Source organism: Lygodium microphyllum, chromosome 21 (genome assembly GCF_053477565.2).
Source record: "Lygodium microphyllum isolate KBCC chromosome 21, Lygodium_microphyllum_v1.1.10, whole genome shotgun sequence".
Classification (NCBI taxonomy): Eukaryota; Viridiplantae; Streptophyta; class Polypodiopsida; order Schizaeales; family Lygodiaceae; genus Lygodium; species Lygodium microphyllum.
This window is the reverse complement of record NC_141155.1, coordinates 75,103,435-75,247,613: the sequence shown is the minus strand read 5'-3', so window position 1 is coordinate 75,247,613 and position 144,179 is coordinate 75,103,435. Positions and strand designations below refer to the sequence as shown.

At 40.8% G+C, this 144,179-nt stretch overlaps 1 protein-coding gene across 6 annotated transcripts; it reads left to right on the top strand.

The window, feature by feature from the left end:
• Nucleotides 1-28,095: 28,095 nt before the first annotated feature.
• On the top strand, nt 28,096-134,857 carry EGY2 (ethylene-dependent gravitropism-deficient and yellow-green-like 2). Of its 6 annotated transcripts, none has more exons than XM_087661119.1 (11): nt 28,096-28,285; nt 77,460-77,559; nt 98,003-98,065; nt 98,206-98,310; nt 125,737-125,811; nt 125,892-125,997; nt 126,079-126,172; nt 126,618-126,771; nt 134,020-134,227; nt 134,358-134,518; nt 134,606-134,857. In XM_087661119.1, exons 1-11 carry the CDS (start codon nt 28,203-28,205, stop codon nt 134,828-134,830), a joined length of 1,374 nt encoding a protein of 457 aa, XP_087517245.1. In that variant the 5' UTR covers nt 28,096-28,202; the 3' UTR covers nt 134,831-134,857. The 6 variants fall into 6 exon arrangements, with proteins under 6 accessions (XP_087517245.1, XP_087517246.1, XP_087517247.1 ...); XM_087661120.1 differs by lacking the exon at nt 28,096-28,285 and adding an exon at nt 79,546-79,620; XM_087661121.1 differs by lacking the exon at nt 28,096-28,285 and adding an exon at nt 91,754-91,933 and having other exon boundaries at nt 77,465-77,559.
• The last annotated feature ends 9,322 nt before the right edge of the window (nt 134,858-144,179 follow it).

The window sequence follows — 144,179 nt, the reverse complement described above, 5'->3', positions numbered from 1 at the left end:
GGCGATCAAGAACCCTTGTTTCCATCATCAAACTGCAAGGGACCAGTCTGCAAAGGCGGAGGACCACTTCCATCTCTTCTTCATCAAGTCGTCTTCATACACAGAGATAAGCCTCCATAGCCCAAAAGCTTAAAAGCTTTTATGATTATCAAGTTAGTATTAAAGCTTTATAAGCTTTAAGAAGCTTAAAAGCTTCAAAACGTCAGCGCAAGGTATCTCAATACCTCCAAAATTTGCGCCGTCAGAGGAAAAAACGGTCCCCCCCCCCCATGATTTTTCGTTTTTCTTCAGTAAGCTTAAGCTTACTTACCAAAGCTCCAAGTTACATAAGTCTTACAATTTAGCAAGTACTGCAAGTCTGCAAAGTTCAGATTCAGCAAGTCTATCAAGTTGAAGTTCTGCAAGTTCCATAAAGCAAGCAAGTTCTGCAAGTCTACAAACTCTGCAAGTCACATTAGTCTGGTACTCTGCAAGTCAGACAAGTCAACTGGAGTCAAAACTGACTTCTGTCCAAAACTCATAGAAGGGTTGTTCTTGCGCAGAAACTCCGAATTGCAAAGTTGTTCATTGGAAGGTACTCTACGCATACGCAGGTTTGTTGAAGCATTTTCAGCATACGAAGAAGGATAAAACGCAGATTTTTCAAAGATTGTGAAAGCCACACCCAAAAATACATAAGCCTTGTATTCCCGAACTTGAGCTACGCTCATTCCGCTAACTTGATTTTGAGTGAGAAATGTCTTTTGAGTTTTGCAGGATAACGGAACCACATATGGATGATTTAATGGCTGAAGGCGACCTACCTGAACCTACGATGGAGCAAAAGCTGGACTTAATTATGATGCAATTGGATGAAGAATGACGAGCTAGGCAAGCATTGCAAGTTCAACTGGAAAATTGACAAAACACAGTAATTCCAAGCCAATGGTAACTATGGATCTAAGCAATTCAACTCAAATTTTAGAAGATTTAATCAAGGTCGTTTTACTTCATCATCTTTCTGTAAGAATTGGGCAAAGCCACCTGCTTTACCATCCAATGTCAATCAAAATTCCAACCCTATTCCACAGCCAAATCCCAATATCCCTAGACTTCCCGCCATTGCAAACAATGTAACCAAAGCCAAACCTATAGTATGCTATAAATGCCACCAGCCTGGACATTTAGCAGCAAATTGCCATTCGAAGAAGCCACCTGCTCATATCAACTACCTTGGAGCAATGGAAGATGAAAAACATGAAGATATGCATGATTTCACAGAAGATGAGGACGACATCACTAGTCCTTCGGATACTTTACCAGGTATGCCAACTCCACATTCTTTATTGACTATGAAATGTTTAGTGCATGGAAAGGAAAAGATTATTTTGCATGATGACGGTAGCACTCATGATTTTATTTCAGCAAAGTTAGTAAAAGAATTGAAGTTACAGACTGTACCTATGCATTATCGCATTAAAGCAGCATTCTTAGGCACTAGGTATAATGGTACACAGGAGGTGCATAACTTAGAGATTCAAATTGGTGAATACACTGAAAGAAGAAATTTTCTAGTTGTTCCATTACAGTCAAGTGATATTATTTTAGGTATGCCTTGGCGTCATCAGCATAACCCAGATATAGATTATTCCACGTATTCAATTAATATTCAATTTCAAGGAAAACATCTTACATTGTATGGTATGCATGCATCTAATGCTTTTCCACTGCTTTCGCATACTCAAGCTAAACGTGCATTACGCAAGAGTAGTAAATCTTATCTCATTTGGGTAAATGAAGCAAGTTAAAGAAAATCATATGCACCCTAGGCATAAAGAATTTCTTGCACATTTTAAAGACTGTTTTGCCGAAGATCTACCACCTGGTTTACCTCCTTCCCGTCCAAAAGACCATAAAATAGATTTGATTCCTGGTACACAACCACCTTGCAAAGCACCATATAGGCATAACCAGATAGAGCAAAAAGAAATTCAGAGTCAAGTTGAGGAATTACTAAATAGAGGATTGATTAGACCTAGTAGTTCTCCATTTAGTGCACCTGTTCTGTTAGTCAAGAAAAAGAATAATACCTATCGTATGTGCATTGACTATCGAGCTTTAAATAAGATCACTATAAAGAATAGGTATCCAATTCCTAGAGTTGATGACCTTATGGATAAACTGCAAGGATCTGCTATATTTAGTAAAATAGACCTTAAGTCTGGTTATCATCAGGTGAGACTAGATAAGTCAGACATATTCAAGACTGCATTTAGGACACAGTTTGGTCATTATGAATTTTTAGTGATGCCATTTGGATTGACTAATGCACCTGCTACATTTAGTAGAATGATGAACCGTATATTTCTGAAATATCAGTATTGTGTAATTGTCTTCTTTAATGATATTTTGGTGTTTAGTCAAAATGAGAAAGAACATTATGAGCATTTGTCATTGGTTTTTCAGTTATTAAAAGATAATCAACTGTATGCAAATCCTGAAAAGAGTGAATTTTTTAAAACAGAAATTGAGTATTTAGGTCATATTGTATCAGCTGATGGAATTAAAGTTGATCCTAAGAAAATAGATGCAATATTGAATTGGCCTATACCTAAAAATGTGCATGAGTTACGATCTTTCCTTGGTCTTGCTAGTTTCTATAGGAAGTTTGTGCGCAATTTTTCATTACTTGCTTTACCATTGACTAAACTTCTGAAGAAAGAAATTGTCTATCATTGGTCAGATAATCAACAGAAATCCTTTTTCTTATTGAAACATGCATTAACCCATGCCCCTGTCTTACAGTTGCCTGATTTTAATAGACCATTCTTTTTAGTAGTGACTGATGCTAGTGGATCAGGAATAGGAGCTGTACTTATACAAGACAATCATCCCATAGCCTATTCTAGTTGTAAGTTGAAACCCTCTGAACTGAAATATTCCACATATGACAAAGAACTATTAGCTGTTGTACAAGCATTAAGATAGTGGAAACACTACTTAATGGGTTCAGAATTTATGATTAAGACCGATCAGCAAAGTATTAGACATTTACTTAGCTAACCTCAAATATCTGACTGACATACCAAATGGGCATCCTTTATTCAGAGTTTTCATCCTATCATTCAATATCAACCCGGAAAAGAAAATGTAGTGGCTGATGCATTAAGTAGAAGACCTGCCATTCATAATATTTCTGTTATATCTTTTGATTCTTTGATTGCTATGAAAGATACTTATCATCAGGATATTACTTTTCATGCTGATTGGAATAAATTAGTTCAAAATAACTTGATTCCTATTGATTCACTGTCATATAATGATGGATTTATGTTTTATGAAAAGAGATTGTGTGTTACAGTTCCATTCTGATCTTTTGTTTTGAATGAGATTCATTGTCCTCCATATCAAGGTCATAGAGGTATCATATCTACTTTACGTACATTAACTGAAGTTTTTTATTGGCCGCATATGGACACTGATGTATCTAACTTTGTTTCTGAATGTTTGATTTGTCAAAGAGTTAAGAGACATCGTGGTAAACAGTATGGATTACTTATGCCTTTGTCTATTCCATCTAAACCATGGGAACAAATTTCTATGGATTTTATTACTGGTTTACCTAATACTAAATCTAACCATGATATGATTTGGACAGTAGTAGATAGGTTTAGTAAACAAGCATATTTCATTCCATGTAAGAAAACTTTAACAGCATCACAAGCAGCACAATTGTTTTTGAAAACTGTTTTCACTAACCATGGATTGACAAAAGTTATTATTTCTGATCGTGATTCTAGATTTTGTAACAACTTTTGGATTACTCTGTTTGCTAACCTAGGGACAAAGATTGATTTCTCATCTGCATTTCATTCTGAAACTAATGGACAAACAGAAGCCACTAACAGCACTATTCTAGATCTTTTACGTGCTTATACTATATCTAAACCTCAGACATGGGATACACATTTGCATTTATTACAGTTTGCATATAACAATACACCACACACATCTACTAAGAAAGCACCATTTGAAGTGATTTATGGTTATAGATTATCTACACCTGTTGCATCTTTGTCAAATAGAATTCAGAGTGCTGATGATATTGCTAGTATGCATAATACTATTTTTGATGAGGTTAAAGACATGATTGCCAAAGCCCAGCAGTCATATACCAAACAAGCGAATAAGAAAAGACAAGCAATGAATTTCAAAGTTGATGACTATGTTTGGTTGAGAATAGAAAAACGTAGACTACAAAGTGTAGATAGACATCCAGTTGTCAAATTAGCCCCTAGATTCTATGGACCCATTTAGTTCATCAACAATAGGCTATCAACACGTCTTTAAGAATCCAAATTGCATAGCGTAAGTATGCTTTCTCTCTATTGAGATAGTTCAGCTTTCAAGCAATTGTGCTAGTATTTTTGTTGTACTAGAAGGGTTTTAGCTTAACACCCTACTTTGCATCACTAAACTTCTGACATAACATTAGTGAATAAAAATCATACCATTGTAGACATTATCTTTTTCATTATCATTTTTCAGCCAAGATGTCTAGCAGTGAATAGGCCTAACAGTTTATGACATAACTCAATCAGCTTAATGTTATCATGGACATGTATTACCTTCATTGAACCTTAATACATATATGTATAAATATCACTACTCATACATTTTCCAACCTCTAATCTAGTAAGACTAGTAGTAGTTTGCATCTATCAAATTAGCCTTATAGAAGTCAAGCATAGCAAACAATGCTCTTGAACATGCACAAGACTATCATTGACCATTTAGTGCTATACTAGCATATGTATTCAACACCCTAGACTTCACAAAGGACATTCAATTCTAGAATTGCAGAGTTTCTAGCTTATGTGACTGCACAATTTCCAATACATGCAAGAGCTAGATACTTAGTATCCCTTTAACTAACTATTCACATACATTTAAATTTGTCCCAACATTGCTGAGACTTGCCCACGAGTGCTTTACTCAGTCATCACACTCTCACAAGTATGCCATTAATCATCAACAATGGGCTGCCATTCATCACTGTTAATGCATAATAGAAAATCATGTACATTTTGATTTATATTACGTGAGCTTCAAGCCTGCTTGATGTGTTCACTGTTGCTGCAAAACTGTTGTACAAAGATAAACATGACTTGCTAAATTGTATGCACTATCCACAGACAAAACTGGTGCATTTCTTTCTTATTGTCCATATCAAATACAACTATTGGTATTCTCCAAGGTACTAAGACATGAATATTTAAGATCTTGTCGAGATATCACTCTCATGTATTTAGCTAAAGTTGTGCTCTTTGCTGCCCATGCAATGCTTTGCGATGTCCATGAAATGCAGGTTTTGGATCATGCTATCCATATCTATGCTCCTCTAATAGAATTCTTAGCTCCTTGTTCACCATTAGAGTTATCAAGTTTAATGATCCATGGATCAAAAGCATAATATTAGGACCATGTCTGTTTATGCCCATGTTGACTATGGGAAGTCAACTCTCATCAGACTCCCTGATCGCTACTACTGGAATTATAGCCTAGGAGGTTGATAGTAATGTACGTCTGATAATACAAAGCTGTCGCCATTAAATCAAATGGAATTTCTCTATACTATGAAATTTAAGATGCATCCTTAAAGGACTTCAAGGGAGAAAAGGATGTTAATGGTTATGCTATCAATTTGATTGACTCTCTTGACCATGTTGACTTCTCATTTGAAGCTATAGTTGCTTTGATACCATGTTCAAGTTGAGAGAGAAACAGACATAGGGGAAAAAACTCAAAGAGTATTATACTCTCTTCTTCACTTAATTATTCATCACATTCCCAAAATCAAGGTACAACTAAAACTAGGTCTAAAGTGATCGTGCACACTAAGTAGAGTTAGCTTGTAACCCAACTTATTTATGAAGCACATCACTAGTGACAGCTAAGGACCCAGCTATCATGTTGGGGTTCGAATAAGATACAATAGACTACGCTTGCATAGATATCAACACTAAGGAGTATATTGTAGCTACTAGTTGTCCTGGAGATAACCTTGCAAGCTAGACTCAAGGAAGCTAGTTTAAGTGAACATTCAGAGGCTTAAGATGTTATTCATCTATCCAATGTTTTGTAATTGTACTCAGACCTTGCTACAACCTATTATAGTGGAGTATTTTGATCAAGTTGTGAAGCATAGGCTCATTATGTAGCATTCCTACCCTTTGCAGTAGCTAGAAAGTATGGGGATATTCGACTATCAGCAAATTGAACAAAGTATAGCAAATCAAGGGGCTACAAATGCCATGGTATTCCCAACATCACAACACAATTGGTTAGGCATTGGAATTCGGAAATGTTCCAATAGTTCAACAAAAGTATCTACCAATCCATCCTTATGCAACTCAACCATTGGTATTTCATCTAAGTTTATGTACAAATGTCTTGAGCTATCCCTATATGCCTCCTAGTTTGTCATATGTGCAAAGCCCTTATCAACATAGTTATGCAATGATTGCTAATGCAATGAAATAGTCTATGTCTTAGTGCATATCCAGTAGAGTCCTATTATAGACCTACCTATCAATGGTAAGATCAATACCCCATCATCAAAAGAGAAGGGTGAAACCCCCTACTCAAGACCTAGCTAGCAATGGTAAGATCAATCCTATCTACCCTTCATATGGAGACAAAGGTGGTTCATCATCCAAGTCACATTTTACTCACTACTCTATAGACATACAAAGATTAGCTAGCTACTCGCTATCTTTGGTCTTTCCTTCATTCATGGACTTCATGTTACATTTTCAAATGTACCTAATTATGTCATTCTCCTTATTTCCTATGTAATTTTGATAAGAATATTTACCCTATTGTATTTGAGAGGAAATGAGTCCTATCAAGAAAGAAGAAGGGGAGTTATATAGCTCTCCTCAAGCCTATGCTCCAAACTCCTTTGCATCCACATCAAGTGGTTGCACCACCAAGAGAAGAAGATAGGGAACAAGAAAGAGAAGAAAAGGAAGGAGAAGGGAGTTTTCTCAACCACTCTCTCACACAATCTATCCCTCACACAAGCTCTCTCTCTCTCTCTCTCTCTCTCTCTCTCTCTCTCTCTCTCTCTCTCTCTCTCTCTCTCTCTCTCTCTCTCTCTCTCTCTCTCTCTCTCTCTCTCTCTCTCTCTCTCAATGACTCACAAGAAGTTTCAACCAAAAGGTAGAATAGTGCTCCAAATTTTGCACAATTCTCTATTCAATTTTACACGATTAGCAAAACCTTTTTCCACTAGGATTGTGCTCAATCCTTATCCATTATACATGTAGTTTGGCTTCTATGGACATAATCTTAGGTAAAAATGAGTAGAGGTTTCCCATAATTCTTTCAATAATTTTGAGTCTTTTAATGCGACTATAGGAATATTTATAATTTTCATGAAAGTGATATTGGCTATTACTAAATATTTACAATCATGAGTTAAAAATAAGTAATGATTTGGAAAATTACAATAATAGCTAATGGCCAATTATTGCTTATTAATCTCTATTATATGTGATGGTTATTTGAAAAAAAATTGATTGTGGCATCCTTCCATCTTCTTTAGCCGTCCTTGCTTCCACTCCAATTTGCCTTTAGTTTCCTCCTCTTGTGAGGGTTAACACTTTGAGTTCTCAAGCCGACATTTTCCTTATCAATATGGACTGTGATAAAGCCTATGATAGGGTGAGTTGGTCCTTTATTTTGGCTATTCTTAAGGTTTTAGTCTTTGAAATTGAATTCATAAGGATGGTTGCCTCCCTCTTCACCAATAAAGTAACCTATAAGCATTAATATAATCATTAATTCATTTTTTAAACTAGAGAGGTCAACAAAGCAAAGATACCCACATTCTCTTATCTATTATTAGATTGATAAGAGAATTAAAGATAGTGTCTTTTTGGATGATAATACATTTGTTGCTCAATTTTTGGTAATGGTAACTTTAGTATTATGTTGGAAAAATGAATGTAATGCTTCAATTCTATCATGAAATTGCAAAGCTATTAGCATTATAAGCAAGCCTAAGACCAAAATTATGCTCTTGAGCTTCAAGACACTTGACCAGTAGTTATCATAATATACTTTCAAGATCATTAAGCAATGAGAGGTCTTTGAACACATTGGCTACTTAAAAAGGGTAGCCATGAGGTTGAGATTCCATTGATTTTGTCACAATTTTGGAGAAGGAAAATAGAAAAGGTGTATTAATGTTTCACTTTGGTTTCTTAGTAGGCTACTAATTATCAAAAATATTTTAGTTGCTACTACTATCTATGTTGGCTCAATGTTCCCATTTAGTGAGAGTTGTCAAGATAGCATAATGAAGCTTTTTAGGGACTTTCTTTGCTATAGGATGGTAACTTTCATTGGCACTCAACCTCTTGGGATATGGTGATAGCAAACGAGAAGGATTGTTGTCTTGGCTAGAAAATCTAGCTAATAAGGCTAGGAGCTTGAATTTTAGTCTCCTCAAAGGACATGATCATAACCAACCTTGGGTGATTATTATTCTGTCAACTCACATCTATTGGCTAGGATTGGGATGGGAGGATATACTTTCCAACTTTTAGTTCCATTTGTGTATTCCAAAATCACAAGTGGCCTAGATGCTACTTAATTCATGATGGCTCAGCTCGAAAGAGTTGGACAAAAATACGAAAGGAGACCCTTAACTTATTCAATATGCTTGTTTCTCTCCTTATGCATATGAAAATCCCCTTTTGTACTAGACGAGGATAAAATATCTAGATCAAGACATTACAACGAAATTAGAGTATGGTTTCATATATAGAATCCTTTGCTACGTGCATATTACAATGTAGAGGAGATTGTGGAGGCACCAATAGTAAGTGAAAAGGGGAAAGATTAGCTTATATTAAGCCTAAGTGAGGCTTTTGTCAAGAAGTGAACTGGAGAGAGAGAAAGAGGAGAGAGAAGACTACAAAAGATAGAGAAGTGTAGAAGAGAGAGAAAGAGAGCGACGAGGAGAGAGAAATACATAAAGAAGTAAGAAGCCATTGAAGCCGTAAGCAAGGTAATGAGAAGAGAGACAGTAATGTATTAATGTGTCAAAATATGAGAAAAATTTACATGTCCCTTCTTTTTATACCTATGCTAGTGGAACATGGTATTACTATTATTCTCTTAATAAACAACTATACTTCCCAACTTCTTACAATCCATCTCATCTCGCAGGTTTTTGCCTTAAAAAACAAACTTACAAAGATTGGAAAACAACTTTGTTTTCAACTTTACAATGGGAAAATGAATAAAATATTAAAGACATATGGATTGAAATGAAGGAATGGAAGTAAGTCTCAGCTATATACATGATCAAGAGTGCTTCAAAAGTACTTGAGCCTTAAAGTCTTCATCCTTAGCTTGCTCATCCCAGGCCGCTACAAAGTAAAAAATATGGACGTGTATCTTCGTCCATTAGTCGATGAGCTTAAGATTTTGTGGAAGAAGGGGATCACTGTGCAAGATATGAGTAGGCGCGATGATCGGTGGTCAGCCAATATTCGAGCCATTCTCATGTGGACGATGCATGACTTTCTGGGATTGGAAGAGTGCTCAAGTGAGCAGGCCTCCGTTCTCCCTGGTAATATCTATATTTTATCTCGTTCAATCAAGTATTCACTAGGTCGTGGTATTGGAACAGGTCTGGTTACCTCAGGTTATCATGCATGTCCATTGTGTGGGCCACAATTAGACTCCCAAAGGTCAGAACCATGAAGAAGATGGTATATAAAGGACACGTTGCTTTCTTGCCAGAGGATCATGAACTCAGGAAAGGTTTCCTTGGACGACCTCCAACACATATAAACGCCGCAAGCTGGTACGAGCTGAAAATGGTCCATGCGGAATCACATCCAAATGGAACGCGGCGGTTCTCAGTTTTCTACGAGTTGCCATATTGGACCCACTTACAAGTCAACCACTTGTTGGATCCCATGCATATTTTCAAGAATGTGGGCAGCCTATTATGGGACCACATCACAGGAAAGAGAGACAATATAGGGGCACCAATGGATTTGAAGGAGGTAGGTAAGATGGAGGCGCTTTGGCCGCAGTTGAGTGTTGATGGTCGCGTGCAGCTTCCTCGCACTCCTTGGGTTTTGTCCACTAAAGAAGAGCGCATTATGAAGCAAGTAATCAAGTCTATCCGCACTCCGACAGGTATGATGCGTTCTCTTAGGTCCGCATTTTCTAAAGATGACCAATTATCAGGGCTAAAATCCCATGACTGGCATAAGATATGTTAGGTTTGTACTACGAATGGATTGTAATTAGCGTGGGCATTTTACTATTTAGAATGTAGCCATTATTCATAATGCTTTCTCATTTGTGGCAATTTGTACTACCGATCGCGATTGCAGGATGTCTTACTCCAGAAATACGCGGGGCCATTTACAAGTTGTCGACTTTGGTGCAATGGATCTCACAGAAGGAGATTAAGACGTCCTCTATTGAATCCACGAGGCGGGGAGCAGTGGAGATGGTCTGTCTCTTTGAGAAATACCTGCCCATCAGCATGCTCACGATACAAATCCACCTTCTTGTGCATCTTGTGGATGAAGTGGAGATTGTTGGACCTGTCCATATGTGATGGATGTTCTTCTTGGAGCACTTCATGAAAACCCTAAAAGGCTTTGTGCGACAACGAGTTTGGCCAGAAGGTAGCATGGCCGAACGTTGGTTGGTGTTTGAGGAGCTAGTGCATATTTCACAATGGCTACCAATGGTGGAACCAGACAATGAAATGCTATGGTCGCTGAAGGACGATGATAGACTGACTGGAGATGTGGTGGTTGGAAATGGGGTAGAAAAAAGAATGGATGCCTCAATGGAAGAGAAGGTGAATCGTTTTTGTATGTTGCACCATGCCTCTATGGAGACATGGCTCGCCAAGTACCAGATCGCTAGGCAACATCGAGAGGAAGTGCGAGCTGAATTCTGACGTAGTATACGTCATCAACCGATTTGATATCCTGAAGGCATGGAGGAGATGCCGCGGTTTATGTCAACGCGATGGTTGCATGGAGCTTTGACCGCAGCGTCTCGCGAGGGGACAGAGGTCTCAATGGAGGAGTGGGAATTCTCGAGGGGATGTAGTCCAAAGGTGATGAGGGGTTTAGAATCTGTCATATCTAAATTTTATATGTGACATCTAATTTGAGTGTTTCAATGTACAATACAAAATATATAGTACAGCATGGTCGCATGGACGGCATTTTCGCGTGGAGCGTATTGACAAAATGCGCTCCACAATGGACTGTGGTATCATGACAAGGTTCGACCAAGAGAGCCAATGACGAGCAACGGATCCAAACATGGTTGTGGATGAGATGGAGTATTTTGGAAACTTGCAAAGTATTGTTACGGTGGATTACCGTAGCTTCTCCATGATACTATTCGATGTGCAATGGTTCAAAATGATACTTGGAGGAGCTAGAGCAACAGTTCGACGAGGTCCATCTGGATTTCTCGAAATAGATTTCGAACAAAAATGGACGGATTTGCACGACACCTTTTGTTGCCAGCCCATTGTGAACAGGTACATGGACTCATTTGCTTGCTAATTGTATTACGACATGATTTATGTCACAATGGTTTAAACTCTCTTGTACGTGTTTGTGAACAGGTAATCTTCTATCCAAACCCCCGACAACCTCAATGGTGGTATGTTATACCTTTGACTCCCCAAAGTGCGAGAGTATATGATCAAAGTGATGTTTCGAGCATAGATGAAGATAATATGCAAATAGAGGGGTCAATATTGCAAGGGGTGGAGGCCGTCAAAAGCTTGGAGCCAGTATCAGCTAACAATGATGGAAATACAGGAGTCCAAGAATTCTTTGAGAACGAGGCGGACTCGTTCTTTTGTAGTGACATGTCTATCGGCCTTCCAGTGTATGCGGAGTTATGTCAGGAGATTAACATGGGACCATAGGATACTTCATACTTGGAGCATCCACTTACTCAATTCGTTGACCAATCGCTTATAAGGGTACATAAGATATGCATTTTAAGTGAGATTTTTTTTTTTTAAAAAGTTCACAAAGCACATTGCATTGCAGTGTGTTACAAAAATTGTGGGCCCTTGGCAACTCTAATCTCTCTTCTCTCTTATCCATTAGCTAACTGTATGTTTCTTTGCATGATGGTCACCCACTTGGCATAAATCCCACAGAGATATGCATCTTAAAAAAGGAGATAAGGAATGCTTATGTAGCTTCATGGATATCCTTCCACTGCAATCCCTTGCATGAGAAATTGATATTCGTAAGAGTGAAGGATTTCATTTATTAAGCGTGCAAAGGGTACTTCCTTGATCAGTAGGTCCGTACTCCTTTAGTACTTGTGGATCTCCCTAAGAGCTGCTAGATGATAGTTCTTCCTCTGCTTTACCTTTTTCCCTTGCACTCATATTGCTTGCTATGGTTGCCATCCTTGTGCTTGTTTGGCTTGGGGTTGGGGCTTAGATCTAGGTTTCTTAGCATGGTTCTAGAGTAGGGAGGAGTACTGAAGGAGGAGGAGGAAGTTGTTTGGCTTGCTTTGTTTTTAGATTGGGACATTGCATGGAGCCCTTAGCACCTATTGATACCCCTTGGTAGCATATCCACTTTCCTCCGGCCATTCTATCTTGTCATGGGCCCTATTGATGTTTTCATCAATGTTGCCCTCATCATCATCATTTCCACCTTCCTCATCCATAGAGGTATCACCTTCATTGTTCTCCAGCTTCTTATTGTCAACTTTCATATCCTTTCTTGCTTCTTTCTCTTTGGAAGTATCTTCTTGCTCATGAGCTCTTTTCAAAGTCTCCAAGGCCAATTGAGGAAGGGTTTTTGAGCCTTTGGATGGGTTTGGGGGGGGGGGGGGGGGGGGGGGGGGGGGAGGGGAGAGGAAAAGAACATGGAGACCATGAGGTTGTGATGCTATTGGAGTCATCCTATCATTCAAGATTGGGGATCTCTTTGCCTTGCCATGGTGGAGAAGTGAAAACTTGTCTTTGGCCTTAGTCTTGTAGTGGATGTCATTGCATAGTTTGCATAGTGTGGGCCATGATGTGGATTAGAAGAGAAGACAATAATAGAAGTATAAAATAAGAAGTAAACTAAAAGTTCTCTATTTATATGAAACCTAGTATTAGGATTTAAGGGGGATTTACATGTGGTTTTATGTATGTGTCCATTTTGACCCTTATCTTCATCTTGTTATGCACCATGCTACATATGTATTCATTGTGGATGTGTTTCACAACTTTCTCTTATTATATGCATGGGTTTTTTGTCAAAGATATTTTTTACATCTATAAGACCAATCGAACATTTCTACAATGTATATTTTCTTGAGACGAGTGTGTTATTTGTGCAAGCTTTCAATTTTGTGCTTTTGCAATTGAAACTGATTTTTTGAGCTTTTTGAAACAACATTTGGATTTTTCTATAAATGACATTGGTGTTATTGTTTAGTATATAAAGATATGATAATTCAAATCCTCTGTGGGTTCAGCTTTCTTGGAGAACCAAGCTTGAAAAGTTTATGTTGGAGTGAGGTATCTAAATTATAGTACCCCCCCTTCGGAGATAGATGTACTTCCATACCTATTTGGGTTGCATCAAAGACAAGGATCTTAGGCTGCCCATACACTATTGCATGCATTTTAGTGTTGGGGGGTAAAGGCGCCTCCGCCTAGCCACCCGTGTATTACTACATTGATAGTACCGGCCACTGCACATTGCAGGTGGTGGGCGCCCGTCAGAATCACTTATTCTTTATTCTTTTAGTGACAGTTTGAATAAAGAAAGGCTTGGCCACACATTGTGGTTGTTGGAGTTCCCACGTTTGAGTCTCTCTCTCTCTTGGCTCTTGCTCTCCATCCGCCATAACTCTCACCGCCAAGCTTCTTCCTCCTAGGTTCCACTTCCCTTTCAACTGGTATCAAAGCAAAGGCATTGGAGCTTGCCCGGCATTCTCTTCAACCCAGATTTGAAGAGCTTCAACCAGAGCTCAATGGCAGTCATGGCACCTCCATTTGCAAGTATGTTTTAATCTCCCACCTCCTCCCCGAGATTTCAAACCTTCATTGGCTTCTTCTCAGGCTGTATTGGATCCCCCTCAACATTGCCAAGTGCCCTTGAGGCCTGTTGAAGACCCCCTAGCCCCATGAACAGTCAACGCAAATTTTGGTGCATTTTTAAGGGGCTAGGCTGACCTGCTCCTGGCATTTCCCTACTCTTTCTTGGCTTCCCGGCACTCTTGGCAAGCTTCCCGAGCATTGTTGGACTCCGCGGCATTAGTGCTTGACTCCGGTGATTGATTCGAGTGCTTCCCCTTCAGCCCTTTGCTGTATACACAATCCCAGGACTGTCAAAACAAGGCAGCACTTGACATTTACTGTTAATGCTTCTTAGCATTGCCAGTTTGATGCCTATTTATGCCCGAATGTTGTGGGATGCTATGTCTATGCTTTGGACTGATTTGGAGCAGATTTGAGCACCCCTTGAGCTTCATTTAACAGTAAATTACTTGCTATAATACAATGGGCTGAAGCTCATTTACTTAGTGTATGCATTGGTTCATGGATACGGGGTGCTTATTGGAGGTTTGAATGATCATACCGATGTATTTGGAGGTAGTCAAATGCTTTTTCTTGGTTCTGGAATGCTTTTGAGCTTGGCTTAAGCTCCGACTTGGTCGTTCTTCACTGGCATTTGGCTTTAGTTGGCATGCTTTGAACCGGCCATGCCTATTGTCACTGCTTGACATTTAGGCTTCTTGCATTTATGCTTTGGTCAGATATGGATGCCACTTGGTTTTCCCATGCTTGACAGTTACTTGGAGCTTCGTCTTCAAATGTATTTGAACATTTTGGATCTACTGGGCATTACATTTGGTTGTTAGTTACATGCTCTTTGAATGCTATACGGGTCTAAGATAGCTTGGGATTTATGCTCTGGATGTATATGTATTTGATGTACTAGAGAATTTCTTGCTCTCTTTGCATCTGACTTCACTTCTAGTGGGAGCCTCTTGGTATATTCGGATGTATACAAAATCTTTTTTACACTTGAGCTTGAGCTTGTGGGACAATTACATGCATTTGCTCTCTTGAGAGCTTTATGTCTGCAGTTTGTCTGTAGTGGGTTGATTTGATACATCTATTGGGTCTGGCACCTATCTCTGTCCTAGGTTTTGTCAGTTTTGTATGCATCTTGGATGGTTATGTATTGAGCTTCTTGCTCTATCAATTGTGCTTATGCTTGGTCTCTTCTCTTAGCCCCCGAGACCCATTACATACATGACTTCTAGACCTATGAGATGTCTCTTGCCTGACAGGTGATTGGTTTGGCAATTCTTGGTACCTTCTTGCCCCTGGAAACTCACTGTTGGATGTATCTTGCTACCTAGCAGTTGCAAAGACATATGTATCAGTGATTGCTTCATTTTGGGACAGTTTTACATAATGCTATCATTTATTACAATAAGCTGAAATCTACAGAATTTGAGCACTTTTATGAGGGTAATGCTTACTATTTGATGTTATCTTGGTCATATTTGGTGGACAAGTGCTTCTCTTGGTGAAATCCACTCTTTCAGCCAGTTTTAGTAGTGGTTTTAGTGCATTTTCTGCTAATTACAGCAACTTGCAATTTGCCTTTTTGCTTTGATTTGGGACATTATGGTTGGTCATTTGAAAGATACGACTCTCTTTAACATTGCCAAGTTGGATGGTACCAACTATGGGTTTTGGAAGTCCCAAATATGGCAGGTTTTGGTGCAGAAGTTACAGATTAAACCCTTGCATTTCAAGGGTGTTAAACCTGAGGATATGGATGATGATGTTTGGATGGAAGTTGATGAGCTACGCAAGTCTACCATTATTTTGTCACTCTCAGAAGAGGTCCATCATAATGTTGTTGAAGATGAGAATTAGAGTGCATGGGATTTATGGGAGAAGATTTAGGAGCTCTATGCGCAACAGAGTCCTGCGTCACAAATGTATTGGCTGAAGCAATTAATGGACCTTCACATGAAGGAGGGGACCTCCCTTTCATCTCATTTCAGTCAATTTCATGCTATCATGAAGAGTTTGTTGTCACAGGGTATTGAGTTCAAAGACAACTTGCACCCATTTTTTCTGCTTGGCAACTTGCCTGAATCATGGGATGCCTTTTGTATTGCCATATGCATGAACAAGCTTGATGGGCTGAAAATCAAAGATGTTGAGAGTGCTTTATTGACTGAGGAAATCAACATGAGAAATAATGATGCTTCCCGCTCTTCACATGCATTGACCGTTAGAAGTGGCAGACATGGCAGGCATGATAATGATCATAAGGGCATGGACTTTCAGAAGTCTAGGTCCAAGTCATGTGGTCGTAGTAAGTCCTGTGGATGGAAGTATGATCTTACTTGTCATTATTGTGGGAAAGCAGGACATATTAGGCCGTAGTGCCATGAAATGCACGATGATAAGCACAAGGAAAAGGGAAAAGAAAAAGTGCAAGAAAAGTCTTTTGAGCGCAGTATTGTACCTACAAAGTCTAGTGTGAAGATAGAAGAGGTTAATGTCATGCAGGCCACTGATTCAGATGATGATTATATCCTTGCAGCTTCTTCATACGATGCCTTACAAACTTCTGAGATACATTCTATGTATGCGCAGTGCTGGCTCTTGGATTCGGGTGCGTCCTTTCATGTGACACCCTGTAGAGATTGGTTTCATACCTATCGTACCATGTCTAGTTCTGTGCGTCTTGGTGATGACAAGTCTCTTGACATTGTGCGAATTGCAGATGTTAGGCCATAGTTTCCTTCAGGCAGTTCTTTTGTTTTTCATGATATATGCCATGTACATGCGTTGACTCACAGCCTTATGTCAGCTAGACAACTTGATGATGTAGGGTATTTTGTGTCTTTTGGAGACTCTGCATGGAAGATTACTCGTGGGGCAGGCTTGTGCTTGCAAGAGGTGCCAAGTCTGGGAGCCTCTATCCCTTACTTGTATCTGGAGCTACATTGGATCATGTTTTGTCTGTGGGTTCTATTCCCCATGTATCCCTTTAGCATGCTCGTTTGGGGTATATGTCTCTTAAAGGAACGAAAATGCTCTGTGCTTTGTAATATCTTCTGCCTTTTGACTCTTCACATTTTGATTCTTTGTGATCATTGTTTGTATGGAAGGTAGACTAGGAATATGCATAAAAAGTCTGGTAAGAAACGCATGGGTGAGCCCTTGGCTCTTGTGCACTCAGATGTATGTGGGCCTATGCCCTGTCAGTCACTTGGTGGGGCCAAGTACATTGTTACTTTCATAGATGATTACTCACGTAATGTTTGGGCTTATCCCATAAAGAGAAAATCCAATGCCTTAGACACATTTCAGTGTTGGCTTCCATTGGCAGAGAACCAGTCTGGGAAAAGGCTCAAATGCCTAAGGTCAGATAATGGGGGTGAGTATGTACCACGTGCTTTTGAGTAGTTTTGTGATGAGCAAGGTATTAAGCGTCAGTTGACCGCCCCTTACATCCCACCCCAGAATGATATGGCTGAACGCATGAATAGGACCATTCAGGAAAGGGCCCGTAGCATGCTTAGCCAGGCTGGCTTATTGCAGCACTTTTGGGCTGAGGCAGTTACTACTACAATGCATCTCATTAACAGGTCGCCTAGCAGTGACATTGACTTTTAGGTTGCAAAGGAGGTATGGGCAGGCAAGCCCCCCTCATATGATCATTTGCGTGTCTTTGGATGTGAGGCATTCTGCCATGTGCCCAAGGACAAATGCAATAAGCTAGATCCTAAAAGTGTCAAATGCATTTTCATTGGCTATGGAGATGCAGGAGAGATACCATCTATGGGATCCGCAGGCACGAAAAGTGATCCACAGCCATGATGTCATCTTTCATGAGGACAAAATGTATGTATATGCAACCTGAGAAAGTGGTTGAGGTACGCAGTTATCTTTCAGGAGGAGCCACCTGCTCCCGTTCAGCCCACGCTCCACGACCAGCTAGACAGCGTGTGGCATCACTTGATGCTCATGGCCTAGATTCTAAACATGCTGATGTGAGGCAGTAGAGCCTAGGTTGAGGCGTTTTACTAGAGATAGACAACCTCTTGACCATTTTGCGCCCTCCATGGATTATGTACTAGTTACAGATGCAGGAGAGCCTCTACTTATGATGAGGCTATGCGCAGGGACGATTGTCACTCTTGGGAGAGGACTATGCAGTCTTAACTTGACTCATTGCATAAGAATCAAACTTGGGATTTGGTTTCCTTGCCTCAAGGTAAGAAGGCTTTGCCATGCAAGTGGGTGTACAAGCTGAAAAGTACCTCTGGATACCCCAAGTCAACATACAAGGCTTGATTGGTTGCTAAGGGTTTTAAGAAAAAGCATGGTATTGACTTTGATGAAGTATTTTCTCCTGTGGTCAAGATGACCACCCTACACACTGTCTTGGCCTTGGTTGCACAGCTTAAACCGGACTTGTACCAGATGTATGTCAAGACAACTTTTCTATATGGGGACTTGCATGATGAGATTTACATGGAGCAACCTAAGGGCTTTGCAGACCCTGGCAGGGAACACCTACTATGCAAGCTAAAGAAGAGTCTATATGGCTTGAAGTAAGCACCTAGGGAATGGTACCATAAGTTTGATGCATTCATGCAATCACAGGGCTACAGCCGCAGTGCTATGGATCTGTGCTTATACACAAAGAAAGCCCATAACGGTTCTTTACTGATTTTGGTACTCTATGTGCATGACATGCTTTTAGCAGGGACAACTCATGAGGAGCTAGATGCTCTTAAGGCTTAGCTCAAGAAGAGCTTTGAGATGAAAGATCTAGGACATGCCTCTCATATACTTGGTATGTGCATTACGTGCAATAGATCTCATGGACTACTCTATCTATCAAAGAGGGAGTACATTCATAAAGTCCTTGAGCACTTCCGCATACAGGATGTTAAGCCTATTGGTTGTCCATTACCTTCTCATGTGAAGGTTTCACAGGCCGATTGTCTGCAGACAGATGAGCAGAGGTCCGAGATGGCCAAGATTCCCTATGCATCAGTCGTGGGGCAGTCTTATGTATGCCATGATAGACACCCGTCCAGATATTGCTTTTGCAGTTGGGGTTGTGGCACATTATATGGCTACACCTGGCAAGAAACATTGGGATGACGTGAAGGGTATCGTGAGGTACCTGAAGGGCACATCAGATATGTGTCTTTGTTATGGCAGCCAGGATACAAGAGTCGTGGGGTACACTGACTCTGATTATGCAGGAAGTCCACTTCTGGCTGTGTGTCACTTATGCTAGAGGGGCTATCTCTTGGATGTCCATGGCGCAGAAGTGTACGGCCCTTTCTACTACAAAGGCCGAATATATTGCAACCCTAGAGGCTTACAAAGAGGCTATCTGGTTAGGCCATTTGATTGATGACCTTGGTATGACAGATGTTATGCCTACACTGCATTCGGATTCTATGAGTGCCATTCAATTGGCCAAGAATCTGGTCTTCCATGCGAAGATGAAACATATTGAGGTAAGGTATCACTTTATTCGCGAGGTCGTTGAGGACAGGTCTGTTGACCTTGTCAAGATTCCGACTGAGCAGAATCCTCCAAACTTGCTCACAAAGAGCCTCATTACCGAGCGCTTTGCCTTCCTTAGGAGATTGATGGGCATTGGATGACATGACGTCTTTTTCCTCATCTTGTTGTACATGTGTACATATTGTACTGTCTTTTCTTTTTTCTCTCTCACTGGGGCAGATTAGCCTTTAAGTGGGAGGTTGTTGGGGGTAAAGGTGCCTCCACCTAACCGCCCGTGTATTACTACACTGACAGTACCCGCCACTGCACATTGCAGGTGGCGGGCCCCCGTCACAGTCACTTATTCTTTATTCCTTTAGTGACAGTTTGAATAAAGGAAGGCTCGACCACACATTATGGTTGTTGGAGTTCCCACTTTTGAGTCTCTCTCTCTCTTGGCTCTTGCTCTCCATCTGCCATAGCTCTCACCACCAAGCTTCTTCCTCCTAGGTTCCACTTCCCTTTCATTTAGATCTCTGACAGAGAAAGGACATGCTAATGGCTTCAATGATTCCAAGGAAGGTGAATTGTTGACTAATTGTGCAATCCCAAAGCTCATGCTGTAACAGTTTCTGAGTTAGATCTTTGATTGCTAAAGACTGATCTTGGTACTTGACAGAGATGAACTAGCTGCTACTAGAGGCATCAATTCTAATCTTAGCAGTTGACATAGCTTTTTGACGCAATTCACCTTGTGGAAGACAATAATAGAAATAGAGAAGTTATGCAGCTTTGCTGATGCTCATCAAACAAGAAGATTCTAAAAGCAACTTGATTACAATGGCAACTGAGATCAATAGCTCCAGCTTTAGTAAAGAAGGTTGGCTTCAAACACAAGCTAATATTGACAAACTTGGAGCTTTAATTGATCGATATATTGCTCTTATGAAGGCAGACAAAGACAATAGAGCAAGACTTGAATCAAGTATGGATTCTCATCACCCTGAGTATTATCAAACATGATGAGTATTATGGTCATGATGAGTATTCTCATGGGCATTATGCACTAGATGCTTATGCTTATAGCCAACATGAATATACTGATGGTACACACTATGATCTGCATGCATCTTATGAATATGGCCAACAACAACATGCAAATGAACATGAGCAGTAATGCAAGTACATCTGGGCAGCATGTTAATGCTTATAGATATGATGTACCATGTCATAATGCAGAGTATCATTCCATTGAACCTTGGTAGCAGAATGGCTTTTATGGGCAACATGCTTATGCTTATGAGCATCCACCTTTTCAGCAACATAGTCATGATTATACATGTGAAGCTTCCTTAATTCAACAGCCCAATTCTTATGGACGTGGCAATAATGGTCATGCTTATAAGTACTCTTCTAGCTTTGATGAGCAACAAGTTCATAACTACCATGGTATCCTATATCCTAATTAGTTCATACCTCATGATCACCCAAATGTAATGATGAGTTCTTTTCAAGGTGCTGATGAAGAAGAAGAGAGCAATGAGCAAGATGATGAGTACTCTTCTAGCTTTGATGAGCAACAAATTCATAACTACCATGGTATCCTATATCCTAATTAGTTCATACCTCATGATCACCCAAATGTAATGATGAGTTCTTTTCAAGGTGCTGATGAAGAAGAAGAGAGCAATGAGCAAGATGAACAGCAAGAAGGGGATAATGAGCAACATGATCAACAAGAAGATGCACACATTACAAAAAATCATGTTGAGATGATGAAGGAAATGTGTCAAATGAGAGCCACCATAGACACACTTAATGCCAATATCTCTAAGTGGTTGGAGATTCAACTGAAGGGAAAAGAGCAAGAAGACCAAGATGTACAAGAAGGGAACAGAACAGTGAAGAGCAAGATGTACAAGCTCATGACATATCAGCTGAAGAATCACATGAGGCACTCATAGATGTAGATGGTTATGCTGAAGGTTTTAAACTCTTGGAGAAACCTCATGATGACCTTATTGAGCATCGGTTTACACTTAATCAAAATTTACAATAGCCATTGAACGCATTTGATAATGAGTACCTTGATCATGGTTATGATGACTAGTATATGTTTGATGATGATGTAATACATGATTTGGGCATACATGAAGATGAAGATGGCATTATGTTTCCCTATGATCCGAGAGATTATGGATGTGATTATGAGGATACTTCCTTGTATCCATTTGATCCGGGTGGACTGGAATATGTGGTGAATGGGCATTCTCTTATCTTGGAAGAAAATTTCTACAAAAAAATAAAACTCCTAAGGTCTTTATCCATGTCTTTTATTGCACAATCACCTTATGAAAAGGTTTCACATCAAGTCTCTACTAAATGAGTTCTTCTACTCCCAAAATATATATATTGCCTAGTACAATTTGGCTTTCAATTTCCTTTGGATGGTGTTTTCTCCCCTCCTTGAAATCAACATTGTATCAACCAAGAGCATGGTTTATGTAAGCAATAATGAGCAACAATGTTTTTACTACATCAATGACTCCAAATTCTATTTTCAAATTATGGCAAACATGTTGTAACCTATATTTGAATATTATCACTAATTTGAAAGAAAAGCTGCTACTTTAAAAATGCCTTTATCATATCCCCTTTCGAGCATATAATCCCCAACTTGTGGAGCTTTGATTAATTGGCTTTCTTGAGTTATGCAATTCAAAGGAACTCAATTTGATTCCACCATTTAGAGTGTTTATTCACAACAAATTTAATTACATTTCTCATCATGATTTATGTAATCATGAGCAACTTGATTATGCCTTCAATGACTTTACCAATCATTTCTACATTTTTAGCCTAGATGAGGCCCCTAATAACATTGTTTTTGTTTGCCAAAAATGCATTTTGCAAAAAGCCTTTGAAATAATCAATAGACTTGATTTTGAATATGGAAAAATAAATAACAATGATGTGGGGGCCAACTTCCTCCTTACTCTTATCAATAAGATATGGATTATTTTATCTCTCTCCCACCCATCTCTTCACTTCCTTATGCCCTCATAGAAAGGATCAAAAAGATATTTTAGATGGCTAACTAATGCCTCTAAATGTACCTATTTAGAAATAGCTACCCTTCGTGTCTCTTTTCTATACTCTAGCAAAGTAAACCATACAAGACAAATGTGGGAACTTCAATAAACATGTACTACATACTTCAAGATTAGAAGTCCAAAACTTTGGGATAATTTGAATCCTTGATGGCATTCATTTGCATATATCACAGACTATCTTTGGTGCTTGTTGTGTCAATTATGGAGGTTCAAGTCTTAAAAATATTCTAGCCAAGATCATAAAATGGTCCTTTAAACATAGAAAACAAAACCATATATTTTTTAATGAGTTCTTTGCCTATTATTGTAAAGGACTTGGTCAAAAGAAAAAATATTTCTTTCTATGATCTTGGCAGAAACTCTCATGAACAACCATTGGCTAATAAACTATACATGAATCCAATATGGGCAAAAAGTATTTAGGTAAGTATGTCATATACCCATGGGTTTCTCATGCTCTCCATTATGGTGCAATCTCTCTTTGTTCTACCTTGAGTTTTCATTTTGTCAAAAGCTTGTTAGAAACCAAAGATGGGACCCCTAGAGATGATTTTTCCATTGTTACACATATTATGATGGTATTTTGTTTCTACATGTTCCAACTTTCACTATCATCCCTTAACACACATCACCCTAATAATGAATCTTACTTCTAGATCTAGCTTAAAAAAATTTATTCAACTTGACTTCATAGAAAACCAATTCCCTATGCTGCGACTAAGATACTCTATTTCCACATGTACAATGTTTCTCAATATGGGAATAATTATAGGAGAATAAGACCATCTCATAAAAACCTTTGGTAAAGGAGATAATTTTTCATTCCCTTGTATAAAATCCAATCATTATAATAGCAATAGATCTTCTTGTTGGTCTCACAAGATCATCATATCCCAAGCACATGGATATATTCATAAAAGCAATTCAAACGTGGAAGCAAAAATAGTTGGCATACATATGGACGCTAGTAATCTCATACCTAGTAAATGATTTCTTGGGATTCTCTTTGACATTAGAAAGCTTCATAGGTTGTTTCAAGAGGGTGTGCATACAAGGAACTTCATATTCTATAGGCAGGGTCCCTCTAAGTGACACCTACCCATGCATACCCCTTGTCATGTTGATAAAGGTGGGTAAATTCCATACACCTCTATCTCCTATTTTATAATCATGAGTGTGGAGCAACAAATATTCTAATAATTCTTTTTGAAATGTGACTATGAGTCAACTAAGAAAGATAGTTGTTGTGAGATAGTAAGCTCAACATATGTGGACATTGATGTAGATCACAAAGTTAGATGGGTTTGCATGTCTACACTCATCACATCGGTGGTCATTATGATCCTCACATGGACATTGACTTATCATTTATTATATTTGGTTTATTGCACCTACCTATAACCGGCATAGTTATAGCACTAGTTGATTCGTATAGTCAGTTATGCACTATTTGACTTAGTAAGTCACTTTCCTTTTTGTTGTATCATATCTATACTTTATGTAAATTGTATTATGTGATAAAAAAAGAAGAATAAACCAACAAGAAAATATTTTGACCTTCATCTCTCTTATTGTGTTCTTGAGTGTATGATGTGTGTTTTTGGTACAATAGCTCAAGCAATTTCCCCTACCATGCAAGTTGTGACATGGTATCAGAGTGACACCACTAAGAGAGGATGGTTTTGAATATTGAAGTGAAGGAGAAGAAGCAAAGATTCAAGCAAGCAAGCAACAAGTAAGAAGCTCTCCCACTCTTCCACTCTTTCTCGTGGATAGTGCTATGGAGGCACTGGAGGTAGAGCAAAGCACAAATCTCAAATTGTTGCGAGATTTCATGTGCGAGTAGAGCACTATATATTCTACACAAAAGCCTTTTGAAACTTGTACATTACTTTTTTGGCCATCTGAGGTTGTCTTAGGCCCATTTTAGACCTGCAAGGTTGCAAACAGTAGTTTCAGAGGGTACACTATGATTTCAATTGTGTTGATCGAAAGTGGATACACAAGCTACAGATTTTGAATTTGTAAGTTCCGAGGCATTTTCCCGAAAGCAAACACAAGTTTTATCTACTAAGAGATTGTAGATTACATGTATTGTTTATAAGCAATGAGTGAAAAAGGATGCTTGGGGTGTTGCAGTGTGCTTCTTATGAAAGGTTGTAGAAGACTTACTTGCTATTTTTTATCAATTTTATGATAATGGTAGAGAACAGTGGAAACCCCATCATGGAGAAATTCAACCATAATGACTACCCATCATGAAAGTTTCGTGTGATAAACTTCATTATTAGAAAAGGCCTCTATGAGTTTGTTTCATGTGAAGAAAAGGAGCCACAGCTAAGTAATCCTATGAATGCAAAAGAATTAAAGGCATGGAATGAATGGGATATAAAAGATAAAAGGGTTCTAGAATATGTTTTCAATAAACACAAATGCATGGAAGATTCAACTCAAGCAAGAGTTGAATACCTTGAAAAAAGGAAAGATGTCTATAAATGAGTATGTTTTTAAGATGAGAAGCATCATAGATGCCTTAATAACTATTGAGGCAATGCTTGATGTGATTTAGTTTCATCTACTTTGGTTGGCCTTAATAATGAGAAGGCTTTAAAAAATTCATTTGTCACTTCTATATATGTATGAAAGCCATTTTCAGTTTTGACGAGTTGGTCTATCTCATGATCATTGAAGCATGCAAGGTGAATCATCTAAAAGAAGTGGTGAAGAGGTTCAAGTATTTTACTCAAGTTTAGGAAGTGAATATGGTAGATCCTCTTCAAGAGTCCATGGTATGGAATATTTTGGTGATAACCAACAAAACATGTTAAATTGATAGTTTGGTGATATGTAAGTTTCAGGAGACCATGGAAACTGTAGAGGCAGGGGGAGCTTTAGAGAAAGAGGTGGATGGCACAATAGAGGTTCTAGTAATTTTGGTATTTTTTAATCATTATTATGGCAAAACATATCATATTGCAACCCAATATTATGCTAAGAAGAATGATATCCACGGTGGTAAATTGTAGCAAGGAAACTATACATCATCTTCATGATAAAATGAAGATAAAAATGAGTATTTGTTTGTGATATAGCATATGATGAATGCTATTACAAGAAAGGGGACATGGTGATGTATGGTATGTTGATTTAGGTGCATTTAGTCATATGACGTGCCATGTTGAATAGTTTGAAGAGATGCAAGATTTACAAAATCCAGGTTATGTATAGACGGGTGATGATTTATGCCATCAAATTTTATACATTAGAAGGGTTCCCTTGTCCTACATGATGATCATACAAAGAATCAGTTAGATGCATTACATGTGCCATCCATCATAAAGAATTTAGTTTCTATTGGTCATGGTAGAGCAAGGGCTATGGATTCGATTTAATGTAAAATGTTGGTTTGTGGAAGACTTTAATGATAAGTGTAAGTTAGTTACAAAAGAAAGTAGAGTTGGTCACATGTTCACTTTAGATGCTAAAATTTTTACTATGAATGCTAACAACAAAGGAGTGGTTGTAGATATTGACATATGGCACAAACATATTGGACATATAAATGTGCAAAGACTGAAATTAATGCAATCCAAAGGGTTGGTTACATGATTACCTACTTTTAGAGTTGTAAAATTTCATAAAGTGTGTGAAGCATATTAATTTGATAAGCAAGTAAGACAACTATTTTCACATGTCATCACAGGTGAGTTCAAAGTTAGTAGAGATGTTAATTTTTATGAGGTGAGCAATTGGTATGCATCTAATAGTGATGTGTTGAATGATATTGATGATTATAATAGTTATGTACAGAAAGAAAAGCAAGAATCATGTAGCCTTAGTGGACCAGAAATATCGTCTAGTACTACACTTATAGTTAGCTAGACTAAGGAGCAGCCTTACATCTTCAAATGCATCTACTAGTGTTGTAGATAAAGACAAAGGAAAAAATAAAGTGTCAAATGGTAATGATGCATTTGCTAGTCGTTTGGGATTTGATAGAGATTCTAGTGGTTCAAAGAGTTTGGATAATGAGCTTTTCTTCAGCCCCAGGACACCAAGTATATAGAGAGACCACATGGTAACGAAAAGGCTTTTGAACCTTACTTGGAGTTGCAGAGATATGGTTGAGCTTGAGGGAGAGTGTTGAGATAGTGAGCTCAACACATGTTGACAAATATGATAGACCACCAGGCTGAATGGGTCCGCATGTCTACACTTAGCACATTAGTGGTCATTATAATTCTCACATGGCCATTGACTTATTGCTTATTATATTTACTTCATTGCGCCTGCCTATAGCTGGCATAGTTATAGCACCAATTGATTAGTATAGTTAATTATGCAATGTTTGACTTAGTAGGCCTTTTTTCTTTATGTTGTGGCTATCAACTCATCCAACAAACAAGCATGCCTTCTTCTTCATATACTTAGGTTGTATGCTAAGTGTGATGTGACAACATAACAACTAGTGTTTACTCTTTGGCACTTGCAATCATAACTCATTATGTACCATGCTCTAGTCATGTATCTCATGTTTTTGTATTCATAGCCCAACTTGTATATACTTTGGTCTGCTCAACATAATGCAATGTCACACTAAAAGCGTGAATCCTTTGTTAACTAGATATATCTTGTGAAATCATGTGTAACTTGCTCTTACTCCATATTACTACTACTTTGTTATAGCACACTTTTTAATGCCCTTTAGTCACTTTTTCGATTACCTTGCAGATAATAAGATCATCTCTTCACCATGTGTTTTATACTTTTGTTCTATAAATATTGACATTCTATTCATTACAAAGTTTTATATAAAATAGTCTCCAATTCAGTGCAAAACTCTTATGCCTACTCCACCAATGGAGGATGGTTCATGCCTACCTATTTGTAGTTCATACCAAATTGTTTGAACTATTCAGAAACACCTTCTAAAACCAAATCTAGAATCACTCGTCCTCCTTTAGTAGTGCTTTTTGGAGCCAATTCATTCATGATTTCCTCACGAGTTTGATAGCCAAACACATGTAGGTAGATATCCAGACATATGTAGATATACACACTCAACCATACCCACGAGTATACAAGAAATATCACAACAAGCACATGCAAATCACACCATTATGTATGCGAAGCATGGCCCCTTTCATGCCTCCTTTGTTTTTGGTTGTTGGAAGACTTTCCTTTTGTACATAGTGGAAATAAACAAGGCACAACGTCGCGAGCTTTGCAAACCTCGAGACCACGCAATGCACATTGCGCAGCTAACGAGCCCTGGGTGAAGGTGTGACTCTTTGAACTAAAGGTTTTTATATGTATGCATAATGCTAACGAGCCGTGGCTGAAGGTGTGACTCTTTGAATTAAAGGTTTTTATATGTATGCATAATGCTACCGGAAATACAACATAGGCCCACCAGGTTACGTTTTAAGCAGGCGTGACAATTATCACCTGCGAACGTGTGGATAGATAGGCCGGGGGCTGAAGATTCGCCAGCAGGTGGCCTCGCCAGCATGATCGTCCTCCCGCCGCCATCGCCATTTCTAGTGGCTGCCAAACACAGGCCTCACCCATACCCTCCCTTCCCTCGTAACAGGTCAGTCTTCTTTTGTCCTCCGTAAGTTTACTCCACAGCATCAGATTGTGTAATAAGAAGACATAAACGGCGGCCCCCTATACATACCTTCCCATGGATGTTCTTATCGTGAAACTCAATGCTTTACTCAGCTAAGCAAGAGAATTCTCAACCCGGCATCATAACAGACGCCATTGCAGCCTGGATGTTTCATTTTGATACTGAAACATCTTACCTAAAAGAAAAACGTTGCAATAATTTTGAGTTATGATGCGAAGGGCCAGCGAATTGAGGCTGGCCTGTCCCTTGAATTGAACGCAACCCTTCATGGATGCACACAGCTGTGTTACCAGCTCGCCCTTCAAGCCATTTGGCTAAACATCATCTTACTTCCCAGAACTAAGGATAGCATCCACCCTTGGGCTATGCCCATTCGTTCAGTCAGCCAGGGTGTGCACATGGTGGCAGTGCAACTAGCTCGCTGACGCAAGTAGGATCTGGTGGTGATGTCTGAAATGTGATAAACTTGGTGAATGTGAGGATTCTCCGAGAGTTGATATTTTGAAACCTATGGATGCCAAAACAACCAAGGGAGATTCTTGCAACTTCGATTACTTTGATTGCCATTTGATTACTACAGGAGAAACATGGCAAGGAATGCATGGTCAGGCATGGCTGTCATTGCACCATATCACAAGGTCCAGAACCAGTTTCTCCCTTATCAGTACATTGGGTCTGCATAGACATCTCTTCCATGGTTGGTGTTCAGGAGTTTCTGATTGAGTATTCCAGCCTTCACTAGCTGAATGTGGGTGCTTCTTGAGCTTTGAGCTTATCTCAAGAGTATCAGTTCAGCAATGGATGCCCTATTTCTCCACTGTTTGTGGGGTTCCTCTTGTTGGCCATTTAATCTAGAGGGAGGTGCGGTTTTCATGCTGCTGTTGTTGACCTAAGTCCCAATGTATGTCCTCAGCCTTCAGCTGCATTGTCATCACCTTCAGCCCATCACTACCAGCCTTCAGCTCGCCATGCCAGCACTGGGGGGAGGTGCTGCTGTACTGCTGCCCCTGGCAACCTGATTGCTGCCCCAGAGTATGTCTTGTTGTTTTGATGCTGTTGCTGCTACCACCGCTACAAACCCAGATTTCCAGCCTATTGATTATTTGCTGCCTGGACCTGCTGCTGCCACGACTAAGAACAGCTTTTTGCTTTCCAGGAGGTTGCCTCACTGCTGCCATCGGGCCGCAGCCTGCCACATCATTAGCTCAGCCTGGCACATTATTCACTCTGCCTGAAACAGCTGCTTTTTGCGGTTCCTACCAGCAATGCAGCTGATTGGCGTCATACCTGGTGATCTCATTGTGGTCTGACATCCAATTGCTGGCTGGTTGTTGAGCCTGAGATCCATGTGAGTATTGTGGTGTCAGCAACTCCTCCTTTAGCATGCCTCAGGCCATACCATTGAATGATAGTGGTTTAGTGGGTTGTTTCTTCTGGGCCTCCATCTGGCTACATTGCAGCTGGCCTTTTTGCACCTTGGGCATGATTTGTACTCTTCACTTTGCTTGTACATCTATGCATTCCACACCTAAGCTACTATAAGCATTAGTGCTTTTAAGAGCATATACTAATAGTTGCTGTCTCAACAATCTTTCCTAAAGCTTTCACCTTCAGAGTCCTCACACTTAATCGAGTTTCCCCATCCTTAGAGGCCCTAAGGAGTATCATCATTTGTCACCTTTAACAACCATGAATCCTCACCATGTCCTTTATTTTGGGACACCACCCATCCTCATTATGATTGATCACCAGCCCAAGGTCCTTAGAAGTTGCACCACGGTTGGTGTTAAGAAATTCTAGTGCACAAAAGAAATGCGGAATGTGTGACAACACGATGATGACATTAAGCTGACCACCATGAACAAATGAAAACACAAGCTATGGGAGTAGAAAACACAATCCACAGCAGTTGTGGAGAGGTGGCAATAACTGATGAAGACGGCTGATGATTGCCAAGGCTGAAATATGTGTCTCATGAGGTCCAGTGAAGAACATGTCATCTACATAAAGAATGAGAATCAAGAGGCTGTCCCCATCTTTGTAGACATAAAGTGTGCTTTCAGTGTGTAAATTATTGAAGCCAAAAGCAATCAAGTATGCATGTATCTTTTCATCCCATGTCCTAGGTGCTTGCTTTAAACCATAGAGGGCCTTATGCAAATAGCAAAGTTTGCTTTTTGACCCTTTGTACAAAGCCAAGAGGTTGAGTGCCATAAACCTCCTCATGAAGATCACCTTTCAGAAAAGTAGTCTTCACATCCAATTGATGCACATGCCAGTCATAATGAGCAGCCAAAGAGATGACACTACGAATGGTGGTCATATGTGAAGTGGGTGCAAACGTCTCGTTATAGTTAATTCCATGCTTTTGGGGATACCCTTTGGCAACAAGACATGCCTTATAGGGATTGATGCTACCATGAGATCTATGTTTTAATTTGTAAACCCACTTTGTATGAAACTAGCCTTCCTTCTCGGAGAGGGTGGTAAAACCTGATCAAGCACTTGATTACAACAATGAACAAAATGAACATAAAGTGAAATGCATACTTTACCATAATATTCTTGGACATTGGATACCTTGTTGGTCCCAAAATTGGCGCCTCTTGTGGTATTTCTTTAATTTGTATTGCTATTGGATGGAGTACAATTGAGATTTCACAATCTCCTCTGCTTATCCAAAGCCCCTTGTTGGCACAACGATCAGCAAGCCATTCGGGCAAATTGCCCCTTGATCTTTATCTAAGACTGTTGCCCCAACTCAAATGGGATGAGTTGGCATTTGAAATCCCTGATAATTCCATGAAATTCAGCTACTAACTTTAGTGCATGATGGCTCTATTTGTTGGTACGGGTCCCAAGTGTTGGATATGACTCACACCTATGCTCACAAAGGAGTGTTGGTGATCTGTGGTAGAACACTGGGGTACATTTTACTCTCCTTATGAGAAGTTTTTTCCCCAATTATATTATCTTTTATTTTATGTTCTTATGTTACATAGTTTGGGCACTTATCGTGTTTTACACCTTTCGGGTGTGAACACACATTAACAATCCTAAGGTTTAAGGATTGTACTTTGTACTTTCATTACACACTTTGGTAATTGCATTGGGAGTTGTGTCTTCACTCTCTTCACTATCAATTGTGTATTCTCAGTTGAGCTTCGATCCTCCACATCTCTTACATTTTGTATCATAGCTTAGATTTAGCTCAACCTCTTACCCTGTCCAGTCCTATACTAGCAGCACCGACACCTTAAAGCTTAGTTAAGCCACCCCCTTGGTATAGGTGCTACACCAACTGCTGGCCGTTTAGATGTGCAACTTCCACCATTAGTGCAGCCATCTGCACTGCTTGCAGGTCCATCCCTAGCCGCCAGCTTGAAAGCCATTTATGGCTCTACTCTTTGTTTACAGGATACATTATATATGCTAGGAATAAAGAAGAATTTGTTGTTCATTTTTTCTTTAGCAAAGTGTGGCATGCAAGTCACATTTGATGATGATAAATGTATGGTCGGGAATAAAGAGTTCTTGACTTTGGTTTTGATTGGCACATTACGTCATGGACTCTATGAGTTAAATATATATTCGATTGATCAGTTAGTCTATTTAGCATCTACTCTTACTCTTGCTATGTTATAGGCAGAGTTATGGCATGCTTGGATGGGGCATGTCAACTATGGGAATTTGATGCTTATATAGCGTACTCAAATGCTAGATGGCTTACATCTCTTGGAGAGACCTCCTGAGTATAGTTGTGAGGGATGCATTTTGGAAAAAATGCATCGATTCTTGTTTCCTTGTGATGTTGCTTTTAAGGCAACCGTGAGATTACAGATTGTGTATTCGGATGTATTTGGACCTATGCAAACAAAGTCATTGGGTGGTTGTTATTATTTCGTCACCTTCATTGATGACTTTACTTGTTTTTATTGGGTCTACTCATTGGTGAAAAAGTCAGAGGTGTATGATGCATTTTTAGCTTTTATTGCACTTGTTGAAAATCAATGTAGCTGTAGGATTAAGACTCTTCATTCGGACTGGGGGGGGAATACATGTCTTCCTTGCTGAATAATTTTATGATCCTTGTATGTTGATCACTTTTCACTCTAGGGGGGTTTGTTGGATATGACTCACGCCTATGCTCATAGAGGAGTGTCGTTGATCTGCGGTAGGACACGGAGGCACTTTTTACTCTCCTTATGAGAGGTTTTTTCCCCCAATTATATTATCTTTTATTTTATGTGCTTATGTTACACAGTTCGGGCACTTATCATGTTTTATACCTTTCGCGTATGAACACACATTAACAACCCCAAGGTTTAAGGATTGTACTTTGTTCTTTCATTACTCTTTGGTAATTGCATTGGGAGTCATGTCTTCACTCTTCGTTGTCAACTGTGTACTCTCAGTTGAGCTTCGATCCTCCATATCTCATATACCAAGGTGGTTGCTAAACCCTAATTTTTGTAGAGATTAGGCTTTACAATAGAGATCTTACTACTGTCCACTAAATCTGACTGAGAACACCTTCAATTGGCTAAGGAAAACTAAGATTTTCAGAGAATAGATTAGAGAAGAGGAGAGATTGTCGAGGAGAGAGAAAATTCAGAGTTTCCTTGTGAAAAATCCTTCAAAACTGCATGCTGCCCTGCCTGATCAGCATTAAATGCTGTCACCTGTAGCCTGGAGCCTCAAACTTGTTATGGCCTACTTATAAGTACTGTTACCTACTGTCCTTGGAGCATTTAATGCTGTCGCATGATTTTTGAGGTCTCTTGGCGTCTGTTGCTTGTAGCCAATGACCTCCCACAGATCTAGAAATTGATTAGTAGCACCCTCTCTCTTTTTTTTTTCTCGTAAAAGGTAATTGTATTAATTACGAAAAAAGTACAAGATTACTTGATTACAAGATACATGACGACAGTCTAAGCCATCATGTGAAGAGGTTCTAAGTACTACAAGTTACAATGTCATGGCAAAGATGCAGCGGAAATTGCCATATGCCAGGGACGTAAGTCCTCCCTCGAGAGCAAATTAGAATGCTGGAGAAGATCCAACTGCCAATACAAGAGGCCCTTACGCCTTGCAATATGCTGCTGAACATTATAGGCGGAGTCAAAAAGAAAAGCATTCCGAATGGTCCAGTTATTGCAACAGCCCCAATATCGAAGAAAGTGGTACATGAGCTTCATATGTGGCTGTGCAGGAGTGGGGTATTTGGGCATGCCGAAAACCCAATCAAAGGGGCGCAGGGTGAAACCAACCACTCCATGCCAAACAGTTGACAAAAATAACCAGACTTTCTTTGCGATGGGGCAAGAAATAAATCGGTGACGGGCGGATTCCACAGCAGTGGTGCAAAAGAAACAGTTGCCATTGGAGATTCGTCGTTTGGAAAGAGCCGAAGCAAGCGGAAGACCACCAATCATCACTCTCCAAAGAGAGACTTTACATTTGAAGGGTGTCTTGTTCAACCAGCCCTCCATCACAGTTGCCCTCCACCATGACCGGGATTTACGTAATCCCCTCTCTCTCTCTCTCTCTCTAGCTGAATGCATTGAATTAGTCTCTATGAGCCCCAAACAGCCTTCTCTCTCTCTCTCTCTCTCTCTCTCTCTCTCTCTCTCTCTCTCTCTAGGTGAATGCATTGAATTAGTCTCTACGAGCCCCAAACAGCCTTTTCTCCCATTGCATGGGCATTGTTGCTAAGTGGCAGTCTTCTAATCCCATTTTCTTGCCATTTTCAGCCAATTCATTAATTTTCAAAATTAATCAATTCTAAAAATTCAATTTAGCCCTTTTGGCCCTACCCAAAATTAAATGTGCCCATTTACAATTTAATTGGTTGGGCCATTTGCAACCCCAAGTGGTCCCCACCCTTAATTAACCCTTGGACATACACAAATTAAATAATTAATGCCTAGTCCCTAGTGTTATCATTGCCACTTATTTGCCAATTAACTCTGCAAATGTGATCCCAAACTGATCACAAGGTGAATGCAAAAACTGATCAGGAATTGAGCTCAAAATTGATAAACAATTGATGCATAATTGATCCAAAAGTGACCATAAATTGATCAGGAATTGAGCTCAAAATTGATAAAAAATTGATCTCAAACTGATGCAAATACTCATCCATAAGTATATTCTTAGAGCCGCGGTAACAACCATACTCATCTATATACATCTCACAGTCACTAGTACAGTGAATAGTGACCTCATGGCAAACATACTGTTAACATAATACCTTGGATAAGATCCACTACTTATGAGAGGTGTCCATACCCGGAGGAGTGGAAGTGCTATCTTTCCTTTGAGCATGAGGCACTGCTTTGAACCCTTGCTCTGCTGAACCTATTTGAGCGAATCGCAAGTTGGCTCTAATTGAAACTTTACCTCTGACCTTTCTTTTGTTATGTGCCAAGAATTACTCGAGTACCAAGATCTCATCTAGCTCCTTAACCTTTGGCTGAATTTCAGCAAATACATCCTCTAGCACATCACCACGAAAAGGCCTCAATAAACTGATATCAAACGCATTGTGTGTTTGCCAATGTGTAGGTAAGTTCAGCCAATATACAACATCATTGATCTTCTCCAATACTTGGAAGGGCGCATGGTATCTCATACTTAACTTCGGATACAACCTCTCTCTTCCTTTCATCTTTTTCAACCTTGCCTTTTAAAAATGTAGCAATACATAATCACTCTTTGCGACATGCAAAGCACATCTATTGTGATTAGCTACCTCCTTTTCTTGTGATCTCTGAAGTGCATATTTTATGTTTGCATAGGTTGCATCTAAGCTTTTGTGAAAAAATGCTCTAAATGCAGAAAACACAAAATCAATCATACTACAAAGCACAAATTGATAAACACAAAACACAGTTAGAGTTAGGGTAAATGAGAGTCAGTGAATACAATGAATAATAAAGTGAATGACTATTGAATATACAATGCTCATGTAGCAAACATACTATGTAGTGAATTCCAAACCTTGAACTCTTGTTTCTTTGGGATCAAGATAGAGGTTATGAGCTGGAGAGTGTGTTGTACTCCGAAACGGATCTCGAAATGCAACAATGCAGCTTTTGTGTGTCGAATACGAGCAAACACAGCCAAAGAGGTTGGATGTGATACAAACTGATAGTGAGGAGAGAGAAAGACGAAAACCGCAGGTACTTGAGGAGAGAGGAAAACTAGGCGACAGGTGGAAATAGTAGACGACTGTGTAAGAAGTGTAGGTGATAGTTGGAGGAGAGAGAAACTCAGCAAACGTTGGATTTTGGATGATGGCGATAGTGTTTGACTGATGGCGATAGCTTCAATTGATGACATCAGTAGCAAATGCAGGGTTTTGATAGTAGGTGATAGCTCCAAGGTATTAGGCGATAGCTCCTAGATGCAGAAGACAGCTCCAAGATGCAGACAAAGGTTGGAATTAGGCGCTAGATGATAGCATATGTCTGTTAGAGATTAGTGATCATAGCCTGCACAGTCGGACCAGCAGCTGCACAGTCGGATTGTGCAGTCGGACTGCCACGTGGCAGTCCGACTGTCTGCAGCCCAGTCGGCTGCATTTAATGCAGCCGACTTATTCCAGGCTGTGCCCTATTTCTGGCGCTCCAGTTCGTGGCAGTTTTCGACTATTTATAGTCGACTTTTCCAGCAGTCTGGCCACTCTACTCTGTCGCAGATTACAGACCGGTGGCACGCAGTTTTCTGTCTCTGTTCACAGATTTCAGACAGCAGACAGTGCAGACTGCAGCAGACTTCGAGGTGGACAGCAGGTCGCATCGTCGAGGTGGAAACACGCAGTCCAGCACACTGCGCCCGTGCATATCTTTGTATTCAGCATTCTATATACAGCAGATCTTCATCGTCCACTGTCTCTTTCTCTCCCTTCTCTCTCTGCGTTCTCTCTCTCTCAGTCCTACGCTTCCACACCGCTGCACTCTGACATGGTATCAGAGCAGTGTTTGAGGGCTGACTGAGCGCAGAATCAACCTGAAGTGGAGTTTCCATCGCGACACAAATTTGCGTTTTTTGCGTTTAAGGGCAGACAGGAGGGCTGCGCCTTGGAACAAGGCTGAAACGAGTGTGGGCGCACAGGAAAGGAGTACAAGTGGTGGATTTGCTGCTGTTTGACACGGAGGAAGTTTGAGTTTTCAACCTAAAAGTGCAGGTTTTGCTTTTTCATTGCCTTCGACGGCGGGTGAAGAAGCTTTGGGACGCGGAAGAGCCTTAGCAGGCTGAGTTTACCCAGTCAGAGGGGGCTGCTTTTGCGTTTGAGAAGGCATTGCAGGTGAAGATGTCTACAGAGATGGATCTGGAGTTCCAGGCGATTATGGACCGGAAGGTGCCTGTCTTAGCGGCTCTTCCTACAGATCAGAAGCTCGACGGCGACAACTACCGCATTTGGCGCGTTATGATGTTGGCCATCCTTGAGTCCTATGATTTGGCGGAGTTGGTACAGGAGGATATTGACCGGCCTTCGGTAAGAGATGAGTCCAAACTCTCTTCCGATGCTCGTGCGGAGTTGGCCAAGGCCCAGTCTCATTGGGACAAACTGAATGCCAGGATTCGATCCTTTCTCTTTCTATCATGCACTACAGCCGTGATCGCTCACATCGAGCACTTACGGTGGCTCGTGAGATATGGCTGGAGCTTGATCAAATGTACAATCGGATGACCCTGATGAAGAGGGTTTCTTTGGAGGTACAGATGCGGACCTTGTCCGTCAATAAGTCTTCTTCGCTAAGGGAACACATTAACAAGCTAAGGCAGCTACAGATGCAGGTTCAAAATGCGGGGAAGCCGATTTCCTCCGAAGACATGGCGATCACACTATTGTCCCAGTTACCGCCACGATTCGGTACATTTTACTCTGCCCTTATTGCTTCGGGGCGAGAGTCTACTCTTCACTGGGAAGAGTTGGTTCCTATGGTCTTGGACCAAGAGGAACAGTTAAAGGGACAGAATGCTTCCAAGACGGAGGCGTTGACAGGTCAAGCCTCTCAGAAGAAGGGGAAGGACCAAAAGAAAAAGAAGGGGGATAACAAGTCCAAGAAGGACAAGGAGAAGGACAAGGACAAAGACTCCACATGTCATATTTGTGGAAAGACTGGCCATTGGAAGAAGGATTGCCCTGACAAAGACACGAAGGACACCAAGAAGAAGGATACCAAGGATTCTGGAGCGGTGGCTGCACCCTCATCAGCTGCATTTCTACATCTAGTTGTCCTTGAGGACGCTTCACCGAATGCTTCTGATGCTGCGATGACGGCTCCCCAAGCTCGAGAGTGGATTGTTGATAGTGGTGCCTCACGGCACATGACTCCTTCATCAGATGGTGTTGCCCAGCTGCGACCTGCGCGTGGGCAGGTTCTCATTGGCGACAGCTCTTCAGTTTCTGTTGCAGGTCGGGTTAAGATGCAGCTTATTCCGGATGGACGAGGTGGCACCCATACCTCAGAGGTTTTGCATGTACCAGGATTAGGGTACCATCTCCTTTCAGTTCATAAGATTTGCTCCCTTGGTCTTTTGGTGGAGTTTGACAGTTCTACTGTGCGAGTCCTTGATCGTGGATCGAGGAAGGTTCTCTCATCCGGATATGAGGAGAATGGCATTTACAAACTGAAGTCTTCCACTGCCCTCTTTACTCTTCTTCTTACCTCACAGTCACAATCTGAGTTATGGCATGCTCGGTTTGGTCACCTGAACTATGACTATCTTCGGAGGGCGTCACGTGGACAGCTTGTTCGAGGGTTGCCGGATATAGTGGTGAGCCAGCAGCCATGTGTCTCCTGCATACGGGGGAAGCAGCATAGAGATGCCATTCTCCACACCGCTTCGCGGCGGTCTACTTCACCGATGGAGCTAGTATCTACGGATCTATGTGGCCCTATGAGGAATGAGTCCCTGCGTGGGAGCTTGTACTTCATGTTGATCGTGGATGACTACAGCAGGATGACATGGGCCTACTTTTTGGCACTAAAGTCAGAAGCTTTCTCGCACTTCAAGGATTGGCTTCTCTTTGAGGAGAACCGATCAGGCCGGAAGTTGAAGACCTTGTGATCCGATAAGGGAGGTGAATTTGTGTCTAATGAATTTGCTCGGTTTTGTGCAGATAGAGGAATTCACCAGGAGTTTGCCAATACCAATACTCCTCAAGAAAATGGTATTCTAGAACGGAAGAACCGCAGTGTGATCGAGATGGCGCGCACCATGATGGAGCACTGACAGACCCCTCAGGTTCTGTGGGCCGAGGCTGTGGCTACTGCAGTCCACATTCTTAATCGATCCCCTACTTCGGCCGTGGAAGGGATGACTCCATTTGAGGCTTATTTTGGGACGAAGCCAGATGTTTCTTACTTTCGAGTCTTTGGGTGTGATGCCTATGTTCACATTCCCAAGGCTTACCGTGATAAATTTGAAGCGGCTTCCCGAAAACAGGTATTTGTTGGCTACAGCTCCTAGTCCCAAGGCTACCGATTGTATGATCCCGTCAAGCGGGATGTGTACACTAGCCGTGATGTGCGGTTTGTGGAGGTTCCAGCTTCTTCAACGGGTGAGGAGCACCCCGTTCTTGGAGATCCAGGGGAGAGTTGGGCTCCTTCTACAGTTCCACTGGAGCCCGTGCCTTTTGATTATGATTCTGTTTCTGACACAGAGTCTACTGTTCCACCGGACACCTCTGAGGAGTTACCACCGGTGGATATTCCAGAGTCTTCTGTTGATGGAGAACGACGAGGGGAGGTTTGGCCTCCTCCTCGCTGGGCCCGTGACACACTCCGTGATTCAGGGATCGAGGGGGTTCCTGAGGAGTGGGGACCGCAGGATGGTCCGCGGCGGTCACGGAGGCACCAGGCGCATTCTTCGGAGCTTGTTTGCTCCAATTATTGTTTGATGTCCCGTGTTATGCAGGATCGAGAGCCCACCTCCGTGAAGGAGGCTTTACAGTCTGCCCCATGGAAGAAAGCTATGGAAGCTGAGTTGGAGGCTATTGAGAGGAATGGCACTTGGTCACTTGTGCCACGCCCCCCGAAGAAGAAGGTGATTGCAGTCAAGTGGGTCTTCAAGACCAAATATCTCAGTGATGGTACTTTGGATAAGCACAAGGCTCGCCTTGTTGCTAAGGGTTTTGCCCAGCGCCCAGGGATTGATTGTCATGACACCTTTGCCCCCACAGCTCGTATGGCAACCATTAGAGCTGTTCTTGCTTTGGCTGGCCATAGGAGATGGCCTGTTTATCAGTTGGATGTGAAGTCGGCCTTCCTGAATGGTGATTTGAAGGAGGAGATCTACGTTGAGCAGCCTCTTGGCTTTGGTTCTTCAGATGGGAAAGTCTACAGGTTGAAGAAGGCCCTGTATGGCCTCAAGCAGGCCCCACGAGCTTGGAACGAGAAGATTGATTCGTTCCTCCAGTCTCAGTTGGGATATCGGCGGTCCAAGGCCGATCCGCAGCTGTATGTTCACACTTTCGCGGATGGTTGTGTGCTGTTTGTCTTATATGTTGATGATTTGATTGTCACAGGTGATGATGCACAGCAGGTCCAGGAGACGAAGTCAGCTTTACATCGGACGTTCGAGATGACGGATTTGGGGCTACTCCATTTCTTTTTAGGCCATGAGATTTATCAGTCTCAGAGGGGGATCTTTCTCTCTCAACAGAGATATGTACAGGAGCTCTTGGTGTCTTTTGAGATGGAAGATTGTCGGGCCCTCTCTACTCCTATGGATCCGAACTGGAAGGCCACTTCCCATTCAGCTTCTCCTTTGGCGGATGCGTCCCGCTATCGACAGTTGATAGGGTCCTTGATTTGGCTTCTCAACACCAGGGTTGATCTATGTTTTGCTGTTGGGCTCTTGGTAGGGTTCATGAGTGAACCTAAGACGGTGCATTGGCAGGCTGCTCAGAGGATACTTTGGTATCTGAGGGGGACGTCTGATTTGGGGATTCATTACCCCGCAGGGACAGATGGGTTAGATCTTGTACTTGCAGGTTGGAGCGACTCGGATTGGGCCGGTGACGTGGACCACAGGCGGTCTACAACAGGTTACTGCTTTACTTTGGGTGCAGGTGTTATTTCATGGAGTAGCAAGAAGCAGCCCACGGTAGCCCTTTCGTCTACTGAGGCGGAGTATCGGGCCGCGTCTTCCACCACATGCGAGGTTGTGTGGCTTCGGAGATTGTTGGAGGAGCTTGGGTGCCCCCAGACTCGTCCTACATTGCTGCGATGTGACAATGAGAGTTGCATTGCCTTGGCGAGGAATCCTGTTTTCCATGCTCGGACGAAGCACATTGAGATTCAGTACCACTTCATCCGAGAAAAGCTTTTGGATGAGACCATCACTGTGGAGTATTGCAAGACGGAGGACAATCTTGCGGATTTGTTTACGAAGGCGCTTCCTTAGGCTCTACTTCGGCAACATTCCAGATCCCTTAGGCTTTTGCCCTGTCCAGGCTTTGAGAGGGGGTGTTAGAGATCAGTGATCATAGCCTGCACAGTCGGACCAGCAGCTGCACAGTCGGATTGTGCAGTCGGACTGCCACGTGGCAGTCCGACTGTCTGCAGCCCAGTCGGCTGCATTTAATGCAGCCGACTTATTCCAGGCTGCGCCCTATTTCTGGCGCTCCAGTTCGTGGCAGTTTTCGACTATTTATAGTCGACTTTTCCAGCAGTCTGGCCACTCTACTCAGTCGCAGATTACAGACCGGTGCCGCGCAGTTTTCTGTCTTTGTTCACAGATTTCAGACAGCAGACAGTGCAGACTGCAGCAGACTTCGAGGTGGACAGCAGGTCGCATCGTCGAGGTGGAGACACGCAGTCCAGCACACTGCGCCCGTGTATATCTTTGTATTCAGCATTCTATATACAGCAGATCTTCATCGTCCACTGTCTCTTTCTCTCCCTTCTCTCTCTGCGTTCTCTCTCTCTCAGTCCTACGCTTCCGCACTGCTGCACTCTGACAACGTCAAGGGGAAGGTTTGATTGCGATATTCTCCGCGAATGGGGTTGGGGAGTAGAGTACGGCTCTTGAAACTTGCAAAAACGAGATTAAGGGAGAGTGGTGGGCTGCATGTCTATTTATAGAATGTTTGGGATACCTAAATTAGGGTTTGGCATGTGGGACTCTAGAATTGTGTTTTAAAAAAAAGGTTTCTTCATTAATTAAGTGTGTGTTGGGGATATTTAAGTTAGGCTAATGCAGTTTTAGCTTAATAGCTTTCCACATAGTGATTAGTCTCAAAGATCTTATCCTTAGTGTGCAAAGTAAGTGGCACCTTCTTGCCACCCTTAAAAACCTCAAATGGAGCTTTGCTAGTGGAACCATGCATTGTATTGTTATATGCAAACTCTACCAATGTCAAATATTAGTCGCACTGTGTCTTATGGTTTGACATAGAGGACCTTAAAAGACCTAACATTGTGGAATTTGCTCTTTGAATGTCGCGTCTTCAATTTCTGGTTGCTGCCCTGCCATTCTCTTACCTCTAGCTGTTGTGTTTGAAACTAATAGCTATCATTCAGATTTTCTCTCTTCTCAAGTATCAACATTTTTAGTCTTTCTCTCTCCTGCACTGCCGCCGTCAGTATAGGATCCAGCCTTCCTTGGTTGCATTTGTTGGTGTTCGACACTCGAAGGATGCCTTTGCTATGATTCGAGATCCGTTCGGAGTAGGATACACTCTATAGCTCATAACCTCTGCCTTGATCCTAGAGATTTGAGAGTTCAAGGTTTACTATTTATTGCATAGCGTGTTTGCTGCATGAGCACTCTATATTCATTATTTATTCACTTTATTATTCATTGTGTTTACTGTCTCTGAGTTTTCCTAACCCTAAACCTAACAATGTTCTGAGTTTATCAGTCTGTGCTTTGTCGTATGATTGGTTTTGTGCTTTTTGCATTTAGAGCATTTCTTCACATGGTATCAGAGCTAGGTACTCTTTGAGAAATCTTGGTCTTTATTCGAAAAGCTCATTCATGAAATCAAGAACAATAGAAGGGTGAGATGACTTCGAACACATTCACAACACTGCTTCTGTCTCCATAGCCAAACATGGACAAAAACAATGAGGAGTGGGCCTCCTAGCTTGCTATTGCTCAATCTGACATGGATAAGGACTACCATGGAGTCTACAGACCATATCAAAGTTTTGCCATTGAGTACGATCTAATTCTTATGCATAGGACTCAGTAGGAGATTGAAGTTAGGCTTGAGTTTTCTCCTATAGATTCAGTGCACAAAACTAATAATTTTGCAGGATCTTCGAAGTCTCCACTATGGATTGGCCATTCATAAGTGGAACTTGGCTTTTGGATTACACGTCACTTTCACAGTTCTTCTTTTCTCCAATGCCAAGTACGAATCCTACTATTTTAGATTTTACGCCAATTGATTCTGTACTTTTTGTTGGATTGGAAGATGCTCATCAAGAAGAGACTCTTCAAAACAAGCTTTGGTTTATGAGTAATGAGGAAGATATATATCTCTTCATAAACACAAAACTATGTAAAAAGCTAAAAGAACTTGTAAGGATTTCTATTCTTCCTTTTCCTTTAAATGATTTTATTTCTCAATATGGAGTAGGTACATCTTCATCTAGTGTATTTAATGGACAAAAGGAACCAACCATGTTTTCCACAATAATATCCATCACAAATCCATTTGGGCTCCTACCCATCCCTGCCTCATCTTCCGCTGTACCTTCCTTTTTGCTTCCATTAAGTGCACCACATTATCCAACACACACCACAACGGGTGGTTTTACATATTTAGGCATAGCCTTTAGGAACTCTACATATCCGTTTTCAGGTGGTGTACTTGTGACGGAGGCTTGACCTCCCAGACACACAACTTTCGGGTTATTCCTCTGGGAGTGCATCCCAAACATACTTGAGTGTGGATCATTTGGTATCACAGTTTGTCTCTATGGCATTACCTAGTAGACGATCCGATCATTATGTTGTGCCCCAACCGATGTTAGGACAAGGCTATTATGTCCCAGTGCCTCCACCTACACCTACGATATCATATGGAGCTATGCCTCTTTTGATGCCCCTGCAGCAATTGGCATACATTGGACATTAACAACATATTTCTATCTATCCATCTTTACTCTCTCCTTGTTCTTATCCACCCCTATCACCACTATCTTATTCTTCATATTATTTCATCTATCGACCTTCCTAGATACCTCATGGTTCTAGCTCCTCATTTGTCAAGCATGCATTTAATGACGACTCGTTTCAACGGGTCAAACTACACCACTTGGTGAAAGTTGATGAAGCATGTTTTAGACTCTTAGAACCTATGGGATTTAGTGCAAGGGTTGGAACCCCAACCTAATTCCACCCTTGTTCCATATGAGGTCGTCCGCTTATGGAAGGCTCGTAACGCCTTGGTATTGTCGAGCTTATGCAAGGCTTGTTGCCTGAGTCTCACTCTCAGCTTTAGTATTTCGACTTTGCATTCGAGTGTTTGGCATACTTTACTGATTGCTATCCGCCTCAGCGAACTACTCAACTCTAGAGGGTTTGTGTGACTAGTCTGCAGAGACCCACATCGTCTCCTTAGAGATATCGAATGCGAGACTTGTTCACATCTGCGAGTTGCCTCCTGATGAGGTGCTTGCAAAGGCCAACTCGTCACAGTCTTGTGGATAGTAGAGCTATCCATCAGACAATTCCTAGAGCGGACATTTTCATTTCTCGAGTCCCTGCAGGGGAGTATTTACGTAGGAAACAACTCCTTGGTTAAGATTTAAGCTCAGGGTCGCATCAGCTTTACCACTAATCTGGGTCTAGATTTCACTTCACTGGATGATGTCTATCATATCCTCTAGCTTAGGGTGAACTGGTTGTCCGTTCAGCAGCTTTGCTAGTTAGGATGAGCAATTTTCTTTATAGTGACCACAGTTGAGGTCCTAGACTTAAATTGGTTTAGCGATTGCTTGTGGCAAGACACAATCTAATGGCCTTCACCACATGATACACTTTCTTATTGAGCTGATGAGTGACGATTTGGAGTTTTATCGCTTCCAGGCTTTGGCCACTACACGGGAGCCTATAGACTCTAAGTGTCTTTGATATTTTTGCTTAGGACATTTGGGTTACGACTCTCTCTATGAGAGGTCACGTCAAGGGATGGTTGAGGGTCTTCCACGCCTAAAACTATCTCGAGAGGAGTGTATAGCATGCTAGCTAGGTAAACAACATCGTGCACTCTTTTCTCAGGAGTCTCTTACGCGTGCTGAGGAACCTCCTTAGGCTCATTCATGAAGACCTTTATGGTCCCATATCCACTGCCGCCTTAAATGGTGCACTGTACTTTTTGATCGTGGATGATTTCTCTAGATACATGTGGATGAACTTCCTTAAGTACAAGCTTGATGCGTTGACTTATTTTAGTGCTTAGGTATTACTAGTTCATAACTAGACTGGTCGTCATGTGGATACTATGAGGAGTGAATTTTGGTGGCAAGTTTACCTTCCACGATTTTTCTGAGTTTCTACAGGAGCAAAGGATTGCATGACAGCTCACCTCTACTAACTTCCTTGCACAAAATGAAGTCGTAGAGCGTAGGAATCGGATTGTCCTAAATATGATATATTTTATGTTGTTCGTAGCAGAGCTCCTTGAGTGCATTTGGGTCAAGGCTGTTAGTATGTTAGTGTACATTTTCAACCGATGTCCGACTATGACAGTCCCTAAAATGACTCCGAACGAGGCATTCTTTGGCTCTTGGCTTGTTATTTTTCACTTCAGAGTTTTCGGTAGTCGTACTTATATGCACACTCTTGATGGCAAGATAGGAAAGCTCACCCTTGAGTTGATCTATTGATTTTGGTAGGCTATTCTTTTGAAGTGAAAGACTATCATTTGTTTGATTCTCGGACGAATAAGGTGATTGTTAGGAGGGGTGTCGTCTCTGATGAGAGGGACGTAGTGCAGTGCTCTGCACTAGACTCTTCGTCCTGACCTTTGCTCACATAATTTAAGATTGTGCCTATTGAGCTGGGTCTACTACCTGCTCATGACCTTCGCTCACATAATTTAAGATTGTGCCTATTGAGCTGGGTCTACTACCTGCTCATGACCTTCTTGCAGTCTCGTTGGTGACAACAAACCATGAGGGATTCGGGGATCCTTCCACTAGATTTTCCTTTGGAGAGTCCTAGAAGGTCTACTTGGCTCGGCCCTCATGCTTTATATGCATTGCTATCTATAGCTGATTACATTGCACATTCTGAGATAGATAGCAGGAGGCTCTTCTGAATCCTTTGTGGCTTGAAGCCATGGAGAAGAAACTGGATAGTATTGATAGCAACGGGACTTGGACATCGGTGGATTGTGCTTGTCACAAGCTGGTTATTGGATCAAAGTGGATTTTTAGGATCAAGCTAAAGGTTGATTTTACTTTAGACAAATATAAGGCTTGCCTTGTAGTGCAAGGTTTTAGGCAAAAGCATGGCATTGACTATGAAAAAACCTCTGCACCTACTGCTTGGTTGACATAATTTCATTTATTGATTGTGCTTGCCGCTCAGCTCAGTTGGCTGATCTATCAGATGGACGTCAAAAGTGCCTTTTTGAACGGTTATTTGGAGGAGAAAGTCTATGTGGAGTAGTCTCTTGGCCTTTCTTTCATTGACCTTGACAAGGTATTTCGCTTGCGAAAAGCTCTTTATGGACTGAAGCAAGTGCCGCGGTCTTGGCACCATAGGGTGAACGAGTTCTTACGGACTCATGAATACCATTTTACCCCCTATGATCCATATCTATACATGTGCACTACTAGTGTGGGGATCAGCTATATCCTCCTGTACGTTGATGATATATTACTTACTGGCTCAGATTTTGTGGCTCTCGTAAAACTTAAGGCACAACTTTGCTCTATATTCGAGATGACAGGTTTATTGTCTTATTTCTTGGGGATGGAGATTGTTCGATCCAAGGGAAGTATCTCTCTGTCATAGTAGAAATACACCCTGCAACTGCCGATGGAAGAGTATTGCACTGATCATACATGGCCAGTGGCCATCCCTCTAGATCCCACTGTCCATCTTCACAAGGATACCTCGAGTTAGCCTTTTGATGCTCATATCTATTGTTCTATTGTAGGAGAATTACTCAGGTTGATTCATACTAGCGAGATCTTGCCTTCTTAGTTAGTTTGTTTAGTCAGTATTTTAATGCACCTAGAACGTCTCATTGGATTGATTGTCTTTGTGTGTTAAGATATTTAAGGTATACCTATAATTATTAACTAACTTATGATCATGGTTTATGCTTATAGGGGTACATTGATTCAGATTGGGCAAGAGATCCTGGCACCTGGTATTCCTATGGAGACTACCTCTATATCTTGGGCACGACATCCATCTCTTGGGTCAGCTGTAAGTAGGAGACGGTGGTGGCTTCAACGGAGGAGGCCAAGTATCAGGCTCTTCTCAATGGTACTAGGAAGGCCATCTATCTAAGGAACTTGCTGGCTGCATTAAAGTTTCCTTGTGAGTCACCTACAGTTGTCTATTGCAACAACTAGAGTGCCATTGCCCTTGCGGATAATCCTATCATCGCTTCTCGGATATAGCACACGGCGGTTCACTATCACTTTACCAGAGAGTAGGTTGAGCAAGGTACCATACACCTAGAGTTTGTGCCATCTAGTGATAACTTTGTAAATATTTTGACCAAGGTGCCGTTTCTATACTATCTTTTATCGCGGATCGGCGTGGGCACTCTCTTCTACTTTTTTCGATTGACTGGGAGAGGGTGTTTCTATCTTATTTCTCCTTCCAATTTGAGAGGAGGCGGTTTTTTTCTATTGATAGTGATTGACGATGTTTACAACTTTTCACTTTCAGACATTTATTTATTATATATTCTTTATTATGGACATTTGTAACTTCATCTGCACTGTCAAGATGACATGATTGTAAAAGGATGCTTGGGGAAGTGAATAATTTTCCTATGTGGATATTGTCCAAGTGGTACAGTTGCATTGCATTGTGTATGAGCATGAAAATTTACATTTGCCTTTGCTTTACCCAATGCATCGGCATTCTATTCATGTAAACATGCATTTGTGCGTATTTATTCATTTTCGGTCACCCTTGGAGTGGTTGAGTGCCGATTCACTCCAGATACACCATGCTCGTGGCATTGTATATGGCAGTCTTCAAAGGCAATCTTTTTCTATACTTACATGCTCGCTTTGCTTGCTTACCGGTCTTGCCTTTTTCTCCATATATTCTCTGTAAAGAGTGGTACACACACACAAAACTTAGGAATCCCTATGCACTTAATCTAGTAGTGTGTGGGATTGTTTTGCTTGTTTAATGAAGGTAGTGGGGCTATCCATTCTTATTTTTCCGTACTTCGGGACATAGTTGTTAGATATGATCAATGCCCCACCCTCATTAGGTGCTACCAATGATCCATGGTGCTCAAAGTTGGAAGGCCCCCATTATGAGGAGAAGCCAAATGTGAGCCCGGACATTGGTTGAGTCCTGACTTGTATATCAGATGAGGTCTATGTGACCGGATGGCAAAAAGGTGACTGTTGTGGGTCTAATCTTTGGGTTAGACGGAGTGGTTAACCTGGTAGCAACTCGAGGCACATTGCATTGAGTTGCGTGGTAAGGGAGTTAAAAGGGGCCCCTATTGTGGAGTCCGGGGGCCCGATGGTAAAGGGAATATTCCCTGGCCCGATGGTAAAGGGAATATTTCCTGGCCGACTAGTGGAGGCTCATATGGTAGGTCGGTCAGCAGGTCGACCTAACGACCTTCGCAGGCTATAAAAGCTAAACCCCTTCGCAGCCATCACTCACTCATCTTTCACCCAGTCAGAGTTGTTGTTCCAACTAGCCTTAAGCTCTTCACCTATCTTCTGTCTAGATCGCCATCTAAGCTTCACACAGTGGAAGCGCACGGGTGGATAGAGCCATCTTTATATCAGTTGTTTGGAGTTAAAGAATTTATTGATTCTCCTCTTATCTGTTGTGTACTCTCTATCTCTTTTTCAGATTCTGTTCGCTGCGCCGTGTATATTTTACAATAGTGACTCAATGGGACGAAAACTAGTTTGGAACTATTACTTAATGCTAACTCTTTTGTTCAAATTACGCCGATAGTGCTCTTAACAAAAAAAAAAAAAAAAAAAAAAGTCAATTGTTGATTCCATATGCCTTTAGAGGTCTTGGTAGACCCTTGAGCAGCTGTACACCCTTGGTTTGATACCTTGGCCTCTCTGGGGTGATGACTTGGGCTCTCTTGGTAAGATAATCATTAGCTCTATAGTCTTTGTAGGTCACTGGGTAGTCGACATGCACTCTTTGCTTGATGCCGTGGCTGCTTTGGAGTGGGATGCCTTGGGACACTAGAAAATAAATATCAAGGGCTTATTTCTCATAGCTCAGTTTTGGGCGTAAGAGGGAGTGTTGAGCTAAAAATGCATGAGCCTGACTTAAACATTTCCAAAACACGCTTAATTAATGAAGAAAATCTCTTATTTTAAATAGAAACGTGATCCTAGAGAGTTATTGTGTTCCACATGCAAAACCCTAATTTAGGTACCCTAAACTTTCTATAAATAGGTATGCAACGTACCACTCTTCCTTAATCTTGTTTTTGTAGATTTCAGGAGCCGTATCTTTGTTGTCCACACCTTGTTCATGGAGGACATCACGGTTAGAGCTTCCCCCAACCATTTGCTACCATCTAGCGTCTGATTCTAGCCTTCGCCTCCTGTTTATAGCTGTTGTTTGGTACCTTGGAGCTATCGCTTGCAGTTTGCTGTTGTGTTTGATGCTGACGTTAGCATTTGGTGCTATCACTTTCAATCTGGAATTGTCGCCCTGATCTTCTCTCTCCTTTGAATGTTGCGTTTTCAGTCTCTGGCTATTGCTTTGATATTCTCTCTTCTTTGAATGTTGCGTTTTCAGTCTTTGGCTATTGCTTTGATCTTCTTTCACCTTTGTTTGCTACGATTGCATCTAACAATTGTCGTTTAGAGTCTCTCTTCTTAGGTACTTGCATTTTTAGTCTCTCTCTCTTCTACACTACCATTTGTATAAGATTCAACTGTTCTTGGCTGCATTTGCTGATGTTTGACACTTAGAGGTTGCTTTTGCTGCGATTTGCGATTCGTTCGGAGTACGATACACTCGACAACTCATAACATCTACCTTGATCCTAGAGATACGAGAGTTTGATGTTTAGCATTCATTGCATAGTGTGTTTGTTGCATGAGCACTGTATATTCATCATTTATTCACTTTATTATTCATTGTGTTCATTGCCTCTGAGTTTCCCTAACCCTAACCCTAAGTGTGTTTTGAGTTTATTAGTCTGCGCTTCGTCGTACGATTGGTTTTGTGCTTTTTGCGTTTAGAGCATTTCTTCACAGGATGTATATGCCAAAATTTAGCGTGAGGTTTAGGAGCTGGATGAGATTTTGATACCTAAGTAGATTGTGGCACATAAGTAAAGAAAGGCCAGAGGTAAAGTTTCTAGGAGATGTTTGGTGAAGTTTGAGAGTTATTTACCAATGGATGGAAGAGGATGACTTGATAGACCATCCTTAGTTGTTGTAGCTTTACCTAGATGTCTTTTAGTTAGAGCCGGCAGGCAATTTCAACCTATATGTCACATCACTAATCTTTTCCAATACCTTGAAAGGCCCATAATATATATTCAACTTTGGATACAAGTGCTCTTTGCCTTTTATCTTTTTTAGCCTAGCCTTTTCAAAACATAGTAATACCCAATCGTCCTGTGCAAACTCTAATGTGCGTCTATGGTGATCAATTGCCCTTTTATGCTTCTCTTGTGATCTTTGAAGTGTTTGTTTGGCTTTTTGATAGGCAACATCCATGCTTTTAACGTACCTATTAAAACCAGTCTTCCTTCTCGGATAGGGTGGTAAATAACTTTATTTAATACTAATTACAACAAGCACAAAATTCACATAAACTGAAAATGCAAATATTACCACTTTAATCTTGGACATTGGACACCTTGTTGGCCCCAAAACTAGCGTCCCTTTCATTATTTCTTTAACTTATATTGCAAATGGATAAAGTAGAAATGAGATCCTCCGACCTCCTCCGCTAATCCAAGTATTTCTTACTGTCAAAACTAACTAGCAAGCCTCCAAACCAATTTGCTTCTTAGTTTGTTAAGGGATTGGCCTTTACCTTGCTCCTTGAAAGATAAATGCAGCCCCAAATCTGATATTGGCTAGTTGGCCTCTTGAATCTCCCCGAAATTCCTCAATTTCAGTTGCTAGAATTCAAGTCCTAGGTCCTCAATTTTGAGTAAGTATCTCGAGGTGGCTGCCAAATCCCTAAATTCTGTTGTAAACTAGGGTTTATAGTAGAGATTGATTGAAATCTCTTTCTGTGATGGCTCAAATTGCTAGAAAATGCTAAGATAACTTGAGAGATGGCTAGGGGATGAGAGAGAATGTTGTAGAGAGAGAAATTTGAGTTTCATTGTGATAAATGCTAAAAAACTATTGTTGCCCTACTCAAACAGCCATGGAATTTGTCATCTATAGCTTAGGAGCATAAAAAAGATTGCTGCCTTTTTCTATATGCTATCATTTGTACCAAAAGGACCTTGGGCTATTGCCCTCTGTCCTAGGAGGGCTCCAAATAGTTGTCATGTGCTGTAGGACTAATCTCTAGTGGCTACAAATCACATCAGTAGCCTCTCCTTGCTCTCTAACAACCTCCTTCTCTCTCACAATGGTTGGAATAGACTCCATTAACCTCGAAAAACGTTTTTTTCACTTGCATGGCCAAGTTTTGCCAAGTGGCAGTTTAATAATCCCATTTTTCAGCATTATTCAGGTTATTAAGTTATTTTTTAAAATATTGATTTAATAATTATTCTAGTGCTAAAAAAATTAATTTCACCAGTCAATAACTAAATTGGCTAGGCCAATTTTTCTTCCAGATATCCATGAGCAATTACTGACCCTTAGATTGCTATTAATTGATTAATTAATGCCTATTCTCTAATGTAACGGGTATCACCCAGTACTTGTCAGACATAACTTATTACAACTTTTGCCTTTGATACCAATTGATATCTTGGGGTCCTAGATTCCACACTAAAATAATTGACTTGCATCTCACATGTGCAAGTCACATTAGCACATTTGATTAATTGTTAATCAAATGCTAAGCAAAGCAATAAAACTTCACGTTCGTGTGACAGACCTTCTTCTTGAATCATTCTCGATTGCACTGCACTGCGGCAAAGGAAAAGCATATTGCACAGGAATTTCGATAAGGCATCACAGTCAACATTGGCCACTGTTGTCCAGCTATGCTAACTTTTGTTAGAAACCCTTTGAATACATCCATAACTCATGTTTCTCAGCTGTTATGGCTTCACAACTATAGTAAAGCATATTCTTAGCACAAACCATGGCTAAAATTGTCAATGGCATTTACTAACATGCTGTTGTCCATGGAACAACTGTAAACCATTGAAAATTGAGCATAAACTAATCATAAATTGCTTACTTGTTGATTTGAGAACTGATCACAAATTGCTTGCAAATATGACCTCAGACTGTTGATCACAAAATGATTGCGGAAACTGATCAGCAACTAATGCAAAATCTGGTGCAAAACTAATCCCAAAGTGACTATAAACGGTTCTCAAACTGATAAAAAATTGAGTTGAAACTGATGAACATTTTTTCTCAAATTGAGGCAAAAACTCATGCCAAATTGATCGTAAAGTGATGCAAAAGTATAGTTTCAGTGCCTGGGTGAAACTCATACTCATTGGCATATATCTCACAGTGACTAGTACACTGAGTAATGACCCCATGGCTGATTTACTATCAGCATAGTACCTTCGATGTATGCTGATCCACTACATACAAGAGCTGTCCACAACTGGAGAAGTGGAAATGCTATCTCCCCCTTGAGCATGAGGTAATACTCTGGATCCGTGCTCTGTTGAACCTAATTGAGCATGCGAACCAAAGGCGGCTCTAATTGAAAGGCATCTAGGTAAAGTTGCAACAATTGAGGATGGTCTATCAAGTCATTCTCTTCCATCCATTTTGCATCTATTGGTGAAACGATACTGAAGCTTTACCAAGAAGCATATGGAAACTTTACCTCTAGCTTTACTTGCCTCAAACCTCCACTAGGTTGTAGGGCGTTCTTCCCCTTAAGCATTGCAATGCTTTTACTTTCACATTGTTGCAATTCCAACTTAACTAATATACAACACTGTATCTAGTTGCCTAGCCCCTCATGTGTACCTGACATGCTAGGAGCATTAGTGCATTAAGAAACATTCTTGTTTACATACTTTGTACCATTGCAATGTGAATGCACATGGGAATTTGCATACTACCAGCCATACCAAAATACATTTTCCCATACATTGCATGTATTACTAGTAGCATTTTTTCTCATGACCAACACTATATGGAGCATTTGCATGACCAACATTAATACCATGAGTCGCTAAACTTACCACTTTCCGAGCATCATGTCAATATTGTTATATATGGGGTTATGCATACTACCAGACATTACCGGATACGCTAGGCCTTGCATATCATGCATTGGTTGTTGGATACCATAAAAAGTTGTGTCATACATCTCCGTATGCAGTTCTTGACCCACCATAGCATGGAAACTAGTACCACCACCAAAGTATCATGGCTGCCCCATTATTGCATGCATGTTCTGTTGTCCAAAAAACATTGGATTGGCACTTCCAAGTTGGCTTTGCATATGCATCAATTGCCCCATTGGCATCAGTTGCTTATGCTCACTGCCCACATTTGGAACATCATGTTGTTACATTGGCTCTTTCTTTGGTACATCTTGTTGTCTTGAACCTCTTGAAGATGAATTCTTCTTCTTGCCTTTACTTCCCTCCTTTAAGGGATTCAAAAAGTGCATGAATTGAGGATAATTTGCCAATTACACAAATATTTTAGTGCTATCATCAGCTAATCTTTAAAACGGTAATCAAATTCCTGTTAATCTTGTTGGTCTCATCAGCTTATGAAGGCCTGGAAGGACCCAGATTTTTGTCTAAACCAATATTATCAGCTTGCTTTTCATGTTGCTGCGCACCTTTTCCAAGATCAAGCATTGCATTTTAATCAACATTGTGTGAATTTTCAGATTGAGAGGTATCATCCCTGCTTGATCCCGTCTCACTATGTGAAGACATTCTTGCTGTAATGCTCAACTGAATACAATTTCAGCACTAGAGCAAAGCTTGTGAATGTCAATTAGGTGCCTTGGCCCACCAATTCGAGGGAATTTATGGTATTCCGGTGATGGAACCTTGGAACTAGCCTTTCTTCTCGGATAGGGTGGTAAACAACCTGATTTAACACTAATTACAGCAAGCATAAAATTCACATAAACTGAAAATGCAAATATTACTACTTTACTCTTGGACATTGGACACCTGTTGGCCCCAAAATTGGCGCTCCCTTTTTGTATTTCTTTAACTTATATTGCAAATAGATGGAGTACAATTGAGATCCTTTGATCTCCTCCGCTAATCCAAGTGCCTCTTGTTGTCAAAATTGACCAGCATGCCTCCAAACCAGTTTGCCCCTTGGTTTGCTTGGGGATTGGCCTTCACCCTGCTCCTCGAAAGACAAATTCAGTCCTAAATTTGATATTGGCTAGTTGGTCTCTTGAATCTTCTTGAAATTTCTCAATTTTAGTTGCTAAAATTTAAGTCATTCCTCAATTCTGAGCACGCATCCCAAGGTGGCTATCAAAACCCTAATTTTTACTGTAAATTAGGATTTACAGTAGCGATTGATTGAAATCTCTTCCTCTGATGGCTCAAACTGTTGGAAGATCCTGAGATAACTTGAGAGATGGTTGGGGAATGAGAGAGAATGCTGTAGAGAGAGGAATTTCAGAGTTTCATTGTGAGAAATGTTGAAAAATTACAGTTGTCCTGCTCAAACAACCATGGAAGCTATCATTTATAGCTTAGGACCACCACAAAGACTATTGCCTTCTCCTGTATGTTGTCATTTATACCAAAAAGACCTTGGCCTACAGTTACTTGCTCTTGGAGGGGTCTAAACTGCTATCACATGCTGTTGGACTAATCTCTAGTGGCTGCAAATCACATCAGCAGCCTCTCCTTGCTCTCTAATAACCTCCTTTTCTCTCACAGTGGTTGGAATAGACTCGAACAGTCCTTAAAAAACGTTTTTCTCACTTGCATTGGCAAGTTTTGCCAAGTGGCAGCCTTCTAATCCTATTTTCCAACATTACCCAACTTATTAAATTAATTTTAAAAATATTAATTTTAAAAATTAATTTAATAATTATTGTAGTAAAAAATTTAATTTCACTAGCCAATAATTAAATTGGCTAGGCCAAATTGTTTTTCAAGTATCCTTAAGCAGTGATTGACCCTTTGTGATATTAATGTGACATTAAAAGTGATATTTAATGTCACATTAAGGTCATAAATATGGAATGTGGCATTAAAAGTGACATTTAATGTCACATTAAGGTAAATCTAGGGGAACATGCACGAGAATGACCGTCCGGGCTCTTGGGCGCCCGAACGGGGTTAAGGGGAGCCTAGAGAGTCCAGGAATAGTAGGACTCCAGGAAGTTGACGGCTGGCAAAGGAATCCGAGTGAGAGGGCCAGCACTGATCTAGGCGTGGTTGGGAGGAGAAGAAGGACTCGTGCTTTACGAATCCATCTAACATTTAAAGATTGTTTAGAAGAAAGCTCAACATGGGAGCGAGTAAGTACTTTAAAGAAAAGGTTTCCCGATTTACAGTTAGACCTTCCAAGTATCGTTTTCGAGGACGAAACCGATTCTTAAGGGGAAGGAAATGTGACATTAATGTGACATTAAAAGTGATATTTAATGTCACATTAAGGTCATAAATATGGAATGTGACATTAAAAGTGACATTTAATGTCACATTAAGGTAAATCTAGGGGAACATGCACGAGAATGACCATCCGGGCTCTTGGGCGCCCGAACGGGGTTAAGGGGAGCCTAGAGAGTCCAGGAATAGTAGGACTCCAGGAAGTTGACGGCTGGCAAAGGAATCCGAGTGAGAGGGCCAGCACGGATCTAGGCGTGGTTGGGAGGAGAAGAAGGACTCGTGCTTAGAAGTTTCATGGTTTTCTCTCGGTCTTTATGAATCCATCTAACATTGCGCCCAAGAGCCCGGACGGTCATTCTCGTGCATGTTCCCCTAGATTTACCTTAATGTGACATTAAATGTCACTTTTAATGTCACATTCCATATTTATGACCTTAATGTGACATTAAATATCACTTTTAATGTCACATTAATGTCACACCCTTAGATTAGTTGTAATTAATTAATTAATGCTTGCCAGTCTCTAATGTTACCACTAACATTAGTGGCCAATAAATTAGTCTAAGCGAAAATTTAACAACAGATGCCACCTAGTACCTATCAGGCATAACTTATTATAATTTTTGCCTTTGGCAACAGCTGATATCTTTGTTGTCTTATGTCCCACACTGTGAAATAATTGACTCACATTTTACATGTATAAGTCACATTAGCACATTTAATTAGCTTTTAATTAAATTCTAAGCAAAGCAATAAAATTTCAGATTCTTATGACACCTATTAGCCTTAAAAAAAAAAAACTTTGTATACAAGATCGGTGGAATTTTCGTTTTACCCTCGATGACCTCAATAGGGCTTTGCCACTATGCATCGTGTTGGTATGTAAACTCAACTAAGGGTAAAAATTGTTCCCACTGCCTTATGGTCTAAAACATAGCATCTTAAAAGATCCAAAATTGTAAAGTGTGTTAGTGGACAATAAAGTAGGTAAGATTTTGGATCTACACGTGGGTTGATTTGTATGCTATTAGCAAAAGGGGTAATTCTGGGTTTGAAGTTGCTGGTCATTTGGGATCAACATGCAAGTGCTCTTAACCCAATTTGTTCCCACATGTGCTTGTCACCTAGGGGCAATTTGGGGCTTGATGTAGCTAGTTGGAGACCTACATGCAAGTGTTGTTGATCCGATTTTTACTTGATTGTGCATTTGAGTGGGGGAAAATTGAACTTGATGGTTGTTGGATACGGAGGTTAGCTTATTATTTTAAATGTTTTTGGAAAATTGGTTGGGTTAATTCTTAGTTGTAAAACAAGTGCTTTGGAATTAATGTGGAAAGAAATACCACAAGGGGCACCAATGATATGGGGTCAATTGGGAGTTTCCTTGTCTTAAATGCGTGGGGTAATCTACCCCGAAGTAGCAAAGTGTTGGATTTTCTATTTGTCATTTATTTCATGACTTTATTGCTTGTTGTAAATTGATATAAATCAATGCCTTTTAGGGTTTCACCACCCTCGTGTAAAAAGAAAGGTTAGTTGTCAAGTTTGGATTAGTTTTGGGTTGCATACAAATGCATCTACAATGCTAGGCTCTTTCTTTTCCCTTTTGGGCTAAAATGAGGGTGGACAATTAAGTGATGCGCTAAGAGAGAGTAGCTAGGCCATTAGAGACAACAAGAGACCTGAACTACAATACTATTTGGGACTTGAATATCAAGGCTGCTGTTATGCGATCATTTCTCTTGACAAAAAAGGTAGATAATTTCTTCTTATTTGCTGCTCATCTCTTCTCCCTCAACAGGTTTGAATTTTCTAAACCATAATTTGCTGGTATAGCATTGCATTTTTGCAAAAATTAGGGTTTTTCAATTGTCTCGAGAAGCATGCCATCAAAATCTCAGCCATGCAACAAGGGCATTTGCTAGAAGTTTGAGAAATCATAGCAAATTTGAGGAGTGCCCATCTATAACCAGGGTGACTTCAATGAATTCTCCACCCTTAGATTTGCCCTATAAACGTGTTAGAATGGAAAATAGAGCCCAACATTGAAGACACACTCGCATGTAGACCAAAATTGACCCAAGCTTGACAATCAATCTTCCTTTTTGTACGTATTGGTGAAATCCTAAATTGCGCTAATTTACAATAATTTACATCAAGTAGTAATTTCATAAAATAAATGACAAATACAAAATCCAATAGTTTACTACTTTGGGCTAGAGTGTCCCATGCAATTGAGACAAAGCTGAGAGAGAGAGTAGCTAAATACTCTTTTGTGAGAAAGCTAGAGAATTTTTCCTTGTTGCTCATCTCTTCTTTCTTAGTAGATGTGAATTTTCTCAACCTTAATTTGCTTGTACAACTTTGCCTTTGTGCAGAAATTAGGGTTTTCTAATTTCTTAGTTGTTTGGAGAAGTGTGCCATCAAATCTTAGCTTGGCAACAAGGGGATTTGCTGGGAATTTGAGAAATTACACAGATTTGAGAAGGATTGCTCATATACAACTAGGGTGTCTCGCATACAAGTATAGAAGATCTAATTTGTACTTGCATGTGCTAAAATCAAGGGGCAAAATGTATTAGCAAAAGGAGCAATTGGAGGACTTGCTGCTATTGATCATTTGGGACTAATATGCAAGTGTTTTTAACCCAATTTGTGACCACATGTTCTTGTAATTTAGGGACAATTTGGGGCTTGATGCGACTGATTATTGGAGACTTGCATGCAAGTATTCTTGACCCAATTTGTGCCCACTATTGCATTTGAAGAAGGAGCAAATTGAAATTGATGGTTGTAGGTTATTGAGGTCAGCTTATTATTCCAAATGTTGTTGGTGAATTGACTCTATCAATTCTTAGTTATAGAATAGGTACTTTGAAATTAATGTGAAAAAAATAGTACAAGGAGTGCCATCATTATGGGGCCAAATAAGAGTTGGCTCGCCTTAATTGCATGGGAGAAATCTAGTCCAAAGTGATAAAGTGTTGGATTTTTTATTTGTGATTTATTTTATGAATTTATTTTTTATTGGAAATTGCCGTGAACTAGTGCATTTGAGGATTCCACTACCCTTCTATAAAAAGGAGATTGGTTTCACTTTAGAAACTTATGTAGGTTGAAAAAATGTGTGATTTGGTTTTACATTTGATTGTCACCATTAAAAATATACAACGAAGTGTCATGACTCATATACATGTTTTGTGAGCGTATATTTGCCTTCTTGGAACATGAAAGTAAAGAATGTACAATATTTTTCATATATAATGTCACGATTGACACCGAAAGATAGTTTGTGGATGATATAATTTGTAATCTTTGCTTTTAGAATTATAACTAATAAATATGTATTCCATAACCTTGCCATCCAATTTTTTGGGATGTTACGTAGGTACAAATTTATAAAACAAGCAACCAAAGGCGCACAAGTGAGCAATGGATATTTTTTTTCCATGCCAAGCCTCATATAGAGTGACAAGTTGCACTGCCTTGGTGGGATATTTGTTTAGTATATAAGTTACACACGTAACATCCTTTACCCAGAAAACTAGTAGCAAAGTTCTACTTTTGATCATATATCATGCTATCTCCATGAGAGATTTGTTCTTTCTCTTAGCTATACCATTTTATTGAGGTATATACAATATTATACATTGTTTTTTTATTCCATGTTTAGTAAGAAATGCTATAAAACCTTTAGATATATATTCCCTTTCTTAATTAAAATAGAGAGTGTCTACTTTAGAGACTTAGTTTTTAAAGGATAGACCCATGCATGCCTATGGTAATTATGAATAAAAGTTATGAAGTATAGGTTATGGGCAAAAGATGGTGTTTGCGTCTGACCACAAACGTTATTGTATATAAGTTGTAGCTTGTGAATAGCTTCCATTGAACCATCTTTTGGAAAGGAAGCACCTATATTTTATCCAATATGCATTTCTTATAAGTATATCTTATAAATGTCTCAAGAGTAGGCAATGAAGGCATCGGGTCAAGTTTTTGCAAGCATAGTAAACTAGCGAATTCATATGATTGAAATGTATATGTCAAAGTTTTGCATGTGAAACAACCCACAAATCCACAATTGCATATGCTATATATTCCACATATTTTCCACAATTGTTTAGCTTGTATTATCCACAACATGGCAACTTTATGCAAGATTTACATCACTATATGAGGGATCATAAACAAAACATCTGTCTTCCACAAATTTGAGGTCCAAGCCAATGTTGAATTGATAAGAAAATTTTAATAATCTCGGCATATACAAAGCATTTAAAGGTGTGAAAGTACTTTAATTAGTAGTAGCCAAGATAACTTTACCAACTCCTTTATCAAGATAACCAGAGTTATTGCGTTTATAGTAGTACTTTCTTTAGAAGCAAACTTAACAAAAGTGAATATATTACGTTGCAAAGTAATGTGACTATCATAGTATTACACATATGAATCCACAATAGACATGCAAGAATTATCTAGTAAAGGGCCATAACTACATTTTTGTTAGAAACCTAAAGGAAAAGCTATCTTTTCTACTAGGAGTATATCACTAAGCATCTTACTTTACAATGCGGTTTGTCCACTTCTCTTGAGTTTGTCCCCAAGGGTAGTATTATTACAAGTGACAACTCCTCTTATCGTATTAAAGGGATTGGTAAAATTATATTGATTGTTGCTAATGATAATACTTTCACACTTTCAGATGCTTTATATGCGCTAGAAACAAACAAGAATTTATTGTTAGTTTTTGCACTTTTTAAGATTGGCTTGATTGTCAAATTTGTGGGTGACAGTATATTGTTACGATCTCTTATATGGTGATATAATGGTTGCGTCTAGTTCGCTATGTTGTGGGTTATATAAGCCCAATTTTAATGGGAAATATGTTAAAGATATGGCATGTATAGTTGTAGATTCGCGGGTTGTTTTAGATGTATCAATATGCATGCTTTCTTTATCTAAATTTTGCTAGTTTGATACTCTTACAAAACATATTTGTTAGCTTTGCATATTGGATAAAATGTAGTTTGCTTCCTTAGTAGAAGATGGTTTAGTGAGAGCTACTTACAAATTATAGCTTGTATATTGCAATGTTTGTGGTGTGATGTAAACACTGTCTTTTGGCAGTCACATATACTTTATGACCTTTATGGACTATCACTTAGGCATGCATGGGTTGTATCCTTTGAAAGTTTCTAAGTGTTCTTTTGCTTTAAACAATTTGTATTTATGGCTGAAACTCTACTAAGATCTAAAATGGACAATTTGTATTTATTTAAGGAAAAAGTATATGTCTAAAGAGTTTAATGTATTTATGATTGAATGTGAGATAAAACATCGATGTATAGTGCTACATATATATATCTTAAAATAATGGTTTAATTGAGAAAAAATATCTCTCTCATGAAGATGGCATGATGTATAATGAAAAGTCAAACTTTACTATATGGTTTTTGTCTTGAGATTGTTATCTGCATAGCTTATGTACTAAATAGTTTTTCCAATAGAGTATTGTAGCGTGCCACTTGATATGAAGCTTGGCATGAGAAAAAGTCATCCGTTGCTTGTGTGTTTTTGATTGCTTGTCATATCTATTATACTTGTAACTATGCAAAAAAGTCAATGGCAAGATTGCGAAATGTATCATTGTTGATTATAGTTTTGAAAGGAGAGATTATAGATTATATTATCAACAAACTAAGTTTGTTTTGGGTAGTTGTAATGTCGTCTTTGTGGAAGATGCTAGGCATCCTTTACTTTCATGTACCAAGGAGACAGAGGCTTGCTCACAAATCATATATAATACTTTATTGACTCTTTTAGTGTTGATGGATAATCAAATGTAGCACCAAATGAGACATTATTTAAGCCTATGTGGGTTTCTAAGGCGTCCACAAATCAACCTATTTTTGATGCTGATGTAGATGATGTACTTTTGATGAGAGAATAGAGATGGAGAAGTTGAGGATTACACCAAAATGGCTCGTACAAATATTACTAATAGTAAATTGAATGTATCTTTGTCTAGTTATACTCGTTTTGGTTCTCATAGTGTGTCTTATACATTGAATTATTATGTAGTGACTATTTCTAGTATGTATAGTGAGAATGAGCTTGTCTCTTTTGAAGAGGCACAAAATTTGAAAAATTAAATGGTTACTTTGCAATCTTAGTATGATGTTGTTATCAAGGATAACACTCGATTCTTTTGTATTTTGTATCATGATAGAAAGAGCATTGGTACTAAGTGGGGCTTATAGTTGAAACGTAAGTGAGATGGTAGTGTTGATTAGTATAAGGATGGACTTATATAAGATGGTTTTACTCAATAGAAGGTCATTGACTTTGATGAGACATTTGCTCCCACTTGCTATATGACGTTAAATTCATAGCATTTATGCATTAGTAACTCATAGTGGGATTGAAATGTTCTTCAATTAGATATTAAGATTGCATTTCTGAATGATGATTTGTATGAGTTCTCTCTTTCCGTACCTTATGAAAACATTCATATTGCAGTGCCTTCACCATTGACACCATGTGGACACTTATAGTCTATTTTTGCCTACTTATCACCTCCTCCTACTTATCCCTCCCTTCTACCCTTATTCTTCTACGACACCTCATGGTTCATCTTTCTCTTGGCCAAGCACGCTTTCTCAGATAAGACCCATTTTAACAATTCTAGTCACACCACTTGGTCAAATCTGATGAGACATATAGTTAACTGTTAGAATTTATGAAACCTTGTGTAGGGATTGAAACTCCACCTTGATTTCCACTTGCTCCATACGAGGTTGTTTGTTCATGGAAGTCTAGGGATACCTTTGCTATAGTCGAGGTGATGCTAGGTCTTCTTCTTGAGTTTCACTCATAGTTACAGCGCTTTGACCTAGCATTTGAGCGATGGGTATACTTAATTGACCGCTATGTGGCTTGGGATAGGACCCATTATATCACACTTCAACATGAACTACAAGATTGCAAAATCACTAACTTGGATGACCTTAAGGTCAAGTTGGCTAAGTATTGATGACTTCTCGCTGAGTTCTCTACCACGGGGGCTCCTAAGTTCTGTGATGACTAGGTCACACTGTCTCTAAATAAGTTGTCGAGGAAATACTTTAGTTTTGCACAGCATGTGATCTCATAGCCTACCATGTCCATCTTTTGTGAATTGGAGTGTCAACTAGCGCGTTATTGTCAATAATTTGATTAGTTTCATAGCCCTTCATCTTTAGAGGGGGCTTTCACTGCCACTTCTTAGAAGGGGTAGGAAGGGAAAGGTAAACAAGACTGAAATCAAAATTCAAATCAAAATGAAAAACAAAATTCAAATCGAAACCAGGCTACTGAGTCATAAGGAATCTCCCAAGTGGAAGAATGTACCTAGAGAGAATAGGTATTGTCAACATTGTCTAAAGGTTGGCCATTTTGACGACAAGAGTTGATCAAAGGCAAGAGACTCATGGCAAAAATCAAGGGCTCAGGTTCCCATCCCTTAGTAGGGCAATCCCTACTAGGGGAGATAGGGTAGTGGCAATCAAAATCAAGGGGAGTGTCATGGTTAGACTCACATTGCTCTCGGTTAGCCATCAAAGTCCACTTTGTTCTCAACGATATGGTCTTCTATACTTGACTTCAAGCCGGTTCCTTTGGATGTTGGGATAAAAGGCCTTTGGGCTTGCCCGTGTACAGTGACCGCCCATATTCTTTATTCATATATATATGAAAGTGCAATAAGGCTGTCATAACATTGTTGACAGCACCTACATTGTGTGTGCTATTCTCTCCCGCGTCTCCTGTATCCATTTCAACTGGTATCAGAGCCACTCCTTCGCGAGCTCTTCCTGGCATCTACACGAGGTATGAGAACTTGCTTCTCACTTAGTTCTCAACCATTCTTTGACATGAACAACAGGGTTTCATAAAGAGGCAGCCATAGCTTCCATCATTGAAGCTTATTCTCTTCATCTCTTGCTTGGACTTGTCTTAGGCTTGTGTAGGCCTATTGTAGGCCTTCATTGGGCTCTTGCTTATCCCCTAATCACCTTGATTTGGCCCTTTAAGTACAGCAGCATGCTCATGTTTTATTTGTGCTTGTTTGCAAAAATGGGTCAAAAATCACTCTTTTTGTCATATCTCGGGCATTCGGAACCCGATTCGTGTGGGAGCTTTTGCATCCGTAGTTGATGCCTTTGTGTTCTCCCCTTTTGGTTTGGATGAGTCCCCTTTACAGTATGCTATGACGGCTTCTAGCTCTTCTAGTCATACAGATAGTCCTCTTGATGAGCCTATTCTCTCTGATGAGAGTTCCCCTGACTCTTTGAGCTCCTTGGATGTATTGGACAGCCCTACTTATGCTATTACAGTGCAGTTGTCATCTTCTACAGGTTTTACAGGTTCTGTTTGCTTTCATTGTGGAAAGGCAGGGCATGTGAAGCGTAAATGCTTCAAGTGGATTAGAGAGCAGGAAAGATTACGCTGCACTAGACATGAGAACAGAGTCAGTGATACAGTAGGTGAGACCACTGTTGATAGTGGTATGGTGCATGTAGTTACCCATGATGATGCAGCTGAGCCTAGACTCCTGGCATTGTGTTACCCTGCAGATTACTTGCTCAATGATACGGCCTATACCTTTGATTGGCTTTTAGACAGTAGCATCTTGTCATGTTACTCCGCATAGAGCTTGGTTCTCTTCTTACAGGGAGGTTGACGGATGTATTTCTTTGGGCCTTGAGCAGGATTGTCATGTTATTGGTACAGGGGATATACACTTGGCTTTGCCAAATGGGTCTTCTCTTATGCTCCGTGATGTCTTGCATATACCTACGCTCAGTAAGAGCCTGATATCTGTTAGTCAGTAGCATGGTGCAAGATATTATGTCTCTCTTGGGAATCTTAATGGAAAATCCATCATGGCTGCTTGGTATTGGCCAGAGGTGCTAGATATGGCAGTGATTATGTAGTGCATGTCTCTCATGTGGAAGATTCTATGGTTGCAGTTATGCAGATACCACATGCATTGTTATAGCATTGTCGCCTAGGCTATGTACGACACACTGAGATGGATGCTTTATGTGATATGGCTTATTGCGTGCTCTTCCCCATGCTACTTGCTCTCATTGTGCTCATGGTCCGTGCAGAGCCTCTTTGGCTTATGGCGATCGTGTGAGGCATGCTCCTCTAGATCTAGTCCATGTTGCAGTATATGGGCCTATGCCTTTCCAGTCACTTGGTGGAGCGTCGTATTTTGTGACCTTCATGGATTATGCTACCCACTGTGTTTGGGCTTACCCTTTGGTACTGATTGAGGATGCTATTACTATGCTTGACAGGTTTATGGATTCTGTTGGTTGCAAGCTTGGATGCTTGTAGATGGATTATGAGAGTCATGCTATCTCTCTCAACTTACGGATTTCTTGTCAGCAATATGGCATTGATTTCTTATGCCCACGGTATTATGGGATTGCTCATGGCATGTTCTTGACTTTACAGGCAAGGGTTGCTTCTATGCTTACCACAACTAAGTTGTCTGATGGCTTTTGGGCTGAGGCCCTTATGACGGCAGTCTACTTGGTTAATCAGACGTTGTGTTTCTCTTTGGATGTTATTACTCCGCATGAGGCATGGAGTGGCATGAGACCCTCCTATGATCACTTGAGGATGTTTGGCTGCCATGCATCTGTCAGTATGCTACATGAGCCTATGTCACGCAGATGCATACTCCTTGGTTATGGAGATGGTGACTTTACGGCTTACAGGTTTTGGGATTTAGATGCCCAGCAGGTTCTACGCAGTCATCATGCTGTCTTTTATAAGACGCAGACACCTCTCAGGCCTCTTGATGTGTGTTTAGTGCGCTTTGTGGCTGATTCTACAGCCGTATGTTAGTCTTCCACTTTGCTAAGGCCGCATACTGTCTTGAGACCCCGTTTGACTTGTGTCCGGGATGCTGGCCCTCTTTCAATGATTGACCTTGGAGAGTGTGTATGCTCTCCGCTGTCTTTTATGTGCTGCGCTGATGCTTTACAGTCGTGCACTTATGAGTTGTGTTGCTTGCTTCATGGGAAGCAGTCATGGATTGCTCTTTTGTCTAGAGCTATGGGATCGCTTATTTCCTGGATGTCATGGACTCAGGGTGCTTGACTCTTCTTGTGAGGAGGTTCCCGCTACTTATTGCACAACTCGCTTTCCGATTGGGCGTTGGGTGAGATGTCATGATTCCTCACCTTGGCTCTTTACTTTTGTTTTGTTTTTTCACTCCCTGGCCCATTGGCCTTTTAGTGGGAGGTTGTTGGGGTAAAAGGCCTTTGGGCCTGCCTGTGTACAGTGACCGCCCATATTCTTTATTCATATATATATGAAAGTGTAATAAGGTTGTCATAACATTGTTGACAACACCTACATTGTGTGTGCTCTTCTCTCCTGTGTCGCCTGCATCCCTTTCATTGGATACACCATCGAAGTATTTCCTTTTGAGTTGGGTCTACTATTTGCTCTTAATCTTTTCATCACAAAATTTTCAGCTTCTAGGGCCTCTCCGTGCGAGACAGGCTATCTCGTTAGTATCTGCAAGCCATGTAAGATTCAGGGATTCTTCCATTGTATTCGACTTTGGAGGGCCTAGAAGATCTACTTGGTTTGCCTCTCAAGCTTCATTTGCATTGTTGTTTATAGCTAATTATATAGTGCATTTCGAGCCGCAAAGTTGACAGGAGGCTCTTTAGTACCCCAATGGTGAGAGGCCATGGAAAAGGAGTTAGAGAGTATTGATTGGAATGAGACTTGGATCTTGTTGCATCATTGAAGTCACAAGAAAGTCATCAGGATCAAGTGGATTTTTAGAATGAAGTTAAAAGATGATATTTGGACAAGTACAAGGCTTGCCTTGTAGTGCAAGGGTCTCGATAGAAGCAAGATATTGACTATGAAGAGACCTTTGCCTCTACTATGTAATTGATATCTTTTTGTCTGTTGGTTGTGCTAGTTGCCCACCATGGTTGTCCAATCTATTAGATGGATGTGAATAATTATCTAGAGAAAGAAGTCTATGTGGAACAGCCACCTAGGTTGTCTTTTGCTGACCTGGAAGATAAGGTCCTTCACTTGTGGAAAGTTGTTTATGGGGGCTGAATCACGCATTGTGGTCTTGGTTCAAGAGAATGGATGAGTTCCTTAGGACTCAGGGAGACCATTTTATCTCTTATAACCCGAACTTATATATTTGTATCACTTCAGATGGGGTCAACGATATCCTCCTGCACATTGACGATTTACTCCTTACTAGCTTAGATTTTGCTACCATAGCGAAAATTAAGGCCCAACTTAGTTCCATATTTGAGATGACCAACCTCGGTCAATTGTCTTACTTTTAAGGATGGGGGTTGCTCATTCCAAGGGTCGTATTTTTGTCTCATAGTAGAAGTATGCTCTTTAGTTGGTGAACAATATTGTACTATATGTGGCCACTACTCTCGATCCTACTGTCTACTCATCTAAGTATACTCTTGGTCAGTTGTTCGATGAGCATACCTATAGGTCTATAGTAAGGAAGCTTCTTTGATTGATTCACACTAGGCCAGATTTAGCATACTCAGTTAGTTTGCTTAGTCAATACTTCACTGTACCTAGGATATCACATTGGACTGCATATTTGTAGGTTTTGAGATATTTTTGGTTTATTTATTCTTATGGCTTGACTTTTGGTCATGGTTTTGCTTGCAAGGCTCTACAGATTCTAACCGGATAGGAGGTTTCGGATGTAAAGAAATACCCTAACGTAGAAACATAAATGAAAGCATATGACAAAGCATAAACCCAACAGAACACAGTTAGGGTTAGGATAACTCAGAGACAATGAACATAGTGAAGATGTGAATGAATGAATAAGTATAATACAATGCTAATGCAGCAAACAAAGCGTGCAAGGAATAAAAATTATACCTCGAATTCTCATGTCTCGAGGATCGTGGCAAAAGTAATGAGTTGGAGAGTGTGTTGTACTGAGGAGCAGGGGTCCGAGTCTTTGCTTTTGGTGCTGTGTCTCTTGCCTTTGATTGACACTTGTCTTCAAAGTGGCCGGTTTTCTGACAATGTTCATAATATTGATTTTTCTTCAGTACATTTTGCCACTCGGGTTTTAGAGTAAGTGGGAGTTTGCTAGGGTCTCACTATCGTGAATTTGATTTTGATTTTGGTTTTATTTTTGATTTTTATTGGAGTTTTGATTTTGTTTACCCTTCACTTGTTGCCTCTTCCGAGAAGAAGCAGGGAGAGCTCCCTTTGTAGAGGTCATACTATGAAATTGATTGAATGACCAAGTGTAACAGAGTAATTGAATCTCAAATTCATAGATGTGGGCATAGTTAATTGTGAGATCAACTACTACACGAAATGGAAGTATTTTCTCAATAGCTTGTTAAGAAACAATGTGACTTGATCGTCTGAGGAATGAGGAGCCCCCATGGTAGAAAACTCGGGGAGAAGGTATCGATATTCAGGCAACTTGACTTTCAAGTCATCCCGGCCATTGATTTTAAAGTTTTGGAGCTCACGATCCAAATTGATGCAATGGGTCCTGTCCCGAGCCGCATAATGATTAGTCAAGTGTGCCCAATGCTTAGATGCTAAGTCAAAGTGTTGAGACTACGAATGGAATTCAAGTAATAAACCCTGCATCAACTCGAGAATCTCGGATGCATTTCTAGCTTTTCGTGAGCGGACAATCTTGTATGGAACAAGGGCAGGATTAGGTTGGGGTTCCAACCCCTGTACAATATCCCATAGGTTTTGTGAGTTAAGGACATGTCTCATCAAGTTTGACTAAGTAGTGAAATTTGACTCGTTAAAACGAGTCTTGTCATTAAAGGCATGTTTGGTTAATGAGGAGGAAGAATCATGAGGTGTCAGCTAAGTGGAATAAAATGGATAAGAAGGAGGTGGTGGAAGGGGATAAGGAGGTGGAGGAGGTGGGTAGGGAGAAATAGACTGGACATATCCAATGGGTACTAAATGATGCGGAGGCATTGGAACATGAATGTTTCCATAAAGTGCTGGTGGAGGTGGAGACAATGGGATATGTTAGCTTTGTCCAACTGTCGGTTGGGGCACAACAAAATGACTAGAAGACCTGAAACTAGTCTTCCTTCTCGGAGAGGGTGGTAAAACCTGATCAAGCACTTAATTATAACAATTAACAAATGAACATAAACTAAAATGCACACTTTACGATAACATTCTTAAACATTGGAGACCTTGTTCACTTCAAAATTGGCGTCCTTGTGGTATTTCTTGAATTTGTATTGCTATTGGATGTAGTATACTGAGATTTCTTGATTGTGAGAATAGGAAGAAATTGAAGCTCAGCTTAGAGTTGAGTCGACAATGTAGAGTGTGAGAGCACGACACCCAATGCAATAATCTAAAGTGTAAGGTGTAAGTACAAAGTATAACTCTTAAACCTTAGGGTGGTAAGAGGGCTCACACTTGAAGTGTGTGAAACACGATAAGTGCCCAAAACTGTGTGACATAGGCACATAAAATAAAGGGAATAAATATGGGGGAAAAAATCTCTCCTATGGAGAGTAAAAAGTGCCCTAATGATCTACTGAAGATCACTAACACTCCTCTGTGAGCGTAGGCATGAATGAAACCCAACAAACCCCCCTGGAGTGAAGAGTGATCAAAATACAAGGGTCATCTACCAAAGGAGATCAAATTTAAAGCATTTCGAAATGCTTCAACTTTGTCACGAGGAAGAGCTTTGGTGAAGATGTCTACCACATTACTGGTGGTAGAACAATAGACAAGGATGATATCTTTGACATGTACCCTCGCTTTGACAAAGTGATAATGGATCTCAATGTGTTTCGTGTGTGCATAAAACACTAGGTTTCGTGCCACCGCAATGACACTCTGACTGTCAATGAGCAAAGGATCATGCTTTGTGACAGATACATCCAGATTAGCTAGCAAGTGTCTAAGCCACATGCATTCAAGTGTGGTAGTGAAAGTTGCCTTGTATTCAGCTTCACATGACGATGTGGCAACAGTGGATTGTTTCTTGCTAAGCCAAGAAATGCAAGATGAGCCAAGAAAGAAACAATTGCCACTAGTGGAGTGATGAGAATCATTATCACTGTAAGCATGTAAATGCAGTGATTCCCCCTTGGCGTAAAGCAATCCAAGAGTCCTAGTACCCTGCAAGTAATGGAAAACATGCTTGACAGCTTGCCAATGTGACATGCGTGGTTGATGCATATATCTGCTTAGGGCTGAAACTGCAAACTATATGTCCAGCCTAGTGTTGCATAGGTAGATAACGCATCCAACTGCTGGAGCATATGTGTGTATATCAAACAAGTCATTGTCATCATGCAATGATAACTTTAGTAGTCGAGGTTCCATTGGTGTACAGATTGGCTTGCAGTTCTGTAAGCCATACCTCTCAAAAAGTTTACCAATGTATCTTGACTGTGATAAACCAATGTCTCTAGTATCATTAACAAACTGAATGCCCAAGTAATAGTGCAAAGGCCCCAAATTTGACATCTCAAAAGTTTGCTGTAAATTTTGTTTGAATGTTGAAATTTGATCAGCACGTGTCCTTGTAAGCAAAATATCATCAACATATAGACAAATGACCAACAAGGATCCCCCCTCTTTACATACGTAAAGGGTAGACTCTGATGAGCTGTTTATGAACCCTTGGTTGAGTAAAAAAGCATCAATCTTTGCATACCAAGATTGATGAGCTTGTTTCAAGCCATATAAAGCCTTTTTCAGCTTATAGACCAAGTGTTCGGATCCCTCAATTGCAAAACCAATGGGCTATTGTACATATATTTCTTCATGAAGTTTCCCATGTAAAAATGCAGTCTTTATATCTAGCTGATGCATAGTCCATCCATAATGGGCAGCCAAAGCAACCATAGACCTAATGGTAGTCATGTGGAGAGGTACGAGCAAATGTCTCCTCATAGTCAATGCATTTCTTTTGTGCATAGTCCTTGGCTACAAGCTTGGCTTTATATTTGTCAATGGATCCATTACATTCCTTTTCAGCCTATAGACCCATTTTGTTCCAATGGCTTTCTTCCCAATAGGCAAAGACACTAAATCCCATGTTTGATTCTTTATGATGGAATCAAACTCAGCTTGCATTGCTGCCATCCAATGCACACTATGTTGTGCATCCTCAAAACATTCAAGCTCCTCATCATCAACTGTATGTGCTGCCATAACAAACTCCATGGTATGTGCACCATCATGCATACGAGCTTGCCTTCTAGTACGACCAGCAATAGGAGCGTCCAAATGACTATCTTTCATAGTCTGTAAATACCATCTAGGCATTTGTCTAGCCTCCTAGCTCTTGCTGAATTTCAGTTTTAGCACTTTGCTGAATATTCAGATCAGCCATGGCCTGATTTTCTGCATTACCCAATGGAGCAGCTAGGTGAACGCTAAGTTCACTGGCTGAAACTCCAGCTGAATCACCAAATGAAATGGGTAGCAGCCCTTCAAATACATCACTGGCAGCTTGATATATGTCAAAACTAGCAAGGCAATTATGTGTGCTTGCCATGTCTTGAATAGATGTCCTACCAAAGCATTAAAGAATATCACACCTTTCAAGGCTTGGAACAGCTGGAAACCTTCTACTAGGCATTTTCGTACTTTTGGGTGTCTTGCATATGCACACATTCCCAAGGTACTCAGAAAGAAGTTGGATAATAAGGCTGTTAAATGCATTTTTGTGGGGTACAACAGTGAGAGCAAAGGATATAGATTATACGATCCTGTCTCTAAAAAGGTATTTGTCACTAGGGATGTGGTTTTCGATGAAAAACTATGTGGCAAGCTCTTTGCTTTCAGCATACATTTGGCCATCTTCATGAGTGACCGATTCTTCCTCTTTGCAATCCCATTCTGCTATGGAGTATAATTATGGTGTATTGATGAACAATGCCCTTCTGCTTCAAAAAGGAATTCAGCATAGAGAACATGTATTCCCTCCCTTGGTCTGAACAGAGAGTTTTCATTTGCAGCTAGATTGGTTTTCAACAAGTGCTAGAAAAGCCAAAAATGCATCATACACTTCTGACTTTTTCACTAAAGAGTAGATCCAATAGAAACCAGTAAAGTCATCAATAAAAGTGACGGAATAGTAACGGCTACCCAATGACTTTGTTTGCACAGGGCCACATACATGTGACTGCACAATCTGTAACTTGACAGTGGCTCTAAAAGCAACATCACATGGAAACAAAAATCGATGCATTTTTCCCAAAATACATCCCTCGCATAAGTGCTCAGGAGGTCTCTCCAAGAGAGATAAACCATCAAGCATCTGGGTACGCTGCAAAAGCATCAAGCTACCATAGTTTACATGTCCCATGCGAGCATGCCATAACTCTGCCTGTAACATAGTAGGCGTAAGAGTAGATGCCAAATAGGCCGACTGATCAATTGAAAGAGCATCTAACTTATATAACCCATAACATAGAGTGCGAGTCAAAACCAAAGTCATGTGTTCCTTATCTCTCACCATGCATCTGTCATCATCAAAGGTGACTTGTAAACCACATTGTGCCAAAGAAGAAATAGATAACAAATTCTTCTTTATACTTGGCATAAACAAGGCATCTTGTAAGTGGAGAATAGAGCTATCAATGGCTGTCACAATCTCCCCAATACCTCTAATAGGGTATGATGCATTGTTGGCGCATTGTACAGACTTGCCAACTGGGCTGCAATAATAGAAGTAAACAAATCTAGTGAGATGTGATGTGCCTAGATGCACCATCGTCAAAAAACCATGTGCCTGCATCCTCAGTAGAGCTAAATGCTCTATAAGCCCAAGAAGAGTCATAACTGCATGTGTAAAAACAATAGTCCCTGTCTGCAACAAAGGACGCTGACTCAGTAGCAATGGAAGATGCATCAGAAACAGACATCCCTGACTACTACTCCTTGGCTATTCACTTTCTACACTCAGTGATGTAGTGGCCTGGCTTCTTGCAGTAGTGGCACTTACCCTTCTTGGCTTGCATGCCCCATTGTTTCTTATTGCCCTATGAAGTGCCTAAAGTCCCAGGGATGTGCGGAGCATTCTTTGTTTGGCTGCCCTTGCCCTTCTGTCATCCACACCAGTGTTCTTTCGTGTTTGCTTCTCCTCTAAGAGCAAACTAACCAGTTGAAGGAAAGTAAGTGGCTGTGGTGCAATCCTCATGGTGAGGTTCAAGGCTGTATGAAAGGCCAAGTACGAGGGTGGCAATGAATTCAAGGTAGTAGATATCATCTGTGCATTTGAGTAATACTCATCAACATTCATAAGTTGCTCACTCTAGTCTTGAATTTTATTTAGGTGATCCTGCATAGAATCACCCTCATCCATCTTCACTGTCTCAAAGCTCTTTCTTCAAGAAAGAGATGCGGGTCTCATTCTTTCCAGCAAACATTTGCTCCAAGGTCAGCCAAGCTTCTCGTGAAGAATCTGCAGACCGAATGTGAGGGATAATAGATTGTTGAACTGCCAATGCAATCAACGACAAAGCCTGTGCATCCCGTGTATCCCATGCCTTTTGTGTTGCTGATCTCTGGGGAAGTGGTTGAGATGGAGGAGGCTGAACAAGCTGAGTTACTTGTTGTCCACGTCCTCCTGGAGGAGTAGCAGGAGCCACAACTCCGGGCCTAACTTCTTCACCGCTGACATAATCCCAAAGATTCTTCGCAATTAGTACATTCTTTATCATGAAGGACTGGAGTGAATAGTTGTTACCATCCAACCTATCCTCCTTGGATATGTAAGTAAATACATCCCCTCCCTGATTTGCCATGACAAACAATGCTAATCAAAGAGCAAAAGAGCAATGTTCCAAGGTGGACCAACTTGGAAATCTCAGAATTTCCAAAAATTACAGTAAGTAATTTACTGTAATTAGTGAATTGAAGCACATTGTCAAAACTATCTGAAATGCACGCAGTCCAAGGTGCAATAAATGCTCAGCAACATTGTAGATGCAAAAGCCCCAAATTTTCTTATACCAAAATGCTCAAAATTAGTCTATTTTAGATTGGAGCTGTACTACATGTACCAATGTCTGCACAATACCCAAAAACCCCAAATTTCCTGACTGACTTGCCAAGAAATCTCTGCAGTAATCATGTCCCAGACACGTATTGAAGTTGATAGTGCTTGCTTGGGCAAAAGCTCCTTCCCCAGAAGTGAATCTAAATTAAAAATTGAAAAAAAAAACGTTTTACCTCCAGTTCTGAGATGTGGATGCGGACCTGGCGGTGTAGGTAGCAGTTGGAGGTCAAGCTAGAGGCGGTGGGTGCAGTTGGTAGTCGAGCTGTAGGTGGGAGGCTGCAGCAGGCAGATAGTGGGCAAGCTAGGCCAGGCCAAGCAATGTAGAACAGGGCCAGAGTGCAGAAGGGAAGCTACAGGCGGGGCAGCAGGCGCATGCAGGTGGCGGTGGCCCACTGAGATTGGCAGTGTGTGGGGTGCAGGTTGCGCTTGTGGCGCAGATGGCGGACTGTGTGGCGCAGGCAGCAGTCGTGTGCTGGTGGCAGGCGACTTTGGAGCAGGCGGGTGCAGGTCACGGGCGGCGCCCAGGTTGCAGGCAGGAAGGGCAGTCGGGCCAGGTGTTGGTCAAGGCGCAGGAACAGGTTGAGGTGCAGGGGCAGGTGGGCACAGGGACCCAATGCAGACAGGGTTGGCTGACTGGGTGGGAGCTGGGCGGCTCCTGCTGAAGGGGTGCTGGCTGACTGAGCGGGAGCTGGGTGGCTCCTGTTGAAGGGGCGCTGGGGGTAGATTTGGTACTGCCTGGCGGAGCAGACTGGCTGGAGACACCTGTTGCCTAAATGCCAATGCCTGTCAAGCAGAGAGAACAGCATCGGCAAGAATCTCTTGCGGTCGCAACAAGGCTCTATAAAAGTTAACAGTCATCCGAATACTGTAGGCAGGATCAGTCACCATATCACCTTTCCCATCCTTTAAGCACACATTGTTTTCCTAGGCATATTTCTGATGCAGACGAGCAAAAAATTGATGAGTTTGACAATTGTTACCATGTAAAGCTTTAGCTCTGGCCAACAGTTTGTATTTTGCATATTCCTCTTCCTGAAGAGATTGGACCTTGCCTTTCAGCCATTCAATGCATGTGAGCAAGTCATCATTTGAATCCCCAGACTGACAGAGAGACAAGGAATGAGCTAATAAGGATTGAGCATGCTGCAATTCAGCTCGAAACAAGGAAGCATGCTGAATACCATATTGTCAAGATAACGTTCGTGCATTATCCCTGAAAACCCCCCATGCTCCCATCCTTGTAGATAGGACCTTGGAGCTAAAAGAGGCTATTAGTTGCTGAAGACCTTCCAAAAACTGATTTTGCTGCAAAAAAGATTGATTAAACCGAAGAGGCAAATGGGCAAGGAGAGCCTTAAATGCCCGAACAGGTCTGTGACTCATTTCCAGGAATCTCCTCTATGATGTCAACGGACTTGGTTCTTTCGGATATTGCTGCTCCTTGGCTGGCGATTGTTCGCTCTACTCCAACTATTCCTTCTGTGTGATCTGTTAGTACTATTCATGTAATAGGTTGTTCTGAGAGCTTGTAGGCCTAATGTAAATATTTGTTACACAGAGAGTGAGAGAGACAAAGTATGCTGACTTGATGGTCTGATGTAATAGAAAGTAAGAGATATAGAGAGAATGTTGACCTAATGGTCTGATGTAAATATTCACTATCTAATTCAATTATCTTCATGAAAAAAAAGAGAAGGTTCATGTACTGGAAATCCCAAAGTTGGCCTCTACATGTTAGACTAAAAGTGGCTCAAAGTATTATGATTACTATGATCTCGTTCTTTTTGCCTTTGCTTCCTTGGACTAAGAAGTCCATTTTGGATTTGGTTCAGCCTATTAGATTTATGCTTTGGAGAAAGAAAGGCAATCATTTGGGGCAGGTATGGATCTCCTGGCAGCATGTGACGACTCTGGAAAGGATGGGGGGTGCAGCTTTGCTGGATGTTAATTTGCATATGGCCGCTTTGAGGCTATCCCTGTTGCAGAGTCTATGTATTCACTGTCATCCTTGGTTAGATATTGCCAAATTCTTCATAGAAAAGACTGGCATCTCTCATGGTAGCACGGTTATTCATGCTTCCTAGTGGCATGCACTTAACTCTACGAGGCCTATAAAGGTCTCCCAGTCTTTTCTCCTTTCTCATTTGATAGCTTCTTGGCAGGAGATGCTTCGTTTTGCAATTTGGCGTCCTTCGGATATTCGTAAGGAGGAAAATGCGATGCAAGGAGAGATACTGGCTTCCCAAGGTTGTTGGATTGGCCACAAAAAGATTTGCAGCGAGACAAGTTTAATCAGATGGCTAGGTTGGGGTTGAAGACAGTCCGTGATGGTATTATTGCTAGGTAGCCGTCTTTATTCTTTTAGGGGTATTCGTTAGTACTTTAGGGTGCCTTGTGGATACAGGGACATTTGGTCACCCATATAGGACAATCTTTAGAGGTTCTCTCCTTTGCCTGCATATCAGCCATTGGATCCTTGGCGTGATTCGATGTTTGTGCTTCCTGATGATTTTGAGAAAAGGTTAGCTAATTAGATATATCATTAGATGGTGAAAGCCAAGAGATGGGTCATGGGGAAAGTGAATAGGTTATGGCATCGTAGGGACAGTAAAAAGAAGTGGCGGGAAAGATTTATCCAGCTTTGGAAGTCTAAGGTCCCATATCAGGGAAAAGTGCTCATGTGGCGGCGGCTCATTGGGGGTCTTCCAACGGGAGAAGTGCTCCGTGCTTGTAAGATCTCTGTTGGGCGCGGTGTTTTCTGCACTACGTTTGATGAGACATTGCTTTACCTCTTTGTCTCTTGCTCTCTCTCTCTCTCTCTCTCTCTCTCTCTCGTTCACTTTTCGCTGTGAGTGTGTGCATGTATAGCTAAGCTCCTACCTAACAGTTGCAAAGTTTTGGTCTTGAGGACTAGCACTTCCCTATACATGAGTGTCAGCTGTTGTTTACAACATCACTCCAAGGGGGATTTGTTACCATATTTTGGTAGTGATGTGTGTGAACACACTTAGGATTGTTTGTGCGTTTTTACCCTCACTACAAGTTTCCCCCGGCTTTGAATATATGCCCATTCATTGTATGGCAAACATATTTTTGTAAATCCTCTACATTGATACTTCTAACAACATTTTGTGTCTTGTGCTCTTAGGCTACTTCTTCTCCAAGTTGTGTGTGTGCATTTGCAATCTTAAATCCAATAGGGTCTACATGTGTGGATCTAGTATCTTGCATATCTTTTTCCTTATCCTTATACTTCTCAACTAATTCGACCAATGGGGTCACATGAATTCGTAGCGTCCATCCTTTGCACGAAAACATACAATTGCATTTCTATGTTATCCACCTGACACATTAAATTTCATGTTGTTCGCTAGTAGCAAAATAGTCTTCCCAATTTTCTTTAAATGCCGTAGCCCCATCAATTTTTGGTTCTAGATCCTTTGCACTCGTGTTGGTTCACTCCTAACCTTCATGATCGTGCAATTGTATTTTCTTTTCTTTTCTTTTCCTTTTGATTGAAATAATGACATTGGAATTGAAAAAGAAAGAAAACTTGAATTCATGAGCTAAACAACACACTTCCCTTTAATTTTTTGATAGCTTTGTGAAAATTCAGCATGCTCTCATCCAGTACATGTGCCAAATCTGACTTGAAATAGATCCAAAAAGTCTAAATCCGCATTGCTCCTTTGCAAAACCGATTTGAATAGCAATATTAGTGAGTTTTGCATTCTCTGCTGGAGTTTGGGGAGGACATTCAGAGCTTTGGTTTTTATAGGTGGAGGTGGTTGCTATTCCAATTCATGGGAGGGAAATATATCAAGAAGCTTTGACCGTGCTTATATTTATTGATGCTGCTTAAAATATTTCCTCTTCCTTCCCACTTTTTGTCTCTTCTCTTGCGCATGTGCACGTCTAGCCATGTACCTTCTAGGAGTTCTTTGTTTGATTGTCGCCCTTGTGATGTAATAGTGGGTTACATAGATTTTGGTGCGGATCTAAGGTTCATATTCAAAATTGGGCTACAAAATGAGGTGCACACAAAGTGGATTCTTGTACGATTCATTTTTTGGGTAAAAAAGTAAAACTACAAAGTGTAGTTAACTAAGAAGGTTTTTACATGCGCTGTTTGGTTTTAGGTTCACAAGGCTACAACTTCCAAGGAATAAAGCATGTGTGGTGAGGGCCTCATCAGAAGATGCAAATGATACAACTGAGGAGAATGGTTTAAAGAGAGAGGTGACCTTCAATGTCATTATGCTTTTTTAATATGATGACAATTTTTCATTTGCTCATTTATGGCAATAATACTGGATTGGTCCTTTTCTATAAGTGACACACCATGTAAAGAGCTATTAAGTGACAAAACTCTGACCTAGGTGTTTTAAACTGTTATGTGCATTTGCACTTTACTATGTGCTGTTTACATTTTGGTGTGAAAGCATTTGGTGAGTGGTGAGCATCGTGTGGCCTTCAATATGAGTGTTAGTAATTTGAGACCTTGTTATCCTGAAATGCATAAACATTATGTATTATCTTAGCCAACCTATGTTTTAGGTTCTCTATTAGAAAAATACTGTCACATGATGGAATATTTGTTAAAGTCGGTGCCACTCACTAATTCTGAACTACATAGTTCCACTTTTTTTAACTTTGTTACTTGTGACTTTAGCAAAGCACCCTACTTTATTGGACATCATAGTAGGATGTGATACCAGGAAAATTACAAATTTTTTTAAGGCTTTCCCACTTCTCTATACTAGTAGTGGAAATCATAGTAGCACATGAGCCTTGGCAAGTTATAGATTTGTTAAAGATGTTCCTACTTCTCTACATTACACAATTTTCACTGATGCGATCTTTTTGGCTTTAAAAACATGTCATTTACATTTCATATACATGTACTCACATGTGCACGCAACACACATGCAAAGGGGGCACCAATCTCCGACATTGTGAAGAAACAACAACAACCATTCCCACCAAAACAACCCAGAACCCTTTGTCGATGGTAGCACAGGCAAGTCAGTAGCTGTGATGGGTGTCCAGAGCCCTCTTGTGTGCTCAAAATTCTGTAAAGTGTAGGGAAAATACTTGAGAAGCCCTAATCTTCATCTGATGTGCCTAACATGGACACTGCTGTCACACACAAAGGATAGAGAGAGTGCCAAAGTTCCCATTGTCCTTGCTAGACTTCGGTGGAAGCTCACAACCAGGAGATGGACATAGAGAAATACAGAATATGACATGTCTGTTAGCAGAAAAGTGCTCCAAATCTCCAATTATGCTTCTGAATTTGTCGTCATTTTTTCAGCCACGACTGGGGCAATCGACTGAATTTTGGCTCTGAAAAGCATAGAGATGCAACATAGGCAATTGTATCAATAGTAATCAAGTCATTAGGTTAGTATATTTGGCGTAACGAGAAGAAGAATAAAGCGGGCAGTTTATCGTGCAGCCCATGAAGGTGATTTTATTTCAGCTATGGTGAAGGCAGCTGAATGAGCCTATGTTGCCATTAACTAGAGTAGCCTCCAAGCTCAGTTGATAGGGTGTAAGATGGAAAAGGATAGGTTGTCATGTTGGGTTAGGTATTTAAAATAAGAAATAGGATAGGTTTACAGTAAACATTAGATTCCAAATTTGAAAACCTAACCATAAAGGGTCTACCCACAAGAAGGGTTAGTTCTGTTGAGCTAAAAAAGGCATTATAAACTGATTAGTGCTTAATTACAACCCCCAAACTCAAAATTACCAATCTTCCATTAAAAAGAAATGCAATCCTAGAGAGTGTCTATCTCCCGTAAGACAAACCCTAAATTGGGAGGACCCATCCATTTACAAGTAGACAAGCTATCCACTAGTCAGTCTTAATCCTGTTTTGCAAATTCATGGGGCTTGTCTCTACTGTCCACACTCTGTCCATGGGGGATATTGTAGTTTGAGCTGCTGTCTACACCTTGCGCTTGCTGTCCAGTCTCTCTGCTCTTGTTGGCAACTGGTTTCAGCCTGCTGTCAACTCCTTAACTGCTGCCTTTATTGTTGCTGATCACTCCACAACTTGTGTTTGACTCAGATCTGCTGTTGCTAGCCTACCATGTCATCAGCTGTACATGTGTTTACTATCTACCAGCCTGCCACGTCATCAAAGCTTGCATTTACCAATTTTTAGCTGTTGTGTGGCTGCCCTGTAAACATCTCTGAAGGCTGTTTATTCCGTTTCAGGATCTATCAAAGTAGGACATACTCTCCAGCTCAAGCCTCATGCTCTCTACCCGGGCCCTAGAGACACGTTTGGGGGTCAGTGTTTCACCTTTGCATAGTGTGTTTGTTGCGTTGAGCATTGTATATATTCTGCATTCATTCATTCGTTATCTTCTTCAGTGTTCATCGTCTTTAAGTTACTCTAACCCTAATTGTGTTCTTTATTAGTTTGTGCTTTGTTGTATGATTGTGTTTGTTATCTGTGAACAAGTATTTCTTCACAAGTTGGGTGTAGAAGAAAGGGGTAGATCAAAAGGAACGTGACAAAATTTTGTGCAAGTGATTATGTCTTGCGATGAACCATCATCAGTTATTAACTTTAGCATGATAAATTTCTAGAGCGTTCTACTTGAAACAAGGGGAGTTTTAATTCCATTTCACATAGTTATGCATTATGATTCAATTTAAATCTACGCAGTTGTAAATTAATTAATGATGAGAGCTGCTCGTGGCATTCTCAGACCATCCCACTCTGTGTCCAGCAGTCCACTTCCAACAGTAGGCACCCACACTGACGCATAGAGCTGCATGTTGGGGCAGATTGTTGCAGCCTTGTACCTTTAGCCATTCCAGTCACACTGTTCCTTCTCTCTCCTGTGTTCACTCTTTGTCTTTGTCTTCTCTCCATGTTCACTTTCCTCTTTCCATTGCGCACTTTCATATGGTATTAGAGCCATGCATGGGAGCCGGAGATCTTGAAGAGGAGCGCGCTTTCTGCAACGAAACTTTCTAGGTGTTATCCCTACGTGTTGTAGACCTTGCGTTTGGAGTCAAATAAGGCAAGGCGGCCTATTTCCACTCCTTTACTGCTGTGTCTACCAGGGCAGATTTGCATTTTGCACCTGGGCGGCCTTATACAGGCTGGGTGGCACATTTGCAGGCTGGGCAGCTTCAATCTGCACATGGGCAGCTATTCTATTGGCTGGGCAGCACCATTTTGCAGGTTCAGACCTGCGTTTCCTGCAGGCAGCAGTGGCCCATCTGCGTTTTGCTGTGCAGAGTCTTTTCCAGTGCTGTGTGGTGTCCAGATCTTTACTGTGACTGTTTTCTCCATTTCCAATCTGCGTTTATCACCCTGGGCAGTTGGTTTGTTGGTGGGTGGCACCTCAGCAGTCTGGGTGGCGCAGTTTTGGGCAGCCTATTTACAGGTGGATAGACCTCTTTCTTTGCTGTGTTTACCTACTGGCTGGTCCTTTTTTACTAGGGCAACTTCTTTTTGGTGCTTGGTAGCCTCTTTGTTAGGCTTGACAAAGGGTAGATCACGTTTACTGCAGGCATTGCACTTCCGGGCACTCTTGGTACGATACCAGCCCCTGGATCAGCTACGTTTACAGGTTTCAGACCTGTATTCGTCTATGTTTATTGTTCCCCCTCCACATCAAGTTGTCTCTCTCATCTCAGATACTCCTTGTCTACATTGCTGCAGGTACATTGTTTGTTGGCCTGCAGATAGAAGGACCTTGTATAGGCGGAGAACTTCCCAGTGGTAGCATCTTTGTGGTTTTTTTTTGGATGTATTTCTTGAAGGACAAGTATGGCCAACGTGTATGCTTTGGGGGATCGTGTGGTTCAAGACGATTCAAATTGGCCACCATCTTATAGCATCTACTAAGCAAGTGCCTATCCTACCCTCTCTACCTGCATCCAACAAGCTAGATGGGACGAACTACCCTCTATGGTCGTGCCACATGGAGTGTCTCCTTGATGACTGTGACTTTTGGGATTTTGTTATAGTCCCTATACCCTGACCTATTGTGGATCCCCATGATGGAGTAAAACCTCGAATTCAGCAGCTTTATGGGATCGGTTGAATGCCAGAGTCCACTCTTTTCTTTTTTTGAGTTGTATAGATTTTGTGCGTGTACATGTTAGACGTATCCACACCGCTGTAGAGATTTGGAGGAGATTGGCTTCTCTCTTTTGGACCCAGACATATGGGCATTGATCATCTCTCGAGTTGAAGCTACGACAACTTTTTGTCGTAGATTCCCCTATGATAAGGGATCACATCCGTCAAATGGAGGAGCTTCAGGATGAGCTTGCATCCCTTGGTATGAACATTTCTTTGGAGGACCTAGTTGTGACACTTCCCTCATATCTTCCGTCACCGACATATGATGTGTTCTACATTAGTCTTTTGACTTCTCATAGCCGGGAGAGACTCACTTGGGAGGAGCTAGTTCCATTGGTGCTTGAGTAGGATGTACACCCCAATGAGACAAATTCTTCTGGAGCTCGAGCACATGGCCATACTTATGCGCTTTATGTATAGGTACAGGACAAGCGAAACTGAAGAAAAGGAAGAGGAAGAAGTTGGAGTTATCTTTCGACTTTGATGTAGATTTTGTGAGGAAGAGTCGAGGATATTCCCTTGTCCTCATTGTGGGAAGACGTCACACCCCAAGGAGAAGCGTTGGAGGATATACCATCACCTTCATCTAGGAGTACTTTGTCATCCTCTTTTATCACTGAGTCCGTGCTTATACACATTTATAAGGTGGAGGAGCCTTCTATGATTGTCTTGTCTATTGAGCAAGCTTGGCATATTGACAGTGGTGTATCGAGTCATATGACTCCTTGAGGTAATTTTTTGCAGGATCTTCGTCCATTAAAGGGTATCATCATCACCCCTCTTTGGTGCCTATTAGTGGTGTTGGCACCTTGCCTCTATTTTGTGACCGTCCATCGAATTTCGTTTCTGTGGGCCTGCATGTTTTGGATTTGGGCTTCCCTCTTCTTTTAGTTCATGGCCTTCAAAGTGTAGTTAGTTGTGTTTAGGTGGCCAATCCATTTGAGAAAGGACAAAAGAAGAAAAACAAAGGGAAGAAACTCAAATTGGATTCATCATTTGACTCTTAAGTTAGAAAAAGGTTAAACCGGAGGGCTTTCCCAAGTGTCCTCACCACAGATCTCAATAAGTGTTAGGAGAAATACCCTTTGTCTTGGTACAAAGGATGGATTGAAGGAGCCTATTTCTTCATCCACATCTGCTTTTACCTTTTACAATTGAGTTTGTATTCCTTCATATTCATCAAGGTGGAGGACTCTCCTATGGCTTGCTCATCTTTTGAGGACCCTTGGTTTATGGATAGTGGTGCATCTACTCAAATGACATTTAGGGTATGATTGGCTCTAGGATCTTCGTCATTAGGAGGGCTCCATCGTTGTAGGTAGAGTGGCATATTTCTGATGGGGATATCATGTTGTTACTTTCCGACTATCCACATTTGAGCTCCATATTTGCTTTGTGTTTATGTCCTCACCTAGCTTAGTATTGTAAATAAATACTTGAGTATAAAATATAAATACAAGTGTATGAGAAAACACAAAGTGATAATAATAGAACTCAAAGGTGAAGAGTGATTCAAAGATAATTAATAATGAATGAATAATCCTGAATGCTGTAAACACACCATGCAAGAGCGAATTCAAAACCTCAAACTCTTGTGTCTCAGAAAGGACCACGGAAGAGATGAATAGGAGAGTTTGTTGTGCTATGAACAGATCCCGAATCACAATAGGCAGCCTCTGGATGCAATTAATAGCTGCAATTGCAGATCTGGATGTTTGGATCAGGCTGATTGGAAGCAGTGGTAGTAGGGTGGCTTGCACAGTGTGAAAACACTAGGGCAGCGGGTGCTAGGCGACAGCAGGCAGCTGCAAATGCAGCTTTCTGGCTGCTGTTCTTGGGACTTCCTATATGGAGAAGGCTGGGCTGAACAGGCCAGCAGCAATCTGCAGCAAATGCTAGGCTTGAACAGCTCTAGAGCAGATGGCAGCAATTGCCAAGAGGGTGCCTCAGGCTAGAGAAGTGTTGGCTGCACCACGAACCGAGGTATCCATAAAGGAGGGATGTAGATAGTAGTGGAGCTTGGGCACCGGCTGATGGAGAATTTGCCAAACAAGGATGGGTAGAGTGGCTAGGAAACCTCCTATTTATAGTTGTGGATCCTCCCAAAGTTTTGAGTGTTGGCTTGTGGGATGCAAACACTTTGGTAATCTTTAATGAAATTTGTGTTGAACTAAAACACACTTTACAGCTGATTAGCATTTTTAAATAGCCCCAAAAGACACTTAATTATTCCCTATCCCTCCACCTTGGGCTCCACACGTAGTTACCATGCCCATACCCAATCCGCCCTTGCCCACATTTGGATCCGCTATGCATACTTCTCATATGTAGGTGGGCACTTTCGGATTCCTTTCCAAGTATACTCTACTCCCCACCCTATCCCCCCCCCTATTCATCCTACTCCCATTACACACCTCCATCTCTTAGTACTACCACTCTTGTTGCAATGACCAAGAATGTCTTCACAGATTAGACACGTTCTAATGGGTCAAATTTCAACACTTGGTTGAACTTCATGCAACAAGTGCTTGAATCTAAGGGACTTTGGGACCTCATTGTTGGTACCGATGAGTCTATGCTGGTTGGTAGCTCACCGAATCACATCTGTCAATGGATAGCATGCAATGCCACAACCATTGTTGAATTAATGCAAGGGTTGCTTCCTAAACTCCACTCTTAGTTATAGCATTTTCCCTTCGCATTTGAGCGTTGGAGTCATCTCATTGATTGCTATGTAGCTCAAGATTGCACTCGACGGATCAATCTTGATTTTGAGCTTCAAGAGTTTTCCATTAAGGAAGGGGATGATATGAAAGTCAAGTTGGCAAAATATCAGCTATTACTCATTGAGTTTGCCACTATTGGCTCTTGACAACAATTAGGTTACATTCTTCTTGAACAAGTTGCCTGACAAATACTTCCATTTTATCCAGCACATTATCTCACTACCTAGATTTTCGACCTTCTATGAGTTTAAGGGTCAGTTCTTGTGTTATGTGAGGCTGCACGGTTAAGTCCATAAGAAGTCCTCCAGACACACCCATTCAGAGGCAAGAGGGATGATGTGAAGTGTGTCGGAGAGTAACGTCCACCGGAGATGGATCCCAAGTTTGTGACCACCAATCGAAGTGTGTAGTCTGTAAAACGATGATCCCAGAAGGGCTTGGAGTACCAAACGCAAGTAGGAGAAGCTGTGGAGATGGAAGGCGGCCCCCAAATGAGTGTAAACGCAAACAGTGGATGTCGCCTGGATGAGGAGGAGCACCAACACCTATCGCTTGGAGGAAGAGACACCAAATGCAAGGGGCTGAAGGCGATGAAGATGCTGGTAATGGCTGGAAAATGCCAAACACAGCATGGAGGAAGGCACCAAGGCACTGCAAGGGCTGATGGAGAGGTGGCAGCAGTCTCGAAGGCTGGCCAGCCATGTAGAGGTAGACTCATGGTGGCTAAAATGGGCACTCAAGGGTGTGAATGAGGGCAGCCTGTCTATTTATAGATGTTAAAGGGTGCCCCAAAGAATTAGGGTTTTTGGGGGTACACTAAAACTCTCTCGGATTGCTCCCCTTTTTAGGGTTTTTCATTAATTAAGTGTGTTTTGGGGCTGTTTAAGAATGCTAACTAGTTGAAAAGCGTGTTTTAGCTCAACATCTCCTCTCGGGCCCAAAGCGGAGCTGAAAGGTTAGGCCAATCACTTTGATTTTTACTTACTCCAAGGCATCCCATCCCAAAGCAACTAGGGCTTTGGACAAAAAGGATACACGTCAGCTGCCCAGTGGCCTACCAAGACTACAGAGGCGACGGTTATTTTACCAAGGGAGTCGAAGTAGTCACCCCAGAGAGGATGGGGCATCGGACAAAGGGTGCATATCGGTTGCCCAGTGGCCTACCAAGCCCTACAAAGGCGGATGGAACCACATTGAACTTAAAAAGAAAAAGGAAAGTGAGAGTTAAATTTTATGGGATGTGGCTGATTGAGTAAGAATGACCCAAAAGACGGGAGTAGGGAGGGTACACCCAATACATCACAAAACAGTACAAGCTTACCCATCCACTCAAGGGTGTCGATGACAAGGAAAGATATGATGAGGGAGTATGGTGGTGTGGTGTCAACAACTGCTGGTGGAAACAACTTAGGATCCGCTAAAGTGTTGTTCTGCACAATAGGATGCAAAGTATGCTACATGTTGAAGAATGCTCATGTAGTAGGTGCCACTTGGACAGTGTCCCTCGTGGAAAAATTGTTCACATGTCCAAGTGCACTAGTACAAAGATGATGAAATCATGCAATACAAAGGGGAAGGTACAACGGGGGGAAGAATCCAATGTCGAAGACAAAGTGCTAAACCCTGCAGAATACTGAGAAGGGTAGGAATCCCCTCTCAACTTGGATGTAGATACGGAAGAAGGAAGAGGAGCTTGATGTCGGTCTTCGTGTGGTGCCGAAAACCATAAGGAATGGAAGAAGATGATGAAGATGAAGTGGATGAAGCATCTTGTTGGCTGAGCAAGATAGAAGTCACCGCCATGATAGCATTGAGAGAGACGCTGCACGATCCGCCTCAGGAGGGGAAACCTCCACGTTGGAAAAAGAGCAAGCATACCTAGGATGATGAAACCATGAAAGGAACAATGCACATCCCCATGTCTCTAGCCCAGGTAGGACCAAAGTAATTTGCAAGTTAGCCCTACAGTGGAAGACAAAACCCTGCAAAAGAGATGAGAATCTGCAAACACTGAGGTTAGTGGTGAGATGCTCCAAAGCAAAACATAACACAGAGAAAATCTAACTGAAAAGACAATGCAATGAATGTGTATGTGTGTGAGTAAATGCAACAGAAGACTTAAGAATGGAAAAGCTAAGGACAATGAATCCTATGGGCCTGACTCTAAGAGTGCGAAAAATGGATGCTAGATTGACCTAGGGTACCCTAAAGGACCTAGAGACATGCTAGTATAAGAAAGTGTCTACCATCGTGTACGTCCAGTAGCAGGGCTCTACCAAGGCCATAGTTGTATTCATACTACGTACGGACTAGTTCGTTCAGTACTGTTCGTACCGTACCGTACCGTACAGTACGTATCCATATCAATTCATACAAAAAAACAGGTTATTTTTGGCCTATAAAGACTTACTCCTAAGCCTTATGCTTATTATTAGAATTTCAAGTCCCTCTCACTTTCTCTCTCCCCCAACTTCCAAGATGAGTATGCAATTTCAAGAGCATCCCCCTTCCCCCTCTCACACATACACACACACAAAAAAAAAAAGAAAGAAAGAAAGAATAAAGAGCCTCTTTATCTATCCACCCTACACTTTGCTTTGTTGTATGATGTATTATATATACACTCCCATTTGTCTTCTAGTAGTGTGTTGCGTATGTTGTGCATGAGGTTTTACCTTGTTACCCTCATGTATTCATCCTATTAACTCAAGTGACATTGCTATTTTAGCTCTAAACATGTATTCTATTATCTATAAACCAAAATAACTAAGTTTTTGTTTTTTTTTCGTACTAATATTGTATTGTACCTTATAAAATCATCAAGTACCAATTAGTACCGTATTTTATGTACCGTATCGTATCTTTCGTATCTGACAAACTTGGCCAATGCTTGACGAGGTGGAGAAGAAGGTGAGATGGATGCATGAAATGCAATAGGATCGGGACCTGCAAACCAATCAGCCAGTCCCTCAAGGGTAGTGAAAGAGACTGTCTATTGAGGCTGTGCTGGGGCCACATGTCTAGCTGCAACAACGAGTGCTAAAGGAGCAGATGAAGCAGGAGCGAAAGGTGTAGGCCCCCACTAGATTGTGCAGTCGCAGCGGTCTGCTAAGGCTTTTTAGGTGGAAGACATTGGATCGACACTCCTCATCCACATGCCCTGCTCTCTGGCAATGTGTGCAAAATCAGTTTTTCTTAGGGAGTTGCTGCCAAATTTGTCTAGATTCTTTGGTTCCATTTAAAGAAGAGGAGGCACCCTTTGATTGGCTTGCCTTCGCATCTTGCGAGTTCTTGCCACTGTTGGTTTTCCCTCTCGAAGAAGAGACAACCAACCCCCTTTGCTCGAAACAAGGTTGTGATAAGGATTTCTTATGGACTTGATCATGCAGCCTTACGTAATGCAAGAACTGGCACTCATACTCGTAGAAGGTTGGCAATTGAGGCTGTGAAATGATGTGCTTGAAGTATTTGTCAGACAACTTATTCAAGAAGAACGTAACCTGATCGTCGTCTGACTTTGGAGAGCCACTAGTGGTGAACTCAGTGAAGTAACTGCCTATATTCAGCGAGCTTGACTTTCAAATCATCCCCTTCCTTAAGAGAGAACTCTTGAAGCTCAAAGTTGAGATTTATGTGCGGAGTACGATCTCGGGCCGCATAGCAGTTGAGAAGATGATTCCAATACTCTGATGCGAGCGGGAAGTGCTGTAACTACGAGTGAAACTCAAGAAACAATCTTTGCATCAGCTCAACATTGGTTATGGCATTGTGGGCTCTCCATTGACAGATGTAGCTAGGGTGAGCTAGTCGAGGGTCCGCCAGCATAGGCTCTAGACCAATGACGAGGTCCCAAAGACCCTGAGACTCAAGCACTTGTTGCATGAAATTCGACCAAGTAGTGAAATTCAGCCAGTTAAAACGAGTCTTATCCGTGAAGGCATTCTTGGCCGTTGCAACAGAAGTGGTAGTGCTTGGAGATGGGTAGTGTGAAAAAGTGTAAATGGGGGTAAGATGGGGGAGTGGAGTGCACTTGGGAATGGGCCCCAAAGTGCCCACCAAGCATTCGGGTAGTGTACAAGGTGGATCCATAGGTGGGGATGGGCTGACTAGGCATAAGCATGGTAGTTGTATGAGTAGCCCGTGGTGGAGGTGGGATGGGAACATGTGGAGTAGAAAATGAAAATTCCTGCGTAGGTGTAACCCAAGGGAAGTGGGATGACGCACCATAAGCCAAGGATGGAATCCCTTGCGTCTGAGTGGTCATGGAAGAGGTGAATCTGGGGGTAGTGAGGGGTATGCCCATCACAGCCGTCCCAGGTGCTATGGGTGTGCTCGTTTGCAAAAAGGTGAGAGGCACTGTGTTAAAGGGTGGCATTCCCCCTAACGAAGTACCATGGTGCAAAGGGGTAGAGAAGGAGAAGGTGCTAGAAGCGGAGATGGAAGATCCAACCCCTAGTGTGTGTGAAGCGGATGTGGAGTGTAATCCGAGATTTTGAAAGGATAAAGAGAGATGATCAAGGGTGGAGGTAGAAGAGGGTGGGATGGGAGGGAAGTGAGAAGTGTGTGTTACATGCTCAAATGAAATAGAAGCTGTAGATGTACTTGAATTCTGTCTGCTTCGTGAGCCCCCTCTATTAAAGTTCACATACACAAAGCCATCCGGATCCTGCACCTCAAAAGAAGAAACAAGCGAGAGTTTTAATTCATTCAACTCAAAAGGGTTGTACCAACCTGACACTAAACTTGGCTTAAATGATGAAGATGTATCGCCAGACGCTCCAAATGCCGTATGTCCTTCATGATTGGAGAGGGCCAATCTCACCAACCGGTACTAATGTGGTAGCAAAGCTTGTAGGAGGGGTGTAAACATTAGTGTACTTGTTGCGATAGTACTTCTCAAAGTCCTCTGTCATGCTAGTGAAATCTGGAATAGGAGTAGGAAAAGAAGGTGAAGGTGAAAGTGGAGTGTCGTCCTCACTGAGTCCATAATGCCTTCTCAAGGCCTCGAGTGATGGAGAAGCCTGATAGGACATCATAGGAATTGGAGAAGGTGTCTGGGACATTGTGATTTGGTTACGAGTCGTATTGTGTGCCTCGCACAAAGACTAGCTCTCCACAATATCCGTAGGATACTCTTTACAAGAGCACCGGCTTTGATACCATGTGAAGAAAATTGCTAGTATTTGCACTGAGAAAACACAGAGTGTACGACCACAAGAGAAACACAAAGAGATAGACACAAACATAGAAAGCAAAACTCAAACCCTAAACGCAAAACTCAAAAACTCAAACACAAACAGAAGAAGGAAAAGAAGAGCGCAACTCTGAAGTGAATGAATACTGCAAATGAATGTAAGAGTGTACAAATACTCAAGGGTAGAGCAGTGTGTCGGAGAGTGATGTCTACTAGAGATGGATCCCAAGTCTGTGACCACCAATCGGAGTGTGTAGTTTGTAAAACGATGATGCCAGAAGGGCCTAAGCACCAAATGCAAGTAGGAGAAGCTGTGGAGATAGAAGGCAGCCCCCAGATGAGTGTAAACGCAAACTGTGTATGTCGCCTGGATGAGGAGGAGCACCAACACCTGTCGCTTGGAGGAAGAGACACCAAACGCAAGTAGCTGGAGGTGATGAAGATGCTAGGGATGGCTAGAAGATGCCAAACACAGCTTGGAGAAGGCACCAAACAGTAGGCGATAGCCTGGAGGAAGGTGCCAGGGCATTGCAACTGCTGATGGAGAGGTGGTAGCAGTCTTGAAGGCTAGACAACCACGTAGAGGTAGATTGATGGTGGCTGAAATTTGCACTCGGGGTGTGAAACTTGCACAGATGGGAATGAGGCTGAATGGGGGCAGCCTGCCTATTTATAGATATTGAAGGGTGCCCCAAAGAAATTTGGGGGACCATTGAAACTCTCTGGGACTGCTCCCCTTTTTAGGGTTTTTCATTAATTAAGTGTGTTTTGGGGGTGTTTAAGAATGCTAATCAGCTGAAAAGCGTGATTTAGCTCAATAATTGGTTGCCTTTTCTTTGGGGGGAGGTGGGGCGGAACCAATAGTGGTAAGAACTCGCACGATGCAAAGGCAAGCCAGAACATGGGTGATACCACTTTCTTTGATGGAACCAAAGAAACACAACTCCTTTGGCAACAAATTCCTAAGAAAAATGGGTTTTGTACACACTGCAGAGGTTGGGTTATGTGAACGAGAAGTATCGTACCAAGTTCTAGGGTCTTCCTCCTAGAAAACCATTGCAGATTACTGCTACTGTCTCTACTCTAGGTGGCTAGTTAGTGGGGGTATGCCTCTTGCTGCTACACCATCTGCTTTATCTGCCCCAATGCCTACTGGATATGTGGCATGTGGATAGCCTCAACAGCCTATCTCCTTTACTACTCTTGAAGGATTGGCTGATTGGTCTACTAGTGGCTCACCTATTTCACTTTATGCATCCATTCCTAGGGCATCCATTGCACATTCTAGGACCCCTTTTCCACCTCGTCATATATAGTGGTGGCCACATACTTAGCCTTTCCCCTTTTAGACTTCTATTGCATACTTATATGTGAAGAAATACCCTAACATAGAAACACAAATAACACCATACAACAAAGCACAGACTGATAGAAGAACACAGTTAGGTTTAGGGTAACTCAAAGACAATAAACACAGAGAATAAATGAAATGATATGACTATTGAATATACAATGCTCATGCAACAAACACACTATGCAGTGAATGAATACTATACATCGAACTCCTATATCTTAAGGATCAGGGCAGGGGTAATGCGTTGGAGAGTGTGTCGTACTCTGAACGGATTCTGAATTGTAGCAAGGCAGCCTCTGGAGGTCAAACACTAGCAAATACAGCCAAGGAAGGTTGGAACTGACGCAGACAACAGTGCAGGAGAGAGAAATACTAAAAACGTAGGTGAGGAGAGAGAAAGACTAAAAACGTTGGCTGCAAGAGAGAGAAAACAAAAAAGTAGGCTTCTAGAGAGAAAAATACTAAAAACGCAAGAAAAACTAGTAGCAACAGGCAACATGCTGAAATTAGCTCCGAATAGTGTGTGGTAGGCTGGAAACAGGTGCCAGAATGTTGTAGATAGCAATGACGAGCTTGGACCGTGATGTCCTCGGCACCTAGGGTGTCGGGTAGCAAGTTGAAATACCTGAAATTTGCAAAAACAAGATTAAGGCTAAATGGAGTGCAACATACCTATTTATAGAAAGTTTGGGCCCTCCCAAGTGGGTTTGTGCTTATGGGATATAAACACTCTCTAGAAACACATTTCTTTTTAAATAAATAAGGTTTTTTCCTTAATTAAGCATGTTTTGGGGCTGTTTAAGTGAAGCTAATGCATTTTTAGCTTAACATCCCCTCTCAGGCCCAACAACAGTGCCACGAGAAGTAGGTGAGCCAAGCTCTTTTTTCTTTTCTTTACCTTTTACCTAGGATCGGCTTGGGTACACCTCATTGTATTTCACTTTTAGTTAGTATTGCTTTCTTTATTTTTTAGTTTTGCTTTTTGTTTTTTGGAGCATCTCACTACTCACCTCTATGCTTACCAATTTTGATCTCTTTTGCAGGGTTTTGTATTTCAGAGTAGGGTAAACATACAAGCTTGCACTAGTCCTTCTTGAGCTTGAGATGGGAGATGCACGTCGTTCCTTTCATGGTTCCATCTACTTGGAGTTTTACTCTTCTACCAGCATGGAGGCTTCCCCTCTTGCAGCGGAGCTTACAACGTCTCTCTTGATGCTATCATGGTAGTGCCTTCTATCCTTGCTCTTTCAGTAGGGATGCTTCATTATCTTCGTCCACATGGTTCCCGACACCATACGAAGACCAACATCCTCAAGCTCCTCTTCCTTCTTTGGCATCAATATCGAGGTTGAGAGGGGGGTTTTATCCTTCTTGGTATTCTGCAGGTTTCGGCACTTGTCTTCGATATCGGCCTTCCCTTGTGTTGTACCTTTCCTTATGCATTGCATGATTTCATCATCTTTGCACTAGGGTGCTTGGGCAAGTGAACAATTTTTCCACAAGGGACACTATCCAAGTAGCACCTGCTGCATGAGCATTCTTTAGCGTGTAGCATACTATGCATCCCTTGTGCAGAGCACCATTGGACATATCCTAAGTTGTTTCCACCGGCATATTACACAACCATCCTTGCTTCACATGATACTTCATTACCTTTTCCTCATCATCGACATCCTTAAGTGGTTGGATAAGCTTGTACTGTTTTGTGAGTGAACCACCCCTACTTCCGTCTTCTAGGCTACTATTATTTAATTGGCTGCTACCCCTAAAACTACCTTTCCACCAAAAAATGAAAAAAAGGTTCAATGTGGTTCCATCCATCTTTTTAGGGCTTGGTAGGCCACTGGGCAGCTGATGAGCACCCTTTGTCCAATGCCCTATCCTCTCTGGGGTGACTACTTGGACTCACTTGGTAAGATAACCATTGCTTGTGTAGTCTTGGTTGGCCATTGGGCAGCTGACATGCAGCCTTTGTTTGATGCCTTGGTTGCCTTGGGGTGGGATGCCTTGGGGTAAACATTGTAGGCCTTCCCTTTAAGGCTCAATTTTGTGCCCAAGAGGGGGTGTTGAGCTAAAACATGCTTTACAACTGATTAGCATTTTGAACAGCCCCAAAATATGCTCAATTAATGAAAAATTCAAATTTCGTGCACGGTTTGAGGGAGCTTCAGTGGTCTCCCAAAACCCTAAATTTTTGGGGCAGTCTTCAATATCTATAAAAAGATGGCCTGCCTGCCATTTAGCCTCATCCTTTAGTGCAAGTTTCTCACTCTTTCGTGCAGATTTCAGCCATCAGCCACCTACCATTTGCTATCGAGCCATCACCGATTGCAACCCATCACTCTCCAACCCTAGGCAGCATGTTTTTGGCCATCGCCATGCTATTTCGAGGTCTCCATCTGTTGCATCATCATAGCACCTGATCAACCAGCTTTTTTAGCATTTGGTGCCATGCAACAGGCTGCTGCCATCTCTCCCACCAACAAGTGATTGCTGCAGTATGTGCATTTTTGGTGTCTAGCAAGCCGTCTACATCAGCAAATACCTCTCGTATTGGCACCTCATAGTTTTTTACCTTAGGTGATTAGTTTTCAGCCTTCCTCTGGTAGTACACTATTGCATTTACCAGATTTCAGTCTTTGGCTATTATGTTTTGGTGACCTGCCTGTTGCCCTTCATTATTAAGCACTGTCTCATGTCGACTAGTGGTTACAACACTTGGGATCCGTGGTCAGTGGACATCACTCTCCGACACTCCATTGCTTTGCCCTTGGGGAATGTGTACACTCTTACATTCATTTACAACATTCATTCACTTTAGAGTTTCTTCTCTCTATGTTTGTTTTTGTGTTTGAGTTTTGCTTGTCTATGTCTGAGTCTTTGTGTTTCAGTCTTGGTCATACATGCTGTGTTTCCTCAGTGCAAACCCTAGCATATCTTCACAATTTGGTCATTTTTGAGTTTTGGGGTTGTTTAAAGAGATAATTGAGGTTTTGAGTTTTTAATGCACCTTTTTAGCTTAACGGGTATACGGGCTATCTTCATTGGGCAAGTAGTCTTTGTGAAGGATGCTATTTCATGGGCTATCCTTCGGACATAGTTTTTGGAGTGTGGGCTATATCATTCCCATTCTCGTGTTGCTACTCCCCTTGAGCAAGGTCCTTGGTATCTTCCCTTTACCTCACTTGTTTCTTATCGGCTACCTTTCATCCCATCCCCACCATCTCCTTTGGTGGTCCCCTTGGACCCTGTATCCCTTATAGAGGGGAATATCAATATAAGTGATTGTGCTATGGATTCCCTAGCCCTTTTGTGAGGTTCGAAGGGGGATTTTAGGGATCATTTCTTTCTTTCAAAACTTTCAATCTTTACAAGGACTTTACAACATGTAGCGGCATCTTTCCCTCATCTTTGAGCCACCCTTCCTTGCTTCTAGCATGCCGATCACATGGCTTTTAGTGCTTGACGTCCATTCTTGGGAAGAGTGCTTTGTGCTTTTGATAGCTCCTCACAATCTTCTTCTAGTTGGGCTAGCGATTATGCTCATCCATTCTCAATTGAATACCATTTGTGTGACCAATTTGAGGCCTCTCTACTTCCCTTGGCATGATCAAGCCACCTATTTCTTCAGGTTCTCCATTTGATTCAGCCAACCATATGTGTATGATCCAACTATGTAAGGCATTAATTCATTTTCTATACAAGTCTTGCATCCATGTGATCTCTTGGTGTTGATCTTGCCTGTCCAATGTGAGTTTGTATAGCTCTATACAGTAATGCCTCTGTGGCAGCAAATCCCAAGGAATGAAGTATTTCATAGGCAGCATGTGAAAGGAAAATATATTGACAAAGCACATCCTCTTCTTCAAAGTCATGTAGACTTTATCAATGGATCATCAAATGTTTAAGGGTCACACCTTTGTTGTGCATTGATGGAAGCATTGAAAAAAGTTTATGATCTTGAGGTGGATGAGTCAAATAAAAATTTGTTGGCTAGCTAGACAACTTTCTTAGAATCCCTAGACTATGTGATTGGACCTCGTATAGAATCCTTGGGATGTGTCCATTTTTCTTGTAGCTAAGGATATTGGCAAACAAAACATGGGATTCCAAGGGATAACAATGATAAAAATATATGCAAGGATTTAGTGCAAAAGAGTAGGTCACATGAAGTGGTGATGCTTCCAGTAATTTCTTGATGCTTTTTACATATATGTTGGGCTATGAAATATAGGATTTGGGTAAGAACTACCCATGTTTGCAAATGCAAGTGTCAAGGTCCATGTAGCCTACTAGGATAGAAACATAGACGTGTATGAGCAAGAAGTTGTGAGATCTCTAAACATGGAGGTTGGATCAACATGTAAGGTGCTTCAAGGATGCAAAGTGGATTATGTGAAAGCTGTCGTTCCATTTTGAAACAAAGCAAAATATTTTTATTGAAGGCCATCCTCTTTTCTATAGTCATTTGGAACCATTTCCTATGGATCCTCATCAACTATTGAAGAGTTGTACCTTTCTTGTGGCATTCTCCACCTTCTTCCTATTAACAATATCATTCTCTTCAACCTCAAGATTTGGGCATAGATGAATGTTGGAAATAGGAGGGACAACTCACTCAAAGAGTGTGGCTTAAAAGAAGGGAGGACTTAAGAGAGGGCTTCATTATATTCTTGAAACGAAAATTAGATCCAAGTTTATAAGGCCCATGTATATGTGAGCCAAGATGCAAAATAATTAGCTTGACCCTTATTCGCTGCACCTAAAATGTTGTCTCATTGTGAGCTACACACATACACTAAAAGGTGTGTAGGGGAAAATATATATAAATTCTCCTCTTTGGGTCATGGTTGGCTAAGCCCTTGCCACAAAACATAAAATGCTACTACTAGTAGGAAGGTTCTGTCTTTTGCAAGGTAGTGTCTTTGAGATATGCACATACACTAAAATGTGTGTAGGGAAAATATATCTAATATTCTCCCCTTGGGGTCATGGGTGGCTTAACCCATGCCATAAAACATAAATGAAACTCCTATTAGGAAGATCCTGTCTTTTGTGAGGTAGTGTCTAAACTTAGGCTGTACAAAATGCATTGCAAAGGTCTTACTCCTAAAATGGAGTTTCATTATATGCAAAAGTTTTATTTTCATTCATCTATAGGACTTGAGTAGAAATTTCCATCCCTGCCTGACCTAAGTGAATGAGTGGTGGTAGCAAATGCAGTGTAAATGTGGGAGTCACAAGTGAATAAGAAGGCTCTACGGAGGATTAGGATGCAGTACGTCATGGTGGTGTGAATGTTGATCTTCAATTGGGAAAAAGTATAATGAAGCTACGATTAGGATTGGAAAATCCAATCAATGGACATGTTTGTGAAGAACATCCTTGAAATGTTTAAATGGTGCCTTGAGAAGTTATAGCAACCATGATTTGAGGCATTAGTGCACCTTCCTAAACTCATAATGGTAAGGTAGGTGCGAAAGAGAGAAATGTCTGCCCTAGCCTAGGCTCACCACAACTGTGTTATGCCTACTATGCCTAGTCTCCCTAGACCTGTGACATTCTTGCCTGTCCAGTTGTGTCACATGGCCCAAGTACCAGTGGATGCAAGTGATAGTTGAAGATTTGATCCTTCTTTAACATTATTCCTATGTGGTCAGGGTTGCCAATTAGTAAAGACAATTGATAAAAACACATGCTGACATATGAGACATGCAAAGGGGAAGAAAGACCAGTACAAGGTGGCAAACCATGATGCCTCTTCTAATTGGACTATTCTCTCTTAAGTGCAAGACTGAAAGATCAAAGACTGATTGATGGCAGAGTTATTTGTCTGACTGGCAAATTGAGGACAAGAGTAGCTTTAAATCACCAAAAACTCTTCACTAACTTACACAGTAGTCCAACATACAAATAAAGTAAATACAAAAATGCCGAATCATTAAATCTCACTTTTCCACACAAAACTTACATTTGAGAACTCATAGGGATGGAATGGATGATTGTCTTTTCAGAAGAGAGTCCTAGGGCAGCAATCTGCCTACTTCACAGACCTGGGTTGGTCTTTTTGTGACAGGATGCATTGCTTTATGGTGATAGCCTCTGAGAGGCTGGGTACACGTAACTTGTAAAAGTCTGGGGGACTTACACGCATCAATAAGATTTGGAAGAACCTAGAGTCAATTCAACTCTAATGCAGGGATGGTTATGATGGTGTCCAAATTATATGCCTGATTTTCATGAAGAAGCCTCAAACATTCAAAGGTTACCTGCAATTTTTGTTGCTTGGAATCTGACCTTAATTTGTTTGAGAGCTTATGCTTTGGAAGAACTGAAATATCTGAACACCCAGCAAGAGTTTCTAGTAGCGTTCACCAGACCACCAAGTGCTTGGCATAGTCAAGGACAAAGGAAGCTTGGTATTTGGGAAGGTTTAGAGTGGTGCTTGGTTGTTGTTTTGCTGACTATTCAGGGTGGGGCCATCAGTTGGATGTTACCATCCCAAGACTTGTGGATCATAAAGATTGCACCACCAAGGGAAGAGGGAATCTCCAACAGTAATCCAAGTTCGGCTGGACCAAGAAAGTGCCTGAAAAATTCGAGAATGTAGCACAGAAGAGTGCACCTGACACTCTTTCAGCAGTTGGCTTGTGTTGAACTTGGGGTAGATTGTCTGTTTGAGCATATGGGTAAATGGACATCACCGGCAGTCATGTGCAATGGAAAAAGGAGCAGTGATAACTGACCCTGCCTTGCATTAGCAATAGGCGAAGACTCCTGATTAGGAAACAAAAACAGCTAGGAAATGACTGGGAAGGATCAGTTCTGTAAACCTATTTGTTCTACAAAATGTTGAATAGTCATTCGTGGAAAACTGTTGACAAACACACTGACAGAACTTGTAAACGCTAGTGCAAGGCTGATTGTCTGCATCATCGAAACTTGTACTGATTGTATTAGGCAGCCTAAAAGTGAAATCCAATTGGGAAAGGGCTTTTTGGGACATTAAGTTCTAATAGAAAACCTGGGAAGGTGTCAATTTACTGTTGGCCAAATCAAATAACCCCCTTCAAAACATGCAAATCTGCAGTGCGGCAAAGTAAGCTTATTTGCTGTGGCTTTATTTTCATGGCTGTGTTTTGCTGCAAGAAAACAATAGCATTCAGAGACAAGATTTTTATAAACGCTGAACAGTACATGATCATATTGTCAGTTTCTTTAGTGCTGCAACTGCTTAGTTTCAAACTGATGAGTATCATCCACCTTGATTGTCAACCCTAATCTGCCAATAGAATGATGCAGGGAAGGAACATGATACACATTCTGAAAATGAGGCTGGTGTTACTTCTGTTAAGGTAATTTTGGGTACAGAATTGTGCTTAAGTTATGTGTAAGTTGCTTGTGAATCTTTCATTTATGACATTACCTTTTACTAAGGTTACTCCACAAGCATGCAGTTTCACTGAAGTTCCTGTAACTGTGATCAATGGAGAAGGCTTCAGGAGACATTGGAACGCTGCCTAAACGTGTGCTTGACATTATAAGAGACCAAGTGTTTGGGTTTGATACCTTTTTTGTAACAGATCAAGAAGCATACGAGGTATGCCAACTATACTTGTGTTAACAACAAGGTTTTTGGTAGGTACATCTTTTAGTGGTTAAAACACCTCTTCTATTACTTCAATGTACAGGATTCCAGTCAAAAGTGGGACTCCTTTTAAGAATCACAATTAGAAAGAGCAGAAAGTGAAAAAGTGCTGTTGATCTGTTTGGTTAAAGGTAGTCATAAAGAGATTGAACCAGATATTTATGGAGGGAGGATTGCATGCCAATATAATAGTGTTAAAAACCATGGATTTTGTTCAATCCACAATGTCTACAAAAGCTGAATCTATGCTAGGAAGTGCACTGTCCATTGCTTAGTCATAGTTCTGTCAGGTATTCCAAAAGTGAAAATATGAGGAAGAGTTTCAGGAAACTTGGCCCCTAGGTGACAATATGCAAAAGTCTCTAGTACTTATATAACCACATAGAACATGCATTAAAGTATCATCGGAGAAAGTGCACCAAGGTAAGAAGAGAATTTTACATTTCTTTAGCTCAAGTCTATAGGCACTGTTTGAACGAGAATAGGGATGGGAACCACACTCCTACTAGCCTTGGCTAGCAGTGTTTGATGTTATTATTCCAAGTCTTATGTCTTTGGTAACGAGTCTCTCATGGCATTACCCCAAAGGGGCATTGTCTTGCTCCTTTGGATCCCAAATTTCCAAGCCCACTCTGGTCTTTTGGCAATACTATAGCCTTCTAAACCAGTTTGGTTCTATTGTCTCAAGCCAATCAATCCCAACGCACACACACACATGCATGCACCCATGGCAATGAGGGATGTAAGCCACTTGATGTCACTTGAAGAGAAGCATAAACAAAGGTCTTTTGAAATGTGAGAGCTTGGCAAGTCAAGGATAGGGAGGATTTGCTGAGTTGGAGTGATCTCAAGAGGCCTACATGTAAGACAAAGGGTTCCATTGAAGCCTAATACAATCTCCAAGGAAGAGTGAGAAGCCAATTTACTTGGGCTAGTTAATGCAAGCCCCATTATTTGAGTAGAAGGATCAAGATGTGAGTGCACAGGATGTAAGCAAGAAAACACAGACACAGATGATGAAGGAAATAGACACTGAACTGACTGCAAAGAAGACTGAATACATGCTCCATGTGGTTACTGCCATGTTAGTGCGGACACCAAATTTCAAAGGCAGGAGAGAGAAGATCTGACTGAGGGGAGAGAAGATGATGGGTGGAAGAGGAGGTGACTATGACAGCATGGAGAGGAAAGACTGCTCGCAATACCTGGGAAAAGAGAGGATGTACAAGACAACGGCTTAGCGAGAAAAGTGGCTGCTGTGCCCAGCAAGAGTTTTGCCTAGGCCTGCCTACCCAAAAGTGGCTGCTTGGAACTGTCCGCCCAGGTCTGAATCTGTGCTATCCTCAGAATCCTTATCAAAAAAATTTCTGGTACCATATCCCCACCATCTCTGGTGGGGAGGTACTACACAAAACTTCTTGGAGTGAAGCTTCCACATCTTTGGTAGTTGGGCAGGAGTAGGAGGAAGCTTGGGCAGTTGTGATGGTGGCATTTGGATCCATCGTCAATGTGGATGAGCCGGAGAAATATCACCATAATAAAGAAAGAGAAATCTTGTTCAAGAGAACTGGAATCCTATGACCAAGATTGAGATCTTTTGAGAGGACCAGTGCTCTATGTAAACAATCAATGGTAACAAGATCTACCTGAAGCACCATTACACTTCATCATGAGCTTTCCAACCGATGGTGGCTGGCTGCTAAGTGTTAGCAATGGGAGAGTGGCTAATAGGAATTGACAATGTCAGAATGCATAACTAAAAGCAAACATTGTTGGGAAAGATAGAATAGGCATTTGGGGTAACCATTGAAAAGAAATAAAAGAATTCGCCACACACTTAGAATCGTTGCTTGTATCACATTACCTAGAATATTTGTTAGGGTATCATCCCCTAGATGACTGGGCAGCAAGTAGGTAGAGGGCAGTTGAAACCAGCCTTCCTTCTTGGAAAGGGTGGTAATTCCCGGATTAAGCACTTAATTACAGCAATCGGCAAATCAACATAAATTGAAATGCACAATTTACCTTAATAAATTTTCGGTATTTCTTTAACTTTAATTGCTAATGGATTGAGTACAAGTTGAGATTCCACAATCTCCTTTGCTGATCCAAAAGCCCCTTGCTGTACATACAATCAACAAACAATTTGGGCCAATTGCCCCTTGATTTTCACCCAAGAATTGCACAAATGGAACCATCAATTGGCCAAATGTTGCTCCATTTCACAATGGATGGCATGGCATCTGAAATCCCTATCAATTCCACGAATTTTAGGTGCTAATTTCAGTATATGATGCCTTCTCCTATTGGCATGGGTCCCAAGGTAGCTACTAAACCCTAATTTCTGTAGAAATTTAGGGTTTATGACAAAGAGATCTCTGCTGCCCACCAAATTTGGTTGAGATTTGCTCAAAGTGGCTGAGAAATGTTGAGATCTCTTGAGAATGGGTTGGACAAGGTGGGAGAAATCCAAGATGAGAGAGAAATTTGATTTTCTTCACAAGAAAACCCTAAATTCTGCTTGCTGCTTGCTTCAGCTTGCATTTAATGCAATCATCTACTGTGCCAGACACCTCCAAAATGTTATCACTTGATCAACAAACTTGTTACCAGCCCTTGGAAGATGACTCCGTGCTGTTCCTACCTATTGAGGCCCCTAGATGGTTGTCTTGTGCAAGCAATTGCTATTCTCTTATCAGAAAATGGACGAGCAACTCTCTCTTTCCCTCTCCTAAGCTCTAAATTGACTGAATGATTGAGATCTACCTCCCAAAAACGTTTTCTCGGTTTGCATGGGTATTTTTGCCAAGCAGCAGCCTTCTAAACCCATCTTTAAGCATTATCCAGCCATTGCATTGATTATCCATGAGAAAACGTTTTTGAGGGACTGGGTCTTAGTCATCCAGTGAGTTTACAGCTTGGAAGATGGAGAGAGAGAGTTGTTGGTTCATTTTATGATAAGAGAACAATAATTTGCTGCAGAAGATAGCCATCTGGGGGCCTCAACAGGTAGGGGACAACAAGGAGTCACCTTCCAGGTGCTAAGAACAACATTGTTGATTAGGTGGTAGCATTTTGGAGGTGCTTGGTAGTAGGTGAATACATTAAATGCAGGCTAGAGTAGGCACTAGGCAGAATTTAAGGTTTTCTCACAAAGAAAATCAGAATTTTCTCTCATCTTAGCTTTTTCTCACCTTCTCTAACCCATGTTAGGAGATCTTAGTATTTCTCAGTTATTTTGAGCAAATCTCAACCAAATTTGGTGAACACTAGAGAGATCTGTGCTGCAAACCCTAAATTTTTTCTGAAATTAGGGTTTAATAGCCACCTTGGGACCGGTGCCAACAGAAGGTATTGTATATTGAAATCAACACCTTAAATTCGTGGAATTGACAGGGATTTCAGATGCCAAGCCATTCATTATGAATTGGGGTAACATTTGGCTAGTTGTTGGTTTCATTTGTGCAATTTTTGGTCGAAAATCACGGGTCAATTTGCCCAAATTGTTTGTTGAATGTATGCACAGCAAGGGGCTTTTGGATCAACAAAGGAGATTGTGGAATCTCAACTTGTACTCATCCATTAGCAATTAAGTTAAAGAAATACCAAAAGGGGTGTCAGTTTTGGGGCCCAACTAGGTGTCTGTTGTCCAAGATTATTAAGGTAAATTATGCATTTCAATTTATGTTCATTTATTGATTTCTATAATTAAGTGCTCAATTAGGGAATTACCATCCTTTCCAAGGAAGGTTGGTTTCATGGTTCCATTGATGGGATACCACTCAATCCCTTGATTCGGTGGGCTGCCTGAGGCACCTGATTGAAGGTTAGAAGCTTTGCTCTAGTGCTGAAATTGTATTCAGCTAAGCATTACAACAAGAATATCTTCAGATATTGAGATGGGATCAAGTAGGGATGATGCATCTGAATTTGAAAATTCACAAAATGTTGGGAAAAATGCAATGCCTAATCTTGGACAAGGCACGCAGCATGGATAGCAAGCTGAGAATGAGGGAATTGGACAAGAGGTGGGTTCTTCTAGGTCTCTTAAAGTTGACGGCTAGCAAGAGGAAGAGGAAATTGATGACTAGTGTAAAGATCAGCTGAGGATATTATTTGAAATGTTTATACAATTGGCAAATGATTCTCACTTTATGCGCTTTTTGAACCCTTAAAGGAGGGTAACAAAGGCAAGAAGAAGAAATTATCTTTGAGAGCTTCGAGACAACAAGATGCACCAAAGGAAGAGCCAATACACTAGCATGATATTCCAAATGTTGGCAGTGAGCATAAGTAAATAATGTCAGTGGGGCAATTGATGCATATGCAAGGTCAACTTGGAAGTGCCAATCCAATGCTTTTTGGAGAGTAGGGTATGCATGCAATTATGGGGTAGCTAGGTTACTTTGGTGGTGGCAATAGTTTCCATGCTATGGTGGGTTAGGGACCCCATACGGAGATGTATGATATAAATCCTTATGGTATGTAGCAACCAATGCATGGTGTGTAAGGCCCAATGTATTTGGGTATGGCTGATAATATACATAATCCCATGTGTAACAATGTTGGCATGATGTTGGGCACAAGGTGGTAAGTTTGGCAATGCATATATGCAGCCCAGTATGTTTGGGACTCATGATATTAATGCTAGTTATGCAAATGCTCCGTATAGTACAGGTCATGAGAAAAAATGTTGCTAGTAATGCATGCAATGTATGGGAAAATGTATCTTGGTATGTCTGTTAGTATACAAATTCCCATGCACAATTACATTGCAATGGTCCAAAGTATTCAAAAAAGAATGTTTTCTAATGCATCTAGTGTTTCTAGCATGTCAGGTACACATGAGGGATGTTAGATATGATCAATGCTCCACCCTCATTAGGTGCTACCAATGATCCATGGTGCTCAAAGTTGTAAGGCCCCCATTATGAGGAGTAGCCAAATGTGAGCCCGGACATTGGTTGAGTCCTGACTTGTATATCAGATGAGGTCTATGTAACCGGATGGCAAAAAGGTGACTGTTGTGGGTCTAATCTTTGGGTTAGACGGAGTGGTTAAGCTGGTAGCAACTCGAGGCACATTGCATTGAGTTGCGTGGTAAGGGAGTTAAAAGGGGCCCCTATTGTGGGGTCCGGGGGCCGCGGAAGCGGCCCCTAGCTGGGGGGTTCCAAGGGGGCCAGCGGCCCCCCTGGCGGGGGTCCGGGGGCAGCGCCCCCGGCCCGATGGTAAAGGGAATATTCCCTGGCCGACTAGTGGAGGCTCATATGGTAGGTCGGTCAGCAGGCCGACCTAACGACCTTCGCGGGCTATAAAAGCTAAACCCCTTCGCAGCCATCTCTCACTTATCTTTCACCCAGTCAGAGTTGTTGTTCCAGCTAGCCTTAAGCTCTTCACCTATCTTCTGTCTAGATCGCTATCTAAGCTTCACACAGTGGAAGCGTACGGGTGGACAGAGCCATCTTTGTATCAGTTGTTTGGAGTTAAAGAATTTACTGATTCTCCTCTTATCTGTTGTGTACTCTCTATCTCTTTCTCAGATTCTGTTCGCTGCGCCGTGTAATATTTTACATGGTATCAGAGCCCAGGGGGCTCTAGAGATCGGAGAGCGTGCAAGAGGCAAAGGCTTCAACAGCAAAGAGAAACGATGTCGACTCCGGGAAGCAGTTCTGGCGCATCAGGAAGCGGTGCAGGAGGTGGTGCTGCTGTACCGGCTATTCAAACACTGAGGATTCGTCCACCAACCTTCAGCGAAGGCAAGTTAGATGGTACAAACTACACCTTGTGGAAGTTTAAAATTACAACTATCCTTGATTCTTATGAGCTTCTGGAGACTGTGCTGGGGACTGACGCAGAACCACAGCCTACCCCCGACCCATCAAATCCTAGTGTGATGATTCCTCCGAATGCAGATTTTCTACGAGCTTGGAAACGAAGGAATGCAGATGCATTGTGTGCCTTAGTTACAAGCTGTTCTGACAGTGTTTTGACTCTGATTCAGCATACAACCAAAGCGTCAGAGGCTTGGAATGTACTAAGGAGTCAGTACGAAACACGAAACCAAACAAGGATTCAAAACTTGGAGAATCAACTAGCAGCGGAGAAGTTTGCTGAAGGAGAGACGGTTGAAGCATTCATCACTCGGATTAAGAATCTGCGCGACCAGATGGCTGGCGCTGGGATACAAAAGACTAGCGAAGAGCTAGCTCGGAGGTGTCTTCGGATTTGTCCACAAAAGTTTGATGGACTAGTAACTGCCCGTACTACTCAGGTGAGACCTCAAGCTTTGACTTTTGAGGAGTTTTGTGCATTATTAATGGAGGAGGAGTTGAGGCTGAAAGCCCGAGAAGGAAGCAACAATGGAGATGCTGCATTCTCTGCCAATGCAAAAGGCAAAGGTGTTTCCTCCACCAAAAATGATGGTGACAAAAAGAAGAAGGGCGGAAAGAAGAAGTTTCAAGGAGAGTGCTTCTACTGTAAGAAGAAAGGACATGCAATTGCAGATTGTCGTGTCAAGAAGGCAGATGAAAAGAATGGTACCCTTAAAAGTAAAGGGAAAGAGACAGCCAATACGGCTGAAGCAGAGTTGGAATTATTCATGGCGACCATTGAGGAAGTGTGCTCCTCAGCGCAAGAAGAATCTACCACTGACTCTTGGGTGTTGGATAGTGGGGCCTCCCGTCACATGACCAACAAGAAAGGTCTATACAGTTCTATGCAGCCTCTACAAGAATCCATCACTGTGACGGTTGGAAATGATGCTAAATGTCCTGCTGCGGGCACAGGTACTATTTCTTTTGTTGCTGCAAATGGTGAAGTCAAAAAGCTTTCAAATGTGTTGTATGTTCCCGAAATCAGGAGAAATCTCTTATCAGTTGCTGCCATAACTGATCTTGGTCATGAAGTGAGGTTCAAGAAGACAGGTGCAGAAATTATTGATAGTGCTGGCACAGTTGTTGGCAAAGGAGAAAGAAGGAACAACCTGTATGAGCTAAGTGCTCTTACAGCCACCGCTGGAGTGGGCACAAGTAAGCTTTGGCATGAATGGTTTGGACACATCGGATTTGCAGTATTGAAGGAGATGCAAAAGCAAGGTATGGTTGCTCACCTACCTACAATAACTGAATTGAAGGAACCATGTGAAGCTTGTATGATGGGCAAGCAACAAAGAAAGGCATTTCCACAAGAAAGCAAGAATAGAGCACAGGCTCCTCTAGAGTTGGTGCATGCTAACTTGTGTGGTAAGATGCCTACACAGGCCTTGGGGGGATCTTCTTATTTTATGTTGATTGTCGACGACTACAGTAGGAAGATGTGGGTGTACTTCCTTCGTGATAAGGCTCAAGCTTTTGGTAAGTTTAAAGAATGGCTAATACTTGTTGAGAATGAAACAGGGAAAAGTGTGAAGAAATTTAGAACAGATGGTGGTGGTGAGTTCAACTCAAAGGAGTTTGAAGGCTTTTGCAAGAGCAAAGGCATCAAGCGTCAATTGACGACGCCTCACACACCTCAGCAGAACGGTGTTGTGGAATGCAGGAATCGCACCATTGTGGAGATGGCAAGATGCATGCTAAAGGGCAAGGGATTGCCTAACCATTTTTGGGCTGAAGCTGTTAATACTGCAGTCTACATTCTAAATCGGAGCTATACAAAGGCTCTCAAGGGAAAAACACCTCATGAGGCTTACACTGGTAAGAAACCATCTGTCTCACATTTCAGAATTTTTGGATGTGAATGTTATGCACATGTTCCAGATGAGAAGAGAAACAAGCTACAACCAAAAAGCAGAAAATGTATCTTCTTGGGTTATAGTGATGAGCAGAAGGCTTACAAATTATATGACCAAGAGGCAAAGAAGATCATCGCGAGCTGTGATGTGGTGTTCAAGGAGGAGCCGCATACAGTGGAGGAGGAGAAGGCAAGTTCTTCCACTTTATCATCAAGCGAAGAAGTAGTCCACTATGAACCTGTCCCGAGAGCTATCCCTATCCTTAAGGAGGAGAAAGCATCATCTTCAGATGATGAAGAAAAAGTTCACCAACCTGATATCACCCCACCGGAAAAGCCATTGCCGCGCTGGGTGAAGCAGCTCTATGACCACAATAATCCTATGCCTGCATCTGTTGAGGAGAAGGCAGACGGACCAAGGAGGTCTCAGAGAATAGAGGAGCAAAGGAGGGCTTCTGCTCACATAGTCAATATGGCCTTGATGGTTGAGATTATGAGAGAAGTAAAGGAGCCAACTGACTTAGAAGAAGTACTTGCAGATCCATCATGGAAGGCTGCTATGCAGGCGGAGTATGACAGCATAATGAAGAATGACACTTGGGAGCTAGTGGATCGACCAGCAAAGCGGAAGGTTATTGGCACCAAGTGGATCTGGAAGGTAAAGTACAAGGCTGATGGTACCTTAGAAAAGTACAAAGCTAGACTGGTTGCCCAAGGTTTTTCACAAGTTGTAGGGTTTGATTTTCAAGAGTCATTTGCCCCAACTGCCAGAATGACCACTATTCGCACGGTACTTGCAGTGGCTGCCCATAAGAAGTGGCCAGTGTACCAAATGGATGTTAAGTCAGCGTTCTTAAATGGTGACCTCAAGGAGGAGGTGTACGTGGCTCAGCCACCAGGGTTTGAGGCTCCCCATTCTGAGAACAAAGTGTGTAAACTGAAGAAGGCATTGTATGGGTTGAAACAAGCCCCCAGAGCATGGTACCAGCGGATAGATAGGTTCTTTTTAAACCTAAACTTCAAAAGATGTGCCTCAGATGCTAACTTGTATGTTTACAGGGATGGTAAAAAGTCTGTAGTGATTGTCCTATATGTGGACGACCTTCTTATTACAAGTGACTATGAAGATATGATTAACCAAACTTGAAAGGCTTTGAGTTCTGAGTTTGAAATGACAGACTTGGGCTTGCTACACTATTGTTTGGGGATTGAAGTCTGGCAAGAGCCAGGAAAGATCTTCATCTCTCAGAAGAAGTATGCATGGGAGATCTTGAAGGCATTTGGCATGACCGAGTGCAAGGAGATAGCTACACCTATGGAGGTGAATGCAAAGTTATCCGTCGAGGATACATCAGCACTAGCAGACATTGGGAGGTATAGGAGGTTGGTCGGCAGTCTGATCTACTTGTGTAACACCAGACCAGATATCAGTTTTGCTGTTGGTGTTTTGAGCAGGTTCTCAAACAAACCTCATGAGAGTCATTGGAAGGCTGGAATGCGGGTGCTCAGATACTTGAAGAAAACTCTTGACTATGGTATCACATACAGTTTCGGAACTTCTCTTGTGGGGAACTGTGACTCAGATTGGGCAGGAGACATTGATTCCAGGAAGTCAGTTTCTGGTTATTGTTTCTCTTTGGGTTCAGGAATTTTCTCTTGGATTAGTAAGAAGCAACCAATAGTGGCATTGTCTTCTACCGAAGCAGAGTACAAGGCAGCTTGTTTTGCTGCATGTGAGGCCGTATGGTTGAGAAGGATTCTATGGCATATGGGAGTGCAGGATGAAGAACCAACTGTGCTGAGATGTGACAATCAAAGTTGCATCGCCATTGCCAAAAATCCAGTGTTTCATGCACGCACCAAACATATAGAGATCCAGTATCACTATGTGCGTGATTTGATGGAGGATGGGATAGTGGAATTGGTCTACTGTCCAACAGAGGAGAATGGAGCAGATATCTTCACCAAAGCACTTACGAAGGATCTGCTTCAAGTTCATCTTCAGAGACTCGGCGTTGGGCCGAGGAGATAGTTCACCTATGGGTGGATATTGAGGGGGGGTGTTAGATATGATCAATGCCCCACCCTCATTAGGTGCTACCAATGATCCATGGTGCTCAAAGTTGTAAGGCCCCCATTATGAGGAGTAGCCAAATGTGAGCCCGGACATTGGTTGAGTCCTGACTTGTATATTAGATGAGGTCTATGTGACCGGATGGCAAAAAGGTGAGTGTTGTGGGTCTAATCTTTGGGTTAGACGGAGTGGTTAAGTTGGTAGCAACTCGAGGCACATTGCATTGAGTTGCGTGGTAAGGGAGTTAAAAGGGGCCCCTATTGTGGGGTCCGGGGGCCGCGGAAGCGGCCCCTAGCTGGGGGGTTCCAAGGGGGCCAGCGGCCCCCCTGGCGGGGGTCCGGGGGCAGCGCCCCCGGCCCGATGGTAAAGGGAATATTCCCTGGAATATTCCCTGGCCGACTAGTGGAGGCTCATATGGTAGGTCGGTCAGCAGGCCGACCTAACGACCTTCGCGGGCTATAAAAGCTAAACCCCTTCGCAGCCATCTCTCACTCATCTTTCACCCAGTCAGAGTTGTTGTTCCAGCTAGCCTTAAGCTCTTCACCTATCTTCTGTCTAGATCGCCATCTAAGCTTCACACAGTGGAAGCGCACGGGTGGACAGAGCCATCTTTGTATCAGTTGTTTGGAGTTAAAGAATTTACTGATTCTCCTCTTATCTGTTGTGTACTCTCTATCTCTTTCTCAGATTCTGTTCGCTGCGCCGTGTAATATTTTACAAGGGATTGGTCAAGTGGATGTAATGTTGTATATTAATTAAGTTGAAATTGCAGCAATGTGAAAGTATAAAGCATCGCAATACTTAAGGGGAAGAAAGGCCTACAACCTAGTGGAGGTTTTGAGGCAAGTTAAGTTAGATGTAAAGTCTCCATATGCTTCTTGGAAGCTTCATCAATAGATGCAAAATGGATGACCAGACAACCTATTCTGAGTTGTTGCAACTTTACCGGGATGCCTTTCAGTTAGAGCTGACATTGGTTCGGGCTCAGTTAGGTTAAACAGAGTAGGGGTCTGGAGCATTGCTTGATGCTCAAGGGGAAGGTAGCACTTCCACTCTAGTTGTGGATAGCTCTTATATGTAGTGGATCTTGGATGTATTCGGCATACATTCAAGGTACTATGTTGATAGTATGTCCGCCATGGGGTATGTTGATAGTATGTCCGCCATGGGGTCACTACTCAATGTACTAGTCATTGTGAGGTGTATGTAGATGAGTATGAGTTTCACATGGGCACTAAAACTATACATTTACATTAGTTTATGGTTAGTGTGGCATGAGTTTACGCCTTAGTTTGAGAAAAAATGTTGATAAGTTTTAGCTTAGTATTTGATTAAGTTAAGAACTGTTTATGGTCACTTTTGGGATTAGTTTTTGATCAATTTCAGCTTAGTTTTTTTATCAATTTGAGAAGTGTTTATGATGACTTTTGGGATCAGTTTTGCATCCATTGCTGATCAGTTTTTGCAATCATTTTGTGATCAGTATGAGGTCGTATTTGTGGCAATTTGTGATCAGTTCTCACATTAGCAACTAATCGCTTTATGATTAGTTTTCAATTGTTTACAACTGGTTCCATGGACAACAACATGTTAATAAATGTCATTGATAGTTTCAGCCATGGTTTATGCTAAGAATGTGCTTTACTATGTTTGTGAAGTCAGAACAGTTGAGAAACATAAGTTATGGATGCATCCAATGGGTTTCTAGCAACAATTTAGGATTGTAGTTCAAATTTATATCATGTTTATGTTGGCTGGAAATTTTCAGCAAGGTTTGGGGCATGTGGTATGGTTGGATAGCTGTGGTTAATGTTGTGACTATGATGCCTTATGGAAATTCTAGTGTAGTATGCTTTTCTTTTGGCACAATGCGGTGTGATTGAAGACGATTGCAGGGATTTCAAGGGGAAGGTCTATCACGGGGATGTGAAATTGGGAGATGCTTTAATCTTGTCAATAACATTTGATTAAGATATTAATCAAATGTGCAAGGTTATTGAGCACATGTGATGCACATGGCAGTTATTACAGCTGGTGTCACAAAGACAAATATGCTTGACAGATACTAGGTGGTACTTGTTGTCAAATTTTGACCTAGATAAATTTATTGGCCACTAATGTCAGTGGTGACAATAGAGACTAGGCATTAATTGATTAATTAATGCCAATCTAAGGTTCAATAACTGCTCAAGGATACTTGGAAGACGAATTGGCCCAGCCAATTTAGTCATTGGTTGGTAAAATTAAAATTTCAGTACTAGAGTAATTATTAATTTTTTTTCAGAATAAACATTTTGAAAATTAATTTAATAAGCTGAAAATGTTCAAAAATGAGATTAGAAGACTATCACTTGGTAAAACTTGCCTATGCAAGTGGGAAAAACGTTTTTAGGGGTTGATGGAAGTCTATTGTAGCCATTGAGAAAGAAGAAAGAAAGAAAGAAAGTTATATTAACGTCTACAACAGGCCAAGTTGGCCTATGAGACCAAAATGCTGCATTCAAAATGTCAGGGAGATTTCAAGAGTCCCAGTGAAGCTAACGTTTATGCTATGTTGAACTAAATTGAGTAGAGAATAAGACTATTAGAGAGCAAGGAGAGATTGCTGATGTGATTTATAGCTACCAAGGATAAGTTCTACAACATGTGATAGCAATTTGGAGCCCTCTAGGAGCACGTGATAGCACACCAAGGTCGTTGTGGTGTAGGTGATAGCATATAGGATGAGGCAGCAGTCTAAGCTGTAGGCAACAGCTTCCATGGCTGTTTGAGTAGGGCAATAGAAAATTTTTAGTGTTTCTCGCGATGAAACACTTGGAGTTTCTCTCTCTAAAGCATTCTCTCTCATCCCCCAGTCATCTCTTAAGTTATCTCAGCATCTTCTAGTAGTTTGAGCCATTTAAGAAAGAGATTTCGCAGTGTAAGCAGCATCCAGGGCAGTATGGACGGTTGTTTAGCTAGGATGGAAGTCAAACAGGTTGACAAGCAGGCAGGTAGCAGGTTGGACAGGTGGCAGTGCATTCAGTGTTGTTGGTTGGCCGGGTTCAGCTTGGCCAACTTGATCATTTTCTGCTTTTCCTGTGGGTTATTTATGGCTTGGGCCTAGTGACGTCATGTGTATTCATTTGAGGGAGATTGTGATGTCAAACTTAGTGCATACTTGCATGAGTCATCATGTACATACTCTGCTTTGAGATTTCAGTCTCGGCACATGTCAAGGATACAAGGGATGCTACGCCGCCACCAGAGGGCCTTGCCCTGCCGATTCAATCTCTCGATATTAGACCCATGCAGGATATTTTAGGATGACCAAGCTCCATGAGCAGTTCCACACTATACATGGAACACATATGAATTGTACTCAGCCTATTGGCTTGGGCCTAGTAACGTCATGTGTATTCGTTTGAGGGAGATTGTGATGTCAAACTTAGTGCATACTTGCATGAGTCATCGTGTACATACTCTGCTTTGAGATTTCAGTCTTGGTACATGTTGAGGATACAAGGGATGCTACGCCGCCACCAGAGGGCCCTACCCCACCGATTCAGTCTCTCGATGTTAGATAGACCCATGCAGGATATTTTAGGATGACCAAGCTCCATGAGCAGTTCCACACCATACATGGAACACATGTGAATTATACTCGGCCTATATACCATTTTGTATGTAGCCTATTCAAGAGGCAACTTCACCGAATCCTCTAAGATTCAGATGACAATCATTCTCTTAAGGGGAAATGCATTGCAGTGGTAGTCCATGCTCTTGATGAAAGATAGAGCACCATCATCATGGGTAAAATTTAAGCAAATGTTTGCTTCAAATTGGTTGACTAGTACATTTGAAGTGGACATTATGACAACTTGGAATAAGTTTGATGTAATGCAATGCAAGAATTTGGACAATATAATAAAAAGCTTTGGGATTCTTGTTGCTAGCGACTTCTTATCATCGAGTTTCCATTCATGAGCAAGTGGAAAAGTATGAATGTGGGCTCCCTAAGGAAATCAAAGATTTTGCATTAAATCCACCATATCTGGCATGTCTCAGCTCCCAGAAACAATTGGTATAGATGATGCTTTGTTTTGTGGGAAAGGTTTGGTTTTCCAAGAAATGGATGGAAAATTGAATAAGAAGTTTTCAAGGGCTGAGAAAAGGGGAAGATTTGAAAGTTGGGCTGAAGAGAGGCCTAAACAACAAAAAAAGGGCTAGAAAACAGAAGGTAGGAAGTTAAGGGCTGCCTATAAATGCTTTGTTTCTGAATGAGAGGGTCATATGGCTAAGGACTGTCCTAATAGACAGCAAGCTAGAAAAGTAGAAAATTAGGGAGATCCCAATGGAAAGAAGGCCAAAACATCTATTGGCTTGGTACATATGTTATTACTAATGAGATGCTATTGAGTTATGTAGAGCATGGGGCAAAATGAGAGATCGACATGTATTAATCTTCTTTGATTATGGGGTATGAGGCAACTTTGTCTCCATGGATATGGCAGCCAAGAGGATGAGATGGGACGTATGGGAGAAGTTGGTATGGCATGTAAGGGCCATGTAGGGGCTGTCACACTATACATTAGGAAGATTTGCTTGCACATTCAGGGATGTGTGGACAGCAAAGAGCTTTTTGTTGCACTCCTTGAGGGTTGTGATGTCTTGCTTGGTATACCTTGGTGCTATCATGTGCATGTAGGGATTGCATGACATGCTAAAGTGATCACTATTCAACACAAGGACAAGGCCCATACCTTGGATGTAAAATTGAAAGGGGAATCTATCCTTGTTGTTTTGGCTTCTACCATTTCTTAAGTAATGAAAAATCACATTTCAACATACTTGGTTTTCAATAAGGATAAGGTTGATAATGAAAATGTTGGAAGCATGTCTAACTTAGGAAATGATTGCATGTCGTTTCTAAAATGTATGCTAATTGTTTTTCTTAGTCACTTTTGGAGCAGCTTCCACTTGAAGGGCTGGAAGATCAATGCATAGATCTTACTCCTAGAAGTAGTCCTCCTAATAAGCCACCCTATAGGGTAAGTCTAGCCTAGCAAGAGGAGATGAGTCAAGTAAATGAGCTATTGGAAAAATGATTGATTTAGCTTAGCTCATCTTTCTTTTTGTTCTCTAATGCTTTCTGTCCAAAAAAAGGATGGATCATGGCATATGTGCATTGACTATCGTGCTTTGAATAAAATCATGATAAAGAATCGGTTTCTAATCCCTCCGATTGATGATGTTATGGATAGATTGCAAGGAGTAGTCATATTCAATCATAATGATAGACCTGTCAGTATTGTACTTGGTCTTAGAGATTGACCTAACCCCAATCACTTTCCACGTTAAAGAATACAGAACCAACTCCAAAGTCTAATTTCACTTGATGCGATCTAGCTTATCCTACATGGCACATTGACTATAACCTCAGTAAACCCCCAAGTCCATTTTGGTGGGATTCTGAAAAGGAATGAACCTCAACTATTGCATTAGGATTCTAAACCAACATGGACCTACAAGGATGTTTGCTAACAATGCCTACTAACCTCTAGCTCTTCCTAAACACTTGTGACTAGTCTGGTGATTCTTGCTCACTCTCAACAAACTCATTTGGCTCCTCTAGCTTTGGCATGAAACGATTAGGCTCTAGTGGTTTAGGTGCATGGGTATTATGAATCTCTAGTGAAGATAGAGCAAGTGGTAGAGATTCAAGGGAGTAAGAAGTCTCTACAAAGTAGAAAGCAAGGTTGGAAGACAACATAGGAGGATTGTCAAAATGGGTTGGGTCTACAACGAAGAAGCACCACCTATCAATGAAGAAGAAACACTTAAGAGTAGTACATACACAATATCATCAGGGAATACCATATCAACAGTAAATCATCCAAACTAAGCTCAAAACTAGGCTTATTACCAAGGGATTTGTTAAGAAGCTAGGATTGGACTTCATAGAGACAATTGCACTCCCTACTTAGATGTCTACCATTTGGATGATCATAGCATTGGTTCCATTACAATTGGCCTATTTATTAGATAGATTTGAAGTTCACTTTTCCAAAAGGTGTTCTTTAAGAGGAGATTTATGTTGTGAGTTTATCATATTTTAGTGTTCTAGGATTAGAGGATTATTTTTATCACTTGTGGAAGGCTCTCTATAGTTTCAAGTAAACATCTCAACCTTGGTATCAACATATTGACCTCTTTGTTTCACAACATGGCTTTAAAAGGTAAGGGAATGACCCAAACCTCTACGTTAAGTTCAGCACATGGATTGGTGAAGATATTTATTTGATGTGGGCTGCATTGAGCAGGAAGTTTGAGATGATAGATTTTGGCTTACTCCAGATTTTTCTAGGCTCAAGGTGTTTCAAATATTGCATGGCATTTTTGTCTCATAGTAGAAGTGTATGACTAAATTGATGTCAGTGTTTGGTATGATTACTAAAAATGTGTTTCTTGCCTCATGGACCCAAGGCCCACTAGGAAGGGTGCAATGATGAATGTTACTAGATACAAAAGATTGGTTGAGTTCCTTATTGGGGCCATCCATACATGACCAGATATTTCTACATTAGGCTCGCCATTTTGAGTTTTTTCATAGAAACCTATTTATAAGTTACTTTGTAGGTTTAATGTAAGTGACCTGGACATGGAGAATCATGTACAAAGAGGAAGTCAAGCTAGACTCATTTAGATTGGGTAGGTGATTTAGACACCCAGAGATCCACTACAAAGTTTCTCTTTTGTTGACTATTATCTATCTCCATGTATAAACATACATTATTGTGTATAAAAGTGCATGTTTAGGGTTGCACGCCTTTATCTTGAAAAGATGTACATGCACACATGTATCATTACTATGCAAGAAAACAATCGATTTTTTTACAAGATAAGAGTAGGAAGAGATAAAATCAGCCTTTCTTCATCGTTGATCAGTAATAAATTGATATGGTTTGCTTTTTTTTCTTGAAATGGAAGAAGAGCTCGAGAGAAGAAGGGGCTGTAATGAATTTATAGGTTTATTGTAATGTAAAATAATAGCAAAAGAAGAGGGAATGGGGGGTATTTGATGGTGGATAAGTGGAGGATGATGATACAAATGGATGAGGCCAACTTTAGGCTATCTTTAGCTACTCTACAAGAGTTTATAGCTAAGAAAATTGGTGTAGAATGAGGAAAAACGAGCTCTCTTTATAGGAGAAAGGGGAAATCTAGTTCCAAAAAGAAAAGTGAAATAGCACAATATAAGTGTCCCCAGCTGCATCTCATGAGGTGTAACAAGTGGTAGGGCACTTGGAAGCTTATATGACAAGTGTCATGACACTTATCTTTTCGTTACGGCCTTCTATTTTGTGCTAAGTACTGTCAAGAATATAAACAACCAAATTTAGTAAGCATTGTCAGAACACAAAACTTACTATATTTAGAATGTCATCTCTATTTTTAGGACTATCATTTTTAGACTAATTCAAGGCTCCTAAAATTTAAAAATCTCCTAAAATTTAGGGATTTCTCCCCTGGTGCCCTCCATTCCCAAAAAATGAGTATCATATGAAAGCTCTTTACAAATACATTACAAACACTGTGTTGAAATCTTCATATGAGCCTTCCATGCAAAGATATGTACTTTTTAATATTTCAGCCTACTCATGCACATTGTGCAAACATTTCATGATCATGCCATCTTGTTGATTCTTCTAGTAGATCTAGCCGACACTTCGTGGTATTAATCCTTTTGTGTGCAAGTGTGATCGTGATATGCTTGAGTTCATGTCATAGGTGCCCAATGGGATTATATAGGTGGAAGTGTATACTATCTTTTCTTTAATCTATTGCGTGGGTCCACCATAACTTGTGACGACTCATCAATACATAATTTTAATATGCAAAATAATAGAAAGGATTCTTTTTGTGTTGTGTTATGACATCCCCATTTTAGCAGACCCACCTCCTTCACCTTTTTTAGCATAGTTATGGTTTGAGATACCATTGATAGACTTTAGAATGGTTGAGTAAAGGACAATGATGAACTAGTAGCACAACAACTCTCATATGCTAGAGATGTCTTCTCTCTACTCTTGGCCTACTTATTCAATAGAGTTCTTTATGAAGACTTCCTTGCCAGTTGGTTAGCTAATATTGTAGTACCAATTCTAAATTCTAGAGATCCTATGGTTGCTACTAACTATAGAACTATCATGGTTGAGCCAAGCTTTATGGATTTGTATTGAAGCATGACTTGAGTAAATGGGTAGAGATGCATCAGCATTGGGTAGATATGCTCCAACATTGGGTAGAGATGCACCAACATGACTTGAGTAAATGGGTAGAGATGCACCAACATTGGGTATGTAGACAAGCAAGGTTTAGAAGAGGGATTTCATACTCGAGTAAATGGGTAGAGATGCATCAGCATTGGGTAGATATGCTCCAACATTGGGTAGAGATGCACCAACATGACTTGAGTAAATGGGTAGAGACGCACCAACATTGGGTATGTGGACAAGCAAGGTTTAGAAGAGGGATTTCATACTCGTTAGCCAAACTCATGTAGAGACTATAGGAGTTCGGGGTCCCTACTGAGTTGCAGTGGTGTGTTTGTACATTGTATGAGTCAATTGACGTCAGAGTAGGCCATCAACGTTATTAGAGTGAACTAGGGTTCCTCCCTTTCACTCACTCTCTTGGGGCTATACATTGATGAGATATCAGACTATATTGATAGAGTGGACCTAGCCTTGGGGAAGTATTGATACATCTACTACTTTATGTAGATGATATTGTGCTTATCTCAGACACCCTAGAGGGTTACAACAATACCTAGATGCACTACATACCTTTTGCTAGTAGAGAAACCTCACAGTGACCCTTGGGAAGACCAAGTTTATGGTGTATAATATCTCTATCCAGTGAATTAGATGATTGGTATCTTAGGTTACATATGGTGGGTAGACAATGAAGCAGGTCCAAAGATCATAGTTGCATTCGTACTACGTACAGACTAGTTCGTTTCGTATGGTTTATACGTACCATATGGTACGTATCCGTACCAATTCGTACAAAAAAGGGCTATTTTTGGCCTATGAAGACTAGACCACACAATATCTTCCAACTCCTAAGCCTTATGTTTATTATCATAATTTCAACTCTCTCTCTCTCTCTCTCTCTCTCTCTCTCTCTCTCTCAAAAGAATGAAGAGCCTCTTTGTCCATCCACCCTACACTTTGCTGTGTTGTATGATGTATTACGTATACACTCCCATCTATATTCTAGTAGCGCGTTGCGTATGTTGTGCATGAGGTTTTACCTTGTTACCCTGATGTATTGATCCTATTAGCTCAACTGACATTGCTATTTTAGCTCTAAAAATGTGTTCTATTATCTATAATCCAAATAACCAAGTTTTTGTTTTTTTTTAACGTACTAATATGGTACCCATACCTTATAAAATCATAAGGTACCAATTAGTACCATATTTTATCATACCGTACCGTATTGTACCTTTCATACATGACAACCTTGCCAAAGATACATCTACATGGGGATTGCTTTCATAGGGATAAGATTCAATATGAGGAGAGTAGTGGAGTATAGATTGGCTATGCAATATTAGGAGCCATGGAGAACCAATTCTTACATATACAATTCTTGGAACCTTAGACAAAGCTCTAGCTCTTCGATATACTGGTTCCACTAGTACTCGTATATGGAGCTCCTATTTGGGAGTCAAGCCTCCACTATAGGAGGAGAGCTACAATAGAGTAGCCAATACCAAATGGAGGGGAGGTTTATGATGAAAAGGAGTAGACAGAGAGGCCACAAGTGCTGATGATCTCTCCAACGATCAAGAGTAAGTACTTAGTGCCACATGAGATAGTCAAAGCATACGTGGGAGCACCACCTATTGTGGATGAGGCCCTTTTCTAGACAATGATTTGTGTGCATAGGCTTTGGAGCCTCTTAAGGCAAATATGCTCTAGAGTCTAGACTCATTCTAGAGTCATCTAGCTAGCTAGCACTACAAGATCACACTAAGTATTGGTATGCCTAAGTACAACTTAGAATCCCCTTTCTTAGAGCTCAATTGAGAGGAGCTCAACAGGAACATCAGGATGGACAACAACTAGGACCTGGTTATTGCCTATCCAAGATGTGAGGATGAACATGGCTTTCTACTAAAAGCATATTCTATTGGTATCCCTTGATGGTTTTGTGACCTGATTGAGATACATGGACATAAACTTGTCCCATGGAGCACATTGTGCCTTTGGTCAGCCCCACACATCCTTGCACCAATCGCAGATAGAGACTTGTCTTTATGGAGTAGATTCCCTTCCCCTAGAGGGCTAGATCTACTAGCTTTGCCAGCTTGAGCTGGAGATCGAGGAGCACTACATATATAGGTGCCCAATGTGCTATGAGATCAAGAGGATGCTTCCATTGTCTATTTTGAGAGGGATTTGCACCATTGTCCAATGTGATTGACTTTTCTGATCAGCATTGCCTTGGACTCTTCCTCTTGGAGTTGCATTGACATAGAGATCACCTCTTACAAACTCGAGGGAGGCACCTTGGGGATTCATGGAAAACTACAGTGCACACTTATTGACCTTTTCGGAGTTGTAGATGCACTTGATACTTAAGAGTATACCCCACACTGACTCGTGGTTCCACCACAAAGAGTCACCTTAGACAAAGCCACTAAGAGATGCAAAGCATGTGGGTAGGTCCATGTCCTTAGTCGACACACCATAGGAGGATACATACAATACTTGCATGCCATCAAGCAGCTTTACCTTGATGCTTCAGCTATCCATGCTGGATAGACCCATGAGAGATATCTTGGGATGATACTAATACCCATATCCGTTCCACCATTGTATTACATCCCTAGTGTGTTTTTAGTATTTTCAGGTTTTTACCTAGCTAGATGTTCCCTTTTAGATTATGTTTTCCTCCCCTTCTCCCATGGGTACCCTTCCTTCCATGGAGTTCCATCTGCTGGTCCATTTTTGCGAGCTCCATTCCCAACTATGGCATCAAAGCAGGTTTGTCAACTTCAACTTGTCATTGGCTGTTCGCTTGTTGTCTTCTCATTCCTAATGACCTCATTGTCACGTAAGTGCAGGGGCTTTTGGTCATATCAACCTTCCTCATCGTCACTACTGTTTTTGGTCATTTTAGTCCACTTTGTGGTCAATGTCCTTGTTTTGGTCCTTGACCATGGTATTTGGATTCTAGACACCGTTTGTGCCACTATTAGGTCATGCATCACTTTTAGGTGATGAGTGATTGAGTCTATATCAGGGCAGCCTGCCAGAGTGCAGCAAATACAAAAGCGTATGGACAAGACAAAGACAATGAACACAAGAGAAGAGGGAGAGAAAGAGAGAGAGAAGAATGCAGAAATTCGCAGTCAATGAATGCTGAAATGACGAAGGCAGATATACAAACAGGTTTTTGAAGTATCTGCTCGAGCTGATGTCTATCTCCACCACCTGAATGACAAGTGAAATGGGCAGGCAGGCTGCTAGATATAAATAGCTGAAAAAGTAGCCATGAAATGATGAGGTCGGCCAGCCAAAACTAGCCGACCAGCTGCAAAACCTGCCATTTGAGCATAAAATAACAAGTAAATCAGCGATCTGCAGTATTGGTGCCATGTGGCACTGCTGCTTGACCAAAAACAGTCTGATCTACCCGAAATAAGGTGTGTGCTTATGAAGACTGCTGAAAATGCCCAAAATTGACAGGAAATGTGTGATTGTACTCCAGAGAACTGACTGTACCAACTATAGCCTAAGAGTGCTAGTCCAAGGGATGACTAAATCTCTAACACCCCCTCTCAGATCCTGGAGGCATAAGGCTCAAGGATTTGGAGTGCTGTTGTAGAATAACATAAGGAAGCACCTTCTTAAACAAATTTGCCAAATTGTCTTTGTCTTGTAGTATACCATATCAATAGTCTCATCCAAGATCTTCTCTCGAATGAAATGGTACTATATCTCAATGTGCTTCGACATAGCATGAAACATAGGGTTCCGTATCAAAGCAATGCAACTCTCATTGTTGCAATGGCGTGTGGTAGGACTTGTCCGCGGGTAGCGAGGCTCTCCTAGTAACCTCTGAAGCAACACTATCTCACATGTGGTAGAAGACACCACTCTTTACTTTGCCTCTGTAGAAGAAAAGGAAACTTTGGGTTGCTTCTTGCTACTCCACGAGATAACATGTGCACCCAAAGTAAATCAATATCCTATCATTGACCTTTGTTGGTCAACATGTCCGATCCAATTTGAATACGCCTAGCCTTTAAGAACCAAAGTTGTATCTCCAGTACTTGTTGTATAGTGAATACCAAGATTGTAGGTCCCCCTTAAGAATCGCAAAATCCTTACAGTACCCTTCCAATGAACCACCTTGGGTTCACTCATGAACCTTGCCAACAAACCTACAAGAAAGCACAAATCAATCCGAGTGTTAAGAAGCCATATCAATGACCCAATCACTCTGCAACGAGAAACTCCACGAACTGATCATTTTGACTCGTGTATATCTCTTGGAAAGTAGGACCATAAAGCCTGTATCCTTGGGACTATGAGCTATACCCACGAACACCTCTCCCTTGAAAGTTGGCTCAAACTTGTCTCTCTTCTTCTATTTCTTGATGTGAACATAAGCATCACATCCAAACACCCTAAAATAAGAGACACTCTGTTTTTTACCAAAGTAAGCCTCAAAAGGGGTCGTACCAACAACCATGGCTGATGTAGGGGATTGATTAAGAATGTGGACAGTAGTGGCCACTGCTTCAGCCCATAGACATTGAGGTGTCTGTTGATGCTTCATCGTAGTCTGCGCCATCTCAATCACACTGTGATTCTTCTGCTCCAATATGCCATTCTCTTGAGGGGTATTCATGTTGGTGAACTCTTGATGTATGCCACGATCTACACATAAACGAGTTAGCTCGTGGGAGACAAAATCCTCTTATTGAAACACAAGATCTTGAGTTTCTTGCTAGACCGGTTCTCATAGCAAGCAAAAACGTCAAACATTAAGAAACAAAACATCAGAAATGTGTTTCAGAAGTTTCTTTCAAGAGGGGGTAAAATAAGAAACACGGGCTTTTTTATATAGGGATTTTTAATAGTTTTGATTGGGGAAAGAGGTTCTAAACCTCTATGAAACTCTCTCTTAAACAAAGAATGGCTAATTGAGCTTGAGTGATAATAGAGTCAATTGAGAATAATACATTATACGTTACATATCCATGATCCATTATTGACTTGTCACTTATGTCAAAGTTAGTCTTTGGATAAGCTATACTATGGTTTAAAACTCAAACATGATGATTCATACATATCATACAAAGAGAATTGAAATTAACATATAAATAGCCTATCTATAATATAGGCTGAGTCAAGTTGCAACATCATGATTCTCATTTCAAAACAAAAAATCAAGAATGAATCGCAATATATCATAAATAACTCATAAATGAGACTAAAGTCTCATAATATTCAAATCTCAAGACAAGAATAGATACTAGATTGACAAAGTCCAATAACTAAACAAAATCACAAAAAAATTAGTGGTTTCAACTCACCAAAAAAATAAAAAAAGTTAAAAATGCCCACGTTTTTAACTCTCAGAAACGTTTCATACTTTAAGAAACATTTCGTAAGTTTCAAATTCAAAGAAATGTATTTCTTAGCTACTATGCCGGTTCTTCTCAAAGATCAATCCATCCTTGAAGTATGAGAATGCTTTTGACTTTAGCTCCAAGAAGTATGCTCATGTCATCCTGCTAAAATCCTCAAAAATCAGCATAATATACAAACTCCCCTTAAGTGACTTTGTCCATATCAATACATATAAGTCCATGCAAACAAGCTCCAAGGGGTCCTTAGCCCTTCATGAAGCCTTGCTAGAAATAGCATCTCTATGCTACTTGCTATAAATGTAAGATACACATGGTAGGTGGCTCACCCCAATCTCTGGCAATCCACGCACAAACTGACCATGAGCTACCTTCTGAAGATACTCGTAGTTGAGATGGCCAAACTAAGCATGCCATAATTCGGTTTGAGTTTGAGAGGAAAGAAGAAGAGAAGAAAAGGTAGAGGAAGACCGCATCTTGTAGACTCCATTCTCCTCGTGTCCTACACAAAGAACCTATGGAGATACTCCATCAAGAACTTGGAAGGAGTCCTTATCAAACTCGACTGTTAAACCAAGAGTACAAATGTTGCTCATTGAAAGAAGATGATACCCTAGACCTGGCACATAGAGAACCTTTGATATATGGGCACCACCTTGCCCATCTGGAATCAACTGCATATGACCTTTACCTTTAATCAGGACTAAAGAGCTTTGACCTATGAGAATTTGCCCATGCATTGGACGCATACCGGTAAATATCATTTTAAGGAGTCATGTGGCAGAAAGTGCCACTATCCACAATCCACTCAAGATAATGTGGGGCAATCATCGTTGCATCAATGGCCATTGGAGGAACATCATCTCTCACCTCCAAATGGAGGAAGGTGGCCGATGAAGGAGCAACCACTACTCTTGAGTCCTTTGTAGTCTTCTTCTTGTGGTCCTTGTCCTTGTCGGGCCAATCTTTCTTCTAATGACCTATCTTGCCATAGATATGACAAGTAGACTCCTTGGCTTTGTCTTGCTTAGACTTCTCATCCTTTTTCTTATTCTTCTTGTTCTTTCCTTTTTGTTGGGATGGCTGACTGGTCAAAGCCGCCGACTTAGGAGTGTTCTAACCTTTGAGTTGTTCCTTTTCGTCCAAGATTAGCGAAATTGACTCCTCCCACTCAAGGGTCTCGGTCCACCCTAAAGCAATCAAGGTGGAATAGAATGCATTGAACTAGGGTGGTAACTAAGAGAGAATAATTATCACCATGTCCTTCGAGGTAATCGCCTTGCATTTTATACCTACATCTACTATTGCCGAAGCTTATTGACATGCTCCTGCATAGAAGAAGACTTGTTGGGACTCAAAATGCAAGAGAGAAAGAGAAAAGAACGTTTGCAAGCATTCACTTTGTCCCAATGTGTTTGTAGTTTCATCAGCTAGGCTTTCTCATTGGCAAAAAGCTTTTGGCTATAGGATGGTCTATAGCATCAATCATGAGTTCTGCCAAATCATAAGACTCTAGAATGGCAAGTATCATTGCTTGCCAGATCATTCTCCCCATTGAGCTTCTAATCTGAAGGAAGAGTCAATAATATGGTGGCCTTAAAGTTCATAATGGCCTGAAACTCCGCATCGAGTTCCGTAGATATTGTAAATGGAATAACCTGCACAAAAACAAGGGCAGTCCCCCTCTGACTTTGCACACAATGTTGGTGCTTGCTAGGGCTTCCTCCACTCGTACTTAAAGAGTTTCAACCGCTGGAGGCGATGAATAGTCAAAATCTTCTCCAAAAGGATGAAAAAAACAACTTCACTCCTTCCTCGTGCTTCACCTCTTTGCCTCAGCCTCCAGATGCTCAAAATGCAAGCTTTTGTCATGAAGAATCCTCCTGATCAGGTCTGCCTGGTCAAAGTGTAGCGAATACTGAAGCATATGGACAAGACTGAAAGACAATGAACACAAGAGAAAAGGGAGAGAGAAAAGAGACAGAAGAATGCAGAAATTTGCAATCAATGGATGCTGAAATGAAGAAGGCAGATATACAAACATGCTGTCGAAGTATCTCCTCAAGCCAATCTCTCTCTCCACACCACCTAAATGACAAGTGAAATGGGCAGGCAGGCTGGCAGCTATAAATAGCTGAAAAAATAGCCATAGAATGACGAGGTCGGCAGCCAAAACTGGCTGACCAGCTGCAAAAGCTGCTGATTGTGCACAAACAAATAAATAAATCAGTGATCTGCAGTAACTGTGCCATGTGGCACTGCTGCCTAACTAGAAACAGTCTGACCTGCCCAAAATAAGGCACCTACTCCAGAAGACAGCTGAAAATGCCTAAAACTGACAGGAAATGCGTAATTATACCTGAAAGAACTGACTGTACCAATTGTAAATTGAGTATGCCAATTAGTGGTTGACTAAATCTTTAACAATATCATCTTTATTCTCCTCATTCCCAACAGCCTCATTCTAGTCACACATTGGGATAAGTGCATTGCATTTTTCTCATGTCAAGCTTCTTCATCATTAGTGCTGTTTTTCTCACTCCTCCATTTTTGTTCTTCAGTTTTCGTCTTTTATTTGTGGCTCTCTCCTTCCTCACATTCTGAGACATTAGCACTTTGATCCTCCCATAATCACGATTCTCTCTCCATTGTGGCTCGCCATGTGGGTTATGCCCTCCCTTTTGCACATGTGGTGATGGAAGTTCCATATAGCTTGAAGTCTCCTGCACTTGAGCATGTCCATCACAAAACCAAGTGTGCTTCCACCTTTCTAGTGCAATCACATGTATACTTGGCATGGCTGTCTTATGGTCTTTTTAACTCTTGTCAAAGACAAATACAAGTGGATGCCATCTATTATAGTGTCCTTATAACCGTGTATTGTGATTTCTAATCAACTTCTTGCACTTTGAACCTTTACTCAGCATTAGCCCTTCCACACGCCTTGAATTCCACAAGCCACACTGAGTGCATGCATACTTTGACCACTTGTCACTAGCCATTCGTGGATTATCCATGTGTTGAACTTCTGACCTCTTTGATGATGCCCATACAACCATAGAGACAGACAATTCCATCAAAGGGCATACACATGTTGAGGGTTCTGGTACCTGCATGTGAAAAACCAGCAAGTCTACGTGCATGGTACATCATTTGGAAGACTATAAACAAGTATTCCTTCAGTTTGCAATGGATGTGCTCCTTGGTGAATGTTTTAAGCTCAGTGCGCGTAACTAATACTAGTGACTACAAGGACAAGAGAATAAAGACTCTTTTGCACCACATGAAGTAGATATGAATACCCTGCTTAGCATCTTTTCTGATAGGTCATTGGTAGTGAGGGATTGAGTCTTCCAAGGTTGCACAAAGCACATTCAAATGTACTGACATTATGTCAGAAGCTAGGCAATAGACTATCAAGAAGAATCCTAGTGGTTACCTCAAAAGTAGACTTGGAAGAAACCTCTTTAAGGAAGATGCAAGTACCCAATTTTGAACCCACAATTAGGAGGCTTGTGAAACAGAGATCCACTCTAGTGAAGTTCTTTTAGAGTCACTGGAGCTCTTTTCAAAGATTATGAGCCCATTCTTGGGCAAGTGGAAGGGTCATCCTCTCTTGGAGAATCCTGAATGTAGCAATGCCTTTCAAGCAATGGGGGAAATGTGAATGTGTGATGAAGGTGCTGTGTGTGGAGTTGAAGAGTAGGAAGTAAGAAAGGTGGCTGAGGATGTGAAGGATCAAGTTGGGTGTGAGTTTCTTGTGGAATTCTGGTGGTGAAGATAAATTTTGCACACTCATCAATCATCACCTTTCCTTGTCTTGTCTAATGTTTCTGCACATACATTATTGTAGAGTCCATATCACTATATGGACCAGTGCTTTGTTAGTACTTGGCTGTACACATATCTTCATCTGTTTCAGGGTGGTGTTCTTTTCAAAGGAAACCTTCGGGGGAATGCTTCAAAGAGCTATGCAAAAATAAACATGAGACTGCAGGTAGATTAAGAGCTTCTTTGATCTTATGCTTGTTTAATGATGTATTTTTGTGCTTATATTTTTTGATGTTTACTCTCCAGAATAATTTTGGGGATCAATACAGACTTTTCCTTTTTCTCAATCCCGGTGATGACAAACCAGTGGCGTCTATTATTCCAAAGGAGTTATTGGAGCCTGATCCTTCCTGTATGAATATTTGATTTCCTTGAGCATCCTTAGCTACAAGCGAACAAGTTCACAGATCTTAGACTGTTTTACCTTGTGCAGCCATACCTGATTGGGCTGCTGCATCATTGTTTGGATTGGTTACTTTAGTCACTGTATTGTTGCGAAATTCACCTTCACTTCAAGTGAACTTCTTGTAAGTGCAAAATGATCTCTCTATGCCTCATCTGACTTGTGGCGTTTGTTTGCATCAAACCCATGCTGCTAAACTTTTTGCAGTCATATCTCAGAGTGTGAGTTTGCCATTATTTGAAATTGCAAGTGTCTTGTAACATAGTACTACTTGATTACTAAGCACCAAACATGAAAAATTCCAATCAAGCCCACAGCTCATCCATAAAGTCCTTCTTGATCCACTCTTTATTAACCCTTGAAATAAGCATTTGAAGCGACATGGTACTTTGCAGGATTTTCCTTGCAACGTGTAAAAACCTTGTTTTATTAACATGAAGCTTGCAGGATGGCCCTGGGACTTTCTTAAGTAGTTCTCCTTGATAGTATATTTTGTGTGTTTTTGAAGAAAACATTGTATTTATATTACATGCTACACAATTTATGTATTAATTGGTCCTTCTGTACAGATCTACCTTTGATAACTATGAACTCCTCCTTGAGGGTCTTCCTGGAGCTTTTGTGACGCTGGCAATACTTGCTGCACATGAAAGTGGCCACATTTATGCTGCACAAAATATCGGAGCAAAACTGGGTTTACCTTATTTTATTCCAAGTCTGCAGGTATATCATTTCAAGTTACACTAACCACGGATTTACTTAAATCCATTGAATGTGACATGTAATCTCTTCTAGGTGAAAGGAAACATGTCTTTCGCAATTTACTGATAACACATTTCTGATGTTTCAACTTAGCTTGTTTTATATTTTAACCTTGAGGAGTTTATCAATAGATTCTTCTTTTGGTGGAAGAAAACATCAAAGCAAGACAGGCATTAGGGTAAAGGGGCCATTAGAGTGTCATTTAATAGTCCCCCCTTATAATTTTTTCCAAGTGAGTCACGTAAATGTTTTTTAATAGTCAAACTATATATATCATATGGAGCCCAAAAAAAAACTTTGGAGCATTTCAATATTTTTATTGAGTAGACCTAGTTATAAATGAAGGGTTCACAGAAGAGTGACAATGAGGGGCCAATAGAGTGACACTCAAGGGTGCATTGCTTTTAAGGTTTCACAAAATCCACAATGTTAAAAAAAAAAACATGGCTCAATTGCTCGACTCACATTAAGTTTATATGCAATATGAAAACTTGATATCATAACTTTAAGTGGCTAAACAAGCTATATCATTTGTAAAATCGTCACAAAATTGGGATGGGGTGCATTTTGCTCATGGTTGTTACGTACAAAAAGTACAATACGGTACGGTATGATAAAATATGGTACTAAATGGTACCTTATGATTTTATAAGGTACGGTATGATATTAGTACGAAAAAAAAATTATGTTAATTTTTAAAAAAACTATTAAAAAAACTATAAATGATAACACACATTTTTAAAGTGAAAATAGGCTACAGCAATGCCATTACAAAATGAGATCAATGATCATACATGATACCAAGTCATGACAGACTCAAGAGTCAGGTGTGAAATCTGCTAATCTGGATACAATCATCAACGATACGTCATACATCATAATCATCATCATCAAAGTACTCATCAAGAGAGTCTAAAGATTACCCCTTGGCATCGGATGATAAGACACTTCTATACTTATCCTCACTAATGAGGTTACCATTATCATCAAATGATGGCTCCCTAGGCAATGGCGGTGTAATTATAGGCAAGGGGGAAAGGTCATCATCAGGCATGGAATGAGAGCTACTAGAGCCCCGTCTCACATATGTCTACAAACGACTCGAACCACCCCTTGTTGATCTTGGAGGGCGCCGAATGACTGTGCCCTTGCTAGTAACTGCTGCAACTCGAACTTGAACTCCTCGCCCACAAGCACGCTCACTGCGAGTCTCATGAGTGTTTGCTGCTATGAGCTCTCTATAGAGCTCCACAAAGATATGCTCTTCCTCCGCATCAACCTCCTAGTGTACACTTAGAAGAGTCTCGCCCGTCAATTTAAATGTATCAACATTCCTACACAATGCACATAACTTGGCATAAGATTATAAATACTAAATTTTTAACTTGTATAAAATTGAATAGAACAAATTTAAACCTAACGATAAGTGTTTATCTGCTTTGGACTAACCATGGTCATCATGGCATTTATCATGCACAAGCTAGTGCAGCGATAGACTAGCTGCTCTAATTGTCGTGTGCTAAGCCGATTGCGAATCTTCGTGTGAATGAGAGAATAGGTACTCTCCAACATGCACCCGAAGAGCAATCCTGAGCAAGAACTCTCATGGCCAAGGATTGAAGAGTTTGCAGCGCATATCCAAAATTCTACCACCAAAAGAGAGGCCTACATAAGCGACTCTCTTCTCCAACAAGTGGGAGAAGCAAAAGCCACATGCCCTTTCTGATCCGCATAGCATCCGAGCTCCTCTAGAACTATGTTGTGGTCATCCATGTGGACCACACAAGTGAGATATGCAAGTTGGTTAGAATGCAATTCTCTATCATCCATGATTGTTGGAGACTTGTAGGCCGGATGTAATAGTGCTACAAATCCATGGATGGGCTTATGTATCTATGCCCATCTCTTCTCTACTATTTCAATGATGTGTGCACACTGTGACTCCATGATCATTATGCAAGCCTGTGCCTCCACTAGTGCTGCTCTGGAGAATTGAACGAGAAGGCCTATGGTGGACCCCTCGCAATCACTCATATGTAACACCCTATAAAAGGGAGTCATGGCAATTACGATCCCATAGACTTTGTGCTAAAATTGATCATCGAGGCACAAGCACTACACGGCTTTTACCTCCTTTGTCTTGTGCTCATCTCACTCATTCTATAGGGTGTACACCACCATTTGGACTGCATCTCATAAAGACACTCCAACAGCAACCACATATAAGCAAAGCGAGTTAAAGAAGGCTTCTTCAACTCAAGCATGCTATGCTCGTAATACATCGCAAGCACCTTCACCTTCACCTTCACCTTTATCATGAAGAAGGTGACAGTTGATGTAGCCTTATGCACCACCCTCTTCATCCATTTGAGCTTTCCAATGTCCTCCATGAGCAAGTCCAAACAATGACTTGCATATGGAGTCCACACTAATGAAGGAAACTCGGCCTCAAGCAAACGGTCCATGCACAGACAATTGGATGCATTGTCGGTAACAGCTTGCATCACATTTGACGGGCCCACCTACAATCTATCATACATGGCACAAATTCAAAATTATGATAAGGAAAGCTTCGGGGAGACATGAATTAAAAATTATAATAATGAAAGCAACAACTTTAAAATTTAAAAAGACAATGTATACCTCAATGATAGCTTGCCGAATATAGCGGTAGATGAATGTGCCGGTCATTTTACTTCCCCTCTTGCTAGTATCTACAACTTGCAAAAAATATGCGCTAAGTGGACATGAAATGAGTACGTTAATGATGCCCCATTTCCTATGGTCTCTCCATCCATTGGTGAGAATGGAGCAATCATATTTTGTCCATGTGGCGTAAATAGGATCAGGGCTTTGTCGATCCTCTCCTTTAGGACATTGAATGCAAGATCGCATTTGATTATCATGCGTGCAATCTCAATGTCCGCTTATTGTTGCCTTTCTCTAAGAAAGGTAACCGATCCAAGCATATGGCCGGGAGCTTGAGAGAGAGAGGATTGCCTCTCCGGTGCCGCATGAGCCTCAAATCTTTGCCTTTTGCCAATGTTGAAGTTGGAAGCGGATGTGGAGTTTGTACCACCAATGGTGGAGGCCTCACCTGCATCGGTTGAAGATACGCCTACATTTGAGGCTTCCTCACAAGTAGACATAGGTGTGGGTGTCATTTGCTGATGCGCCACTTCGTCCTCTAGTGGATCCCCCTCTCATCTTGGCAAGAATCTCCTCTGTAATGTGTTGAGGGATCACGTTGCTTGCAACAACTTAACCCCTCCGTCTTGGAAAGATGTTGAAGAAACCGGGTCACACTACTTGTGTAGTGCTTCCCGCAATACTTGCATGTCCAATGGTGGGAGTTGGACTTCTTTGTGTTCTCCACATGGATGGCATGCAAGTTGAAGGCCTCTTGCTTCTCGCATGTCATGATGCCAAGGCATCCAAGTGAGGTCCGATGGAGAGAAGAGAGTTGAGACTCGTCACTCTGATTGGCGATCACGATGATGCTTGAAGAGGGAGGGGATGAGAGGAAGAGGAGAGAGTGAGAGCTTTAGAGGCTTGAAGACCCAAGAGGGATGAGATGGGGTAATGATGCTTCAAGAGGGAGGTGATGGGGAAAACTTGGAAGAACAATGAAGAGGGAGGGGATGGGGGGAGGAGGAGAGTAGAAGAGGAGATGATGCTTGAAGAGGGAGGGGATGGGAGGTTGATGCTTGAAGACAAGTGGGTGGGGATGAGCCTCAAGGAGAGGGTGAGAGTTGACAATGTGTGTAAATGAACCCCAAGTCCACATTCTGTCCCTTTTTGCCAAATGCTGCCCTAGGCCCCCACGAAAATGTGCCAAAATCATGTTGTATAACCAGTTTTGCAAGATGGGTGGAAAAAATGCAGCCAAAATCACATGCGAATTCGTACGGTATCGTATGGGTATGTACGGTACGAACCCATCTGTATGTCGTATGAAGGTAACTATGATTTTCCTTTTGGGGGCATCACTTTTTGGCCCGTCTACCCTAGAACCGTTGTTAAAAGCCACCCAATTGGATTTACAAGAAGGTTATAAATTCTTCAAAGAATGACAAATGCTTAGATTGTTGGGCATATTGGTGGGATTTGGGGTCATTATGCTTCAAACGTGGGAATGGGTTTTCAACAAGGCTAAAGCAAGTTGGAAAGATGGAAATATCCCCAGCAAGGCTTAGTGGCTACAATCCTACCCTTAATCCATTGATATTAGTAGGTCATTTCACCAAGTATTTCCTCTTGTGTTGGAGACCCTCCTTGTACTTGTTTGATAGTGGAGTAAGTATGCTATATCTAGAGCTCTAGGCACCCCATAGCCAGCTATAGCATCATAACACATAATGAATCCTTGTAATCTACATGTGTGGAAAACATGTGCAATTGAGCACACCAATACAATAGAGAGTGACCTACATGTGTGGAACAAGTGTGCTATCTGGCACACCAATAGATTAGAGAGTATCTTGGGAAAATCTTTTGTTATATTGCTTAGAGTCAAAGATGGAAGTACATGGGCTCAACAACATGGCTGAAGTATGGCTTGATAAAAAAAAGGCTAGATTACATGGGTATATAGCACCACAAAGATTTACCATTCCATACAAGAAGAATAGGCCAAAGTAACTATTGCGTGAAGCAAGATTTTTCAAAACTCTTGATAGCGCCAAGAGCCTCCTTGCAACTAGCTCCGTACACCTAGAGAGAGAGTAAATGACAAAAGATGAAAGCATGGTGAAAGTTGCAATATTAAGGGACACTCCTTGCTAAGGATCGGCCACATGAATAGGCCTTCGTGATATGCCACCTAGGGAAGCTCCCATACCTCCAATTTTGGCACTAAGGGCTCCAGAACACATGAAGGTGGGGAAGACCTCCAAGTTGATAAATTGCACAAGGTCCAACCTTGGCGATGCAGATCATCATGCATATCAGCCTCATAAAGCAATCAGTGTCCTTGGTCAACTTACTACCAATGGAAGGGCACCCATGGGATGCATCCAAGACTTGGCTCCATGTGGTATAGAGTCGTGCAAGTGCCTTATTGTAGTTGCTCCACTCCTAAAGGGAGAGTGAATGACAAAAGATGAAAGCACGATAATAGTTGCATGCATGAAAGGAAGCTCCCATACCTCGAATTCTAGTATCAAGAGCTCTAAAACATGTTGGCTTGGAGAATGTCTCCAAGCTGATAAACTACTCAAGATCCAACCTTGAGGACGAAGATCGTGTCATGCATATCAACCTCATAAAGTAAGTGTTGTTCTCGGTTGACTACCAATAGAAGGGCGCCTAGGTGACGTATTCAAGACTTGTGTAGGATCCTACAAAAGTGGATAGCCTAGAATCACAACGTTGAGTCATAAACCGACCTTGTGCAAGTGCACTAGGGGTACTTTAGGGTAAGGGGAAGTGACTCATATTTATAGGACTAAAAGCCCATTTGTGCACATCATTGTTGTGTCATCACCACTCTTGGACTTTATGACCCAAGGGTATGACCAGCGCTACTAGCACCTGTCTAGTCCATGTCATCCTCGGAGCACCTTGAGACCGATGGACAGACCAAGATAACAAATTAGACCATGTAAGATATGGTGCATGCATATCTCTCCTATAGACTATTTGATTGGAAGAATTATCTTCCATAGATTTAGTTTGCTTATACTTGTACTAAGCATTCAGGTATTAGATATATTGATGCATGATTAAACGAGTAGATGCAATCTGTAGTTAACTTTCTACATGACAAGCAAGAAATGCTAATGATTGCAAAGGAAAGTATTAAAAAAGCCTAGGATCATGTTGCATTTTATGCTAGCCAAAATTGTATTCTTTGAGAGCTCTAGGAGAGCATGTGGAACTTTTGAGTCCAAAAGGACTCTGACTCAATGACTACTGGCAAGTGCTATAGATATCTTTGAGGTATTGTGGATTGTTCCAAATTATCAAGAACATCAATAGCATGTCTTACTAGTAGGATTTGCCTCTAGATGTCCTAACTCACTTGGTGTTCCATATGTGTTGTTTGAGAGAACAATTGGGACAAGGTGAATTGATCATCTTCATCAAGGAGCTCCTATGATTGGAAGATATTGCTCATTACATTCCACTGGAACCCAAATTGGTTCTTGACTATAGGACTGTCAATCTCATCGGACCATTTATACCAAGTATATGACTTTACAATGATAGGACTAAACAAATGCTCATTACATCTCATCAGATCATTTATCCTAAGTATTTGGTCATTGGGCACCAATAGCATTCATAAGGGGAAACTGTTATGTCCTTGGACATCTATATGGGTACCAATAGCATGGGCCATAGCCTTGGGACATAACGTGACCTAGTGCGAACATGCTAGGGGTACTTTAAGGTTAGGGTAGCTGCGTCCTATTTATAGGACTGAAGGCCTATTTGTGCTCATCATTGTTATGTGATCACCACTCTTGGACTGGAGACCAAATGGCTCAATGTGTTCATATAGTAAGAGGGACAGGAATGGGGATGGGGATGGGGATGGGGATGGCCAAAATAAGGGGACCTGGACCAGGACGACTAGAAAGTACATATAATATACTCCAAAAGTAACAAATATTTAACCTTAAACTTTGAAATTCAGAATGTGCATCATCGAAGTATCACATTGACAAACAATAATGCATAAAATGACTACACCGAATGCCAACTTTCCAAAAATTGGCTAAATCAAAATAGCGAGATTCTGATCTCTGCCTAGATGTAATACCAGGAATCTTTTCATACTTATTAATGAATCTCTTTATGCTTACCTGGATAGATCTCACACCATGAGTAAATGCCATAGCAAGCATGGTGGTCGAAGCATTTGATGCAAAAAGCTTATCAGTAAAACAAGTATCCAGTTTTGTGCAATGTTATGGGCAATCAGACTTACAAATATTATTATTTCAGGAATCCCTTGATGCTTGCTTTGATTTTTGCAACTAAATGCTAAGTGCAGACATGCCTGCTGATGTTAACAAACAGTAATCCAAGTTCTAAAGTATTCATAATGTTGTACTGGAATGAAGTTGTAATGAAGTCAATATCCACAATCTATACTTAAATTGTAATCACTTGTTTACTTCAGTAAGGACCTCCTATGTTGTTCCAATATTCAGGCAGAACATATCATTTATTCAAAGTCAATTTGCTTCCTCTTTTGCACAGCTTGGCTCATTTGGGGGTATCACAAGAATTACCAGTATCCTTTCAACTCGCCAAGATCTCCTTAAAATTGCAGCAGCTGGACCCCTTGCTGGAGGTTCCTTGTCTTTGATCATTGTTTTGATTGGCTTTATTCTATCACCAAGTGATGGACAGGGTATCATCGTCAATGCATCTGCATTTCATGATTCATTTATTGTGGGAGTTCTAGGTTAGTATCTCACCCAATTGAGCAGAAGAATTTTGTCTGGTTGACTGATCATTCTTTTGGAGCATGACTGGCTTCTTCATTGTGTTGTTCCTTTGGTAAGCTACATGTATCATGTTTGTGATTTTTGCAGCAAAAGCCTTTCTAGGAGACTCCTTGAAAGAGGGATCTGGCTTAGCTGTCAATCCTTTGGTTCTGTGGGCATGGGCAGGTTTGCTTATTAATGGTATCAATAGTATTCCAGTTGGTGAACTTGATGGTGGTCGAATCTCACAAGCTTTGTGGGGACGAAAGGTTAGTCTAAGATGGTCGCAAGTTAAAGTTGCACTCAGCAGAGAACTAATTTATCTGATTGATGCAAAGCTATACATGCTTTTGCAGGTTTGGAGCCGGGTGAATGGCATTTCAATTGCGCTTCTTGGTTTCTCTGCTTTGTTCAGTGATGTCTCCTTGTATTGGGTTGTCCTTGTCTTATTTCTTCAAAGGGGTCCTATCACCCCACAAGCAGAAGAAATTTCTTCACCTGATCAATTTCATGTAGCTCTGGGGGTTGCTGTCTTACTGATGCCACTGTTGATCTGCCTCCCTTTCCCATTCCCATTCTAATAGAGAATGTTTATCGTAGTCTTTGAATGCTTTTTCTGTGTTAATGAATTGTAGTTGTCAAAGGAAGTCTATTGGACACTTGTCGACCAACACAGCATCTAATGTGCCATGAATAAATCATAAGAGTAATTCATGCTCTCCATAATTAGCTATATGTCCAGTAAAATTTGAAGCAATCTCATGTAAAGGAAAATTAGAATGAAACATATGATATAAGTTACTATCCAACTTTTTTGCTGAACTGGAGGTACGGTTTGTGATCCTCTGTGCCTATGGAAAACGTATATCATGATTAGATGTGTAGTGTAATTATAAGTTAAGGTGACTTATTACTGTTGCTAAAATAACATGAGATATTCAATATCAAATTTCTCGCATTCTACAGGAGTATGTTAAGGCCCTAATACATTGTCAGAATTTTACTTTGATTGGAATGCAAGAATGGGAGAAATGGTAAACTCATGCTATGTTCGGTCACTGCAGTTCCAAGGACAACTAGTTCAATCGCAAGCACTCTTGATACATGCTTACGTGACTAGCATTATGCTTTGGCTATTTGAGTCTTCACTTTGTTGCATAAGCAAATGCTAATGCTTCTTCTATAAACTTTTCTCTACACTGTGGCAAGCTAGCATTGCAACTCTCTGTTAGCCATCATTTTGAGAACTCTCTGTGTGTTTTCAGTAAATTTTTTGACAAGGCTTGAGAGCAATCAATGTGAGCAGAAAGACAACTATGGAAGGCAAAGAATCCATTGCAGTTTTTATAATGCATATGATGTGACATTTTGGCAGTTGATGCTTGTAGTTCACAACCAAACCAAGTCCCCTCCTGTGTACCATGCGTGGGGAAACGTACCTTATAGTTCACGTGGAACCTCTGTTGTGGCTTTGGTACAGTGCTGTAATGCTAGCACCTGCAAGATTGTGGTGCTTAGAGGTTATCTCCATGGCTTGTGCATAGAGGAGAAAGGGTGATTGAAGAGTAGGCTTACAACTAGTGTGGTAGGGAGGAGAATATTTCCCAATAAACAGTGATAGCTTCAATTAAGCTTTAGGGTTTTAACATTCAAGATATAATATTTGTGAGTCAGTTTTGCACCATGCAGTGTTAAAACCCTAAAGCTTAATTGCTTCAATTAAACTTTAGGGTTTTAACATTCAAGATGTAGAATTTGCGAGTCAGTTTTGCACCATGCAATGTTGCGAAGTGTTCGCGGGTGCAAAACTCATGGAGAATGCTTTGTTGCTCATCTGTATTTACTATCCATATTCTGCAAGCTGATGGGTTACATGCATAAATATATGTGTGCTGTATGCTATACTACATGCCAACACTTTGCTGAATACAGTATAGAGAGAGATGCAAATAGTGCAACATGTTCTGAAGATTAGAAAAAACATAATAAAGCTAGGATGCATAACATAGTGTCTATAGATCCTATAGATATTTCAAATATAGCAATCCTTTAGTGTCAATAGATCATGTAATTGTCCAATGTAGTATGAACCTAGCATGAAGAAAAAGGAGGAAGCTAGTGACCCATTTGTAGAGTAGTTTTAGGCCTTGTAAGCTTGGAAAAAGCAATTTCATTGATGGGTGTTGTGATGTAAGCTAAATTTTGAGAATTTAATAAATTCATCTCACTAGAAATATCATGTTGTAGTGTATCCTTGGAGAGTTGAAGCTCTTGCTAGCATTGCTTGTAAGGGCATATTTCTTTGGGATTGTAGAGCATCATGGTAGTTTTGATAAAACATTCCTTGAGCTTTTTTGGAATGGGAGAAGTTTCTACATTCCACAAGTTATCAACAATTGAACATAGTGCCACGCAATTGCAAGTTAATATATCGAAAAAAAAATAGAACATAATAATACAAAAAATGTTTTTTTTTTAATTCTTGATGTATATTAAGAAAATAAGATAAGTAGGAAAAATATGTTGTTTTAAAAAATCTCTTGATGTGTATTAAGATAATAAGATAGGTAGGATAAATATGTTTTTAAGATCTTCGCTTGATGTATATTAAGAAAATAAGATAGGTACAATTCTTGATGATAATTTTAAACATTTGGCTTTGCTTCCTAAGGCTTAAGTGAATGCTTTGAAGGGCATGTCTCTTGGCACCTTCTACTACAAATCCAACCATGTATGAGGGTCCCACTTTGTTGGTCTTGCCATGTGGAGCTTTCTTTGTGGGTTCGCCTTGGGGACATGCTAGGTGGAAGAGTCTCCAACTTTGCCCTCTTAATGCTATCACTCTTGCACACTCTTTTAATATTTTATTTGATCCTCTCTAACTAGCATGGTTCGCAGGACCCTCATCATGCCAAGAGAGTCATTGCAATGTAAGTTAAAATATGCCTTGAAAACAACACAATTTGCAATGACAACCTGCTCTCAACCATGAGATTGGAGCTTGTTTTTGTTATTGATTTGCGTACATTTGAGCATATCAAATAATTATTCAACAAACATTAGCATATTATGAACTCTTGTTTCAAGTTCAGTACTACTTGGATCATGTACATGCAAGTCATGAAGCTTAGAAGTTTATAGCGTGCAAGAATTTCAAATTGCTATCAAGAGTTGGTGAACATGTTTGATAATTTATTTCAAGCTTGCCAACAAGTATAATTACAATTAAAATAAATATGTAGTGCAATTGTTGAGATTCCTTTATCTTTGATGAGCTAAAGCCTTCTATCACAATAGTTTATTCAACCTTGATTTTATAGAAGCCATCTTAGATATTTAATTTGAAAATATGCCACATTACAATTGTTAATGATGCATAAGTTAATCACAACTAAGCAAGATGACATCAAGAAGAGTGTTATTCCTATATATTAACCATAAGCCATGACAATCTTGTATCTATGAACCTCAACCTTGTAAATAATACATAATAATGGGGTGTGAAGCATCTTTAAGCAAGGAAAATCTTGCCAACTATTAAAGTCACTAACTCTATTTGTAGCTCACTTCTGAGCATCAAGCAATACAAGCTTTGCTCGTATTTTTGTCTTATGTCTCCTTGAATGTGTGAGAGTAGCTTTCCTCTTGTCATTCTATTATGTATGCTCTATTGTGTGAAGTGTGTGTAGGAGTGAGGTTTTATGAGTGCATGTGAGAGCTTCATAGCTAGATTTCTTCTTCTTTCTCTCTCAACTCCACATGTAGAGTAGCATCACAATCTAGGAGCAGTTCAAGGGTGCAAAACTTGGTATCAGGGTGCTTCAGGATCCAAGAGGCTTGCTCTCTTAGTGGTGATTCGGGTATGTAATCATCTTGCCTTGAAGAGTAGTGTTTGTAAAGAATGACCATAATGTAAAGATTGCTACAATTAAGTGAAGAGTAGAGTGGACAATAGAATAATTGAAGAAGCATTTGGTTCTTCTTTATATGTTGTGGTTTAATCAACTCCATGCTTATCAATTATGTATGCATTGCATAATAGTTGAGGAACAAAAGGAAGAGAAATTTAGTTGCTACGTTCTCTACTTATAGTTGCTTGCTTGAATCGACACCTCACAAATTCCACCTTAGCATATTAAATCTCAAACTAATTTACTTACTTAGCACAAACCCCTAAAAGCAATTGGCAAAATTTGCTAGTCTTTTACATTATGAGCTGTCATTGGATCAGAGAGCCTCAAAACTCTCTCTCTCTCTCTCTCTCTCTCTCTCTCTCTCTCTCTCTCTCTCTCTCTCTCTCTCTCTCTCTCTCTCTCTCTCTCTCTCTCTCTCTCTCTCTCTCTCTCTCTCTCTCACAAAAGAAAGTTAATGATAGATGTTTTTCAATAGTATCATTTAAAAGGTGAGATCACTTGTGTCTCCCATCTCCAAGGGAGAGCTTTGAGTTTTGACTCACATCTAAAGTGAGAGGTCCCCATTCAATCTTGTTTGTTGCATGTTATGATAGGAAGTAGTAGAAGATGTTGAAGAGGGGTTTCTACATAGTAGAAACAATTTCAAGAGGTCTTTAAGGTGTATTCTGCAATTCTAGGTTTTGAACCTTTGTGGATTCAAGCTTGAAAATTAGAAACTCACTTAGTAACCATTCCACCATTGTAAAGCCAAGAAAAATTATAAAGAAGCCACAAAACAAGTTTTACACAAATCTCGACTAAAATTTCCACATTGTGAATTTCGACAACATCATGAGCTTCCACAGGGGAGGGTTCACATATCTAGCTAACTGCAATTACATGCTGCACCTAGCTATGTATGTGGTGCCTCCCATAGTAAAGGCCCATGAGGTTGAACACTACAAGAAAAATAATGAAAAATGGTCCCTTTTCCACATGAGAAAATGCCAAAATCTTATTATCTCACACCTACAAGTAATAGAGAGTTGAATCACATTATTCAAACCATAGCTTTTCAATCCCAATACATAGAATCATTGCTTTAAAAAATGCATTGCATTAGTTTGACCTGCATTTCACATATATCATGTATCACATGAACCAAACAACCTTGAATTGCATATGGAGTCACATACCTTTTAAATATCCTCTCTCATTTCTAGCAACCCCCCATCTAGACTCGAACTTCTAAAATCCATATGCAAGGAACCCATAAGAAATGAGGATAGCATGGTAGAATGCAAAAAGCATGGCTAAACTAATAAAGTGAACCCTAATGCTAGCATACGTGGACAAAAATGAGTCAATAACAGTTGGAGCTCCAAGCAACCACATAGAGAAGTTCCAAGAATTGATGGGAGCCATTAAGATGCTTAATGACAAATTTGAGCTTAGAAGGAAACTTTTTTAGCATATGCAAGGTGTGATCTACCCAAGGTGCAAGTGCAACCACATAGAACATGACTATTCGCAAACCTTTGGACAACCATGTTGTGTGTTGTTTTTTATTGATATAGAAATGCTAAACAGTAGTTGTTTCAATTGCATACAAGCCTCACCTCTTTAGGTCTCTAGTCACTCTACATATAAAGAATTCACAATAACCATTAGCTCTACCATTCCTTGTCCCAATCCTCTAATATACCTAGTACCAATGTCCTACTTTATATGGTGTACCATCGCATATTGGAGCAAGAGTGAGAATATTTGTGTAACCCCTTTGTATACTAAGACATGGTTATTGCATGTTATATCATTAGCACAACTAGTGAGAGTGTACATCTTTACTCCCAGATTCGAAAAGTTTGGGGGAGTTAGGAGAGTCTAAAGAGGTCCCATTAGTCCATCTCGAACATGAATCATTGTTAGTTGATGTGATGGCCTAATAAGTTGCAATTCTTGGCTTTCAAACTCTTGATCCATCTAAAGCAGGGGAAGAAAAACACAAAGAAATGGAGAGGGAGGAAAGTGAAGAAGGCTAGAATACTATATGATATGGATGAATCTAAACATGAAAATTTCTCTTAGCAAGAGCAATTACATCTATGTCTCTAGAAATGGCTAGGTATAGATTGGGGAACTACCTGACCCTAAGGAATAATTGAGGCTCACCAAGCAAATAGGGAATTGGGTTGGCAAGGCCAAGAAGGAATTTGAAGCCTTAGTGGCACCCAACAAGACCAATATAGGTGAGCCTATCCATAAGAATCAATAAAAAATGTTATAGAAGTGGCTATGCCCATTCACAAAAAATAATACAAATTTTACAAAAGTGTTGACCCATCACTAGTTGCAAACTTAGCCTTCACTAGTGTCTTATTTCCCATAGAAGCCATGCTTAAATGTAACCCAACTTATGGCATGCCTTCAAAAGGTGGGTTGAACACCTTAAGACTAGAGCCAATATAGTATAAGTGTCATTGGCTAAGATTTTGTTAGAAAACGAACATCAAGAAACTTTAGAGTTAGCTATACCAAGGATTACCATGAGTGTTAAAACTCTATCCTTGCTAACAATGCATGGTGAGAGAGTAAAGATACCCATGTCATGGTATCTCTAAATACATGAGTGCATCAAAATTGTTAGCAATTATAAATGCAATAGTACCTAAAAATGTGTTGAAAAATCATGTGCTCTAGATGCGGAGCAATCCATCTCTTATGAAAACCCACTTCTTCCATGAGAGTGTCAAAACTGCTAGCATTTATAAATACTAGGGTACTTAAAAATGCGTTGATGAATCATGTGCTCTAGATATGGGGCAACCCATATCTTCTAAAAACCCACTTCTTCCTATTAGCCTCTAATGGATCATGAGCCCAATTGATGCGTGTAGTCCAAGATTGGTTAATTCGAATCAAAACCTTAAGGCTTTACAACAACTATTTTGATCTTAAAATATGTGAATTTAATAACATTGTGGAATAACCTTAGATTATGTAAGCAAGTCCATTGCATGACTGGATTTGGTGTGCCCCTTGTGTCCTGGAATGGAACAATCAATGACATAAGCCTCCACCTCAAAGTTGCTTTGAGACAATGTTAGTACCTTCTTATTATTTCCATACACTAGATAAGGATGGCAGGTGGATGCATAGCTTAGCATCTATAGATCTTCCATTATAGAGAAAACGAGTGGAATGAAAACAACTTACTAGAATCCACAACATTATCTCTAGGCATCTTGATACCAAAAGTTGATATCAATGTGCCCTTATGTACCTTCAACTTCACAAAAAGATTAGCCCAATTTGTAAGAGATCTATATTTATTCTAGGAGGCATTAGCTAGAGGGATTATGGCCTTAAATGGTTCTCCTCTATGCGTCAGGGCGCATTCTCAAGGGGACGGCAACCTTGATTGGAAAGTTGACATACATGTATGTCCTTTCAATCCTCAAAATTGGTCTTGTGTATGTAGGTGATTTTTATGAGTGGATGACTCCATGATATACAAATTTGCCAGTATTAGTGTTTACATGTATAAAGAGTTCTTCTTTTTGCTAGGACTCTTTTTCTTAGTTGGGTGCCCTTTGAGTATGCCTTGATTATTTAGTTTTTGTGACAACCGATGTCTAATTGTGTTCTTGCAAAATGATTAATTTATATTGATTCTCACACTGACTCTATTTATTGTTAGCTTGGATTGATGTGTAAAGGTAGGTGAGGATATGTCCGTAGTGTTGGGTTGAGCATTCAATTAATTTTGGATAATCTCATATTTATTATTATTAATTCATGTCATGGAATTTATTCATTGAAGGCATGCCAATGGATTTATTTATTTTTATAGTAGTCTACTATTTGTAGATTATTTTATTTATGAGGAGTATTGGCATTGGCATTGGTTGGCCTCTTAGATGCTTTGTTAGTGATTTTTTCTTAATCTATGTATTAAGTGCTAAGCTATGGTGAGAGGATTTAACAATATCAACATGAGAAAATCCTAAACACTATGTCCTACAAACCCCAAGATAATCTAAAAATAACGAGCATGTGACCTAATATCCAAATTAGAATTGCAACATACCACCCATTAACTAGGGTCGCCTATCTATGTAGAACAACAAGCCAATCTACATTTTCTAGTAGAACTTCTTTCATTTAGGGAAATATGGAATCAAAATGTGCCATTTACCTTAAGAGTTAATGACTTACCTAATTGCAAGAGATTTTTGGAGGACCAATAGGAGAGGGGATGGTGTGCATATTTTATCCACTTCCTTTTTTCCCTTGGGCCTACCCCTTATAGGATTATTCTTTTATGTCCCCTTTTATCCACACCCCCCCCCCCCCCCAAAAAACCTTTTATCCCCCCTATGTTAGGTGGGTCCCACTTTCCCCTCTCTCTAGAAAGGGCTTTTCTCACCTCGAAAACCTCTTTTTATATCATGTATAATCAAGAAAAGCATTTTTGGGCATCTTTCTAGCAAGAAATACTTCTAGTTTGATCATTCTCTTACGTCTACTTCACAAATATTTTCATTTAATTCCTACTATGCTCACACAACCATAGCCACATACTTGCCAATATTCTCTACACAACCCCTAGTCTTTCTCTTTCTTTCATATGCATTTCTACCACTATTTTAAAGTGTTCTTAGACGCATTCCTCTCCTTCTGAGTGACATTCTTCTCAAATACATTCCAATGGCATCTAGATATCAACAAAGGCAACCTCATGATTCCATCTCTCCTATCTATGTTCACAATACAAAGAATGAGCATGGTAAATGGGAAGGAGAAAAGTTCAAGGAGGATTCATGGTTTTACATATAGCCTTCAACAATTGAGCCTCATTGAGTTCGTTGTTGGGGTGTACTGAAAACTCATTGGAAGGGTAGAGTGCTAGTAGGCTTTTGGAAGAGTCAAGATGGTGGTATTGTTGCATCAGTTTAATATGTATATAGTGCAAAGGACTTGAAATTATCTCTTGGGACTACTTAATAAGTTATTCCCTCGAATTGTAAGTCATTGCTTTAATCAAGCTATTGAGGTCCCTAACATTTGGTGGGGACAACTTAGTCTCCTATGGGGGCTAGTTGTTAACTGAACTGCGTCTTTGGCTACTGTGTCTACAACAAAGGGCACTGTAACCATCTTCACTCAATATATAGCAAACTTAATTCATTATAGAAGACCTCAGTTTCTATTGATTTAGCAATTTGACTTTCAGCACTAAACCTCACCTCTTCCTTAAGTTTTCTACTCCCCACTATGCATATGTATGCACATCTACAATGTGTAGCCAACCACTTTGTTCATTCTACTGCAAGAATGACATTTTGCCATTTGGTCATATGCTTTCTTGCATTATCAACCCTTACTTATTTCTAATAGGAAATGCTATTTTCTACTTAGAATTCCTTAATTTCTATAATTTGGCCATGTGGTCAAATCTTGCCTTGCAACAAACAAACCACTTTTTTGGGAATTAGTCCTAAAAAATTAAGACTAAATATGTGGTGGATTTGATCACATAAATTTTGGGTATGCTAGATTTGGTTGTATAGAAAAATCTTCTAAGACAAACATCTTCTATATTATCTCTGAAAAGGAAGACCATATTCTACTTTAAGCTCCTTAATTATCTACTATATTTATAGGAAGTTTGGCCATGTGATCAAAACTTGTCATATAGAACCACATTGTTTCCATAAACCATTTGTTTCATTTCAATTTTTCATAAATTTCTATCTATATGGTCATATACAAATATCATATCATTTTGCCACAAATTAGCCTCTTTGTCCATTCCACTATAAAATAAAAATTGGCCATATGGTCAAATCTTTCATTTTGTTATCAATGCTAGGATTCAAGAATCCCTTATTCTTGTTTCATTCGGCAATATGATCAAATCTAATCCCATACATCTTACAAACCATGAGACCACCTTTTTCATTCCACTATAAAACGATATTTAGCTATATAGTCAAATCCAATTTCACAACATGTTGCAACAAATGAACCACTT

What these genes read in the sequence shown, in the direction of transcription:
- EGY2 (XM_087661119.1), top strand. Translation starts at nt 28,203, where the DNA reads ATGATCGTCCTCCCGCCGCCATCGCCATTTCTAGTGGCTGCCAAACAC. An exon ending in CTGGTGTTACTTCTGTTAAG is followed by an intron (nt 98,066 to 98,205) that starts GTAATTTTGGGT and finishes TCAATGGAGAAG; the next exon opens with GCTTCAGGAGACATTGGAAC. An exon ending in TCACTTCAAGTGAACTTCTT is followed by an intron (nt 126,173 to 126,617) that starts GTAAGTGCAAAA and finishes CCTTCTGTACAG; the next exon opens with ATCTACCTTTGATAACTATG.